Source organism: Ceratotherium simum, chromosome X (genome assembly GCF_057802395.1).
Source record: "Ceratotherium simum simum isolate JZ-2026a chromosome X, ASM5780239v1, whole genome shotgun sequence".
Taxonomy (NCBI): domain Eukaryota; kingdom Metazoa; phylum Chordata; class Mammalia; order Perissodactyla; family Rhinocerotidae; genus Ceratotherium; species Ceratotherium simum.
In genome coordinates, this window is record NC_141940.1 from 45154717 (window position 1) to 45298895 (window position 144179).

Sequence of the window (144179 nt, forward strand, 5' to 3'; positions counted from 1 at the left end):
TAAATATTTTGCATTTATGGAGTAATTTACATTTATAAAACTGCTTTACAATAATTATAACGTTCACTGGAGATCAAACAAGACTGAACAGGAAACCTGGGCGGGTCTTCAAAGGCTTCCTGATGACCAGGGACTGCCTATGGTAGGAAATCTTTGGTTAAACTCTATGTAGATCTCTTTCTCAAGAGAGGATCAGATTTCATTGATCTCCATGTTCCAAAGCTGTTCATGAACCCTGCCATTCTGGATGTGTGACAGCTATTTATTTCTCAGGGAAAATGGAACTAAATTAAGCACCTTTATTTTGCTCTCCTTGGCTAGGAAAATCTAATACTATATTGGAACAGGTTAATGGTCCACTAAGTAATATTCAGAGCCCTGAGTTATAAAGGAAGGGAGGCCCATGTGTGAATCTCCTGTAATGTATATGAAAAGATGTGAAATTCAAAGTTGTGAATTATTTTCTGACTCTTGTAGGTGATTACCTCTGCTGGAGTTTTAATCCAGCGGTTTCACAGACTGTGAGATCAAGTATGGTGCTCTATTTAAAAAAAAAAAATATATATATATATATACACATATATATAAAATGACTTAACTTTCTATTCTCTTTACCTTAGGAAGAAGGGTCTGTGGAAGATGTCTTTATATACATTGACATTAAAGGGACACTCTCTATCTAATTTTTGTTTTTCCCAGATAGCCCTGATCTCTGCTACGGAGCATGCAATTTGATTACCTTGCTAGTATTCACTTATATTGCATGACTAACAGAATTATTAATAGCTATAAAATTATTCAGGTCCTTAAATATGCAGTCACTATGCTTCTCTCAATGGTTTCTCACAGCAGCAAATTCTACACTGATTGGAAGTTGCACACTCATTTTAATTTTAAATGTATTTTCCATTAATTTAATTAAGCCTACTCTTACTCTCCTGCAATGGCACGAAGAATCAGAAGGGCTCTCCTGTCTCTCCCACCACATCCTCCATGGATGGAAGAAATCAGACCGGGCTTTTCTCGCTTCTCATCTTCAGGCTGAGTCTGTCTTTTTCACTTTACCGGTTCTTTCTGAATGACCCTGCTCTTGACCCTGGGCATGCAATCTGAGAGCTGGATAGGGGTGGAGTGTGAGGAGGATGTTCTGGAGCATAGCAGATGGATCCCAAGAGCACAATGGTTTACCAGCCCTCCTGTGATTGTTGCCAAAAAGCCTTCCTGTTTTCAAAAGTGTCTCACTCCCTGCTCCTTTGTTTTGCTCTGCTGGGAGACTGCAGTTCTGATTTTGCTAGGAACCAAATCTGCTGTTTCAAGGAAATGCAGCTGCTTGCTTTGGTGGGTGGCTTGAAAGAGGGAATTTTTTTACCCTCCTTCCCCAGCCTCCTTCCCACCCCACCCCCATGTGAAATCTACTGGCTGGCTCATCATCTCACGAAGCATTGATTTTAGAAGCTGACTGTTTGCTTTTGATTGTTTGGCTGGGGCTGCAACGAAGTCATTGATGGATCTCATTTTGAGCTATCATCCTGTCCACTCTTTTCGGTCAGCCTTCCAGAACTGATTGCCTGTTCCCCTAAATGAAACTGCACGGCCAGATGGTGAGGCTTTCTCAAGTTCCACCATTTCCCAGAGCAGAGAACACACAGAGCTGCACGGGCCTCAAGCTGGGCCCGCTACCCTCTAACACTGTTCATTCTCTTACCAGCCCATCATTAGGCTTGAGACTTAATTTGATCACTGCTGCCTAGGCTGCTATCCCTGAGTGGATATTGCCTGGTACTGATGTCGCTGCATTTTGTGATCTTTGCTGAAAGAGACCAGCCAAGCTCAGCCCAGCTGGTGTCTCCTGTGTTACAGGACACTCTCGTTCCCTACCCCTCCCAACCCTCAGCTTTTGGAAGAAAGGTCATTGGTTCTCCATGGTCATTCTGGCCCCAGCTGCAGGCAACAGATGCAAATTAATATATTTTCTCTTCCCAAGTCCAGTGCACCAATATGCAAACTCTTGGACCCCAAATCGGGATGCTTTCCCAGCTGGCAAGCCATTTTTTTCTTCTCATTCAAAAAAGGTGCATAAATTCTCTACTGCTATAAAGATTTTTCTGTCATTTCTGCTCTATCTGTCCCCTTTATGGTGCTCTCTCTGCCTCCTTCTGGGATCTCCCTCTTTCAGTTTATTCTCCACTGCCCCAGGGCTTGTCAACCTGAACAGATATTGTGCGTTGTGCTGTTCGTGGCATACGTGACATGCCTTTGGTACTTACATTGCTAGCCCAGGTAATGTAACTGCAGCTGTCAAAGTGGCAGTTCTTCATGTTTATTAGTTTTCTTTCCTTCCTTCTTAAGTTGACATTAACCAAATTGTAAGTTTCCTAGTTCAGTGAAAAATCAGTCAGTGGAGCAGCTGGAACTCCTAGGGAGCTGCATAAGGCCTCTCCTGAGTTCTAGGAGAAGCTTTGGAGGAACCAAGAGTAAAGCTAGGCCCAGCCTGGTCACTTAGAACTAAAGAGTGTACAACAGGTCTGGTGTCTTCACTGAAATCATCTTTTGCCCAAGATAAGTAGAGAAGCCCAGGAAGTTGGCTCATCAGATTGAATTTTATTCCTCTTCTCACCACTTCTTTAGCTATTATTGTCTATTTGAACTTAATGCAAAAGAGTGCTATAGTGTGGAGTTCACACACTCACCCCAGCTCCATCACCGTATATCTTGAAGTCTTGAAAGATCTGATTTGTTTTTTCCAGTCCTATGGACATATCAAAAAAGAACTCAGCATCCTATAAGACTAGGCAACCAGATAGATTTTTTTTTTAATTTGGAAAGCTGATCTTCAAGGCCCATCCTGTAGGGATGGTATTTTGGTCAGGGGTCTTTCAGCACCCTCAACTATTCCTTTCAGTGATATCTCTGCCTCTTTTCCTGTTCCACTTGAACCACTCCAGAAATAGTGGAAGAGACTGTGAGAAAAGTCTAGGCTAGAAGTCAAAAGCAAAGCTCCTGTCGGAGCTCTAATCTGAGAGAGTTACACATGGTATAGGGGTCCCTAGGATCCAGCTACTAGGTTGCAGCACTAGAGTTTGTGGGTAGCAGTGCAGAAAAATAATGGCTTGGCCTAAAAGAGGGCATCCCTAGTCTGTACATTTTCAATTATCTCCTCTTTTTAGCATTCAGTTCGTATTTCAACTGGTTTTCAAGGTCTCTTATTTGGTGATAGTTTTTTTTCCCCAAGTTGTCAAGAAGGTATTTCCTCTGGGGGGCTGTGGAATGTCACTCTTACCCTCCTCTTTGGGATGAGAGAGGCAACAGTGGGAAGGCTGGGCATTATCTGATCAGAGTGCCTTTGAAGGGAGAGCTTTCTGTTTTCAAAAGTGGTGGTGGGGGGGAACAATAACAGTTGGCATGAGTTTGCACCTAGGAAAATAGCATTTGGGATCCACTTCGAGAGAATTCACATGAAAAGGTTGAGGCAATAACGCTGTGAGCCCAAATGGTGCTGTCAAAAAACATCACAGGTAGTCACTGCAGGGTAAAACAGAGGGTGTTAGAGAGCAGTGTCATTTATTGAAATGTATCTGCTGGTTTAGCCTTTGCTAATTAAATTGTCCCCATGATGTGTGTTTATTTAGGGACAGTTATGAGTTTTGCAACAGCAGGGGTTTGGCCCTGTGGGAAGTACCATTCCTAAAGAGAGGGGATAAGTGTGGAGGAGGCTTGGGCATAATTTCTTCAGGGATGCTGGCCTTGTCAAAATGAGAAGACTTGGAGTGATTAATAGATTTCTGTCTGTTTTTCACCACTATCCCCTACTTCTCTTGTGTTTCTTGGAAAAGGCAGGCCGTGGTGAATAGTTTTAGCACTTAAGGAACACTTTCTCTACTCTTTGTTTTTCTGCTACAGCTCCCTGGCTGTCACTGTTATCCTCTGTCGCAGGGCAAGAATGGGGGTGGGGCTTGGGAGGAAAAAGTACAAGGGACCTCGAAGACTTTTCTTGGCCCCCTTCCCTAGTCTTCCTGGTATTTGAGAAGGCTCAGAAACAGCATCCAGGATGGTGGAAACTGCACCCCACCCCTGCCCAGCAGATCTACATCCTTGGCTCCTGCCCTTAATGCCTTTCTTGCGGTACCTGGGACAGTGTGTGTGTGTGTGTGGGGGGGGGCAGGGGCCACTAACTAGAAATTGGGCAATCACTTTGGACAGAAGAGAACAGTATTTCAGGAAGCTGTTAACATCATACACCTCATCCTAGTTCCTCCTGTAACAAAATCTATAGTACAAAGAATTACATGCTGCTCTTAAATTAATCAACTCAATTTAAACTTCACAAGGGCAAGGGCCATCTTTAAAAAAATTCTCAGTCCCTAACACAATGCTGGGCACACAGCCAGCACTTGTTGATTTCATAAGGGAAGTGGCTGAGTTTTGTGTAATGAGGTCATCTTGGCAAATCACTGAACTGCTCTGCAACTCTGCTTCCACATCTGCAGAGTCTCTTTACCTTCCAGGGAGGATATTGTAAAGATTAAATAAGATGACGACTTTAATAACAACACTCTCCAGTTTTGTGCTGTTTCCTCCATTTTCATTATTTGATTCTCTGTACTCTAGGCATTGTAACCTAAGTAAGGCGATCATATATGCAGGCTGGAAAAGTTTGACTTTGGCTATTTTTTAAAAATTTTATATTCTCTTTAATGGGTAAAGAATATCATACAATGATGTTGGACACAGCCTGGCTTTGGTGTGAAGTCCTCCTCCATAAACCCCTCACAGGTCCAACAGTCAGGAGACCAAAATCCAGCCACAGGTTGTTACAAGCATCTCCATCTTTGACTTAGGCTATTTTTTAAATCAAGCTTTTCTTTCTAAGAGAACCTCATCAGGCAGCTGGTCAAATTGGTTGGGCAGAATGAGATGCCAATGAGATGCAACAAAAGCCAAACTAGAAGAGGATCCACTTTTTGCAGCAAGGGCAGAAGGATGGGGTGGGAGGTGGAAGGGAGAGAGAGAGAATGGAGGTATTTGAAGGCTAATCTCTTCAGAGCTTGAAGCAAAATTTTAAAAAACACATTTCGGAAAGCTCCCTTAAACTTGTCAGTCCTACAGTTCTCATATCCTAATATCTTAGTTCCTAATAACAATTTTAATCTTTTTTAACAAAACCTATTACCCTATCCCTATCAATATCAGGACAACAAGAGTTATCCTCACACACTGGCTTGATTTAAATGTAAATATTTTCCCATATTGGTCTTCTACTTCCATTGCCATTCAGCATTATTTCAGTGGTGTTGCTGAAATTTTAAAGATAAAAAATATCTCTTTACTAATTTTGATTCTGGCCTCAGTGACCCAAATTGCTGCCTTGGCCCAGGCAGTACAGCCTGGTAGTTGGTACCCAGGGCCTAATGTTTCTCAGCAAAGGTTGGATCAAAAATACTGAGGACGGTCACTAGATGTCCCTCTTGTGTCTCTAAAGAGGCTGAGGAGGCGGGGCTCCCTTCAGGATTGAAGCAAAGGGAAGCTAAGACTGAACTTTTTGTTTTTATTACCTACACGCAGAACGGTTTTATTCAGTTAATTAATAAATTTCTGATCATAAAGGTGTTTTCAGCCACTCATTTAGTCAATAGCATTGTTGGAATATAATGATCAAACGCGCCCGTTAGAAAAAAATACATTCTGAGAGCAAACACTGTTAGGATGATCTGTAGAAACAGACTGGGGGGATGGAAGCGTTATCTTTTGGAGGGGAGGTGCACCTATCACTTTGAGCTTGGGGGTGATGGGAAAGAAGGAAAGCAGAGGCACAGGCCTCTGCCTCCCTCAGCACCTGGATTCCATAAAAGCTGTTTGGTATAGCTGGAAATCCTTGGGGTGCTCTGCTTGGAAAGGAGGGGCTGCTCCAGTGTGAACAGTGAGCAGGAAGCAGGGAACCCAGTGCCATCTCCTTAGCAAAGAGCGTTTGTCTTTGCAAATGCAGAACATGTCTTTACAATGTGATTGCAATTACAAAGGTAATGACATTGTACATGAATTGAATTCCCCTATTTATCTTTAAAAGACAGCAGAATATAGACATTCTATTAGAGCTCCCCAAGGTAAGAGGTCCGCAGCCTTCTTATCTTATTGTGTGCATCTTTTCAGATGCCACGGCAATGTTAATCATTTTACCTGAGTAATTCTTCCATTTCTCGTTACCTGGGGGATTGTTAATGGCCAAGACTACTTCTCAGACTCTTTGCTCCCGGTCAATCAAGCCGTGGAGGCGCCAGTTTACTTTTATTGATCAGCGGGTTCCTGACAGCCTTCGCCACAAGGAAGCAGCATCATCCTTTTTTAACTTAAAGGGAACAGATCGCCTTAAAGTTTACAGCTAAAAGCTTCTAAGCATAGCTTACAAACATTTTAGCATGCTGCTAATTGTTCTGTTTAAATAGTCCAAGCAATATTTTAGAAAGCTGCCAAACGCCGAACTCACATCCCGTGATCAGATAGCAAACCCATTTCAAATGCCTTTTTAGGCCTTTTTAATTAGACCAAGATGCACTTCATTCCCACTCGCTGACATCAAAGGTAAATAACTGTGATAAATCAAATGGAACCCTTCTCTTTGCGCAGCCTGCGAGGTGCGCCCGCGCTGCCTGCCATGTTGTCACTCTCCTACACTACTTGCCCGTTTCTCCAACAGGGTGTGCAGAAAACCGGGCAGGCCACAGGGATCCCTGGAGCCACAACTCTGCTGTCCACCCGCACCCCTAAATGACCAAAATTAAATGATACTCATTGCAGATGCTTCGATTTTCTCCCTGATCTTCTGGGCTGAACTGTATCCTAATGTGAAAGAGTGAAACGACCTCCACGCGGAAAGCGGATCACGCGTCCCGCACCCTCCCCTTGGTCTCAGATGCGCGTTCAGGGGGTCGCAACCTCACTCCCGAAATAATTCCTTTCTGTAGGAGGAAGCTCTCTTCTCCCTTCCCCCGCCAAGGTAAAGGCTGCTAAACTAGCTCCTCTTGGAAGAAGAAATATTTTTTAAAAGCAGCTGGGTTGCTCTCTGCAAGAAGATGGCAGTTTTGAGAAAACCTATTATGTGTCCAAATGCGTTTTTCCCTTTTCTTGTTTAATGTTTTTTAAAGGGTAAAAGTGAGTCTCGTTTTTAAGCCCACAGGCTCGGGCCAACGTCGCTAGGCTAATTATGAGTTTGCTCACCCAAGACTCCCAAATATCCCAGACGACTCACGCAGAAGGGAGGTTAACTCTTCCAAGAATTGTGAATTCAGAAGCCAGTCCCCTCCAACCCCAATCTATGATGAAAAAACCCAACTTGTTCAGCGGGGTGCTTTTGATTCTTCCCGCCGGTGACCTTAATTAAGAGCCTCAGAACTGGGCGGGGAGGAGTCCCCCTCTGTCCCCAGGGCGCCCTCAGTCCGGAAGGCAAACCGAGTTTGATGTCAGCCCCAGCCACGCCGGCCTCCCGCTTCCCAGCACTGGCACACGCCGTGGCCGCCGCCACCACCGCCTGAGCGGAGCTGGCAGCCCACTGGGAGCGAGGCCCCGCCGGAAGGCTGGGGCGCCCCGCACACTGGCGCCGGCTCCAGCTGCCGGAGACCTACGCGAACTGCGCGCCAGCCTCACAGATCTCGCCGGGCTCCGGGCTCTCCCAGCGTGGCGCGGCGCGGCGGCGTCCGCTCCACCCGCTCTTCTCAAATGTACAGTTTATTTATAGGGAGCTAAATTCTCCAACAGGGTAGGGTGAGGGGCAGCAGAATGTGTCCAGCCCTCTCCGTGGCTCAGTCCCTGCACCACAGATTCCATTTGATTAACACGCCACAGACAAGAGCGAACCGAAACGGGCCAGGGGCCCTGCTCGAGGGGTGGTGGTGGGAAGTGCCGCTCGGGAAGGAGGGATTGGGGTGACGGTCCGGGAGGATGGCTGCCGCTGTTCTCACTTGAAGTGAAGACTCACCGGCCAAGAGCCGATGAGTGACCACCTCCAGGGCGCTTTCTCCTTCCCTTTTTCCCTTCCACTACCAGAGGAGAGGAGAGGAAGACAGAAACAGACAGACAGACAAACCTAGGGCGAAGAGACAAAGGTGGGGGAGAGAGAATATGAATATGAATATTATATTCAAGATATGAAGATATGTGAGGGAGATAAACATGCTGAGAGCATCAAATCCTCATCTTTCCTGCAATCTCTACAAACACGAGCGGCGCGCAGTTCCCGGGGAAGCTCAGCCGCAGCGCCAGCAGGCACCCCTCCCCGCTCCACCTTGCCCTCTTGTCCCGGCTTGGCCTGCCCTCCTGGCCTCCCCTGACTCCCGCCCCGGCTCCGAGGGCCGGGGTATCACTTGGTCCCGCCCGTGTGTAAGTTTCCGGCTGGCCCCGCCCAGCCCCGCCCCCCGCGCCTTGGCCCCGCCCCAAGCCCGGAGCCCGCTGGGCGGTGCGCTGATTGGCCAGCGTCTGGCGTAGCCGGGCTCAGCAGCTCAGGCTCTCTCCGACTCTCTCCAGACTCCACCGCCAGTAGTTTGCGGCATCGGGAGGAGCAGCAGCAGCGGGAGCGGCGGCGGCGGGCGCAGGGGGAAGACGGACGAGCGGGCGCAGACGGCAGCACAGCTCCCGCGCATCATGCCGGGCTTGCCCGGGGGGCACTGGCACCCGCGTCCCTAGCCCGGCGCGGGCCTTTGGCGCGTTGCGCTCCGGGGCATTCAGGCTGAGCGGATTCGTCGGAGATCCAAAACCTCCCACCCCTGCTCGCGCACACTCCCCACACCACACGCTCACTCTTCCTCTCTCTCACACATTCACACACAGCCCGAGACAGAAAGAGAGAGCAAGACAGACCTCCCGAGTGCGAGAGCGCCCGGGAAGGAGTGGAGCCCAACGCAGCGCGGCCAGCGCCTTTCTGGGAGGATGGAATGAAGACGCTCCCGCAAGTAAACTTTGGCGGCGACATAACCGTCAACCGTAGCAGCTGCTGAGGCGGACCCCAGCGACATGCGACTGAGCTAGGAGGGCTTCCTCCCGCGGCGGCGGCGGCAGCGGCGGCCCTCGGAGCGACACCCCAGCCCAGACTGAGGGAGGAGGAGAAGCCCCCGGTACCCGCGGCGGCGGCCCCGCCTCTCCTGGCCGGTACTGTTGTCGCTTCCCCTCCGTCCTCCCCATTCCCCGCCCCCCGGGCCATTGGAAAGACCGGGACTTTGATTTTCTTGGGCAAATTGCCATCGCCCCGTTTTCACAAACTTGACGTGGAGGCTCGGGCTGCGTTGGTAACTTTGATTTCCGAGACGCAAACGTCCGCAGTGCAACTGCTCTGTTGAAGGGGGGGGGGCCTCCGCGCCCACCTCCGATCCTGGACAGACGCGCCCGGCAAGCTTTCCGAAGCCAACCTCAGCGCGAGGGAGCGCGCTCTCGTCTCGGCAGCCTCTCTCCCCTCCCCCTTCCTCTGCCAGCCCCGGGACCGCCATCCCGCTCAGCCAGATAACCAGGCGTTGCGGCGTTTGACAGCAACTCGAACTCCCGCGTGCGATTACCCCTTCTCCCCAACAAGCCTCGAAAAGGCCAGCGTGGCCCCCCCGGACCCCGGAGGGCGCGTTCCAGGCGGGTCCTCTCTCCGCAGTGAGCCAGGAGTGCTGGGGGGAGGTCCTTGCGCATGCCAGGTGCACAGACAACGCGCTCGCCAGCCCCAGCGCCGGTGCGCCGCGGCGGACCGGGCAGTGCCTGAGAGGCTGCGACCCCACCGCCCACCCGGTCTTCACCCCAAGTGCAGTCCGGACTCAGCCTCACGTCGACCCGGCCGCTCAGACGCCGTCCGATCCGCAGCCCTGCGCCGCTGCGGCCAGTCACGCCCGGCTAACTTTGAAGGGGGAAAACTGAGTAGCCGGGCTGGAAGGAGGGGGCTCGGGGCCGCGCGGCGCTCCCTTGGCCCTCCGGAGCCCCCGGGTCCCCCGCGAGTCCTCGCTGAGTCCGCCGCAACCTCAGCATTGGAGCCGGCGCGGGTGTCCCCGCCGCGCCGCCGGGCCGCCCTGGGCGGGACTCCTCCCGCGGCCTCCGGGGCCCCGGGGCGCGCGCAACAGGCGGCCCGAGCCGGCGGGAAGCTGGAGCGCCGGCGGCGTCGGCCTCGGAGGGGTGTGGAGAGGCGAGGCCAGGCAGAGCCCCGCGCAGCCATGGAGTCGCTCCTGCTGCCGGTGCTGCTGCTGTTGGCCGTACTGTGGACGCAGGCAGCCGCCCTCATTAACCTCAAGTACTCGGTAGAAGAGGAGCAGCGCGCCGGGACGGTGATCGCCAACGTGGCCAAGGACGCGCGCGAGGCGGGCTTCGCGCTGGACCCACGGCAGGCCTCTGCCTTCCGTGTGGTGTCCAACTCAGCTCCGCACCTGGTGGACATCAACCCCAGCTCGGGCCTGCTGGTCACCAAGCAGAAGATTGACCGCGACCTGCTGTGCCGCCAGAGCCCCAAGTGCATCATCTCGCTCGAGGTCATGTCCAGCTCAATGGAGATCTGCGTGATTAAAGTGGAGATCAAGGACCTGAACGACAACGCGCCCAGCTTCCCGGCGGCACAGATCGAGCTGGAGATCTCGGAGGCGGCCAGCCCAGGCACGCGCATCCCGCTGGACAGCGCCTACGACCCGGACTCGGGCAGCTTTGGCGTGCAGACGTACGAGCTCACGCCTAATGAGCTTTTCGGTCTGGAGATCAAGACGCGCGGCGACGGCTCACGCTTTGCCGAACTCGTGGTGGAGAAGAGTCTGGACCGCGAGACACAGTCGCACTACAGCTTTCGCATCACTGCCCTCGACGGCGGCGACCCGCCGCACTTGGGCACTGTTGGACTCAGCATCAAGGTGACCGACTCCAATGACAACAACCCGGTGTTTGGCGAGTCCACCTATGCGGTGAGCGTACCAGAGAACTCACCTCCCAACACGCCGGTCATCCGCCTCAACGCCAGCGACCCAGACGAGGGCACCAATGGCCAGGTGGTCTACTCCTTCTACGGCTACGTCAACGACCGCACGCGTGAGCTCTTCCAAATCGACCCTCACAGCGGCCTGGTCACAGTCACTGGTGCCCTAGACTATGAAGAGGGCCACGTGTATGAACTGGACGTGCAGGCCAAGGACCTCGGGCCCAACTCCATCCCGGCACACTGCAAAGTCACAGTCAGCGTTCTGGACACCAATGACAACCCGCCGGTCATCAACCTGCTGTCGGTCAACAGCGAGCTGGTGGAGGTGAGCGAGAGCGCCCCCCCGGGCTATGTGATTGCACTGGTGCGGGTGTCTGATCGCGACTCTGGCCTCAATGGGCGCGTGCAGTGCCGTTTGCTGGGAAATGTGCCTTTCCGACTGCAGGAGTATGAGAGCTTCTCCACTATCCTGGTGGATGGACGGCTGGACCGGGAGCAGCACGATCAGTACAACCTCACGATCCAGGCGCGTGACGGTGGCGTGCCCATGCTGCAGAGTGCCAAGTCCTTTACTGTGCGTATCACCGATGAGAATGACAACCACCCGCACTTCTCCAAGCCCTACTACCAGGTCATTGTGCAGGAGAACAACACACCCGGCGCCTATCTGCTCTCTGTGTCGGCCCGAGACCCCGACCTGGGTCTCAACGGCAGTGTCTCCTACCAGATCGTGCCATCGCAGGTACGCGACATGCCTGTCTTCACCTATGTCTCCATCAACCCCAACTCGGGCGACATCTACGCGCTGCGATCTTTCAACCACGAGCAGACCAAGGCATTCGAATTCAAGGTGCTGGCCAAGGACGGCGGCTTGCCCTCACTGCAGAGCAATGCCACGGTTCGGGTCATCATCCTCGACGTCAATGACAATACCCCGGTCATCACGGCCCCACCCTTGATCAACGGCACTGCCGAGGTCTACATCCCCCGCAACTCTGGCATAGGCTACCTGGTGACCGTTGTCAAGGCAGACGACTATGACGAGGGCGAGAACGGCCGGGTCACCTACGACATGACCGAGGGCGACCGCGGCTTCTTTGAAATAGACCAGGTCAACGGTGAAGTCAGAACCACTCGCACCTTTGGCGAGAACTCCAAGGCTTCCTATGAGCTTATTGTAGTGGCCCACGACCACGGCAAGACGTCTCTCTCTGCCTCTGCGCTCGTCCTAATCTACCTATCCCCTGCTCTCGACGCCCAAGAGTCGATGGGCTCGGTGAACTTGTCCCTGATTTTCATTATTGCCCTGGGCTCTATTGCCGGCATCCTCTTTGTCACTATGATCTTCGTGGCAATTAAGTGTAAGCGAGACAACAAAGAGATCCGGACCTACAACTGCAGGTAGAGCCAACTTTCTTTCTTTCTTTGTCTTGGATGAATAAGGTGTTATCCATGTCTCTGTGTGAAAATCCCAGTGCTTTTGTTTCCTAATTAAATGCATGCACCATACCTACAGCGCTTCTTTTTGGAGGGAGGAAAAGTTTGTGGCAGTCCAAGTTGATCAATTCTTTTGATCTGACAATTTGCTGGAAGACAATCATTTACTGTTAGAATGGATTCTGTCACATAATGATGATGAGCAGAAAAGCAATTATCATTTTAAAATTTGCACAGCTGTCTCCGTAAAGTTATGGCAGAAAAAAAATGAGAGAGAAAGAGAGAGGGGGAGAGAGAGAGAGAGATTGATTTTCAGCAGAACCACCAAGTACCACAACTTGATTTTGGGGGCACAGTGTTTGGGGGACAGGTAGTGAAAAGAGGAGGGAGTGCTGGCAGCCGCCCTGTCCTGTTGTAGAGAGAAACTCTGGAAGGAGCCTGTGAGTGGGAGTCTAAGGTAGGGAACAGAGAGTTGGGGGAAGAGAGTACAGGAACGTGTGAGGAAGCAGGTGATTAGTGTTTTTTAGTGTGTTCTTGGCTTGTTTTGTATCCAGTCCCCAAACATCTGGCTATGTAAAGTGAAATTCTACCAGTCATCTGTGTTTTCAAATATCTGGTTGGTTGGTGGAGTGGAGACCAAACATCCCAATGAAGGACAGGACTTTGCATCCAGATGTTTCAGTAAAAATAGCAATCTTCTGGAGTTGCTGGTGCTTTCCTCTAATGTGAGTCTCTGCTGTGGCATTAAAATCTGGTCCCTACCAGTGGATGTCACTATGAGCTATTGTGTTAGTTTCCCCTGAAGTGTGTGCAAGATGTGTGTATGTGTGTATGTGTGTGTGTGTGTAAGAGAGAGAGAGGGGGAATAGAAATGTGCAAACCGGAATGACGTGTAGCATTTTTTAAAAAAATATTTCCTGATAAGCACATTAGAGGGTCTTGCTGAAGCCCTTGCTTACAACTGGATAGAACAAATAAGTCTAAGTATTTCTAAAATCCAGTTTAGGATAATACATGTAATTTTTTTCCAGCAGTGTCTTATCGAAACGGTTGAAAAAAAAAGTTGTTTCTTTGGTTTGCTGAAAATGAATGATGCTGCTATTTCCAACCAAGGTGTGTGTGTGCTTTCAACACACCTACACACCCAGTGTGTCTTTTGTGCCATCTATGCTTGCATGTTAATCAGTCAAAATATGTTTCTGTAGGTCCGATTTGTATCTGACACCATTTGAAATGGGCACTTCTGTGAATCTGAGCCCCCTGAATATGTAACAGCCATGCAATTATTGTTTCCCTTTTACTATTCTCTGCGTTACACAAGTTAGTAGACAAATGCTAACCACACATGAATATCAATCAGGTGCCATAAAAGAGCAGCTGCAATGCCTCATAAATGCTTTAATCCTGTTACCAGTGAAATGGCCGTGACTTTTCTTTCCTTCAGCTCTGTCATTTCAGATGGGAGAAATGGAAATTAATATTGCTCTTACCTTTGAAACCTGTGACTGCCAGTGGTGATTTTTATAGGAGAAAAATGTGGGGTCTATAAAATTTTATTTACATGGAGATAATGACAGACGGGACTCTTTTAAAGCCATTTCCTCAGCATAAAGTAAATGCATAAGACCCTTTCCTTGGTGAAAAAGAAATCAGTTTGAAATAAAAATAGTGAAGGCTTTGCCACCTCTTGGTGATGTATAACTAGAAGTGCGAGCTCTTTCCAAGAGCTTGCCAGAGAGATCATTAAACAGGGAGGAGAGCCTTTGAATTGAAAAAAAAAAAAGGCAGATCTCAATGTTCTCCAACTTCACTCACATGTGGATTTTGAAAAGAGCTCTGTTCCCTGTGATGGTTTGAGATTAATGAAGTACAGTTTAATTAAATAATTGGTCAATACAGAAAGGACTGCAATGAATGCCTCAGCTGAATAATTGGATGGGGCATTGCCAAACTTACCCACCATGGGTAAACAAAATGATTAGAACTTCTCATTGATTCTGTAAACAGATTAGAAAAGAAAATCACCCCCAGTCCTAGAGTCTTTGGGATTTTTATCTGCTCCCAAGCCCTAGTAGCATCAGCTAGTCATCACTTCGAGCCTGCCTGAGCACAGAGCGAAAGGGTGAGGGGAACGCAACTGCTCAGCTCTGGGAAGATCCCTGGGACAGAGCAAGAATTTGCCTCTGGAGATATGCAATCTTCCCATCCCCTCAGACTTTTTAGAAAGTTCAAGAGCTTGTCTTTCCATGTATTAGGCAAAGGTTTCCTGTACTCAGCTTCTGCAGAGCCTCTTCCTCAAATGCCTTCATTTATGAGACTTGCGAGATGATCTGCAATTGCTGCTTGAATTGGGCTCCCTTTTTGTATTCAGACAATTAGCTTTGTCGAGCAAAAATACAGGCACAGTCTTTCCCTTGTAAAGATCCACCTGTATTATTTATTAACCCTATTGTTTTGCTGATTACTGCCCAGAAATTGAATTTCCAAACAATAAGCTGAATCATTATGTGCAAAGCAATAAATGACTTTGAGAATCTGGCTACATTTTAATGTATTTCTTTTGACAAGTCTCTTAATGCTTGGTGTCTTTGGTGCACGTTGCTGGGTCTGTGTCAGTGTTAATTAAATTGAGCTCTTTATGTTCCAGTTGCAGCACAGCTGCTTGTAGGTACACCTGAATGGAGAAGGATGCTGAATGCACTAACCTTTAAATTCCTTTGCAGTAATTGTTTAAGCATCACTTGTCTCCTCGGCTGTTTTATAAAAGGACAAAACAGCAAGTGTCTGCATTGCATCTCGGTTTCTCCCATTAGCGAGGAGCAAGACAAAAAGGCAGAGGAGAAAGTGAGCCTAAGGGGAAAGAGGTAAAAAGGCATTTCCCCTCATTCAAATGGGTTTGGCTATCAGATTTCTCTAGGAGAGGAGGGGGTGGGTTGGGGAGTAGAAGGGAGCAGGGCTAGGGCAGGGGGAAGGAGGGTGTGGAGGAGAGGACCTGAAGATATGTCCAAGAAGAGGGTCTGATCTCCTACCCCAGTCCAAAACTGACCAGGTCAATCATAGAGGAACCTGCTGAGGGTGTTCGGCACATGGCAAATGCCTGGAGGAACTGGAAAGGGGGTTATTTTTTATTTTCTTCTATCTCCTCTTCTGTTAAATTAGAACTTGCTTCTTATTTCACCCAGGAGTTCCTCTGGGTTCCAGGGAAGCTCCAGATTTGAGCATTTTCATGCTTTCTCTCCCGTAGGCTCAACTTTCCCTGTCCCCCCACCCTTGCTAAATGGCCACTTACAATGAGAAATTCCAAATCCAAAGTATAGAAACTTTATTTTGGGGGGGGAGTGAGTGGGAGGTTACTATGTGTAATATGAAAGCTTTATGGCCCTCAGTTTGTTTTCGCATGTAAAAAGCACAGGGAGAAACCCGATGATGTAATGCGCCAGAATAAGAAGCTGGAGCAGAGATGGGGTGCAACCCTTTGAGGTGCTTAATGTTTATTAATCAATGCGTGGTTTGGGAGGGCGTTAGCGATACATGCTGCCTTTTCTGTCACATAGAATCGCTGAGTACTCCTATGGGCATCAAAAGAAATCAAGCAAGAAGAAAAAAATCAGTAAGAATGACATCCGCCTGGTACCCCGGGATGTGGAGGAGACAGACAAGATGAACGTTGTCAGTTGCTCCTCCCTGACCTCATCCCTCAACTATTTCGACTACCACCAGCAAACGCTGCCCCTGGGCTGCCGCCGCTCTGAGAGCACTTTTCTGAACGTGGAGAATCAGAATACCCGCAATACCGGCGCCAACCACATCTATCATCACTCTTTCAACAGCCAGGGCCCCCAGCAGCCAGACCTGATCATCAACGGTGTGCCTCTGCCCGAGGTGAGTGCCCCTAAGTGGCTCTGTGAGGTCCGCCTAGACCTCTTACCCGTGCTGTTCCCTGGACCCCATAGGCCTCTATGCTGGCACATTCCCTGGCAGGGGTGGGGAGAACTCTGCCAAACCGTAGACAGCCTTTGCTACCAGTGCTTCTTGGGGCAAAGGGTAACCCAACATATTGGGCATTTGTAGGGGTGAATGTTGGGAGTGGGAGCTCAAGAGATCTAAGCCTTTGAAATCTCTCTATGGTATTCTGGCATAATACGAATTGGCTCCACTTGTTGCAATAAGGCACGCCTGCCTGCCAGTGGTACCCCTATTACAGTTAAAGTGACTCAGAAAGAGTCAACAAGTAGTGTGAAAGATGGATGAACCCTAGAATATTCAGGGGCCAATTTCCCAGTGTGAGAGTAATTCAGCCTCCTAAAGCCCTCTTGTGCTTTTTCTTTGGTCATATACATGCTTTGCCAAGAATATGGATGGGCTGGTTAAAGGGAGGCAAACAAAAAAATTAAAAAGCCACTTTGCCATTTCTTGATAGTTCTTATGGTGATGTTTGACAAATGAGGTTGAAACTGTCACTAATAATGAAAATTTCAAGAATTAACTATGTATTTCAGTTATCTCCGTTTCCCTTTACTGGAAATGAATGTTTTCAAATGGAAGTATTTTTTTTCTAAACACAATGTGGTCTGATGTTTTCTGGCTGTTGAAATATTTCATAGTAGTAGGGTGATAACGTGGATGATGGTCATTGGGTGACTGGGTGGAAGGCTATAAATGACAGTTCCTAAGTTGATTTCATTTTTCCATGAATTGAACAAGTCCCCCTGTGGTTGGAAATTCGATGCACTGGGAGGCATATGTCTTCGTCTAGGCCACCAGTGAAAGGAATACTGCATACTTGGAGAGTACTTCCACATTTTTCGAAGCACCTTTACAACCATTGTCTCCTTTGATCCTCACAATCAGGTGTCTTGGTAGATTGCCTTTCAGTAGATGATGAAACAGAGGTCCAGAGATGCTAAGGGACTTGTTCAGACTCATGGAGCGGGACATTAAGAGAGAGAGAGGACTAGATCTCAGGGCTTTATAATTCTCTGGCCAGTGCTGTTTCAGTGACATCTTCCTGCCTCAGAAATAATTCAGCCTGACATATCTGGGCTGATGCATATAGAATAACCTCATAGTATTTGTATCAATTTCATAGGGCCAAGGGTTTTAGGACCACTTGCATCGATTGTTTCTCCTAGTTCCTGAAAAATAATTCTCATCAGAATTAAGGGGACCAAGGCTAGCCCAGTGGCACAAGTGGTTAAGTGCACGTGCTCCGCTTTGCTGGCCCGGAGTTTCCAGGTTAGGATCCCGGGCACTCACCAACGCACTGCTTGTCATGCCATGCTGTGGCGGCGTCCCATATAAAGTAGAGGAAGATGGGCACAGATGTTAGCTCAGGGCCAATCTTCCTCAGCAAATAAATAAATAAATAAATAAATAAATAAATAAATAAATAAATAAATAAAGAGGAGGATTGGCATCGGATGTTAGCTCAGGGCTGATCTTCCTCACAAATAAAAAATAATAAAAATAAAATAAAATGCAGAATTAATGGGACCAAACAGCAGTGCTTTTAATGAGAAGTTGATGATATTCTGCCAGCAACAAAAACACCAACATTTTCAATCTATAAATCTATAAATAAGGATTTATTGAAAATCTAGTATTATGCTAGGTAGGCTCAGTTATAATTATGAATGTCGGTGAATACTACTAGGGACTAGACCATAGACTTTTTGGAAGACTACTTGTGGACCACCAAGAATTCAGCAATGGAGAGGGAGAGGTAGAGCTATGTAGTCAAATCAGATAGGTCATGATTTTGAGTCTGTGGGACACCTCTTGCTATGGAATCCCTCTGAATCTTTCCTCATCTACAAAATGGGCACATCTACCATGCGAGGTTGGTCCAAGGAGTAATATGACACTGTGAAATGTAAAGGATCTGACACATAGGTGCCCCCTGAATCGTAGATCTCTTCACTAGACAATTGGAGAATCACTGTTATAATGGCCTACACATCTAAGTGTGACTCCCTAGGCACTTATAACCAAAGAGGAATTTAGGCTGGTTCTATATAGATAAGACCTACAAAGTGGTGTGGTTAGAGTATTCATGTTGGACATTTAAACAATGGAGATAAAAGATGCCAAGGTTGTGGGTTCAGGTGCTGACTGCCCTTGCTAGTAGAGAAGGACAAAAGGATTGAATCCTGAGGACTTGGTGATTATTTATGCAGTGACTTCAAGGCACTAGAAAAACATGAGCCCCAGTGTCTATGAGATACTTGGAGGGAGCAGGAGACATATGAGTATGTCTGCATGGTTTACCTGAGATCTTGGTGTTCTTTCTGAGATTCTCCCAAGGGTAGAATGAAACAAAGTATTGCTTCAGTTATTTAGAAAAGCCATTGAAAGTCTGAATTCTGATCCTATCCCTGACTCACAAAGCCAGATGCTCTCCTTATTAAGAAAATCACACAGATCTAGTGTCTAGGGCTAGTCAGGGCCAAGACGGCATGTATTAGACACAGTGAGGTTAAGTGTGTACTTCTAATATGCAGTCCTGGAGAGTTTGACTGACAAACCCATTCAGAAAGGGGAGAGACCTACTCACAGGCCATTTAACCTGCATCTGTCACAAAGTCCTGCATGGGGAAAATGACACTTCTCCTTTTCTTCCCATACCAGAGGTCCCTGAACATGGACTAGGTAGAATACTTAGGTACGGTGAAATCTATGGGAGAGCAGGAATGATTGATTCATACATTCAACTAATATTTGTTGAGTGTCTACTCTTTGTAAAGTTCTGCTCTAGGCTCTGGTATTAGAGAAATGAAAAAGATGGTCTCTTATATCACGGAACACACATTCTAATGGTGGAGACAGGCAAACAAATAGGTGATTTACAGTATGGAGTGATAAATGCTACTATGGGGTACAATGGGATATTCCTCATTCCTTGGATAGTAATATCCTGATATATTTCCTACTTTTTCTTTATGTTTTCCTCATTAATTAACTAATCCATCCAAGAAACCAACATTTATTAAGCAATTATAGCACAGAGTGATAAGTACTATGGTGTGATAAAGATAAGATTTTATGGAGGGGTCGGCCCAGTGGCATAGCGGTTAAGTTCACACGTTCCACTTTGGCGGCCCGGGGTTCGCTGGTTTGGATCCTGGGCACGGACCTACTCACCGCTCATGAAGCCATGCTGAGGTGGCATCCCACATAGAAGAGCTACAACTCTACAACTATGATATACAACTATGTACTGGGGCTTTGGGGAGAAAAAAAGAAAAAGAGGAAGATTGGCAACAGATGTAGTGCAGGGCCAATCTTCCTCAAAAAAAAAAAGATTCTATGGAAATTTCTGTGTTAAATCTTATGCATTTTTCTTTATATATTTCATTAAACCATTCTTTTATTTGTTCATTAATTCAACCCAGTAGCATTTATTGCACACTTAGAATGTGCCAGACACTGTACTACTTACCAAGGATACAAAAATAAAACACTTGATCCTTGACTCCAGGGAGCTTACAGGGAGACAGACAAGTAAACGGGTCATTTCAATTCAGGGTAACATCTCTTTCCTGAGCATATGTTACACTCTTACTGTTTAGATTGGGACCAAATTTTGCTACACATTAGGTTCCTCGGCTGGACTACCTTGTGACAAACACACTTCATTCATTAGTTGCCAAGTCGGACACAGGACTTACTCACAATGGCATTTTGGGGAGTCAGAACTGCTTTCCTCCCAGCATTCCGTCACACTGTGAAGTTTATCACCATGGCATTAGCTCAAATCAGTAAGCACTGTTTGAGTATCCACTATGTGCTCAGCTGTGTGGCAGGTAGCATGGGGATCGCAAATAAATATAAGAAATAGTTTCTGCCCTCAGAGGGTTCACAGTCTAGTTGGAGAGCTAAGGTAACCCCCATGATTTCCCTGCAAGCAATATGAGAGAGTTTCTAACCATGTGTTACTCTGTAGGCTCCTTAGTATTCCCCTTCTCCTCCCATGGCAGCCACACCATTATTTATATGTAGATTTACCATTGAGCTCGCAAGGTTTGGTGCTGATTTGAGGTTAACTTTTGCATCATTGTGCAAACCTAGCCACATCTGAACACTGTTGGCTGTAGAAACCAAAGGGAATGTGACTTTAAATGCAGTTACATAGGTAAGGTAAAAGGAATGGAGCACTAGTCTAGAGAATTAGAAGTCAGCCTTTAGTATTACAGAGATTATCTGGCCTAGAATTATATATCATTATTTACCTGTCCTCTGATGTTGGTCAGGAAATCAGCTATGTGGATTTTGTTGTTTTGTACACAAATTTGAGGAGAGAAATTGGAGGATGACTTTTGCAGAATTTTGTAGAATTCGAAGAAGACTTTTGTAGAATTAGTGATGTCAAGTATCTCTTAAATATTTTAAATTGAAGGGTGGGATTTGCATTCCTTGGCATCCTGGCTTATTTAGTCCATAGACTTAGTGTATGTGTAAGTGAATGTGTGTATGTGTGTGTGTGTGTATGTGTACGGGTGTATGGGGAGAGAGTGAAGAGAGGGGAAAAGACATTGAAAAAGAAAGAATGGAGAAGAGAGAAAGATAATAGGTTTGTCAGTTCGCTAATATTTTTTTTAAATATTGCAATTTTTTTTAGAGGCTCATTAGTATGGCGAATAATTTTTCTTCCAATCTTTTGGAACAGAGGCATGCCTACTGGGTGCCTCTGGATGCTGGAAAGTGTTACTCCTTTGTACATCAGCATGCCTGCATTACCCATTTTGTCACTCAGGCTTTGGTGGTTGTTGGAGGAAAAAAATGCCACTCATTTATTTTACTGGGAATGGAGACCTGCGTGGGACCTCTTCCTGCCTTCAGGAGGGATGAAGGGCCCAGTCTCTTTAGTGAGGTATTTTTTAATTTTAGTTTTCTAACGTTCAATGTTTCTGAGCTGACAGCTCTAAGAGAGTGATAGAGAGCAAGAGCTTCCAGAATTCTAGTCATATATGTGCATAGGGATTTAGATTTTTGTTTCCAACTCAATCTTGAGTTCCCTTTTTCTATTTTTCTACCTTTCACTAGCACACCGTAACGGCTTTGATATGAGACATCCTAAGGGTGTGTGCGTGCTCTGCTGTGGTCACTCACAAAGCAGTTTCACAAGTAGCAGTGTAGTAGCAGTGGAAGAGTTTGCAGAACTAGGATGTATAGAGCAGACCAAAATGAATGCTTCTAATTATCCTACAGAAAGTCTCAAAGCATGTTATCTTAGTGCCAATTATGAAATTAAAACATCAGTTAGGCTTTGAAGAAAAATAAGAAGAAAGAAATAGCTCAGCATGCTTTAGTCCCTAAAACAGAGTTTTAGAGTTAGGGATTTGCAGTGGTTTGAGTGAAACTCTGGGCTAAGGAATTAGAAAAGCAGCCACAAACCTATCAGATGTCAGATTCAGAAATCACTAGTAAATTAATAGGTATGATGGGGCTGCTTTGTATAGCAAGGAAATGACACAAAGTACCACCTGCAATTAAAACAAATAGACAAACCCTTCAGTGAGCATTTTTTATTTTACTTTCCTTGTTATGACAGGGTCTTGGAACCAGCTAAGTCTTATCCCTAAGGGTCAAAAGTAACCCTCAGGCTGCAGAAGGAAGAAGTGGAAAACAGTGTAGCCCACATCTTTTCAAGCGTGCTCACTCCAGTTTTCTTAAAAAATCAAAGGCTCCACTTCTACATTCTAGGGCCACCCGTTGCCTGTGTTGTGTCTTACCGGCCCGTTTCACATCTAGCCTAGGCAGCGAGTTTCCCAGCGGGGATCCGCTTGCAAGATGTGTTCCAGAATAAACTGTTCCTCTGTCGTTTCCCTGCAACTGCTGCAGAATTGAGTTAGTTTACATTAGTATTTGCTAATTTATTATTATTATTCCTTATTGGCAATTAACTGGTTACCTTAGAGATCACCTCTCTCCCTATTCACCTTCACTAAAGTTGAGCTCAGCCAGAGCGCTTGCTAATGATCCTGAGATTTCTCTCCCTAGGGGACTGGAGGCAGGACATTTTCCATAGAGGGCTCTGAGGCTTTGGAATTCTTCTTATCTGAGGACCACTTGTTTTGGGTCCCAGTAGCCCCACCTGGTTTTTCTCTGTCAGTCAGACTTACAAAGCAGGAGGAGCTGCAGACTTCTTCCTCCCTAACCTTGCCCTACTCTTGCTGTGCCTTTGGTATACTGTGCCCAGAGGCTGAAGTTAGGGGGTTGGGGGATTGCTTGTTAGGAATTAGAGGACTAAAAAAGGATGAAGTCACCTCCTGGCAAAGCAAGAGTCTTTCAATTATGGCGCTGCAGTGGATCTGAGGCGTCTGCTTGGGAGTTTCAGATGTTGACCCCTCTGCATGTGTATCTCAGTTTCCAGGGCTTAGAGGAGGCCAAGCTTGGCTGGATCGAGTGTCTCAGATGTGGGTAAATGAAGCCATTTGTACAGGAGGCCTGTGTGTGAGAGGCGGGAGGCTGGCTCTGGAGCGGCCATTTTCCCCCCACTGAGAGGAGGCTTGATTTCTTGATGTGTGACTGGCTGGCCTTTAATGTGAGCCTCATTTACTTCGAACAATTGAGAGGCTTGAAGTGAAAGTCCCAGAGGATCAGTTGTTTGTAGAGGGAAATGCTCTTCAAGTTACATTTCCTCTTTGGCTGTTGTGTAGTTACGAGTGGTTTTCGTGTGGGCTGCATAGTGAGGGTCACTCTGCTTCCAGTGGGTATACCTAGGCTGCTAGCGCCTCCCTGTGTCCCCCCAGGGAATGGTGGGGAAAGTACTGCAGCTGCATGAACAGCTCTGCCAGCTTCAAGAACTTGGGCTCCCATGTGGAAATCTCATTTGCTGTCATTCCGCATTTTGCTTAAAAATATTGGCTAGAGGGGCCAGCCCGGTGGCGCAAGCGGTTAAGTGCGCACGTTCCACTGCGGCAGCCCGGGGTTCGCCGGTTCGGATCCCGGGTGTGCACTGACGCATTGCTTGTTAAGCCATGCTGTGGCGGCGTCCCATATAAAGTGGAGGAAGATGGGCACAGATGTTAGCCCAGGGCCAGTCTTCCTCAGCAAAAAGAGGAGGATTGGCATTGGATGTTAGCTCAGGGCTGGTCCTCCAAAAAAAAAAAAAAAATTGGCTAGAACCACACAGCTCCACAGCACTCCTGAAAGAGATGTCAGAAGGGACCAGAATTTCCACTCTATAATCATGAAAATGGCGTTACAGAGAAGGCTTGCCCAGGCACACAACATTTGGGGCCAAACTGGACTCCATTTTGCTTGATAGCAGTTCTTCCGGTGAAGCTTCCAAGTTCTTTCTTTCACATAACAGAAAGCCTGATTGGATTCCACAGGAGGACCTGTGGAAATACCTTTGAACGGTAGGGTAGTTGTGTTCCTGAAGAGCTGTGCAGCAAGCGAGTGTTTGTTTTGTAAATTGGACCCCAAGTTAACCACATTAAATATGGCATGCCATATTTATAGAAACCCTGTGGTAGTGGATTCTTTCATAAAGGAAAGAGCCCTTGTGTTATGTGAATAATCAACTCTTGACCAATTTCCTTTGTAAGTCTGAATTTTTCACATATCTTGTTTGCTTAAAGTGAGATTCCTCAAGATGGCAAGATTTACAAAACCTTTGAAAGGTAGACTAATTCACTATTCCCTTGAATTCTCACTGTTTAGCCTTCCTGGTTGAATTTCACTTAATTAAAAAACATAATTATGCAATATTTAAAATACATGGAGTCTGGAGGAGACAGATATATATCACCCAGATTTAACAAATGTTAACATTTCATATTTGCTCCAGATTTTAAAAAATTAAATAAAAGCTTACAGCTACTCTCTTCCCATCCTATTCTTCTCCCTCCACTCTTTGCAGGAAGAGAGGCTGGAAGAACAAGAAGCCCATCAGGAATGTTTTTGGTGCTTTTTGTCTTAGCCTCTTGAGCTTGCTCCTGAAAGAAATGGCTCTCACTTTGCTGCCCCAGGTTCTGAAAGCTCCCCAAGTCAATAAGGGTTTCCTGGATTGAGTAGAGCCTGCGAATTACTTTGGAAAAGGAAAGGGCTCTCTTAGGTTTTCCTTTAAAGTTAGTCTTTGGGGAGGGAGAAAATTACTTTTCAGAAAGGAAAAAAAAAATAAGAGTGAGAGCTAGACAGATTGACAGACAGACAGGTGTTAGGGGCAGCTATCTTGAGTTTTGAGCAGACCACTTGGGATTGAAGCAGGCAAGAAGCTTGGTGTAAAGTCTGCATTCTCCTTGAGCTCAGTATTCATGGACTAGCACCAGGGCTTCTTCATGTCAGATGCTTAAGCACTGCCTCGGTGTGCATAGTCTTCGGATGCTCCATTAAGTCTCTGAGTGCCAGGGTGGCCAGTTTTCAGCTTCTCCCACCAGGTCCCATCTGGCCGCTGTTCTGTGGCAAGCTGCTTTCTCTCACTGCCACCAGCATTGGCCTTGGCCGTCTCTGCTTTCTGGATTATTTTCACTCCTAAATTTGACTTCCAGAGTGTGAAGGGCACCTCTTCTCAGATTGTGTAGTCTGCTCTTCTGAACAAAATGGATTCCCTGTGTAAATTGGCAGGAAGATAAGTTCAATCCAAAGGCCAAACTCTCCCTTTAGGAGAATGAGTGTGTGTGTATGTGTGTGTGTGACAGAGAAAGAGAGAAAGGGAGAGAGAGAACATTATATGCTTCTCTCACTCACTTATTCTGCTTCTATGGTGATGGAGCCTTTTCGGGCTGGCCTGATCATACACAAGTCTATGAGCTTAGGTCCTCAGAGCCCCCTCCCCACCCTTTGACACTCTCCTGTTGCTTCCCTGAGGAAATGCTTATGAGCCTAGTCACAGCAGGGTGTGATCCCCTCAAATGTGAGGCCAGGGCACCTCAATTTGATACAATCCAGGGACAGATCTCTCGGGGACTATTTTTAATTAAGAGCTCTGAGTAGGGAGCAGCCAAATAATTGTTGCTGTGCATACAACTCAGCTTAGGAAAACCTTATAGGGAATTTCAATTCCTTGGAAATTATTTTCTGAGGCTCAGTTTCTCTTTTTGTCTATTTTGGGCATAGGTCTGTTGCAAGCTTTCCCCTTCCTCTTTAATTCATTTGGCTTGAGGAAATCTGGTTTGGGCTGCCTATGTGAACAAGTATTTGGCTATAAAACTATATCTTTTCTAAGTGAGATGTATGAGTAGAGAGACTAGATCAGACTGCATTCAGAGGGATTGGCTTAACCTTTAAGCAACTTTTTTTTTTTACAACTGAAGATGTCTGTAATCCAGCATTCGTATTTGAAACTTGACAGACTTGAGGGATGCAGGGCTCTGGAAATGCAGGGATGAGCAGAGGCATCTGGCTATAGGTAATGGTGAATGGCTTGTTGGAAGACTGATTTCCTCTTCTGTGCTGCCAGGCACAGCGGCCATGGCGAGGACACAGGCATGCTGCACTTGGAAGACTGGCATTGCCTTTGATCTTGCTGTACTGGTCGTTTCTTTAATTAGTGCATTTCCATTTTCTCAAGTACAGACTTTCGAGTGATGGAGATGCTAATGGCAACATTTGTTCCTAAGAGCTTAGGGGAGAGAACATGATGGCATTAGTATTAAATAATGGCTTTTTCATAGTGGGGTTTTGTCTGATTTTTTAATTGCAAAACAATTTATGGTAGTTATGGTTCTTTAGAAACAAATCTCAAATGCTACATATGAAACACCAATTTTCTGTGTGGCTTGTGAGCTTGCTAATGGGATGTGTGTCCTTACACCTCTAGGTCACTTTTTCTAATTTTTGCCTCTACTGGTAATTCTTTAGAAATAGAAAAAGGTCTGTGCTTTGTTGCAGTAATAAATACAGTAAGGAAATTCCTGAAATGGAAAGAAAGCTAAACTGCCTTTGCACAAACTATACATTGTATAGTGGCCTGATAGAGAAAAACCTTATAAAACTGGTAAGCCATAAATACCATGGCACTGGGCATTGTTGGAATGACATGAGCGGGCTCAGTATTTGCATGTCTGATCATCTGGCGCCCTCAAGAAGAGATCATGGAAGGTGGAGAAAAATCTGGAACTGCAAAGGTTTGTAGCTGTGCATGGTGTCATATTTGGAGGCATGGGATCAAATAAGGTGTGTGAGGCTTGCAATACCTTGCTCTCCTCACCCTTAGAACCTAGCAAACTCCATCAGGACAGTCATCTCTAATGTGTGAGTCACACTGAGTCACTGTATTCCCAAAGATAACAATATAGAAATCTGTAATTCTGGGATGGGAGAGGAGGTCACTAGCAAAACAGATGAAACAGAATTAAAAACCTCATAAAAGAGGAGCTTTAGTTTATTGAAATCTATTATTTCTAAGGAAACTAGACTCCAAGACATTGAGAATTCTGAAAAATCCAAACAGATGCCAAATTGCATCAATTTTGGAACAATTATGTGAGCAGGCTGGGTCAGGGGATCTCCAAGTTCTCTTGCAGCTCTGAGTGTAATTCTGTGAATTTTGCAGCATTGATTTGAAGGGCTTCATATGGCTGACTGCATTAAGGCTTGAGTCCATGTGATGACAATGGCTGTTCTGTAGGTGGTATGGAGGGTAGGGGATTTAGCTGTGACAGGTGACATAATAGGTATAGCCCTTTAGCTTTTAAATGATGGTGACATATTCTGTGTACATGAGATGTGTGTGTATGTCAAAACTCAGTAGCCTCTCCATTCAAATAGGTCTCCCTGTCCAATGTGAGTTCTGTCATAAAGGCAGCAAGGAGTATATAAGCTTGCTTCAGTCGGTTTGTACTTGTTCTAGGGGTAAGTAGGAGATACACTCCTCTTGTCTGGGAAACTAGACCTTTCAGAAGAACACAAATTCACTTAAATATGAATTATGTTGATTATCACGCTGCCTAAAAATTCACAGAGCTGGAAGTCACCGAGATCTCCTTTTTACGTTAGGTATTCTAGAGAACTATTTTGTATATCATGATAAATTATCTAACCTTTCATACTGTTGAAGGCCAACATTATGGAAATAAGCAGATTTTTATTCTATTCTAAGGTCAGTCTAACCAAATTATGCAACTTCTAATGCAATTGCTTGATGCTTCCACTTTGAAAGTTTTCTCATTTTAATACCTTGCAGCAGAGATAAATATTTTAGCTCCTATTCATGCTTAACAATATATTTCACTGATTGTCATTCTCTTTGTGGCGTTTGTTGGCGTGAGAGGCAGTTCACCATGGCTTTGCTCATTTTGCTGTTTGCTATAGATGATCATCAAGGAGCCAGAATTCAATAAAAACATGTATTTTTGTTGTTGTTATTTTTAGTTTCAGGCCCTAGGAGGCTAACGGAGCCCTACAGAATCCACATATACGGGGCACTTGGGGTTTTGCTTGAGAGCCAAAAATGAGGTAGATTTTCTTTTAAAGTAGATTTGATTCCAGAATTATTAAACTCAATGCATGTTGGAGGCTGGCGGATTGCATTCAGCAGGATTTGGGGCACTGACTGTCACGAAGCAATCTATTTCTTTCGGGGAGTAAACTGCTATTTCAGGGGACGGGGAAGTTAGTTGGGGAGCCCTTGGGAATCTCTCTTTTACTCTTAAGCCCCCTAAAGAATATTTTTCAAGGGCTCTTTGAAGGCAGGGCAAATTCTATGCAATTTCTTTTGTATCCTGTCAGGTGTTGTTAATTATGTTTTGTTACTGATGAGTTTATACAGTTTCTACAGTGGTTATTGTGCCCTGACCTTAAAGGGTATTCATTTATTCTAGGTAAAGCCTGGCCCTCTAGGATGATTTGCCTCCAGTGAATGGACTTACTGTTTAGTAGTTAGGTTCTTTTAAAAAATATATTTTGGCTTGAAACTATTCACCCATTCATCCATCCACCAAATATTTGTACATCATCCTTTCCTGACCAGATTATATCATAGCTTATATTGTCACTGAGGAGACAAGATGAGAAGTTAAGCACATTTAAAAAAAAAATCAGTGGGGAAAGTAAAGATTATTCACTAAGTGTTGCCATGCAATTGATTAACAATTGGAAAAAATATGTTTTTATTTTCCATTATATGACAAAAGAAATTCCACATATATTAAAGAGTTAAAACTTTAAGATGAAAACTAAAATAATAAAATTATTAGAAGAAAACATAGATAAATATCCACCTAATCTTGAAATTGAAAAGGACTGCAGAAGCATAAAGCAATGAAAATGAACACAAAGAAAAATACCAGCAGTTCTGAGTATATAAAATTTAGAAATGTCTGTGTATCCAAAAATATCATAAGCTAAATGGCAACAACAAAAATAAGCTGGGAAAATATTTTAAATTTATAAAACAGGCAAAGAACCTATATTTACTAATTTAGGAGTGCTTACTATGTGCTAGTCATATAGTAAGAGTGTTTATAGAGTGCTTAAATATTTATAGAGTGCTTACCATGTGCTAGTCACTATTCAAGGTGCTGAGGATACAATAGTGAACAAAGCAAAGTCCCTGTCCCCATTGAGTTTATATTTTTGTTGGCACAAATAATAAACAAATATATATATAATACGTTAGGTGGTGATACGGAGAAAAATAAAGAAGGGTAAAGGATACATGTTCTGCCAGGAAAAAGGGTTCTCTAAGAAGATCAGGGAAGACATCTTGGATAAGGGGACATTTAAGCAATACCCTTAATATATAAAGAGCTCTTACAAATCAATAATAATATAAAATTATGCAAATATAAATATTGCAGTATAAAAATTATGCAAAGGGCACAAATAGGTAGTTCATAAAATTATGGAATATAAAAATTATGCAAAGGACACAAATAAGTAATTCATAAAGCAGCTGTACAGATGGCCAGTAGATATGAAAATATTTTAATCTTAGTAACCAAATAATAGCAATGGAATATCTTTATTAACTTTTAATTATAAACACTATACATATTTATAGAAAGTCAAGCAATACAGCAGTGTATAAAACAGAAATTAAAGTCTCCACAACTCTTTCCTCATCAATTCATTACCTTAAGGGAACCACAGACATTAACTTGATGTGCAAGACATCATTTTTTACTTATCAAATTAGGAAAGATTAAAAAAATTATACTCAGCATTGGCAAGGGTGTGGTTATCATACACTGCTACATGGAATATAATTGATAGAATTAAAATTGATATAATCTTTCTTGGGGGCAATTGGTCAGATAAGCCCTAAGATATCTAGTATTTCTTCTTCTGGAAGTTATCCTAAGGAAATAATTATAGATCCTTTTGCTTAGAAATTCATGTTTAAGGGTGTTAATCTCAGAATAATTTATAGAAATAAAATATTGGAAATATCCTAAATATCAATATGTGAATGACTACATATGTTATGGTAAATACATTGCTAGAATACTATGAAGCCATTAAAATAATATTTTGAGGAGTATTTAATGACACAGACAAATGCTAATGGTATAACATACATTAATTGATAAAATCAATAAACAAAACAGCATATATAGATTGATTTCTATTGTTTAAAAATATATATGCGTGGAAAAAAAACTGAAAGGAAAATTACCAAAACATTTATAATTATCTCAGGTTGCAAGAAATCAGATGATTTTTACTTTTTAGATATACCTTTCTAATGTCCCAAATTTTCACATTGAACATGTATTATTTTTGAGATCAGAAAAGCAATTACTTAAAAAAGTTAACTACTGGGGCCAGCCCTGTGGTTTAGTGGTTAAGTGCACGCGCTCGGCGACTGGCAGCCCGGGTTCGGATCCTGGGCCTGCACCGACGCACCGCTTCTCCGGCCATGCTGAGGCCGCGTCCCACATACAGCAACTAGAAGGATGTGCAACTATGACATACAACTATCTGCTGGGGCTTTGGGGAAAAAAAAAAAGGAGGGGGATTGGCAATAGATGTTAGCTCAGAGCCGGTCTTCCTCAGCAAAAAGAGGAGGATTGGCATGGATGTTAGCTCAGGGCTGATCTTGCTCACAAAAAAAAAAAAAAAAAAAAAAGTTAACTACTATACTACACAGTAAATATTAAGGACCAAAGAGATAGCGTAGACAGGATTATGTCATTCTGAGGAGGGACAGATCCATTATGTTGTTTATTTTCGTTTTTCAATCAGATCATACCTTCTAAATTTTTCTCCTTATTTTTCCTTTTTTGGAGGTCTCTCTCAGATGATAACAAGTATGAAGGTTTACATTTAAAAGTAACTCTTTTCTTTACAGTTTACCTTTTAAATGTGGGAAATAATGTTATGAAAAATAATTTTTCCTTCGTCATTCTTCTTTTCCATATGTATACTCTTGTAAAAGTAGATTTATCTCACCAGTGTTAGACATCTGGTTCACAAATTTTATTTTTAGAATGAGAGATTTTAAAATAGTAATATTTAACTATAATCTGTGCAGATTTTTAATACTATAAGAATGATATAGGCTTTATCTAAGGGCCACTTTTGGCAAAATGTATTTTTTCAGTGCCCTTGTCAGGACCAAATAGCCAGTTTGAGGGAGGACCTTTTTACTTTTTATTACCTAATATTTGATTTCATGTTTGGGCTTCTTGGCTCTGAGGCATATGATACTGCCGACAATTTAAAGGTGGGAATTAATGAGTTGGTGGTCATTGAGATGCTCAAAATTTCAAATTCAGCTTTGACTAAATGCACTGTTTTTTTTCTTTTTTTCAACAAAATGGAATGAGTTCAATCCCTTTTAAGAAAGGCACGTTTATTTGATTGTCTCCCCATCTAGTAGCCTAACTTTGAACAGCATAAATACAAAAACCAGCATCCTTTGGGACACTTCTTTAATTGATGGCTGTATAAACTTCTCACATACTAAGTATGGCACTTAAATGCAAAATGTTTATTCAGTGGCCCTGTGTAGATATTAGAACTATTTAGATATTGTAAAGAAAATTCTCATTAAAAAAAAACAAACAGATGCTTTACCCCCCACCCCATAGCTAATAGATGAGAATGTCATCTGTACAATGTCATCCTGATTGTAGATGAAGTGTTTGCCTGCTACGGGAAACATCTGTGGCCTAATTCTGTAGTCTGTCCCTTGGATAAATGGAGACTATGGCCTTCGGTAGAACTGTATTTCTTATATGTGCAATCAGTTAACTAGATGAGTTTCAATTCAAATTATATGGTTTTCATGTTATATCATGGAGTATTTGATAGAAATAAACATCTATTGCTTTTGTGTATGTGTGTATGGGCACAGGATGAAGGGATTAGAAATTAAGGGAAACTCCACTACCTTCCCCCAAGCCCCTCTTTTCTATCTCAGTTCTTTAATGTACAAGTCCTTATTTAGAGAAATGTTGAGAATGCTTGAAACTTGATTATGAAGCAACTTAAGAAAAGATTCACATTTTCCTTTTGTATGGCTTAAAGATGAGATTGTTCGGATTAGAAAAGAATTTCCAGGAAATTAAAATATTTAATTGAATTTAAGCTAGGATTTGAAAGAAGTTAATGTGATAGAGCAGAGTGTTTTGGCTGAAAAAATAAAATGTAATACTATGTAAATTCATATCGCCACTAAAGTGAGTATAAAACTCCAGAAGGTGATAAGAAGATTGAAAGCAAGTTCTTTTGTTTATTGAATTCTGATCCTCTTGGCAGTTACCGGTCAGTGGGGGTTTGGTACTGGCTCCGAAGAAGGCCCTACTAAACACATGCTGCTGCATAGGATGTCTGTGAAGGTCTGATTCTGAACTTGCTTATGGGCCCTGGATAGGCTTACAGACCTTGGAGCTCTCCCCACCCTCCACTCTCCATGGCTGCTGTTGCCTAGGACCTAAGAACTGAATTGATTAGATGTTGTGGCTGAGATGTTCTGTTTACCAGTGCCATTATGAGAGAGATTGAGCCACCTAGGGAGATATAGATACACAAAAGCCCCCGCAACAAATGGTAATCACAATGGGTTGGTATCTTTGAAGACATGTCTGTTAATGTCCTGACTGAGTGGAGGTAGTATACTATCTGACTTTTACTTGACAATTATTAAGAAACCTGTTGCTCTCTGGGGGAAAAGTAGGCTGGGTCCTAGTGTCTTTTACTATTGATTTTATTGGTTATTCATTATAAAATCAATTCATTTCCATTGTGAGAAAAATGGAAAGGTACATACATATTTGAAGAAGTTGGAAAATCATCCATAATTCTACCACTCAGGGGCAACCACAATTAACATTTTGTTCAGTGCCTGGCACAAAATAAATGCCCAATAAATGTTGCTGAATTAATTTAAAAATCTTCCACATTTTTACTGTTTTTCAAATTAGGATCATTTTAGTTGAGATCATTCTGTTTCTTTTCCCAACTTTACATTATATCATGAGTTTTTTCTATATCATTAGAAAATATTTATAAGCAAGATCTTTTTTAGTGTTTGAATTGTATTCTGTTCTATAGATAGGATTTATTTTACTCAGTCTCTAATGTTGACCTTTTAAGTTATTTAAATTTTTGTCTTATTATAAATAAAACTATGATGGATATCCTTATACATAAATCTCATTGTGATCTCTGATTGTTTCCTTAGAATAAATTCCCTAGAAGTGAAATTGTTTTATCTGAAGGTTTATATGTTTTTAAGACTTCTGATATCCATTTCTCCCAGAAAAGTACCAATGTACAATCCCACCAACAGTGTATAAGAGCCCATTTCACTGTACTCACAAAGCATTATTATAATTTTTAAATATCCCCACCAATCTGGTGAAGCCATAGGGAAACAGGCAATCTCATACATCGTTGGAGGGTGTATACATCAGTACCAGTCGAATGGAGGGTAATTTGACAGTGTTCTTCAAAATTGCAAATGTATATACCCTTTGACCCAGCAATTCCATTTTTAGGGTATTCATCCTATAGATATGCTTGACCATGTGCATAACGATGTTAATACAAGGTTATTCATTGATATATTGTTTAATATAGCAAAAATGAAAACAGTATGTATGTCCAGCAATATCACGTTTTTAAAAATGAATGTTTTATATATTGATGTGGAGAGATCTCTAAATATATTAACTAAACAAAAGGAAATTTCAGAAAAATATGTAGGTACACTATCATTTGTATGAAAAAGGAGAGAAAAAGAAAATATGTATTTTATTGGCTTATATACGCATGAAATTGTATGAAAGGATAAACAGGAAATTAATGAGAGTGGGTACCTGCTGGGAAAATGGCAAATGAGAGGATAGGGTACAGGGGTGGGAGGGAGAATTATTAGTTCCATAGATGAAAATAGGTATCTAATTTTAGTTTAAATTTGTATTTCTTTGAAAAAAATATTTATCTCCCTCATTTCATTTGTTGCAAAGATTTTTTTTCAGTGCATTATATGACTTTTAATTCTGTTTATGCTTATTTTTTACTTGTAGTGTTTTGGAATCATTATATAGAAAAATTTATCAGTCTTTTGATTTGTGATATCTTTTGTTGCTGTTAAGCTATGAAAATTTCTCCCAACCCCGAGATTTTATATATATCACATTTTTTCCAGTATCCTTACGAATTCAGTTTTTCATTACATTTTGAATTCATTAGGAATTTATTTTGGCATATGGTTGGAGGTGACAGTGTAAAAAAATATTTTTCTAAATGGTTAATTGGCTGACTCTGTACCATTTATTATTTATTTCTTTTCCTTCCCCACTGCTTTCTGGCGCTTCTTAAAAATATCATATATTAAGTTTTTATATAGACTAGGAACTTTTCTGAGCTATTTATTTTTTCCCACTGATCTGTTTGTGTACTCTTGTACCAATAGCACACTGATTTAATCATTGATGTTTTATGATAGATCTTAATACATGGTGGGGTTAGTTTCTCCTTATTCTTTGTCTTTTCAAAAAAGTTTTGGTTTTTCTGTATTCTTTCAGATAAACTTTGGAATCATGTTAAGTTTAAAAATTGATTATGTTGGGATTTTGATTGGAAATGTGCCAGACTGATAAATAAATTTAGGAAGAATTGAGTTGTGTATAACATTTAGTCTTTTTATCTAGGAACATAACATCTTTCCATTTAGTCACATTTCATTCTCATGTCACCAGTGAATTTATATTGTTCTCCTTACATTTCTTGTTAACTTTATTTCCAGCTGTTTTATCATTTTGCTGTTATTTTGAGTGGGCTCTTTTTTCCATTGCATTTTCTAACTGAGTAAAGCTGGTAGAGTATGTAGGAGAGCTCTTGACGTTTGCAGCTATATTTTATATCTAGCCCTTCTTGTTTTCTTAGACATGCTTTTCACTTGGCTGGATAGGAGAGGAAAAGTCCGGACTTGGACTTATACATCTGGGCCTAGAAAGGGCAGGACAGTGGTAAGAGCTTGGATTCTTGATGCAGACTCCTTTTTAGAATTCTAACTACACTAGTCTTTAGCCGAGTAACGTAGGGAAGTTATTCTCTGTGACTCAGCGGCCTCATTTGAAATGAGAATACTACTACTGACCTCATAGATTCTTGGGAGGATTCAATGTGAGTATTCAAGCACCTGGCACGTAGTAAGCCTTCAATAAATATTAAGTAGCTATTATTATTACATCTTTTTATGCCTGAGAAGACCTCTAATTTCTACCTTTCCATCTGGATGGAAGCAATCAGATTCTCATCTCCCCTAACAATGTACCGTAGAGGGCAACGCAATCCAATTTTGAAATTAAGGAAAACTTTCATTTGCGTCTATTTAATTATTACAAATAAATTCCACCCCAGCATACTTTTTTTGCTTTTAGTTACATGAAGTCCATTTCACATGACAATATTTATTCTTTTCATTAGTGGTTCCTTCAAAGTTTCTCATTGTTCTTTACTATGATACTCATCTCTAGTTCAACTGTGAAGTTGGGGGAGGTCCTACATGAATCAGAGTTAGCTAGATGTGCTGGAGGGAAAGCAAAAAGCCTTTCTCTGATGTTATCCCCTTGTATTTTCTTCCCAGAGTCAGTGGATATCAATTTAGGCCTTGATCTGACGTTTTTCAACCTTTCTTCAGCGTGACTGTGCTGCGCGTCTCCATTAGCTAGGAAGCTCTGGAGATGGCAATTTCATGGACCACTGGCTTGGGGTTGTGACCTGCACTTTAATAAATACTGCCCCAAGCCTTTCTTCTCCTGTGACCTGCTGCTTCCGAAGGCCTGGGATCTGTTTCAGGGCCACTGCCTTTTCTTCTTTTTTTCATGCAAGCATCTTACAAGTGAATTTTAAATAGCTAGTTCATGGTGAGGAACTTTTGAGCTCATGTTCCCAGGACTGTGCTCTGTCCCAGACGTGCCTTTTTTCTGCCCAGGAAACCAGCTCCTGGTGTCTCATATCTAAGGATACTTTACAATCTTTTCTCAATTTTGGGATGGAAGGAATATAGTGGCCTGGGGCAGGGGCTCCAATTCCACTTTGGCCACTTGGGGACCAATTTATACTTTTGAGGGTTTTAGAGAAATGCCAGGAGGCTGGTGAGGGGTGGGAAGGGAGAACTAAAGCTTGATTCTCTATTATGGTATTTAACCTGAATGAAATTCGTGAGCCCTGGCAAAGATGGTGTCACTGCAAGTGAACCATTGCCACCAAGAACATAATAGGTAGCTGGGTACCACTATTTCCTAATCAGGTTGTGCATAGCCCTGATACGCCAGTTTGCTTTTTTAAATGACTAGATATTGTTCCCTATAGAGTCAGCAGGTGAGTACCAATCACTTTCTGTTCATTTACGTACAGGCTGATCTTTTTTTTTCCTTTCCAGCTTACAGAGTTGTAATCCATGCATGTACAATTAAAATGATATTCAAATACAGCTCAAAGGGTTTCCTTTGAATCTGTAGTGGCTTTTGTGCGTAGGGAAGGTTGTTGCTTTGCTATAAACCACAGACCCAGAGTAAACCTCAGCTGTGCTGTAGCTATTTTGGACGACAAGTTTCTAGTTGCTTGTGTGTAATTGCCTGTATTACATCATCCTAACCATTGTGAAATGTGGAAAATACAAAGCTTATCTAATGATTCATTTCAGGTGGACAGTTCCTTTTGAAGTAATTTTAGAAGCAGTTCCCTGCACGAAGCAGATTCCCCTCTTTGTTCTTGCTTTCTTGTTCAGGCTGAAGGTAATTCAGTGATTGATAACAATGTAGCAGAGAAAAGTGTATCATATACATTGTACCCCGTAACCTTGACAGTCTACCTAGAATGTTCTTTGGGATGTAGTTTCTTTTGGTGCAAGTAAAGAACCAAGGGGAGAAAAGTTCCCTCCACATCAAATCAAGTAAGCATTAACCCCAAATGAAATTTAATTTCCCTATCACTGAGCAGAAGAGGAAAAAAATCTGTTTTCAATGACCACAAGAAGCTTGGATACAAATTGCTCAGTGGTCTTACTGGGGTTTCAGTTTGTCAGATTATGCTGTCTTTTGTGATGGTAGATGTATGCCATCTGGAAGACTTTAAAATGTCTCTGTTGGTGGATTGCAGTAACCCATCTTTAAGTCAAATATGTGAAATTCCACTAAGCTAAGACCTTCTGGCATTTTCTTACCAATGTTAAACATTTTCAGACTAGATGATAGGTCATATTTACTCATCTATTAGTAGGAAGAGGAGTTTTAAAATAATAACATTTATCTTTGGCCATGGACCTTATATATTGCACACAGAGTGCAGTTTGGTAAAAGGCCTTATAGATAATATTTTAAAGTGGGGGAAAAATTGCCTAGAACCTGAAAGCTCAGAAATAGATCAAATAATTCTGGGCCTTTTTATTGCTGAATGATGGACTTTGTAAATACCGTATGTGACTATTACATCAAATGAGAATACATAGAGTTCAATATTAATTGGTTCAGTATCAGCTGACGGCCTACTTGCAGTATACAATGAAATTATGTTATCAATGTAATGTTTTATTGATTCCTTGGTTTGCAAAATTAAATAAACATAGCATAAGCACTTGCAGTGGTAAGTTGTAGCAGGGAACAGGGTTTCGATTTGGAATTTGCAAACAGAATTAAAGGTGATTGAAGCAGAAAGCAGGCTGTAGCGTAAGATTTCTGCCAGCATTTCTCAAAGTAACTAAGTATATCTGGGTGTTTGGGAGGAATAAGAACGAAAGAACAGAGACTTTGGGGGAAGTCTTCCAAAATGCTTTCTTAAGGCTTATGTCAATATTAATAAATCCTTTTGTTGAATCGTTTACCTTGCTTTGGTATGGATAGATTCATTTATTTCATTCTATACTTTTTTTTAACTGTCTTCTTGGTATTGTTCTAGATACTGATTAAATGGTGGTGAGCAAAACAGACATAGTCCCTGCCTTCACGGAATGGAGAGACAAAACTCCGATATAAAATTATAGTGCTGTGAAAGAAAATATCATATTATTATGAAAGAGAAAAATGGGGGAACCTGACCTAGTCTAGGGGATTAGGGAAGTCACATTTGAGTTGACACTTGAAGGGTGAGCAGGAGTTAGTGATGCAAAAAGATGTGGGGATGGGGTGATTGTTGAAAGCTGAGAAGGAGTAGCATGTGTGGAGACCCTGAGGGGGGAAAGAGCTTGATGGAGCCAGAGCAAGGGTGCCAGTGGAATCAGAGAAGGTGGGTGAGTGGGAAAACATTGCATGCTGTGGCTGGTGAGGTATGGATCCTGAATTAAACCGTTGGGCTAATCAAATGGAGCCGTTCTTTCCCCCCAGGTAGTTTGAATCTGAGTGCTGAAGTCTTGAATTCTGCACATAGCCATTGGTTAAAAAAGTGGAAAGGGGATGAGGCAGGATGGTGGTGGTGGTGGTACACAGAGTATACTGTGAATTCTGCAGAAAGCAAATTCATTTCAGAAAAGCAGCCATGAAAGAATCAATTTCAAAGTAAAGAAAGAAGCAGCTTGCAGCCAGCTTCAGAGGGATGGTTTGTGGCTCAAGTCCATTCTCCCAGTCTCTACTCGATGGCCTTTTGTGTCCATGCTGTGCCCACACATGTTAGTGGGTGGTGTGTAGATGAGCTCTGTAAGGTGGTGTTTGTGGTGCATGCAGGGCTTCTCTAGTCACATTCACGACGTGGAATCAGAGTAGCATCAAGGCAATACTTAGGATTTTGTCTTCTTTCTCGGCTGCTCTTGCTAGAGAAGAAGACAAGGAATTCCTCCTCTTCATCTTCCCTCTGGATAAACAGACAGTAGGCCCCGGAGAAGAAAGGACTCTTTCCTTCCCTATTTCCTGCTTCCAGTCTGCTGCCTTTTCCCTCTTCCCCTTCTGCTCCAACTTTTTTTTTCTATGAAGTTCTGCCTGATAGTCAGCAGAGGGCGCACAGATGCACCAAAATCCAGCCTTACTCCTCTGGCTACAGTAATTTCATAGTCTTTATCTCTTCATCTTTACATTCCTCAGAGACAGGGATGCATCTTGGCTTTTTGTCTTTGTAACATTTCCATCAAGGGCAACCATTCCCCACCTATTTTGTAAAGGTGGGCAAAAGCTACTCTCTAGATAAAAAAGAGAACAGGGTTGTGTTCCTGATCTGGAGGAAATTGTGTGTGTGTGTGTGTGTCTGTCTGTCTGTGTGTGTGTTACTGTGACAGATCTCAGAGTTGCTTGTACCCTGCGTGACTCGTTTGGGAAGGACTCCTTTTGCCAGTAGCAAGGCAGACAGTCTGGGCTCCTCTTCTTCTTTGCTTTCCCTGGGCTGTTGTCCTCATAGCAGCTGCCCTGCTTCCTGACATGTCCTAATAACGAGGATGATGTGGCCAGGGGGATATTCATCTTCTTCCCCAATCTGACTTCTTCATTGAATTTGCTCGTTGCTGAAGTCCAAAGAGGATTGTCTCCTCTTCGCTGTGTGTTCCGTTCACTCTGCCCAAGGTCAGAGAGTCCAGCTGTGGCCTGTCTGCCTCCAACATCACTGGCCATAAAGAGTGATCCACATATGTCTGTGACAGTTCTGTGTGTGATGTGTGAGAGGCAGAGGAAAGCTAGTTTAAGCTCCTCCAAAGATGTCTTGGCGTGGCAGTGCTGACGAAAGTGGAGACTTGTTTGTGTCAATGACATAATCAGAGAAGACATCCAGGGCCCAGTTGCAGGGAGTGAGGAGGTGTGCAGCTTAGTACAGTCTTCTGACAAAAGCCCACACACTTCACATTTGTCTGCCCCTAATGCCAGTCTCCTTCTGATGTCTTAACTTGACTTTTGTTCTGGTTTGCTCAAACAATTCTGGTGCTGCAAAGAATTGCTTGGCTGGTGGTAGTTATACTGGCTAGCATGTTAATACAAGTGCAGGGCACTTTATGACCAACTAATCTCGTAATGATAACTACACATGAGGAACAGGCAAGGTTTAGTTTAGCATATTCTGCCTATTGTAAAGCATCAGGCACAATTATAGCTCCTCATAAATAATAGCGATGACTCCGAAAGGCCATTTTTCATGTAAATGTCCTTACTGTTAGTGAGTTTGGAAAAGAGCTGTATTGAAGAATAGGTTATTTAAAAAGCAGAATGATTTCCCAATAAAATGCTTTTCAACTTTTCCCTTTGGGGTTCTGGAGTGCCCCCCTTGTCTTGAAGATCCACGTGGGCAGATTCCATGTTAGCTTGCAAACCCAGTAGAAGGATTTTTACTTTCCATGCCAGCAAAACACTAATACTCTAAACACAAAGGACATTTAACACAGTAACTGTTTCTGATGGAGCAAGTGGTGCTGCCAGCTTGCTGTCTCTTGGATGGCTTCTGTACGGTGGAAGCAAGGTTGGGAGTCTGGCCCAGGCTACTCCTTGGTTTGTGTCGTATAAATGAACAACTTAAAAGAAGTGTTTGTATAATCAGGGTCATTCCTGCCCTTTCTCAATAGACTTGCAATCCTGGGCTGAATACTTATCCGGCTTGGTTTTGTGTCTTTAGAACAAGGGAAACTTCCAGTGACCAGTCTGGTTAATCACCAACGCTTTATTCCCTCTTCCCTGCTATTCCGTATTGGGTTCCCTTCTACTCCAGTACTTTGGATTTCCAGTCACATCAAACCTTATTAGGCTGCCTTCCATTCATAGCAGATTAGATTCCCTTACACCTCACTGCCTACCAGGATTTTCCTCTCCACAATGTGTAGAGTATTAGGTTCCCTTACATGGGTTGCTGCTTGTTAAGTTGTGTTCGGTGCTGCATAGTATCGAATTCTCTTTCTCATCAGCAGTCACTGGGTTGTTAATTGCACACTTGCAGATTCACTTCTCTTGCACATTCTCTAATGCACAGCTCTCCACAAGCTCTGACTGCACACTTCAGTGCGTCAGGCAGCCTGTCTGCTCACAGGTTCAGTTCAGTTCAGCTATGCAATTTGGAGCACCTGTGCATCAGTCTGTGCTAGGTACTGCAGGGTTTACAAAAGTGAGCGGGGAATAATCCTTGCCCTCAAGGAGTTTACGGTCTTCTGGGGTGGGGACAGGACAGGGCAGGGCACTGCAGAAGATGAAATATGTGCATGAAGGGTAAGTGTTGGTTTTACTACTTTCCTAGTAACAATTTATTTGGCATATTTAAAGCACCTTAGAAGGCAACTTCTTACTTATAACGCCATTATTGCCACCACTCTGTTCCATAATGAAAAAAACATGAAACACAATTGTGTGAAAAGTGGACATTTTACCAGGTTCCACTGCAGGTATTGGCAGAATTGCAATAAAACTCTGGGGTCTCTTAACACACTCAGTCCTGCTTTCATATGTACCTAGCATGATATTAGAAATTATATGATTCTAAGAGATACCCATCAGGCATAGAGAGAGTAATAAAAGTTCACATGTAGACTACTCTTAACATGCCTTGACATTATATACAGACTGGGGTCTATCTCTATGTTTTTCTTTTGACACCAATATTGTGCAATTTTATTCATCCCTGGAAGAGAGGGAATCAAAAGTAATGCAAAGTGGAGTGAGTCATGGTTTCCCACAAACAGCAGAAGCGGGGGGAGCGTTACCAATTGTGATCCTAATGCTCAAGAGTCTCAACGTTGTGGCAAAATCACAATCTTCTGTCTCACATGACTGTAAATATTGCCTGATTCCTTCTTCCTATAGCTTTTCATTCCTTGAACACTTACCATGTGCCAGGCACTGTTCCAGGTGCTTTATTGTAGCATCACAGTAATTGCTCACCGTAAATGAACCTCCTTTGCATTTGCTGTCAATAAAAAAAAAAAATCCAATTTTACTGGCAACACAGGGATGTGTTTTGTATCTCTTTCTGCCAACTCAACCAGAGTGCTTAATTAATGCCAAATTTCTAATTTGATGTGAACAGTACTTGTAGCATAGTCTGAAGCTTGAAATGACACATAGTGATCTCAAAAGAAGTGTAGTTTAGAGAAAGACCTAGCTAATAAATAATATTATTTGATATAGAAATTAAATAGAAACCAAAAGTTTGCTTTAATTTTTTTTCCTTTCACACAAAAGTATTATGCCATTTTTATTTAAGTCCCTGGAAGGAAGGGAACCAAAAGTAAGACAAGGTAGAAAGAGGTGGCAGGACCAATGCTTTTGCAGTTTACTCAATCCTTTCTAACTAGTCAAATGTATAATGTATCTGAAACCCCAAGTATGATATCTGTATTTCCTATTCTAATTGTGTAGTGTAAAGAGATTTTACTTGTATGGAAAAATGACAAAAACATTCAGAACTCATTTTTCAAAGGTGTGTTACTTTTCCAAGCATTTGGACCATAGTACTGTTTCATGAGAATAATAAAACATTGATCTTTCAACTGAAATGCCCTACCCACTTACTTGATCAAGGTCATCACCAGTTGTCAGGGGGCTTTTTCTTTTGTTTTCTGAGGCATATTCTTACTGCATAGGGCTTAACATGCACGTCTGGACACAGACTTGGTTATTCCCTGACACTGTCCCCACACCTTTACTGAGCTCCTACTATGTGTAATGCAGCATCCTCCTAACCTCTCAAATACTCCTACCAGGGTATGCACTCCCATAACTCAACTATTTCATAGTTCATCCTCTTTTGAATCCAAGACTTGTGACGATAATTTATGGATTATGTCTTCAGAGAAACAGTCAGTTACAATGTACCCTACTATTCCTTGGACATGACTTATTTCATAGTACAGTTTCCACTTTCCCCCTGTTGCTCATTTTTAGCTATAAAGCCCACAGAATCAGTCACTGCCTCAAATCTAGCCACCCCCTTTCACATTAAAAGCATAATGGTGAACATTCTGTACATTGCCTGTGACTCATATAATCACCATGCAAAATGCATCATTCGTAAATTGTTTAGTGCGACCTTTTGCATAGTAGCACTAATTATTATTATCACAGAAGCCCAGTAAACTAGACTGGTAATTATCAGGGATTTATTTGAATGGACAGCTCAGCTATTCTTGGCAAGTTAGTCAAAGCAGTTGTCATGACAGCCATACAAATATGTCTTATGAATTGGGTTAATTAGGGTAATTAATAACTGTTATTTGGCCCCCTTTTCCCAAGGTATTGCCTAAGCATTAGCAAAAGGGGAGAAGTAAAGTTTAAAAAAAAGTTTGTATCCCTCTTCTAAGAAAGCTACTTTTTAAATCAATGAAATCTACCCAGCCTCCAAAGGTGGCTCCCCTAGTGAAACCCTTATTTTTATGGGATATTCTCCTACTTTTGGATATTTCAGAGTCAGCAAGCACAAGTCACACTGAAAAAAATATATAGTTAAAAAGAGGAGCTAAATAGTCAGTTCCCTGAGGCTGTTGCTTTCCTTTTAGTCACCTGTAAGAGCTCTCAAGGGACTGTCCTTCTGGCTTCCACTTTTGGCAGAGCCCTGCTTTGTTTTTTGCTCTTCTAGAACTTTCTTGCCTTGCTCTCTAGCCTGTTCATTCTATTGGTTTTCTTTTCTTATTTTTCCCTCACAAGGAAGTTGTGAATTTTCCTCACCCGGGTTTCTGCCCCTCTGAGGTTTTCCAAGTTTTAATTCTGTTGGAGGCCTTTTTTTATTTAATGCCTTGGGGACCATCTAACACTGCCTGGTGGTGGTTTTGCTCTTTTTTCAAAGAAAAGAAAAGGGCCTAGCTTTGAAGAGCTTTCTCTTTCTCTTCCCTAAAAAAAGTAAAGGGTAAAAGTCCAAGTTTCTTTTCTGTGCATCTCAGCATAGTAAGTTGTTTTCCTTATTATAGCGCGAAGAAAAGAGAAAGGGAGAGGTTAAAAATAAAACCAGTTTTTCCCAATGATATCATCCTTTCAGAGGATACCGTTGTTCACAAAAAGAATTTGAGATTTTTCATAATGGTTTTGAATAGCAAATCAGTTTCCCCCTGTTTCTTCCATAAAACAAGGAGAAGGAATACAAGGAGGGAAGGGAACTCAGGACATTAATTGGACACTGAATCTATATCAGTTCCTGGCCTTGATGCTTTTCATATACTAACTAGCTTAATACTCAAAACGGCCCTATGAGAGTGGGAACAGTATTATCCTAGTTCTACAGGATTAAGTAATTTTCCTGAGGTCACACGTAGTCAGGACTTGAACCCAAGTCTCTGATCCAGAGTCCTTTCTCCTACACCAGCTAGCATAGTTTCCCAGAAAAGTGAGAGGCTTCTGGTACTTTACAAATTCCAGATACCTTGTTCACACCCCAAACTCCCATTAACTAGAAATGCCCATTCTTTCTTGCTTCTCTGACTCTTTGGCAATTGAGAATTCTAGGTTAGGGGCCAGCATTCTGGCTTATCCATAAAATTCAAGCTTGGGGATAATTCTAGTAAAAAGCATTTAGTAGAGGGCATTAGGCTAATACCTTAGAAATGGCTGCAGCGCTTTCTTCCCATGTCACAGTGGAGTCTGATGATCAGGAAAAGGCAGCTTCCTTCTCTGTTCTACATACAGTTGCCCTGTTAGGGAAGAAAGACTTTGTGTTGCCTGAAGTGTCTTGGTGATTCTTAGAGGCTACACAGGATACATGGGAGATGGAGGTGGTTGGGGTCCTCTGGGTATCCCTGTCCTAGTAAAATAGGACCACGTTCTGACATCTGAGGAGGCTGAAAACTGACAGAAGGAGGCTATTCTAGGCCCATTTTTCTGGTGTGCCCTTATGAAATTTAGAATGAGTATTGTACATTGAGTATTAAAATTTGTGTGTGTGTGTGTGGCCATTTGCCTAGTCCATAAAGAACTTTCATTCATTCAACAAATAGTTACTGAATACCTGCTTCATGCCAGGCACCGTTTTCAGGGTTCCAGGAAGAGCAGTGAACAAAATAGTTAGAAATTTCTAATATCATAGAGTTAACATTCTAGTAGGGGGAGAGAGATAATAAAAAAGTAGTGAAATATATGGTATTTTAGATGACAGATGCTATGGAGAAGACAAAGGGGGATCGTGAGTATTGGAGAAATTGTGCAAATTTAAATAGGATGGATAGGTAAGGCTTCAATGAGACTAATTTTATTCCTTATCACTTCACAAACAGACTCTTCTCCAGCCAGGCTGGTAGTTCATTCCTTCATTAGTGCCCACCCTACTTCCTACCCTTGTATCTTACCAGGCATGGGATACACATTTAAGAACAAAACAGACATTGTTCGTATCCTTATGGAGCTCAGAGTATAGTGCAGGAGATAGTGAAAAATGATTATACAGATAATGACTTGAAATCATGATAAATGTGATGGAAAGTAGTATAAGATACTAACATGTACCACAAATGGAGGCCAGTACACAGCTACTAATTCTCTTAGGCTAAAGGCCACAGACAGGCCACTGAACATTTGGTTTCACTGGATTATAGTAGGAAGGACCATGATGACATGATTACAAAACAGCAAGTCTCATTTGGTTTAGGTTGTGTCTAGGGATCCATAAATTTGTGATTTCAAATGTCTGATTGCCATAATTGCATGTAGAGAGACCTTCAGCCTTTGACCCAGCTAATTACTGGCATTTGATTTTAAACATACACACATATATGGCTGTATTTTTCTGGAAAACAAATAAATGATTTTTTGATAATGAATTGTGGGCCTGCTAGAAAACTGACTTAAAAGGAGGGAAAGCACTAATGAAGGTAATGGCTGATTTTCAGAGCAAAGTGCCTATTTGTTTGTTTTTCTCTTTCATTGTGCCTCCAAAGCTTCACAACCCCCTAAAATGAAAGATTGTAGGATAAAATGCATCTTTTTATTTTTAAACCATGGAGAGCAAAGTATTTTAATGAGGAAATATATTATATTATTTTCCTACAAACCAAGGGCTAATAACCTGGAACTGGTACTTGGGCTCCCTGAAAAGTCCAACAAGACAAGCCAATTACAGACTCTGAAACATTTTTATTTTTAGTTCCTTTTAATAGCGATTCATTCTGTGCTATGGTACATTAACTGGGAAACAAGTTGAAATGAGAGTTTTGGCACCTTTAGAATAATTGACTATATTTACCAAATCCTTAATAGTGCAGAGAAGCTAGGGGGAGGGAGAGATAGAAGAGCAGAAGGATAGGAAAAGGGAAAGTGTGTCCAAGAGAGCATGACTTCAATAAAGTCATGACTTTCAAATTGACATCTGTGGAGTACAGTTTAGCTAACTATTTTTTTCCTTTCAGTTTATTCTTCAAGTAGACAACAGTTTGGTTATTTATGCTGATTTCTGCCTTGATGTGTGATGTGGTGTTACTTTGGTGAGCAGGAGTGATTACTTGTTTACAGATGAAGAGTGCAATAGGCACAGCTGTGATACTCTCTACACCACCATCTCTGGCAGTCTCCCATTGTCCTCTGTATCTGGGTGCATCGGTAACACCGTTAGGTAGCCCATTTCCTTTCCTTTTCAGTAGACTTTCTTTTGTTTTGGAGGCCTGTTACTTTCCTTTCTGGTCTACTCTTCCTTCAGTGCCTCTGCTTGCCTATCTGGTGGTCTTTTTGGAAGTTCCAACCCAATGCCAATCTGGAGTGGAGCTGGTAATGCCAAAATGGAAGAAATCTTTAGGAAGGATAGAAATGTTATGAGGGAAGCAAGTTGAGGTTAAATGAATTGTTGAAACAAATATAATCTTAGGCTTCATTAAGGAACTATAGTTTCCTGATTATGGGAGATATTCAGTCTTCTGAACTCTTTGCTGCTCAGATTTCATCTGGAGTATTATGTTCAGTTCTGGACATCTTACTTCAAGTAGAACACTGACAGACTAGAGTAGGCTTCCAGGAAGGTTAAGAAATTGGTAAACGGCCTGGAGACCACACTATTTGTGGAACAACATTCATGTTGCTTAATTATGATGAAGGCAACAAGTCAGTTGCATGAAGCCAACATTATCATTGCTCTGCACTAGGCTCATGTGTTGAAATGAAGAGACTAAAACTAAAATGTCACAAAACCACAAAACATTCTTCTTCTTAATAGTTAGATTGTGAACTAGTTACTTTGGGTAAAAATATATACTGTTTGAATCCAGGACCAGCTAATTGTTTGACCAACACAGCAGCTTTCACATACTCAGCATGGAAAATCAGTTATCAAGTGCAAGGCCAAAACCTGTTGGATCATTGTATGATCAGGGGGATTTTCCTTCTCCTTGTAGAGTGCTCTGTATTTAATCTTCTCCTCATTAAAGAACAGGTGATCACCACTGCCAGACGCAGGGTCCTAGAAAGGATGGACTGACGGCTAGTATGCTGTCTTCCATCTTCTTGACACCCTCTGCAGCTTTGTAGTAGTGTGCTTTTAGTGGGGTTAGGAAGGAGTTAATATCTTGGATGTGGCTTGTTTTCCTCTTGGGAATATTGAGAAGATGAACATGTAGTGGGAAATTTTGAGATTTTCTGGTGTTATAGGTTCTTTGTCTAAAAGGCACTTCTGGTAATAATTACAAGCCCAAATGACAGAAAAAGTATTACTTTATGAAAATAAATGTTCAAAAGGCAAATTTTGTGAAATGGTTGACTGCCGTAGTATCCTCATTATTTTTAGAATACATAGGGAGAGGTCATTCATACCTTTATTTATCCATTCTCTATCTTCTCATGGCTTATTCATTTATTTTTTAAAGCACAGGAGAGAAAACTTTGTCAGGGAAGAGATAAAAGTAATCTTTGTTTGCACAGAAACACAATGTGTACATTGTTGGCTTAAGGCCTGTAGTAGACAGAAAGCATCTGGCTTCAAAGTCATCCATGCCCTGTCATCCAGGAAGAGAAGACACAGAAACATTGTTCTGAGAGCAGAGATGGTGTTTCTGAACAAGTCAAGATTTCCCTTGTTTCTTCTTGTGACCTTCCCTCACTTTGGGGCACTGGATGGGATCAGGCCTCCAGGGATGGCACACAGTTAGCTGGTGAGTGATAGGGAGGGACTAGTGCTCCAGCAGCACCTGGAAGGCAGGAAGGTGACCCAAGAACTTTCAGCTTCTTCTGGAGAAAAGGCATAGTGTCAGGTGATTAGAAGAGGAAGGGAACAAGCATAAAACCCACATCCTTAGACTCTATAAAAAGTGAAAGGAAAGTGCTTGCTCTGCTCCCCACCAAGCGTGTAAATTTTATGGTAATCTCTTTTTGTAGGGCTGAGAGCAAGTGGATCTGACATACTGAAGAAAGTGAAGATCTCCACCTACAGGCTGCTGCAAGGAAGAGCTCCATCTTCCTTTCCTACCTCTGACAAGTGGACTAGGGGAAATTTTGAGGCTATCCAAGGGCTAGCCCACTGGTGTAGGGGTTAAGTTCTCGAACTCTGCTTCAGCAGCCTGGGGTTTGCATCCAATCAAATTGCAGGTTTGGATCCTGGGTGTGGACCTATGCACCACTTATCAAGCCATGCTGTGGCAGGCTTCCCACGTATAAAGTAGAGGAAGATGGGCATGGACGTTAGCTCAGGGCTAATCTTCCTCACCAAAAAAAAAAGAAAAGAAAAGGAGGCTATCCAAGCTAGGGTCAGCTTGTCTCGGAATTCATCTTTATGCAAAGGCTGAAAAAAGAATTTGAAACATCATGAACATGAACATGAAAGATCATGAACATCTGACCACTGGAGAAAACCTTTACTGGCTCAAAAATAAGTCTCTGTGGTTTAATTAGCTATCCCTTCGGACACTGATTTTTCTAGCACTCGTACTGAATGTAACTTGTCTTCCAAACTTTTCAGAAGAGCCAACCCAAATCCAGCTGGATTTGTGGCTATAGGGAGGTTGCTTGATTTTACTAAGCATGGTTTGTGTTCTCTCTCTTTCCTCTGATACTCGTACGTAACTTGCAAAATCAGGAATTGGAGCTAGAGAGAAGCAAACTCTTCCCTCCAGAACAAATGTTTTCCCTAGTTCCATTCCCCCTTAGATCACATGTGTCTGAAGGCAGTTCTGATGGCAAGTGTACCTAGAGGTCATTCTTGGTTTCTCTCTATTCTGTGCTCCCCCCCACACAAACGCACACCCACATATATATTACAGTGCCGCATTATAATTGTCTCTTCGCTTACCTGTCCCCAACACTGGAAATGTGAGCTTCTTGAGTACAGGAGTGGAATCTGATTCATCTGCATATCCCTAGCATCTACATGGGGCCTGGCACATAGTCTTAACAGTATTTGTTGAATTGAATTAAATTATTCCAGCCCTGAGCTGTATTAGCTGCCATTTGTTCTGCAACATGTAGTCAAGGACAGCCAGAAAGCATGAGGCAAATCTTTTTAATTGTGGGGAAGGCTCTGAATGATCTTTTTGCTTTTCCTTCTACCCCCTCTCATTGCTCCTATCTACCATTTTTCGCTGCTGCTTGCCTACAGTTTGTGTAAAGAAATGTCTTAATCATAGTGCAGAATTTTCTTGACTTTTATGTCTTTTGACCCGGGGTTGATGGCTTTGTCATTTTACTCAGCCTTTATATAGTACAGTGAAATCTGATTAATTGAGACTAACTTGGGGGAAGGTCAGTCGGAATTATAGATAGAAAAGAAATGCAGTTTTATTACTTTCAAGTTCATAGAGTAATAAGAAGTAGACTAACAAAGCCCTTGCCAGGAAGTTTTGCCAAGTAGAAGTCCTTGGACCTGCTTTAATGAATAAATAAGAATGATGTGCAATTAACATATTTATTGTTTGTAAATTGCTTCTAAAGTGCTTAAAAACAATTTATTCTCTTAAGTAGTTTAAACACTTCCCTTGTAATCTTGTTTACACCATAATTTGCCCAGCAAACCTTTTTAAAAATAGACACGGCAGCCTAGCTCTATCTGAATGGTCACCAAATATGAATTAGTGATGTCTGAGCTACAAAGGTATGACTGCAACACGATGAAGCAAGTAAGCCTGAGAATGATGCTTTGAGGACGTGGACAGAGCAGATTCCTCCTTTCCTGTTTAGTTGTTGTTAGTCACAGAGGCAGGGGCTTAGAGTTAGTTGCTCAGTCCTGATTAGAGAAGAGAAAAGCTCCCTCACCAGGAAGCAATACTTGCCATCATTCTAGACCCCCTCAGTGGTCTAATGCCAGTTTCCACTGAGGCAGTAAAAATGAGCAAATTTACCTTTTGGATAATTTCACCATGATCAAACAATCCCCAGTGGGCAAAACTAATAGAAGATACTGTATTTTGATTGCAGTTTATTTCTAGCAATTATAGATGAGCAATTTAAGTAGCAACAAAGCAAGTCATTTGCTAGAATGAGGCCATATTTCACAGAGCTTTATCATTCGACTTTCTCCCGATCACTCAGCTTAAAGACAGTCTGTTTACTTGGGTGGATCATGCATCCTCTTTCTACAGTATCCTGAGGAACAATTACTTTTCTTAATGATAGGATATTGACAAGAAATGATTTACAAATGTCATTTGCACTAAATTTCACTTTTTCCTCCCACGAGAAATTTAGTTGACAGAACTTATAGCATTCAGTTTTACTCTTCAGGGACTTCTTAAAAGAAATAACAAGAAGGAGCTGGGCGGGTGGAGAGAGATGAGCTCTGGCCTAGGTGTCAGAAGAACTGAATTCTAAACCTATGCCTTTGTTTGTAATAACTAGCTGTGTTGCTTTGGGGTAGTTGTGAGTTTCCCTGGTCCCATTTACTTGTCTTCAAAATATTGTGTTTGTGTGTGTGTGTGTGTGTGTGTGTGAGAGAGAGAGAGAGAGAGAGAGAGAGAGAGCGCGAGAGAGATTAGATACTCTCAAAGGTCTTTTTGAGTTTTAATGCTCTATGGGTGTATGATTTTGTGATGGTCATGAGCTCAAAAGGGAAGTTTTCAAAGCCTGCCGTGGACAGCATGGCATTGTCAGATTGCGCTAATGATTTCAAGAACTTTTGCAAATGACCACTTTGGCAGTAAAGCAACTGAAGGCTCTATCATGACCTGAAGAAATAATTATTATTGCATAAAAGCATTTTTTTTTAAATTTATGAAGGATAGATCTCAGAAGGGACTATAGATTTAAAGCAAAAGCAGTAAGTCAGCCAATTGGGCTTCCAATTTCCTACTGTCTGTAAAGTTAGACTGGGTGGAAGGTCCCCTTGGTCCGGGAAGCAGGAGTCTTAGGTTCTTGCTCTGACTCTGCCAATACTTGGCTATTTGATCTTGGATTCAAAAGCTCTCTGGGCCTCAGTTTTTCCATCTGATAAAAAGGGAGAATAATACCTTGCCTATATTCTTCTTAAGTGGTTATTGGAAGAGAGCATGGGTAAAGGTTCTATGAAAAGCAATGCCATACCAATACAAAGTACTATTTAAGAAAATAATTTTTAAAATTGGGCCATTAAGATACACGGCTCTACAGGTGTTTGTCACTGTGTTAGATTGTAAAAGCCTTCTTTAAAGGGTTTAAAGTATTGAATTATGTTCAATATAATGTGTATTACACACTGGCTTCTTAATATTAATAAACATGAGATTCTAATTTTTTAGGTTTATAGGTGATACTTTGGATGAATGAAAGAGATGGGAATAGAGGGATGGGGAGACAGAAAGTTAGTTTGTTTTTGACTTAAGCCAGTCCTCCCTACTGTCTAAATTCTTGAGAAATGTTGAAACAAATACAAGTCTAGGAAGCACAGTAGCCTTTCTTAAAAGAGCTTTGCAAATCTTACATTTTTGATTCAATCTGAGAAAGAGACAGGTGAGCTCTTCCTATCTCCCAGACAGGTCTAACATCAGCTGTTATTCAATTAACAAACAGTGGGTGAGCACGTGCTCTGTTCCTGGAACAGTGACAGGCACTGAAGATACAGACACTAAAGATACGGTCCTTGCCCTTAAGGAGTTCCCAGCCTAGTGGGAGTGACAAATAGGCAATATGATGTGTTACATGATGTGATAGAGGTCTAAGTATACTCCTTATATTTCCTTAGGTCACCAAGTGTGTCACATTTCAGAACTGGAGAGTCCTGAGTCACAGGCCAACAGTGTTGCTCTGAAGCAGCACTGTCCAATAGCACTTTACGTGATGATGGAAATGTTCTATATCTGTGCTGTCTAATATGGCAGCCACTAGCCACATCTGCCTATTGAACACTTGAAGTGTGACTACTGTGATAGAGGAACTAAATTTTTAACTTGATTTTTGTTAATTTAAATATAAATAGCTACATATGTCTATGCTATTGGACAGCACAGCTCTAAGGAATGATAGAGTAGACCCACAGTCAGACTCCAAGGCAGTCCTGAGTTGAAATCTCTCTCCTTTCTTTGGATCTTAGAAGGCTCTAGTCAAGCTGCCCCAGTCCTCTAACCCTGTTTTTCTATCTACACACTTCACTAGCCTTTGAATGGCTCGTTTCCAGCTGATGGCTCTGAATTATGCATGCTAATGTGCTTTACTTAACCCTGGGATGAGGTTTTCTTTCTTTCTTTCTTTCTTTTTTTTTCAAGAAAAGAAATTCCATGACAGTTCAATCATAAGAGAGGAAAGAAATCGGGCGAAGGAAAACTAGTTTATAAAGGCCTTTAAGATGTCTCAAATCTTGCCTTTCACATAATTTCAGATGGTGTGAGATCATTTCAACTCTCTTTAAGCTGAGTTTTCTCTGTCTCTCTCTCTTACACACACACACACACACACATACTAGCTAAGGTGTCTGCTGTAGGAGGTTGGGCTCCTTCTATTCCTATTGAATCAGCAATTAGAGGAGTTGGGTCCATATATAATTTTTATCTGTCATGCCCCAAACAAGACTGTTCACCACATTATTTCTTTTTCCAGTAAGACAGATGGGGGAGAATGAGATAAAATATCCTAGTAAGGAGCCTCAGAAAGAAAACTATTCATAATGTCCAATGCAAATTTAGTTGGAAATAAAAATAAGTATTCAAGATAAATCAACTTTATGACCTGATAATCATAAGACCTGTCATTTGACTAGTAATACACAGTTTTAGAAAGCACCTGCTCATATATTATTTTACTTGATCCTAATAACAGTTCTGTAAGATAGATAGGACAGATATTATTTCCATTTTATAGATTAGGACATTGAGGGTCAGAGAGGTTCAGTGATTTCTGCAAGGTTACAGAGTTAGTAAGAACTTTTTCTATTTTCACCTTGAAGGCTCTGTATTTGGAGGCTTTCTAGGACTTTCTTTTTGAATATTCTGTGATCTTTTTTTTTTTTTTTTTGGTGAGGAAGATCAACCCTGAGCTAACATCCATGCCAATCCTCCTCTTTTTACTGAGGAACGCTGGCCCTGGGCTAACATCTGTGCCCATCTTCCTCCACTTTATGTGGGACGCCGCCACAGCATGGCCTGACGAGCGGTGCAATGGTGCACGCCCGGGATGCGATCCCGGGCTGCCAGCAGCAGAGCGCACGCACTTAATAGCTATGCCACGGGGCCGGCCCCTCTGTGATCTTTTCTAAGCTTATAACCATCTGTAGAAATAATCGCCAGGGTGACTTATGGCCCTAACTGAAACTGTTTCTACTAGGAACAATCATTTTTCAGTATCAACACACAAAGATACAACAGTCTTTCCCTCACAAAAATTACATATAATGTGTGTATATCTGTGTGTGTACATGTGTGTGAATTAAGACATGACTGCCCACACCCGTTTGTACCCAAACAAAATGTTTCTTTGTTATCAAGTAGACACAAGTATTGAGCAGACCAGGATGAGGAGTGAGTGTGCCAGTTTCCTTTTGAGAGAAGGTATGCATATACGTAAGAGCGAATGGAGAAGAGGTAAGAGTATTTGAAAGACTGACCAGGAGAAAGCTGGGGAGGAGGGAACTGAGCACAGTATGGGGAAAGGATGACAAAAATCAACTGTACATGCTGAGGGGTATGCCTGCCTGACACAGTATGGTGCTATGTTTCTGACAGCGTTCATTTTCCTTTTTTTTTTCTTTTTTTGACAGTTAAGTTTGGAATGGTTCCTGTTTTTTGCTGCTGGGAGTCTGATGGTAGAGGGAGAGTGGGGTGTTTCCCCTCATTATTTCTTAATCTTCCTGCAGGAGGAAATTGCTCTAGTTGTGTTCACTGCCCTTGAACCTGTCATGTCTAAGCAGACTGGGGTATTTTTTTTCCTCCCAAGTAGTACACTCAGTCAGCCAGTCCTAATTACTTCTATTTCATTGCATTTTCCAGAATCCTAATGAGGTGTGGCCTAGTGGTGTGAGCGCAGGACTCGGATTGAGAAATCTTGAATTCTGGTTGCAGATGCGACACTACTTCTCTCTTGTAGAGGGCAAGTCTCTTAACCTGTTCTTTCCTGCCAGGAATGGGGTTAATAATATTAATTTAGCTCATAATAGTAGCAGAAGGATTAATTAGTTAATGTTGGTTAAAAGGCAAAAAAAGGAAAAAAGAAAAGAAATGGCAGGTTTTTGTGTATTGTGTCCATTTCCAAATGCTAATTCTTCTTTAAGGATGACATTAACAAGAGGCACCTGCTCCATTGCAGTCATTAAGCACCTCATAGGAGTGTTGCTGGCTGGATGAGAAGCAAAATTCTTCAATTCTGTGCCGTGAGCTCTGTAGAAAATGAAGCTACCTTCAGCCCCAGTTTCCAAGTTGGGTGTCTGTTTTCTGCCCATCTAAAAATACTCCTCTCCCTTATGGTTTCTCTAAGGTTTAGAAATTTTTCTCTCTCTTAAAACCCTTTTTATTTACGGTTACTGGTGCAAAATGACTATTGTGTTTCAGCGGTGGGGGGAAATGATCCCTTTTTATAACAGCCTGTTAAACATTCTGGAATTCTTTCTGATAAAAGGTTCTATATAAATGCAAGGTGCTTTAGTAATTGTTGTTCTGTTGGTGCATTGCATAACTGCATTACAGATTTCTAATACACTTGACAATTTCAAGCTGCTGATAATATTAGCCACTTTGCAAGGTGTAATTATGGCTTTACTGTGCATAGTTGCCAGCACTCTTGTCGGTAGCCTTTTGATGAATCTCTGTTTTAAAATCAAATCAAATTCTCACCTGCCCCCACCAGCACCTCCCTGCATAAAATGAGAAGGAATATCAGGATTTGGGAAGACAGGTAGGGGTTTTTAGAGAATGAGTAAACATTTCCATTACTTTCTTGAATCCTCTTCTTATTGCCTCTCATTTGTGGTTCATGAAGTGATGCTCAAGTGTAAGCTCTATCTTGCTTCCAATGCTGATTTGCTGCAATGCTTGTTTAAGTTGCTAGAAACTGGAGGCTACTGTGGATTTCCTTCAGTGCCTAATAATTTCAACAGAATGAAATGCCCTTGATTTAAACTACAGTCATAATTAGAGGGTTGCCAATGTAAAGCAACCATGGAGTCCGAGTTGGAGAAATGTTTATTGTGCCTCATTAAATTTGAAATTAGTACTTAAAAGATCAGAAATAAATAATGTGTTTATATTTTTGTGACAGTAAATATAAGTGGATGCTGTGTGTGCACATCCTTGACTCTATGCATTCCAGTAAACTGAGACACCTCTCTGTTTGCCATGGCAATAATCAAAGTAGCTGCACCAAAAGAGAACTATGGAGGGTTTCATTGAGCACAAACGAGAAAATGATCTATTGCATTATATCTAATTAGAAAACATCAATATTAGAAGCTAATGCCTTGACTATTTCTAAGATGGTATATTACTTGATTGTTTTTTGTTGGCATGATCACGTATTACAGGCTTGAGCAACAAGCTGGTGCGAGGGAAATAAATTTACAATGATATGCCAAAGGCTGTTACTCCTTCACTTTTAAATAAGCTTGTGGAGGCTACTGGGTTTTAAGCGACGTATAATATAAATAATAAGATTGGGGTTGGAACTGGATTTGGGGGTGTTGTTTTGGCTCAAAGGCACAGGGCCACCCACTGCTTTCCCTCCAAATATTTTGAAAGTCTTTTCAGCTGACAAAGCTCACTCAATATAAATTGTACTCTGCAGGCAGTCAGGGCTCTATAGCTATTAAGTAGCAGAGAATTGAGGCACCAATAAAATAGAACTTAGCAGAAAGGAATGGACCAGCTCTGAGAGTACTGGGCCTTCTCTGAGCCAGAAGGGCTCAAAGATAGGCTGGATTCAGGAGATCTCATACTGTGAATCCCTGGGCTATTGCTTGTGGGAGGTCTTATATTGGTTTCTTATTGTCAATTGGACCAGCTTTACCAAATCATAGTTTCTGAAATTAGAGCTACCCCATAAGTCATCACTAGTCACCTTAGGTCACCTTGTACAGATGGTTGCCGGTGCCTCTAGGACAATTGAAATGGCCACCAAAGTTCCAGGGAAGAAAGTGGCTCATTCCTGGAAATCTTGGGCTATGTGACTGGGCCGTCCAGCTAGGTCTGGAGAACTATCTCCAGTTAATGCATGCCAAAATTTTCCTTTGTCTAACAGCTAGACTATACTCTCCTGACTCAATCACTGAAAGTAGCCAAGAAAGTCATTCTGAGAAAATAGGTATAAAGCAGGCTGATCACTTCCCTGATGTTACCATCTTGTGTTTGGTTTCCATCTCACTAGTAGGTAATGCCAAGAACAGTGCTCCTGGGGATTTTTCTTGTTGTCCTTGTTTTTGTGGCATGTTCTAACTGAGTCAGTATTTAACGTGGCTGTAGCATTTAACCTGTGTGTTTATTCTTTGTGCTGTTTAAGGAGAGGAAACACGGCTGGCACCTGCTTGTAAAGTACTTTGATATTTGGGGATGAAAGGCACTCTGTGCCTGCAAAATAGCTTTAATGTGTTGTAGTTACATATTTGGGGATGGTGATTGGACTCCAGGGTTTGTTCCACTGGTGAATGTGGTTGATAGCTATTTACTTCTTAAGGTGAGTTTTGTTTATGTGGGATGAGATAGTGTGACTCACATGATTGGATTAACCATTTCATTTACTTTTAAGCTACTTTTACCCACACTGAGGTCTTATTGATTTTGCATTTGTCCGAAGAATAGGCATTAACTGGTTCCTGAGAGCTTTTTATAAGTAGTTACAATTTTAGAGTGAGCTATGTCCCATAAAGGACTTAAGAACAGGGTCCCAGAGCCTTATTCAGAAGCCTGTGCTTATCTATTTAATGGTATGGTGCTTGGCTTGGTCTTTCAGTTGGCTCTGCCTCTGAATTGCATGGATTCCTGCAGAAAGCTGCTACATTTCTCAAGGAGGCCTTTGTAGTAAAATTTGCAACTGGGTTGCTCTTCTAAAGGCACAACTTTGACCCAATCAAAGATGAGGGCAGAGAAAAGCACTTTCCCTAGGCTGCCTTTGTCACCTCTAGGTAGTCTGACCACATCAATGGTGTCAGTGAAATTTTAGGAGTAATGATGAAAGGCCACCAAGAGGGGAACTCTTTCAACTTGACTTGTTGGATGTTAACCACATGGCCTGTGTTTCCCATTGATAACCCTGTCCTGAAAGCCACTGAAATCCTAGAGTTCTCTTCCACAGTAGAAAAGTAGCTGCCACGCTGTCAATCTGTGACTCAGAGGTCTACAATCTGGCAAAACCTCACCTTCTCACAGAGATTTTATCTACTCTGATTTGGAAACACTTTCTTGTGTCACTACTGCCTTTCCCAGAGATGTGGCAGGACTCATGGATTTAGATGGGCAGGAAACACCTAACTGTGTCATCTTATCCCAGACAGTTATATCCAGACTACTGTGTATTTATAATGTCATAGTTGGGAGTGAGGACAGAGAACAAATTGTAACTACAGAAGACAGTGTGCAGAATGGATGCTTTCTGAAGAAACAGAACTGCTTTGGCCTAATAGAATTGGTGATCTGCTTTAATTGTGATAAGTAGCCTCATTATTAACCTCTTTCATCTCTTCTTTGGCCATTCATTGATACATTACATGAATACTTGCTAAGTGTCCAGCATTGTGGCAGCGAGACCTGAAAAGAGAGCTTCTAGTCCAGTTGGAGGATGAACTGACATACCACACATGAAATAATCATAAAACCTGAGGAAATGCATAACTACATTGCACAGTCTGTACACAAAGTGCTGAGAAAATACTAAGCAATGTGGGATGATCAGTGATGTAGATATATTAGAAACGAGGGAAATTAGATATGGGGGAAGTAGAAGACTTGCATTGGATGATTGCTCAGCTAAAGATTTAATTTAGATTTAAGGCTAAAATGCAGCAAGCAACCACTATAAGGGTTCTTTGAACCCTTAAAAAGAGAAGTGCTATGATGAAAATAGTGGGTGAGGAAGATTATCCACATAGCATTTTGCAGTTGAGCTGGAGCAAAAGGCAAATGGAGATGAGGAAACATAGGCTCAAGTGGTGAAGGCTGCAGAAATGGAGCAGAAGGGACATATGGATGAGATATTTCTAAGAACTTTAAGAATTTTATAACCCATTTGATAGGAGAGAGAGGTTCCCTGCATTTATGATGTGGGTTTGTACGTGTAACAAACATAAGGGCCAAATCCTCCTGTGTGAGTCACATACCCCTATCAAGCCACTAGGATGCTATTTAGTTCTATAAAGTAGCAGTGTAATTCTCAAAGTTGCACTCCAGTAGCCTGTGTACAAGTTTATGCATTATCTGCAGGTAAGTGTGTGCCAGTCTGTGTGTGCGTGTGTGTGTGTTTTTCATGTTTTTCTGAATGGTGACATTTTAACCATCCCTGGTGAGAGGTCCATTAGTTTGTGACCTACTTGCAGGTGCAGCCCATGTCTTTTTTCTTTTCCATCCTCAGGGTTTGGTGCATACTTATTGAATGAATGAATTAATTAATTAATAAGCCATTTTGTTTTAGAATTCTAGAACTTTTAGAGCTCGAAGGGAACATTGACATCCTTTGGGTTTTCTCTTCATTTTATAGATGGATAAATTAAGACCTCAGGAGAGAGAAAGTGATTTATTCAAGGCCATCAATGAGTCAGTGACAAACATGGGGAGGAAATCCAGGTGGCCCACTCTGCCACACTGCTCACCATAGTCAAACTGTGTGCGTGTGTGAGTGTGTGTGTGTATGAGAATTAGGGCTGGGCTGCATGTAGGCATGGTTACTGGGAGATTACTTGCCTTGTTTTCCAGTTCAGGGTAAATATGAACTTTCTAGTGATGGCAGCTCTGAGGATGGTGCCTTTTATTCCATCTTCACTAATTCCTGCTTCAGCTGCTGCTGTCTGGATGGATGAGTCTTTGAATATACATTCGAGCTGGAGGCATGTTGGCTTTATTTATATATAGAATTTACATTTTCATTTTCATGTATTGGGGATAGGAAGTAGGAAAATGCCATTTGTCAATTCATTTCCTAAAAATGCCTTTGTGAGGAGATGCCATTTGAACATCTAAAACAACAATCACTTTTAGAAAAGGTTATGGGTCTTTTCATCATTGATCAATAGGCACAATTATTATTATTAGATGTCAGCCGTTAAAAAAAAGGACCAGCATTTTAAAATCACTTTCCTGTGCATCTGATTTGGGATTCCAGTTTTCCTGTTTGTATTGCTAAAATGACTGAGTTAAAAATTAAAAAAAAAATTATTTAGCAGATTGCAGTTATAATGCTTTTCAATTTGATGGAACTTTTTTTTTTTTTTTTGTGAGGAAGATCAGCCCTGAGCTAACATCCATGCCAGTCCTCCTCTTTTTGCTGAGGAAGACTGGCCCTGAGCTAACATCCCTGCTGATCTCCTCCACTTTATGCAGGATGCCACCACAGCATGGCTGACAAGTGACGCGTTGGTGGGTGCCTGGGATCCGAACCCGGGCCGCCAGCAGTGGTGCCCGCGCACTTAACCGCTACGCCACAGGGCCGGCCCCCTGACGGAACTTTTAAAGTATAATTTAAAATGGCTGTTCATTTTACGTGAAAACCTTAAGGTTTGAGGAATCTCTGTTTTAATCTCAACATCTGCAACCTTTTTTAGCTTTGTGTAGTGACCTGGGGATTTGTGCCACTGGGCAAAGATTCTAGTCCTGGGTATCTGCATTTATTGGGTTTCTTCTTCCTGAGAGTTGAAGTCTCTCCTGGTGATAAATGTGGTGCTGAGAGAGTCACAGTCACTCTTTCAGAGACTAGGGCACAATTCAGTGAACTGTAAAAGTAATGCAAAATGACAATTAAAGTAGGGCATTCTGATACCTTGGGGGCCTGACAAAGTGAAAGTATTTGACTTCTGATGTGCCAGACTTATTAACATAGAGACATAATAACATACAGCTCACTCAAAAGTCTCACTAGAAACCTCACATATCCAGAAGGGAACTGAGAATAGAAAGTAGTAAGCAAAGAAGGCTGCTGAGCAAGTAAAAAAAAAAAAACAAAAAAACGACAAAACCCAAAATGTTGCACAAAAGTCCCTATATTAAAGATCTCGTAATTTCCCTCTTAGAGCAACAACATCTCAGCTCTCTACTCAGAACATAACTCTTATTTTCTAGACTATTCTAACAAATATAATTATATAGTTTCCAAGAACACAGTAGAATAGAAGTATCAAACTCGAAATGGAAGACGGCCAGGTTTTGTTCTACTGATAGCACTGAGAAGTAACAATACTGAGTGTTTGATAGCAAGTTGTTGGGGAACATATGTTAAAAATTAAAGGCAAAAGCAAAAAACACAGCATTTTGAGGTCAGTGAGTATACAGGCAAAACCTGCATGGGACAGTGATTTAAGTTCAGAAAGGTGCTCCTAAGTAACCAATAAGCAACTGTGTGATACCCTTAGAAACAAAGCAGAATGGTTTGGATTTTAAATCAAAGTTTTAGTCCTTACAGGAGAAAGCCCTAAGCTATCTAAAAAACCCAGCCATCCAGAAGTGTTTATTCTTTAGGTTTTTAGAAAATCAAGATTTTATTAAACCTAAGCCAAGTGAGAAGTCTGCTCTCAGTGAATACTTAGAATAAAGACTTCTAATCAGAAAAAGGATTTGGGTGACATATATTAAAAGATAGGAAAATGACTATTTGCCATTGAGACTGGAAATAAAAGTTTGCTCTAGACCCATTTTTTTTCATGTCAAAATTAGGTTTTTCAGAAACAAATGCTGTTCTTGTCTCTTTGCTGTGTTCCTGTGTTAACTTGGCTGTCTCATTAGAGATGGGGACATTTCCTAGTGAAATTAATGTGACATTTAGAGAAAATTTCCCCTCTCAAATGTTTCATGTTATTTGCCATTTAGAATACTTAGAAAGGGGATTGGAATAATGTCAAGCAAATTTTGATTAAATAAGGCTAACCAGGAACCAATACATTCATGCAAAGAAAAATCTCTTTTATTATTTCTCAAAAAATGTATTTCTGCTGTAGTTCTTTATCCTATATTGAAATGATCTTGGAAGATAATCTGATGGAAGAGGTGCCATTTTCTAAACAGCTGGGTTTGCCTTAGAAAACATAGCACATCAGGTCAAAGCCTATGGCTGGTCCTTTGCTCAGGACAGTTCTCCACTCTGGATGTACATTAGAATTACCTGGGAAGCTTTTAAGAAAATACCAATGCCTGGGCCCCACTCCAGGCCAGTTACCTCAGAATCTCTTGGAGTGGGACCTTGGCAACAGTATTTAAAAAAAAAAACAAAACAACAACAAAGTTCCCTAGTTGATTCTAATGTGCAGTTAGCGCTGAGAACCACTGGCTTAAGACATGCAAACTATTCATTAAGAAAAGGAAAGATTATTTCCTTCTTCAGGGTGGTCTGAATATCATTCTTTGCTCTACCTGAAGTGTGAAAAAAATTTACTCTTTCAACGCACAGGAATTTGATTTGAGCACACACCTTGAATCAGTATGAGCAAGAACACTTGATGTAAGTCTGCGTGGACCAGTCATAGGCCATCGATGGCCAGTTAGTGTGGTTGTTTTGAATGTAGTACTAATGAGGCCAAAATAGTGCACCCTATCTACTTAGAATAATTCTATTGCATAAGTTGTTCCCATAACTCCAAACAAGCTGCCTTACAAAGAGACCTGAGACTGATCAAAAAGGCAAAAGACAATGGATGACTCAGCATAGCCCCATCCACTATGGGAAAATCAGTTCTAGGAACCTGCCTCATGACTAGTACTTCTAATTACATGAGGATGCAGCATGGGATATCTACCCATTACGATTTGTACTGGTTTTGGGAATGGAATATTTTCATTTGAAGGCCAGGATCCAAAAGAATGGGTGGTTTACTTTTTTGCAGTAAAAAAAAGGAGAAAGAAAGATAGGAAGGTGATAAGCTTCAATGGTACTCTCCTACCTACAGTGGCAGATCATGCCTGGCATATCTGCCCAGGGTAACCAATCTGTATACCAGAGCAAGGGAAAGAGAATTGTTAAGGTCTCCACAAGCAAGACTTCTAAACCTGTTTCTTTTAACTCAGTGCCTGCAAGTGAGAATCCTCATGGTGAGATATATTATTGCATTAGGACAAAGAAGTAGTACAGTCACCAGGGATAAAATTTGTATGGTTTTGCTTATTTGCCCAAACACGTAGTTTTGGCACCATGCATGGAGGTCAGGTCTTCACACAGCTCCATCTTTGATGCACAATGCATACAGGTTGGACACCCTCATATGTAAAGCTATGCAAAATATTCTGCTTCAAAACTGGCTTCTTTAATATGACAGTATCTTGAGATGTTGCTCATACTGTCCCTGAAAAGCCAGTATCTTCTTGATTTCCTTTTTTGCATCTATATATCTTATCTATTAACTTTCTTTAAAAAAATGATTTAGTAAGTTTGGAGGCTGAGATGGAACTACTCTTTTATTGCAGGAATGAGGTCAAATTCCTGATCCTACTTGGGGTTTAAGGTTCTGTAGAAAGCAGGGGATAAGGATTCCCACCATTACTACCATGAGTCATGACAAATGCAGTTGAAATTTCTCTTTATAATAGTGATAGATAATAGTGTTCTACTATCTCTATTTTATAGAGGAGGAAAGTGAGGCACACAGAAATTAAGTCATTTGCCCAAGGTTGCATAGTGAAACTAATAATTGAACTCTTGAGTGCTTAATCAATTCCTTGTTTTAATTGGATAGCATGTTTTTTTGGGGGTGGAGGACTTGTTAAATTATATATTGTACTGAATATCATAGAAAAGCACATTTACCCAACACCATTTTTTCCTATTATGTTGGTATAATAAATTAATTCAAGAAATGCTTGTTGGTTGGCTGACTGATGGATAACCTTTTCCAGCAATAGTTCCAGAATTGTATTCCCAATGCAGCTTTAAGTTTGCCTACTCCTCCTGTAATTATATTTGCAACAATTTCAGCATCCATTTTCTTACGAACAAATTAGAAATGAACTGACCCTTTGATTTTACTCTCCCAATCCACTCCTTCCAATAGCACTAAAAATTACTTGTGGTTTACATTAAAGGGGATTTTATCCTCTGAATAAAAGCAGTGTGAATTGATATAATACAGCCCATCTTCAAATAAGGGGCATGTGGAGTCCAAGATGGGCATGCCTGAGTAAATACAGGACAATAGTGGGATTTAGTTTCCTTCTCAGTACTCTCTCCTCCTTTCTCCCACCTACTCACCACCCCCTTCCCTACCTACTCTAATATTTTAATTTTATTTATTTATTTTTTCCCCCAAAGCCCCAGTAGATAGTTGTATGTCATAGCTGCACATCCTTCTAGTTGCTGTACGTGGGACGCGGCCTCAGCATGGCCAGAGAAGCAGTGCGTCGGTGCGCGCCCGGGATCCGAACCCGAGCCGCCAGTAGCGGAGCGCGTGCACTTAACCGCTAAGCCATGGGGCCGGCCCCCTACCTACTCTAGATACTTAGTGTCCCTGCCTTGACTGTTGGCTGTTTGATGCTCATGTGGTAGTTGGATCTGCTATCACCTGTCCTGTTTTCTCCTCTACGAAACTCTGAGCTCCTTGAAACCAAAAGCTACATCTAAGACCCTAGCACAGTTAATGTCTGACAGGTAGTCACATGAAGGGAATCTGCTATTTTGTTAGCTAGACAGCTATTGTGTTCCCTTTTCCAGGCACTTTCAGTTGAAGTGATTTCAGAAGGCCCTAAGGAATGGTGAGAATGGTGGGGATTTCTGGTAGAATGGCAGGAGGGTGGAGGAGATGTGTTTGGGCATTTTTCAGTTTATGCAGGTGGTTCAACGAGAGTAGGACTTTAGTGTTGGGGGTCACCGTTCCTAGGACTTTCAGTTACTTCTGTATCACCTTTCCCCTCTGTTCCTACATTCTAAGGCTACCCCCCTTCAATCTCCCAACCTCTGGGTGCTCATAAGCTCCCACCCCTTTCATCTGGCAGGTGTTCTGCATTTGCTTTTGTAAAGCCGTTGCTCAGGCAGTCTACAGTAACCAGATTAGACAGTGGTGTTTTAATGATAGGAGCTGAGACAGGGGTTTGCTTGCAAACTTCATGTTTCACATGAAAGGCTTTGGCACCCCCTGTGGACTGCCCTTCACCCCATTTTAGGCATAATGCTTGTTTGCCTTTATATCTGTGATAAAACAAAGGCCTTCCTGCATAACCAGCGCTGAGCAAAATGTCTTAAAACAAAGGGAAGTGCAGAGTTTAAATCCACTGTGAGGGATTACCTTGTCTGTATTTCCATATCTATGGAATAAATATTTTAACATGTTAATTATCTACTACTAATAAAAATACCTTTGAACTTCCAGTCAATTTGATGGGCACAGAATTGTGTCCACTGGGGAACGGGAAGTAATTAGTTTCTGTAAAGATTGTGTGTCATGCTGCATCTTCCCCTAAGTGGTTGCATGGTCAGTAGCCAGCCGTATTCTAGGGGATGTTTGTGTCAAGTTCATCTTGGTCTGCAGGTGACAGCTGTCTCCACAGAGCCCCCAGGGCCCCAAAGAGGTGGCAGACATTCCTCAGGCTGTTGCCTCACTATGGCCCCAGTCTCTGATTCATTCATTGCTTCTTGCCCAGTAGAAAAATTCCTCTGAAGTAGGACAGTTTGGCTCTTTTCATGAGTCATCTCTGTAACCTTTTTAATGTTTTTTTTTTTCCTATCGCAGACCGAAAACTATTCTTTTGACTCCAACTACGTGAATAGCCGAGCCCATTTAATCAAAAGGTATGTTGGTTTGTTTGCCTATTTCTACAACTAAGATTTATTTAATATAACGAGCAAAACATTAAATATTTTTAATGATGCCCTTTTTGGATTTTAAAATATATACCTATCTGCTTATTGTAGAAAATTAAGAAAATTCAGAAAAGCATAAAGAAAACTAAATAATAATCACTGGTAATTCCACCACCCAAAGACAATCGCTGTTGGCATTTTATTACATTTCTTTACATAAATGTATGCATAAACACAATTTAAAAAATAAAATTGGGATCATATTAAAATATAGTTTTATGTGATGATTTAGAAATCTAATATTAGAAAACAGATACTTTCAAAATCATGTTGATGTCAAAGTTCTTGTTGCTCTTCACTTTAAATAAAGAGAGGCCTTAAAAGTTTTCTCATGTGGAACTTGCAGTAAATTTCAAGATTGACGTTATTTTGACAAATTCAAAATCATTTTAAGGATATTTTAATGGCAGATAAAATAACTTCTTATCTTTTAAAAACTTTGCACGGGCTAAGTTTGCATGGCCACTACGGAGGTGTAGTGGTTAAGTTTGCGCGCTCTGCTTCAGCAGCCTGGGGTTTGTGGGTTCGGATCCCGGGTGCAGACCTACACACTGCTCATCAAGCCATGCTGTGGCGGCATCCCACATACAAAATAGAGGAAGATTGGTGCAGATGTTAGCTCAGGGACAATCTTCCTCAAGCAAAAAGAGGAAGATTTGCAATAGATGTTAGCTCAAGGCCAATCTTCCTCACCAGAAAAACCCAAAAAACTTTGCAGATGAGAGAGGGAAAGAAAAGATATCTGCCTGATTCAATGTTTCTTAAAATATTTAGAAGTATTTCAAATGAAGCATTCAAAATTGAGATTTGTATGATTGGTTAGTCATAACTCAGTTGTCCACGGAGCCACAATGTATGTGAATTCCTTGGCTGAATCCTGCCAAGGAAGATTCCACCTGGTGCACTGGGCACCAAGGTCCTAGTGGGGGCAAGATAAGGGGTTCAGGGACCCCTCTAAGTAGGGAGAACTAAGCAAAGCAGAGAACTTCTCTGGAAGTACTGAAAAACCAGTACTGACCATTCAGATCATGCCCTTATTACTGCTTCATGCAAATAGCCTCTTGAAAGGTCCAGTGGTTATTCTGCAGCTAAAAATGAGCTCTGAGTGTGTTTGTTAAAATAATAGAAATGAAATAGAGAGGCAAGCAGGGTATGTTAGAGCTACAGTAAAGAAGCCCTGAAAATTCTATGATTTTGCTGGCTCTAATCTCATAAATTTACATCACCAGTAGAGTAGGATTTGAGAATAAACTAGCTTGTTGTACAGGCAACTTTAATTCATATCTAATTTAATTCATGATGCTGCAGTAACCCCTGAAAACATGCGAGGTTTATCCGTATTGATCTGGACTCACTTGTAACCTTAAGTGATGATTGTTAATTATCTGAAAATGGATAGCCCAGTATTACTGGTCATAGCATAGTTTGGAATTTTTTGAGGGGTTGGGAGTAACTCATTTTGAATATTTTCTTAGCTCATGAAATAGAAACAAAAGGTGAGGAATTCAAAATTATCCAACTGATTTGTTCTAGGAGGAAAAAAACACCCTCTTTTTGTGCACTGATAAGAGTAATTTTGCAGCAGGAGTCTGGTTTGTTTTCTGCTTCAGGACTGTTATTTCAAAGCTCCTTTTTTTTTTAACTTCTGGTAAAAAACAGTAACTTGCCTTATCCTCACAGTTCCCTTGGGCTGGCTCTGGGTGCCTGGGAATTCTATGGCCAGGTTAAACTGATAGCATGAGCCTGATTTTCATAGCATGGCAGAAAGCTAAGACTCCTCGGGACCCTCACCGTCTTAGATCAGCCCTGAATATCCAGTGCACAAGGCAGACCGATGAGATGAAAACCTATGTTTAAACATTTAACTTTTGGGATACATGTATTTCCACAGCAGCTTTGGGACTCACTAGAAACCTCTAATTTTGATTAATTACTTTATATGTTTTTGTTTACACACACATATATACAAAAAGCACAACCTGGACTTACTGGGCTCTTGGTGGAAAAGTCTTCTGATGTTGCCTGAAATCAAAGACAGTGGCTTCTTACCAGGGACCACCTTGATGAAGAGGAAACATCTGAAATCTCAGGGACACACCTATTTTTGCCAGGTTCTGTTTTTGGAACCTTGAGGGCTTTGGAAAACACAAAGTCCTTGGAATTTATGGGATCAATTGAGTTTAGACAAAGCACAATACCTGGAAAGATATAGGGAATCATATGTGCTATGCTTTTCTGGGGACTAAGTATTTTAAATGTAAAATGTATGGAAAATGTTAAAAGAGAGTGGACTAACACAAGGTGATAAAACCTTGCAAACCGTGTTCAAATAGCTCACAGCCATGTTTGACAGAGTTTTTGCCATATGTGATTTCTTGAGGATCCATTTACACACATGGAGAAAGCTCCTGGCCAGAAAATTCTGAATCTGATTGTCAGTTGTAATTTTACTATCAAGTCCCTGTTTCTTTGAATACGAATCCAATTTCAGGCCAACTTTGAGACCTTCTTTTCCTATTCATTTTCTCTTCCTCTATTCACTTTATACTCATCCAAGGTTGCTTCTTGGATTCCCCTTTTTGGCATTCTTCAGCAGTTGTTAACTGTCTTGGTCAGACTGTTTATACTCGGGCTTCTTTTTCTCTCTCACATCTATCTACCCCAGGTAAACCAACGGAAGGCCAGAGGGCCAGGGCCTTCTCCTAGCACAAATCACAGTTGAGAAGGGTGAAGAGTGGATCCGGAAGGGAAATGGAAGATATATGGCACATTTCCCATCATCTTCTGCACTGAGGAATCACTAGCATTATATTTCTGTAGTTGTTTTTTTTCAGAACGTCACCTGCAATCTGCAGGTGGACCCAAGGCTTATGTCAGAGTCCCAGATTAACAAGCCAAGACAGTTCGGAATATTTTCTGGATGGACTTCCTTCCTGCTATGTTTGTTTCCTTGCTATCTTCTCAGAGCAAGGGAAGCCAGCAGTGGTACTTAGCCCCTGCTGCAACACTCTCTATGCTCTGCCTGGTTTCTGTGCTGCTGTCTGATATCCAACCCTGTGGTGCTTTTGGAACAATATCAAGCAGGGCATGAGGCTGTAGCTCAAAGAAAATAAAACAGGAAATGAACAGTGTGGAAAGGAAAATGAGCATTGGCTCCTAAACCATGCATAGTGCTTTCCTGTTCCACCCAAATTGTCCTGGGGTTTTACAGCACCTGGTATGGTGCCTTGTGTGTAACAAGTGCTGGTACATGTTTATTGAATGAATGGATGAAAGAAGTTGAAGACAATCTCAGCATTTTTCCCTTGAAAACTAACACTAAACTTCCCTTTAAACCAGTGATGTCTGACCTTTAATGTGCATTAGAATCACTTGGGAGGCTTGTTAAATGTAGAGGCTCTAGCTCCATCCCTAGAGAATCTCCAGTTTTCACAGGTTCCCAAGGTGATTGTGATACAAGTGGTCCAGGAACCACTCTGGGATCTTCCTTAAATATAATTACAATATTCTTTTGAATCACTCCCTTCTCATTCTTACTCTCAGATGGTATTCCCTGGGTATGTGTGTCACCTACTAGGAAGATATGACCAGTTTCCTTTCAGATTATTCCTTCTTTTGGAAAGATTTCTAATATTTTAAAGGATAAATATGAGTCAATGTTGGTTGAGTAATGTTCCTTCATCAAGCATTTTCTGAGTAACTGTTATGTTCAGAGTTTTGTGCTAGGTGTTTTCAAACAAATCCATCCCTTTGTTGGCCACCAGAGCAGTAATAGAAACATTTGCATTTACAATACCATTGCAAACAGGTACCCCTAATTTATTGTCCCACAAAAGTTGGTTTACAAGTCTTATCTCCCAAGAGGTACACAGGTAATAAAGCAAGTGAAATCAGCATTTTTTATGCCTGGCATAAATTGTTATTTGTTTTGGGTGAGTAGCCATTTACCAGGCTGTTTTACAATTTGCAGCATCTTGCTCACTGGGTCTTAAACTTCCTTACACAAATTCACTCATTAAGCCACTAAATGTCCTTACAAGACCGGAGCAAGTGGTATTTAGTTTGTCAGATGGGCAAACTGATCTTTAAACAAGTTAACTATTCCAAGGTTTGGGGAAGGGGAGTTATACTCCTTGCTTTTCCTCAAAGAACACATGACTTCTTATACACTACCAGTTCGTTAGATCCTAGTAGCCAATCCTTCACTATTTTATTATTTCTCTCCTTTCTACCTAAAACATAAAAGCTCTGAGGTAGGTTATAATATTCAGATACATATTAAAAGGGTGATTAAATTTTAAAAAGGCAGATCCAAAACCAATCAGGAGAAGCTAAATAGAGATCCCTGACATCCAACTCACTGCAATTAAACATTATATTTACCTTGAAGCTTTTAAGAAGCCAAGACAAAATGTTAGGTATACCAGGGCATATAGTTCTCATTTGTCAATAAAGGAAGGATACACATTTGACAGGAGAATTTTTTTTTCATGTTCCTGAACTTTAGAAGAAATTAACGTAGTGGACAATGTCTGACTATAGTTTACAGAACATATAGAAACATTCTTTAAATATACACTCCCTATATGAATCCTATAAAAAGACTATGGAAATAATATTTTGTTGTAATTCAATGAAGACATTACCATATGGAGTAATGATCATATTAAACAATAACCATTTATTGAACATTTGTGTGTACTTGGTACTTCATGTATAGTATCTCGTTGAGTCCTCACAATGGCCTTGTGAAGGAGGCTTTAGCAAATGCACTTTATACACAAGGAAATTGAGGTTCAAAGACATTCGATATCAGGCCCAGGGTCACAGATGAAATGGCAGATTACGGATTATCACTTGTTCTAATGACTCTAAGTTCAGTACTCTTTCCACTACAGTCTGGAAATCTAACATGTCACAGGAATAGAATTTAAAGAACCTAGAGCAGTGGTTCTCAACTGTGGGTGATTTGGCAATGTCTGGAGACATTTTTAGTTGTGACTTCTGGGTGGGGCACTACTGGCATCTAGTTGGTAGAGGCCAGGGATGCTGCTAAACATCCTACAATGCACAGATCAGCTCCCGACAACAAAGAATTATCCCGCCCAAAATGCCAATGATGCCAAGGTTGAGAAACCTTGCTCTAAGGGATGGTTAATTGCATTGTCTTTAACTATATCCTTCACTATCACGTATCTCAAGCAAGTTTTGGCAACTGCTAAAATGCAGTCAATTCAGGGTTGAATTCTCTGGCTTGAAGTAACAATTTTGTGCTGTGGATTAAAGAAATTTTCATATGCTTCAGATATCAGAGATGCAGGTATAAAAATTAATGTTTATTATTAAAATGTAGAAGCCAGTAATATCATCCAGGCAGGTTGTTTCCTTTCTCCTGAGGTACAAGAGTGCATGTGGCCAGGGCCAAATTTTTTTCTGAAAAACAAACTTTGAATCTGTTTAAGCTGTGGGATTAGTATTTACAAGAAGCTCCAAAATCTGTGACATAAAGCTAGAAGTAGTGATACACTGTAAAGCATGTGTTTCCAATTGATCCTCTTGACCATAAAAGAATTATAAGATCATTGGTTTTTGAATAGAACTGCATCCTGGTGGGTCCACAGGGCTGAGTAGCTGTATGACATAATTTGGAGGAGCTGAGCGAGTTAGCCTATTGAATGATTTTAGTTTTAATACAGTTGATGCTCAGTTATCCTTTCTGAACATCATTAGCAAAGAGGTCAATGCTTCACTCTCTCCTGCTCTTCATTTTCTTGTAATTATGGCTTTCCAGTTACTGCCCTTTTGATCTTTTCCTTTTCGTATTCAAGGCAGCAAGCATTCTACATCTAGGTTGGTCATATGTTAAAAATCTGCTGTGATTCCTTTTGACCAAGTATGGAGAATGACAATGCATCCGTTGTGGTCATGGCATAGCTCTTCATCATATGTTCTGAATGTTCTTATCAAAGCCTCAGAGAGCCTGGCCTGTGGATATTCAAGGTTGAGCAGATCAAGTGAGTTTGCAGTGTCATCTCCACAGAGCTCCCTTTTCAGAAGTACAGTAGGTCTGTTGGGACTTGTCCTAATTCACAAGTGTGCCATTCTCCCTTGTTGAGACAACAACACATTTTCTTGAGTATGCCTTTGCTGTTTCCTTACTGACTAGGGAATGGATTCACCATTCACTAGGTATTTCAGATGCATAATTTATGGTCCATGGTGTAGCACAGCTACGGATTGTCAGAACATACAAAATATTAGAGATAGCAGGTGGGGCCTCTATGGATGTACCTTATGTATTATTCTCTATTTCATGAGAAATGGTGTGGAGTTCTTGGATAGTATGCTTAGTGCATTGTATGGTGGATTGATTTAAGAAGTGCAAGAAAAATTTACCCACAAACTCTTGAGTTGAAAGTTTCCATGTTCTTAGCATAACTATACTCACAGTTTTATTAATGCTCACTCTGGTTCTTACTTTTATCTTAACCTTCCATGGAACAAGGTTCTCCTCTTCACAGCTCTTTCCTCTCCTCTTTTTCGTTGAATGCATCCCTCTGCCTTTCTCAGTTAAAACCAATCTGAGTTCTCTCATCCTGATAAACCTTTCTATTTTGATTGCATTAGCTCAATTTCTGCCACTTTCATTTTTACAGTTGATTAGTAGACCTCTTTGGAGAGGCAGTATACATAGTGGTTAATAGTCCAGGTGCTGGAGCCAGACTGCCTAGGTTTGGTCTTAGATTTGCTACATTTTTACCAGCTCTATGACCTTGGGCAAGTTATTTAACTTTCATGTGCCTCTGTTTTTTTCATCTGTAAATGGGAATATTAATATCACCTTTCTTTTATAGAGTTGTGAGTTCTCATATACAGAGGATTAAAAATGTTAATTCATGTCATGCACTTAGAACAGTGCCTCATGCATAGTAATCCTTCAGTAAACATTAGCTATTATTATTTTACTTTGATTATATAAGCAGAGAAGAAACCTTTTGCAATGATGATATTCTTTTCAGGTGATGGTTTCAGATTTGTAACTTCTTCCGCCTTGCCAGTGGCAATGCATTGAAGATAAGTGAATGAAAGTATTAGTTGCATCAGCATCTGATAGTGGGAACCTCTCTGCAATGTTACTTTCCATTATCTTTAAACAGAAATTTCTCTTCTTCCTACCCTGTTGGGCAATCCAGTCACTGTTGGCCTCACCACAGAGTTGACATCATCCTGGCTCTGAACGATTTTTAAAATCAGATCTATCACAGTTTTAAATTATCATTCTTTCTTCAACCCAGCAGCTCCACCTTCAAGGACTTAGAGGGCAACAGCCTGAAGGATAGCGGACATGAGGAGAGTGACCAGACTGACAGTGAGCATGACGTCCAGCGGAGCCTGTATTGTGATACTGCTGTCAATGATGTGCTGAACACCAGTGTGACCTCAATGGGATCTCAGATGCCTGACCATGGTAAGGGCTGGTTGCATGTAAGTTGCAACCATAGATTCCAAAGAACCCAGAATGTTTGTAGGCACGTTGTACTACTTTACTATAATGAGTGTTGTCAAGGTGTGCACTCTGCTCACTGCCCCAGCAGCATCTATAGGGTGTTGAGATGTTCTGACACCTGACCAGATTCTTCTTTGCTCTCCCTGAGTGAATCCCCTAGGATTGTATAATGTTCAGGCATTTTAAAAGCTGGCTACGTATACATATTGCATACATTCTCTTCAATAATAACTGCACTGAGCACATAGGAAATGAGCAGATGCCTTCTCACCAGGAATAAATGCCTCTTTTTGCTTTAATACATGAATTCAGCTGATCAATCAAGTTGCATAGAACACAGCACTAATGAGACCAAAGGGGTGGATTTTATTTCCATATCAATCTGGTTAACCTTACCCAGAGAGAGACTCTGTTCTCTGACCACAGATTGCATACTCTTTACTGAGGAGAGAAAGTACCAAATTTCCCATTTTGTCTGTGGGGCTGCTATGCCAAATCTCTACAGCTACCACACAAATGCATGCCATTGGTCATAGGAGAGACCAGTGTTAGAAAACATGGCTGACTCAATGTAACATTCTGTGCATGTGAAAAACACCTCAAAGTACATGTCAGGAGCGGCATCCTCATGTCTGAAACAGAGTCTATTTTTGTGAACTCAGCCACACATGCTTTAGCAAAAGGAGCTATTTAAAACTGTGCTAGGGATAAACCAGGGTATAAAAACATTAGCAGAGTTCAGCTAAGGCAGAATGTTCAGATGGACTTGGGCACAAATGTCATTTTCAATGTTTTACTGACACAAACATGCTAGGCAAACAGCCTGTCTTTTTCAATTAAGAACATGAATTTAGCTTGGTGTTTAGGCTCAGTGAAGCTTCAGAATGCTTGGCTATGTCTTGAGAGAAGCTAGACGCAAGCTCAGCTGGAAGCCCTACTGCTAAAAGACTTAAAGATGAGAAAACAAAATATGGTGATTATGTGCTGGTCTTCGGCTGTTTCATTTCACTGTAAACATCATTAAATGCTTTCGTTTGGGTCTTGTAAATGAATCCAAAGGAAAAAAATGTATGATCCACAAAACAAAATGTTTTCCATGGAAAAAAAAAAGGTCAGTCACTGTAGAGTCTGTTAAATTGTCTAATCCATCCCCTCCCCAGCAGACCCAAGTGTCAAAGTCTATAATATACAGAGGTCACTACTGATTGTGCACTGCTGCCTTCCCTAATTGGTGAGTGAGTGGTGACATCCGCAGAGATAATATGCTTTCTGGGCAACCTCACTAAGACTAAAGATGAAAAAAATTAAACATTTATATAACTGAAACAGAATATTTAATTCTCAGAGGATTAGCATTGTGTCACAGGATACAGACTGATGTGTATCATTTACTAGTCTTGCGTCTCAAAGAAATGCTTTTTCATTTATATCAGAAAGGGTTTTAGTTAGATGTTTTTTAAAATGAAACGACTCCAGGAAAGGAAATAGTCATAATTGATTCTCACTTTATGCCTGACTAGAACAACATCTGTTTTAATTTTTTTGTCACATTTCTCTAGGAAAACAATATCAGTGGACCACAGCTAGTCTTTCTGAGGGGGTGTTTCTTACAAGAGGGGTATATTGTATATAGCTACTGTATAGATTGTATAATCATGAGTGTATTCTAAAGCAAATGTGTGGCATTATTCCAAGACTCTCCTATATATAAGACGATGATTACACACACACACACACAGATACACACAAATTTTTTGCTGTTCCATTTTGGCAACATTTTCACATTTTATTTCTCAATATGCGATTTGCATGTTTGTGTCTTCATTTCTTCCATTATTCCAGCAGTGGCTAAACCTTGAACAACCCTTAGGTTTGTTCTTTTCAATTTGGTTGAGTCCTTAAAGTTTAGGTACAAAGGGAATTCAGATCTCGCTTACATCTCAGGCTCTACCTTATGATATCCCAGTACTTCTGAGCTTTCCATAATGATACTTAATTGTTGTATCCCAGATCAGCTCTAGGCTAGCCACACAACTCTTGTGTCACCAGTTTAATTGAGTTGATTACTGCTACCTCAAAAAACAGCAACAGTTTCAACAATTAACATTTTATAGCATTTTACTGTCTTAAACCTGGATTCACATAATAAATGTTTCTCATTTTATCCTAAGGTACAGTGGTTGAAAGGCAATCACTGAGTGAATTTACCATGCGTGCCTGATCTTGTAACCATTCTAACTAGAATGGTTCTGGTTAGATTCGTTGTATGGCAAATGGCATTGTTGCTTCTGAGGACTACCAGTTTAGAAAGGTGAGGGAAAATGGAATCTCCTGTGGACTCAGACCTGTACTGCAAGTCTCAAAGATTTCTTGAGGAAAAAGATAGTCCTGGGTCTCTTTGGTTCATTGACACTGTCATAGGCATCTCAAACCCAAATGCCCTGAAATCCTGGCGGTTCTAGATGTGAACTATTCTTGAGGCTTGACTGGATGTCTCTGGAGAAGAGCAAGAGTTATAATGACCTTGTCAGACTAACTCTGATCCTGATAATATTTCTTCCGGTCCTGTCAGAACCACTTCAAAGCTGGGCCAAATATACCTAATAGAGTGTACCTTACACTTTTGTTTTGAAGAGTTTGGCTCACCTTCGATTTCATGTCTGTAGCTCTCTCTGTGATGTTTCTAATTTGGATATTAGCACAGCATATTTCTTTGCACATATGTGGACACATGATTGATGGGGAATCTCAAGATTTTCAAAATAAAGATGATTTTATCCATCTGTTAATTTTTTCTTTGAGCAGGAATGGGTTGTTCAATGAGCTAATATTGTGTTGTCAGTGTTTGAAAAAAGGTAAAAACTATATTTGCTCCTTGCTTTCTGAGACACCTGGGCCCTGTGCTTGTTCCCACTGCCAAAAGTTTCTCTGGGCTTTGTTCTTATAACTTTACTATAGCAGAAGAATGCTCAGTGTGAATGTCAGGGGTGCTTCATGACTCTCAGAGTAAAGACCCAAATCCCTTAATTTTCAGTAACCCTTCTCCAAGAACATTCCTAGAAGTGGGAACCCAGAATCACTATATTCAACCAAGGAAGGAGAATGTCTGGAAGACTTTCATACTCAAAGGGCAGAAGTCAGGAGTTTAGCCTCTTGACTTTGGATTGTGTTTTGATTGCCCCAACCAAGGACATCTGTGAGCTGGGTTGGGGTGGAGATAAGAGAGAATGAGAGGAATCTCTGCTTTCAGGGTTATTATCAATCCTGGTATCTCTCTCTATATGCCTAAGACCAGGTCAGTAGGTTGATGAACTGGCTGAGCTGAATTTCCTGGTTGCCAGGTGACTGAATTTCAAATTCATTTATCGTCTGCAGTGCCCTTGAATTAATATGTCTCGGCTTGTCCCTAGCACTGCAGATCTTATTGTCATGGCTTCTCAGAAAACAAGGTGATGGAGAATTCTTTATCCCATACTTTCTACTGGCATATAGCACTTTTTGGAATGCTATCTCTCTGTAGCTCTCAGATGCCTTGAGAACAAGTAAGTGTTGTCACTCGGTGGATTTTACCACCTGATTTGGTTCCTGAGGTGGTTTGGTGCTAAGCTTGGGAGTCACACTCAAATCTTTGAACCAATGCCTTCCTTCCTTGAATTTGAGTTATTTGATAAAATTATCACCTTCTGGTAGGGACAAGAATTTCACCTTATGCAATTTCTGTAGACAGTCTCTAAGAAGAGTAACCGACAAGTAGGGTGGTCAGAGGTGCCAGAGGCTAATGGGTTTGTTGCACAATTGGGTTTGTATCACAGGGCTTGAATCTCTTTCTATCAGGGTTATTTCTGGGTTGAGCAGTGCTTGGGTTAATAGGCTTCTATCTCCTCCTTGCTTCTTTGCATGACTATTTGTTATGACTTGGATATCCCATTTTGCTTGCTTAAATATGTAGTCCTGATATGAAATTGGAGTTTATAGGGATCATGTCCTGGAACTTTACATACTAGTTCCAAGCCCGATTAATTTGTTTCAAATCACACTCAGTCTCTCCTACCTTATGATTTTAATTATTGATTATAAATTCATCAGCTGAAAAGATGACTCTAATTGCTCTAATATGCACCTAATTTGGAGTTCACTACAACACTGAATTGGTTTCCCTCCCATGCTAATTGATACCAAATGGAAGCAAAATATAGAAATTTGCAATAACATCTATCTGCGTTTCACGTCCAAATGCACCCAAATGCAACATAATGATTGCTTTATTTCTGGAAGTGTAGGTTCTTCTGCATTTTACTAAACTTGTTTATTTGCTAGTTTTATCACCTGAATATCATTTAACATGTTTCTTGTGTAAAACATGGATTTGAAGAACTTGATCTGTGCCTAATGCAACTGCTGTTACAAATTAGCCATGAAAATGTTCTGTAGGCTGCATACTATGCATATTCTAGTTTCAACTACAGGTGTATTAAGATGTTTACACTTTCAACACTCTACCAACAATGTGTAATTTCATTTCCTCTAGACTTTTAATGAAATTATGATTCAATGACTGAACATCCCTTCCTTATCCTCTTACCTATCCCCCTGACTCACCTCTCATCTCACTAAATTTTCAGACGCTCATTTCAATTAGTCTCTTGGCAAAATAGGGAGTTTTCAATGGAGAATATTTTGTGACATTGCAAAGCAATGTGCTGTTGGGCCCCAGAAATGGTAGCATGGACCAGATGTTCATAGAGTAGTTGAAAATTCCATTTTATAAGAATAGCATTTGCTGTCAAAAACTTTTATCTTTACTTCAACAAAGAGGTTGATTAGATCCCCCTGGACCCGAATTAGCATCTTTGAGGCTCGATATACTGTTATGCAATTCATATGGTTGTTTTTTCCCTGGTTTTTTTCATATAGAATCTGTTAAAAATGTCTTCAGCCTCTTGCAATTATACCAGGTGAAACGTTTAATTACTTGAACACAGGAATGCATATATATACAGTGTATCTATATATGTGACTTTCAGCTTTTTTTCGTCTTGCTTTAGGTATACAGTGTTCTAATACCAGGCAAGAACAATCCATCCACAGATATATATCATTTATTCATTCAACAATATTTTTGAGTGCTCACTATGTGTCTGGCTCTGAGAATAGAATGTGTCAACTACTGCTGTTATTGACTATGAAAGTTATCATTTTTTTTAGCTTTTCTTGTGTGAGGTTTACTGAGGTGACCAAGATCAGCTCAATGATGACATGAATAATTCTTTCTGATTTTAAAAATCATTATAAGAATAGAGCCTGGGACTATGAAAAACCTTATTAATATTGTGCCAATAAAGCAAAAGAAACAATAAAAGAAGACTGTTACAATCAAGATCTTATTTTAGTAACAGTATCATGAAAGATTCTCCTTTGATGTTCTAATTTGAACAATGTCACAATGGTAAACATTGTCTTTTTAAAGCCATCTGCTCTGAGGTTGAACTTCCTGCTCACTTTTAGTTGATGTCACGGTAAGATGGTAGGTTTAATCTCTGACATGCCCAGTTACCTTGCTGGTTTACAGGCACTCGGTGGTACTCAATGCCAAATCTCCCTTAATGATAGGTAATAATAGATGTTTGACGACTCCAATGTTCAGGAACTTTGTCCGTTCTCAGTCTCAGCAATGGCTGAGGAGGTGGGAAGTGAGGTGACAGGTGGATGCTTTGGTTTATTTCAACTACATTGCTGCACCAATGGACTTTGGACTCCTTCCAAAGCATTATTTACATTTTATTGGCAAGATAGTCACTGGAATAAAAAGTTGTCCTTAACTAATGGAAACATCCATGCTGTTAGCAGTTGTTTGCTAGTATTATTTTGGCATGAGCCTTTTGGTCAGAGAATTCTTTTAGGACAGTTCTGTTTGTCTGCTTTGAAGTAGAAACCTTCTTCTTCTTTTTTTTTATATATATAAGAATGTTTTCCTGATCGACTTGGAACTTTTAGTTGTCTCATATTCAATGTCTATTTTAAAATTTATTATTATTAATAATTACCTGTAGTAAGGGATTCATTATTAAGAGAATAAATGCCAGAGGCTTTCTTGACTGGTTGACACTAAGAATTTCTATATTTCTAAGCACTTGGAAAACATTGGAGAATGATGGCTATATAAAGGGAGCACACTGAACAATTAAGAATTCCATTCTCTAGGAGTTTATGGCCCAATAGCACAAATGGTCCAGTATGGAATAGACTGCATAGGATCAGTGAAGAAATTAATTAAGATTATTTGAGCCGGAAAGCAAAATACATTTCATAGGACACTTTGGTGTAATGCGGTCCCTTTGGAGGAACAGTGGAAGCCAGGCCCCAATGTAGTAAGCTAGATAAAATTATGCTATATTTGGGTGATTTGCTAAGTGAATGTTTTCCAATTGCTTCATGATGAAGCAAGTTCTGTAGGCCATGATAAGTAGGGACACTGAAAATAGGATAATAGATGAGAAGCAAATCAAGTTGTTTTATAGAGCTAGGTCATATGGGTTGCTTCACATACTCAAAAAGTCCATTGAAATATCAAGATCATTATCTTCTTTGAGTCTTTCAATCTATTTAACATTATTTCTGTCCTATCATAAGATGATTAAGAACCATAAATTAATTTCCCATCAGGATGGGAAAACATGAATCTAACTTGCCATTTAAATATTTATGAGGTATTTTTTTTGTTCCTTTTCCCTTTAACTCATTTATTATGAAATAAATGTGGGGAATTATGTCTAGTCATAATTTAAAAAACAATCTCAAGAATATAAAAATCATGTATTATTTCTTTTTTGTATGGGCAAAATACACTTGTGAGATGGCTTTCTTCTCTTACCATAGTTGCTTTTTGTCATCCAGAGTCAGGTCTTTGCCCCAGGTGTTTTTGGTCTCTGTCTTTACCAGATGGCTCGTTGCTGTTCACTTTGGGCCAAGGAAAGCTAATTTGACACATCCACTTTGGAAATGCGGCTTTTTGACAAGAAAATCTTTTCAAATTCTCTTCCTACAAGGCTTACCCCCAATAAAACTCCAGCCATGGAAAAATCACCAGGCACCAGATTGGAAAAGGTTTGAGCTGGCCCTTAGAGCCATCAGAAAAGTTGCTTTTTAGAGGCTTACACACAGCTCGAGGCAGATAGACAGATTCTTTTGAAACTGGGCAGAATGGAGCCCCATAAACCAATTTTTCTGCCATGTAGAGAGAATCCAAAGCAGTTCCCCATGGCTTAAGCTAAAGAGAGTTGTTTTGGAGCAAATCCTTGGGGGCTGGGCATTTGTATGCAGGTGACAAAGCCAGAAGGGTGTTGTGGGATTTTAGGTTTTATGGTGAGCACTGAACTTCACTCAAAAATGTGCAAGTCAAAGATCTACTGTGTAGCTTGAGGAATATGTGAGATGGTGTGTAGCGGAGGTAATTTGAAAGGCACTGAATCCAGAAGGGGCCAAAGGAGTTTATCAGAAAATGAACTCTTTGTGGCTGAATTCATTCAAAGTTTTGTCTCACTGGGGTGGCCTCATGAAAGACACTTTGTCTTTTGAGGGTTCCTGGTAATCATAAAGAATCGTTTTACTCCATTATTCTTCACAACAGTATAGACAACAAACTTGCAAGCTATTCAATCTGAAATAATAAATGATATCATCTTACTGTTAGTTCTTTTTAACCTTAGTAATAGCTACTTTAATGGCAAATGAGACTCTTTAGTTTCCTTAGTTTAATAGGAAAATTTTCAATTTGGTGGAAGTTAGAACCTTAAAAACACGTTCATCTTCCCCTACCTCAGTTAGCTAAGCCTTAGGTTCTTTATAATTCATGGTCTAGTACCTAGACTCTAAGTCATGCAGGAGTGTAACTGTAATCTGCTTTCAATAAAAGCATAACTTATGTTGCTTTCCTTTTAAATAGATATGTGTAGACAAACACTGCTGTAATCACCTGGAGAAACTTGATAGCCTTAGTTGATTGCAGCAAGGCAGCTTCTCAGACATGAGTTTGCAAATTCAAATCCAGTGCCAGAGATACATTTTTCAATTTCTGTGTGACCACTTTCTCTACCTCTAAGCTCATATAGTCTCTCCTTTCTATCGTTAGCTTAGATAACAATAGATGTTTGACCACTTGCTTTCTTCCCTCCTCCTTCACCCTGTATGAGTTTCCAACCTGTGTGAACAATAGAATCTTTCCCTTTTAATACATGGAAAAGAGAGAAAAGAGGAATGGTATAGGTTCCAAGATATTTAGACTGGTCAACTGTTCCAAGGCATCACCACCTACTGTTTTTAATCATTAATGAGTCTGTCAGTTGCTCTAATTTGGGAGGTGAACCAAAAGAATGATTTTGATTTTAATTTAATTTAAAAATCAACTTATTGGGAAAAAAATGCCTCCAGCTTATTAGAGTCAGCTTGCCCACTGTTGATAGACCAAAGCAAGTCAGATGCAGAGGCTGAACCATTATTCATATGCAAATGTGAACAATTTTAAACTTGGGGAACTATTATTATTATCATCACTAGCTAAAAAATTTAGTCCTTTGAGTTCAAGGAGCCATTTTATTCCAGAGACATGCTTCATGTAAATATCTGTTCCATTTTTTTCTGGAAGAAAAATTGATACACTAAGGGTTTAAAGACTTTATTAATATCAGAACACAAATCAAAGGCAAAGTCCAGAGTGAAGCCCAGAATACAAATTCTTTTGCTTGACTCACTGCCCATCAAACTGTACATTTTAGAGGTTGAGTGATTATCTGTGAGTACCCTATTAAGTTTGGGTTTTCTTACACTGGATGATTTTGCTTAGTGGCAAAATGAGAATTCAGAAATACAGTGTTTATGCACAAAGTGGATTTTAAAGACCTAGAACCAGACCTTTGTTTGTGCCAACTGTCAACTTAGAAGATTTCATTATGTCTCTCTGAGCTTCATCAAACACTTTCAGATTTATAATTGATGTCAACTGAAGTTGAAGGCAAAGAAAACCTTCCTTCTTTGGCTGCAGAAAACATTACCTTACTGTTGGGCCCTAGTTGGCTGTAGGGTAGGTGTGCGGAGTCATACCAGCCTTCTGCTAGCACAGCAAGTGAGCACTTCTTGAATTCAGCTAATAATCAACCTATACAGCTAATGAGTCTGCAAACAGACTGAGCTGCTGGAGCTGGCACCAGAAAACCACTATTCCAAACTAACCATCTCGTATTAACCTTTTGGTGTTTCCTTTGTGATGCTAATTAGAGACCCATAAAACTATCTGCTTTGGATCTTTGGTTTAAAATACAATTTTCAAAGAAACACAATCCACTTCAAGGCTTCCATTAGTATGGTGTTTCCCGTCATGAAGGAAAATGACTGACTTGCCATTTAAGTAAAGTTTGTGTGATTAATATGTAATTAAAATGCCAGAAAAAGTTGCTTCTATAGTTGATGTAGTTTATAATGCTCTCCAGATTCCGGTGGTACTGAAGTGGGTGGCAGATGTTTCTACCAACATTATATGTTGACAGTCTGAAGATACCTATTCCCAGGCTGTAGCCCTGTCTGCCAGAATGCTTGTCTGCCTTCTGCTTTAGACTAAATTCCTCTTGATTGCCCGAGGGGGTTAGAGGTGTGTTTTGCTTCCTTTCTGCAGGATGATGAGCCAAGGAATGAGCATTGTACTGTTGGGAGGGGGAAAGTCTATATTTAAGAGCTATTTAGTTGAAAATGATAGGTTGTCAAATGGGCCCACCCAACATTCAAACTATTAAATTTGCATGATGAAGATGAAAGAGCAGCATTCCCTGCTGCCGTAGTCTCCCATCCCACTCCCTCTTTGATAGTTTCCAAACCCGGAAGTAAGTGTGTCTGAGAAAAGAGCATTGTGAGATGTGTTCAAAGCAAGTTGGACCCATGTCTTCATCCTGTGCTTTTTTAAATTCATCTACAGCACCTTTAAGTGCCTTATTTCTCTCTCATTTGTCCTAAATAAAAAATTACCTAAAATAATGACTTAGTGATCCTAGGGGATAGAATCTCTAGATGAGAAATTGGCTGTCTATTAAATAAGTGAGATTTGCAAAGTTAGACATTGTTTTATTTGATTTAGAAAAGTGGTACTTCTTCCAGAAGCCTAATATTAATCATCTAGGATCTTTAGAGATTAAAATACTTATACCAGAAATGTAGGCACAGAACCTAATATTCTACTTGCAGCATTCCTTGGAGCCCCTTTGGTATCTTAAGTTTCCACTGTCATCAGTGTAGAATGTTTAAAGTGCTGAAAAGTCCCTGAAATCATCGTGATAGGGAGTTCATGTTATAATATATCATTTATCCCTTATAGCCACCCTGAGAGGGAGACAGGCATAGAATTCCAAAAAGTTAACGGAGGAGTGACAGCCATTTACACTGAGACTCAAAGTCAGAATCTTAGCTGATTGAGAAAGGTAGAGAAAGTTAGAATGAGGAGTTAAGAGAGAAATGAAATAAGATACAAATATTTGTGGTTCAAACTAAGGTTGGCAGGGACATGAGGGGCATAATCCAGACTTCCTTTAATATATGCACTATCTAGCTAATCTTCATAGATAAACCTGAGAATTCTAATTGTACTTAGAGTCTTCTAGACAGACAGTGTCCCATCAATTCAGGCTCCAACTAACATGAGCAAGTCCTGTTGAGTCAGTACAACTGCTTCTGCCCTACTCCATTCTCCTCAAGATTGACATCACATTTGCTTGGAAATCCAAAGGCAAGCATAGCATCATAGTGACTAAGAGTACAGATTTTGGAATAAGACAAATCTAGGTTCCATGCTTGTCTTTGCCATTTAATAGCTATTGACCTTACTCAAATTACTTATTTTTTTTGAATCCTCAGTATTATCATCTGCAAAATGGGAGGAAAAATAGAAGTTACTTATCAGGATGATTGTGAGATGATCCAGGTAAAGCACTTAGTGAACTTCCTGGCACACAGTAAGTGGTCAAAAAATAGAAAGTGCTGTTACTATTATGGAGATTCAGTCAGTGAAATATCTAGTTTTCATGATTTCAGAGAAACCACTATCCAAAGCCTCTCATCTGCTTGCTGCTGTCTGTAATCCTTTAACAGAGGGTCAGGCATTTCATTTTACAATTATACTTCAAACTTCAAGCAGTCCTTGGGAAGAGGGAATGCATTTATTCAAGTTCACACTAATTTGTAAATGGCTGCTATTAGATTGTTTCCAAGTTTGGAATTTGGTGTGTGTGTTGGGGGATGGTTTCTAGAATATTGAACACTAAGGGTCTCAGAGTGGGGAAAAGCACAGAAAAGGGCTGCCAAGGGTGACAACCTCAGGAGTTTTCCCAGAGCTATCAATGTCCAAAGGAACATTAGATAATTGTCATTTGATTTACTCACTGTGAAATGTCTGGACGCTGAAAAGCTGCCTTCACTATCAAAGTGTTTTTCTGAATTAGCCCAGACTCTGGTTTGAGAAATTAAAGGATGTCCACTGGGCCTGCCCTGTGGCTTAGCGGTCAAGTGTGCACGCTCCGCTACTGGCAGCCCGGGTTCGGATCCCGGGCACGCACTGACGCACTGCTTGTCCTGCCATGCTGAGGCCACGTCCCACATACAGCAACTAGAAGGATGTGCAACTATGACATACAACTATCTACTGCGGCTTTGGGGAGAAAAAGGGAAAAAAAAAAAAGGAGGAGAATTGGCAATAGAGTTAGTTCAGCGCAGGTCTTCCTCAGCAAAAAAAGAGGAGGATTGGCATGGATGTTAACTCAGGGCTAATCCTCCTCACAAAAAAACAAAACAAAACAAAAAAGCAGGATGTCCACCAAAGGTTTTTATGGAACTTGAAAGAGAGGTCCACGTTAATCTACATTACAAAATGCACATCCCCTGAGCACCTGTGTGAGGCAAGCAAAGCTCTGGTTCTTTTCTGGTGACATTGATTCTGCTTTGCTTTCCCTGTGTAAAAATGTACGTGCCCCAACCCCCAGGGTCCCAATCCTTCTTCCCTGCTCTCCCTCTCTTGCCTCACTGCTCTTAAATGGCTAATGGGTGGCAGACATCATTTTGATTCTTTTTTTTTGTTCCTACCTCATGTCCAGACTTTCATTAAAAAATAAATGAGGGGATACATTTTTCATTTCTAGTTTTCTTCTAAAAAAGTCACCCTGCAAAGGATCCTTTCTATTCTTTTTTTCTGCCAGTGGACTGAAAAATGCCCAGCTCCTACCTGAAAGGTCGTATCTCCTTGTCATATGAATGAGCTCACAGCAGGTCCATGGGGACAGTGTCATCTGTGTAATGATGGGAATTTATGTGCTTTTGGATTTTTGCCTCTTTTTGTAGTGGAAAAAATGAATTTGTTAATGATAGAAAAAAACCTCAACCAAAGCCCCATATAAAATCCTCTCTATATAAATGCTAGGAGAGAGCCACTCAAATACACAGTTGGTAAATGAATATTTTTTCACTCTTGTCTTGCTTAGAGCTGTTTGTTTTATATTAATGTAAGTCAGGTGGCTCATCTTCACTGGTTATAGTGTATTGAATTTAGCTGGCAGGCTGTGGTTTTGTGACATAAAATGCTTTGGCTTGTAAGGGACCTTATGACATGTTTGTGTTTGCCAACAAATGGAGATGGAGAGAGAGGAAGGGAGAGAGAAATGAGAGAGAGAGAGAACACACACACGGAACTGTGTGGAATTAGGGATATGCAAAAAGAACCTATAACACAGGAGTGAGCACTGTGTTTTTGAAAAAGGCAGATTCTGAAAAAAAACTTTCATAGCTTGAACATAGCATTCCATGATTAATGTAACTGGAAGTGCATAATTTTTGCCTTCCTAAAAATCCAAATCCACATGCTATATGCAAAAGGCTACAAAGATAATTATAGCCTTAAAATAATTTAATGCCATGTTGCCCAGGGGAAACTGAGAATTGTAGTTTTCACTCTATTATTTATTCATCACAGAGCCCTGGTTAAGTCGCTAACCTCTCAAAATCTCAATTCATATATTTATAGGTAGGCTGATAAGCGATGTTGCTGTATGTTGCTAGGATCAATAACCAATGTGAAATTTATATGTGTACAATGCCTTTTCTTAGTACAATATAATTGTGAATCAGATAGCTAGTTTTATTTTTTTCTGTGCCCTTCTCCTGCTTGACCTGTTGACCTGAACACTTTACTCTCAGCAGTCAGGTTTAGCAGATAGAACACTGACCTGAGAGTCAGGGGCTTTCGGTTCTCATCATATTCCACAAACTAATAGCTATGTGACTATATGCAAGTTACTTGTCCTGTCCAGTCTTTGGGTTTCTCATCTGTAGAATGGAGGATACTGGTGATACCTACCTAGATTACTACCTACCCTAACTACCTAGGGTGGTTGTAAGGATTAAATGAGATAATGCATATAAAACAGGTAGAAAAGTACCGAGTCTGTAGTAGACACTCAAAGAATGATAGTGGTAAGATGAGGCTGATGAAGTCCTTCTCCTTGGGTTATTTTCCCTCTTCTTCACTTATCCATATCTCTTTCTCACTTTAAAATCTTGGGCAATCCTACAGAAGCGTTTGTTGATTCACACTTTGCCCTGATCTCTCCTTTACTTGGCACCTCTTCAACACCTATATACAGTTTATATCACATTAATTTGCTTTTCGCCTATTTTTTTATTGTAAAATGAGAGAGTTAATAATTGTTAGGACCCTTCAACTTCTAAGCTCTTTTATTCTGCATTTTGGGTTCTGGGCACAGTCTTTTCAGATTCCTGAGCATACAGCCATTTGCCAGTGGATCTGTAATGAGTGCCATACTCAAGTTAACAGATGGTCTGGTGTGCTTGCTTTGAGGGGTAATTGCTCTTTCATCTTAATTTCCTCCCTTTGGCATTCCTTTCTTGGAAGCTGCTCAATGGCAACGTCATGAAGCATGGGGTGAAAATGAAACTGAAGTAGCAGGTCACTTGTCTATTTCAGAAAAAAATTACAGTTAAAAACTAAGGACCAATGAGGTTCTACCAAAGGAGGGGCTTTTCACCCTAGTATTAAGGGCCAAATAAGTCTAAGGGTACAATGGACTTAGATTGTCTGGTTATTCCTCTTTTCCTAAGCAAGTGGCTATTTCCAGTTGATAACTGTCTCCATTTTCCTTAAACAAAGTTTAAGACTCCTCCTCCTCCTTGGCTAACATGTCACACCTCTCACAGTCGGTCTGTTCTTAAAATCTAACACTCTAAGCCAAATCGCGTGTGCTTTCTTCTATGGAGTCTGTTGTAAACTGTTAACTACTGCAGACTTTCCTTCCCCCTTCTTCTCCCTCTCCCCCTCCCTCCACACACTTTTTTCCTTGATGTTTCTTATTTAGTTCTTCCTCCAACCCTCCCCCTTTTAAGCTCAGCCTGATTCTATCCTCTTTCCTTCTAGGGACAACTCTTTCATCATTATATCTTTACAAGAAAATAAAGATATTTTCAGTGACATCGAGTAAGAACTTTTTTGATTGTAGTGGTTCAGTGTTCCCTTATGGAAGATTTTTATGGCTTCATTTCATTTGGTATAGTCGCTTCCTTTATTACTTTTTCCCTTCTCCCACACAGCTCATAGTACACTACTATGAATGGAGAAGACCCTCAGTGAACAAATGGTGATGAGTTCATTGCTCTGAACACTACCAAGCAACAGATGCCATCCACCAGTGTTTGATCCCCAGGGCAGTTCTTATCCACCCCATTTTACAGATGCCAGAGGGGAAATGATTTACTCTAAAACAGGGCGAGGATTAGAAGAGAGTTTGTGTTTCCTGGATTTGTTATGTGACTCCAGGGCATTGTTCTGTTTTTCTATTTGAAATCTCAAAGGCTACTGGACTGGCAGGAAGTTTTCATTCCTGTTATGAAAGGGCTACCTCCTCCAGTTTAGAAGAGGTGTTGCTTAGGGAAACTGCAGCAGAATATAGCAGTGAAGCCAGAGAGATCAGCATGTGAGAAGCATTACTATGAGATGGAAGGAAATAACTGGTCTGCCTAACTAGCCCAGGGGGCATGTTTGATAGTACCCAGGTGTGTCTACAGAGTAGGCGTCTGTATAGATATTGGCCTTTCACTTTGTTTCTTACATTTTGCTCTTTGAGTTGACCTGCTGTGTTATCTGTGTCACTGGCAATTCCGTTGACCACAACACTTCAATTGAATGACAGCTTGAGTCTTCTTGAAGTTTCCTTCCCTCTAACTTTGCTGGTTTCTTGCTCATGTTAGGGTTTAAAACTTTTCCTTTCAAAAAATACCTGATGTAATTCAAGTCTTTAGCTTCTGTTACCTTCATCATTTCCTCTGATCTGGGCTATTTTGGATCAGATGTTTTCATTAAGATGAATGTCATAAATTTTATCAGATGGCTCCATTCTTTTTGGCTTATTGGACTGCAGGTTTGCTGAGGCCCAGTCATTCTATATTGGGTTGTTCTTTATGGTACTGTATGGGCATTTTGGTGATGGTCATTTCTCAAAGATGATCTAAAAAATATTTTCCACATTGTTAAGACACCCTGTGATCACTCTTCACTTCCCAATAGTTATTGAGGTGTTTCCTATTTTTTTCTTTTTTGGGTTTTTTGTTGTATTGGGGAAAAGCCCTGATTTAGGCATCTGCATTCAAGTCCTGGATCTGTTACTAACTTAATTTGTAATCTCAAGCAGCTTACTTCCTCTCTTTGGACCCCAGTTTCCTCATCTGTCAATGAAAATTTTGGACTGAAATGATTTGTAGTGGCTCATTATTGCTGATACTCTTTATGACCCTTCAGTTTTCATTTATTGGGGAAATGGAAGGCATTTTGGCTGGATTTTCCTCTGTGTTTGTAAAGACCGAGGCAGGATGGGAAATCTGACTCTTAGTCATGGGGCTTTGGGTTGTAAAAATCCTTACATCATGGCAAGGGAAATTAGGGTGAAACACTGGTGAAGCTAGCTTGTGTTCAACATTCTGAGTTTCTTCCTCCTCTGACTTTTGTTTGCATGTGTTTAGCTTAACTCTGCTTTCAAGTGTGTGTATTTTCGTGGAAATGATCTTCCTTTCCTTTTACACCCAATTCATGTTCTCATCTTCCTTCTCCCTTACTGAATCATCCATTTCTGAATAGTTTGCAATTTTCAACTTAATTAGGTCTTTCCCCTAAGTGAAGAACACAGCTGTTCCCTCTCTGATGCTTTGGCAGCTGCCTCTGCCTTTCCCAAAATGGGATGATTAGCTCTTTCCTTTGATTTCTTAGCTGGTCATTAGTTCAGGACTACTAGCCCATTCCCTGGTGATGGAACTCCCAAATCCCATGGCCAGCATTATTCCCATTGCCTTTGGTGCCTTTCAGTCTTTTGGGGGCTTAATTCATATGAAATGGGGGATGTAGCAGTCTTTCAGAGCTCCATTTGCTTTATTATCTCCAGTGATTCTACTGTTCAGCCTTTTGAGACGCTGATTCATCTATGAGGAGAACCTAGCCCAATGTCCCTGATGTGGTTTTGATGGAGAAATAGAGGATAAGAAGATCCCAAATGTACTTTGTCCCTGAATTAAATCGTCTTCATTTGTCCACTTCACAGATTCTCACTTTAATTCCTAAGAAGCCCTCTTGCCCTTTGGTCTTTTCGTTTTACTTTTGTGTACCTGTATTTCAGAAAGCAATTGCTGTTTTTCCCCAGATGCTTTGACTTTATCTGCTCCTCTCCTTCGCCTTTAATTTTATGATTACTCACTTCCATTGTTAATTGTTGGAATTTGCGCTTATCATACCTTGCCCTAACGTCTAAGATAACAAGTCAACTTCTCCACTCTACTCCAACTGCCCCCTCACATTATGCTCCCTGTTAATCAACCAAAAGCATTCTATGTTGTTGGTTTAGTACTGTCGTTCCAAATGTGTGTGGTGCAGGCTGTTTTTGCTTCCCTGCCCCAAGTGCCGCATTCAATTTAATTCCTCATACTTAGCATATTAGGCATCTTGTCAATATTTCCTTTCTGAGGTCTATTTTTTAAATTTGAATGCATTCTGCGTGTGTAGGTTTTTTTCCCCTTAAGTGATGAGATCTACTGCAGCAGAGAGTCAAAATTAGCTCTGTGCCTAGGAGGAAAGAAAGCACAGAGGGAAAGAGCATTGTGCTTACATTCTCAGAAGGAGTATGCACGGGCGAGCCCTTGACAAAATTGTGTCTACAGTGCCACTATATCTATCTGCCTGCACCTTCCCCTCCATTTGGGTGCACAGGCATCCAGTACTCCCCTTGGGTTTTCTTAGTTTCTGTCACCATTAGCCCTTCTACTCAGGACCCTGCATTCTCAGGCTTTCTTTGCTTGTTTCCTACTTCCTGCATATAAACTTACCTGTTCCATGTTCATTTCCCCAAGGTCCTAATTATTCCAAGGGACCTGTTAAACTCACTGGTCTCCCTTTCCAAGTAGCATTTGATATCTTAATGTGATGATAATACAAAGGAATAATTAATGGTGGCATTTGGGTCACCAAGGCAGCCTGATGAGGATGATGTCTTTAACAAGGGTCTTTCCCAGCATCCCTTCCTTCATATCCCACCAGTAGTTGGCTACATGGTCTAAGGATAAGGCCAGCTTGGACTCCCATTTATCCCAAAGTGTTAGAGCTTCCTAATGGCTAACGATACCTAACACATACTGAATTCATCCTTTGTGCCGGGAATTCTTTAGCTTGGTTTACATGCATTTCCACTTTTAACCATCCCAAGAACCCCAGGAGGTCAGTGCTATTATTCCTATTTTACAGATGGGAAAAAAAGCCCAAGGCACAGAGAACAACTTTAAGTAACTTCCATAGGATAGGGCTATTAAGTGGTAGAGCTGGGGCTTGAACCAGGCGGTCTTGCTCCAGAGCCCACAGTCTTGAACCCTATGCTGCACTGCCTCTGGGAGAGGGATGGTGCCCTTTTCAAATGCACACTTCACTGAGAGGAGCTGGCTGCAGATATGCTGCAGGGTAGTAAGCTTCCCTTTGGCGAGGAGCAGATTAAGTCTTGAGTTGCTCCAATAGATCTGACTTACTTATGCGTCATTCTTTCTGGAAAGAAGCTTGCCTCTGGACGCAGTGCTGCGTCAGAATGGTTTGCCTTTGCTTTTCTGCACCCAAAAAATTAGCAATGTTAAAAATTTTCTTCACCAATCACTATGGCCTTAGGTCCTCAGCAGGAATGGTTACCAAATGCCTAGGACCAAGCTTACACTCTATCTTTTCCCAACTTTTGGAGCTGATGGAGCTGCGGGGAGGGCTCTCCTTGGTGTTGGTGAGCAGAAACATGACAAACTCAGGGCGGGGGTTCTGTGAAGGGGAGAGTAGACTCACCCATACTCTCCAGGGCCAGAATGGCTAGAAACCCTGCTGCACTGAGGTAGTGCCAGTCTCTTCACTATAAGTAGTTTTTCAATGTAGTAATACAATGAATTCTTTTCTGAGGTGGATGGTTATGTTTCCTGTTATCACTGCTTTTCCTTCTGGACTGAGCTTTTATTGGCTGCTGCTTACTTACTAGTGGACAGAAAGCTTCACACCTGTGGGTTGCTGCAGTCATGGTAACGAACACTCTGCTCAGGAAGGGGAGCTTTCTCTGTCTTTCCCAGTAGCCGTTACCCCAACACTAGGAATTTAGTACATTCATTTGTTCTTCTTTAGATAAACAGGATTAAATCCAGAATGAAGCAGGGAGCAGTCTTACCCAGTCTGTGCTTTGCATGATTTTCAGGGTCTGCACAGTCCCAGCTGTGTAAACATGACTGAAGAACTTAGGTATTGTCAAATGGAGGAGGATTGCAGTTTGGGAGAGGCCCACCATGGCTGGGCTAGGGCCAGACATTCTCCCACTCACTCCAGTCCACACCCTGCAAGGTCAGCTTGTTCAGCTCCTAGAGTCAGAAGTGAAGATGGGGCAGCTGGTGTTAATTCTGTTGTCTTAATAGCTTCTTATCAGTAGGGGATGAGAACTAGGCAAGGGTTAGGAAAATCGAAAGCCATATCCTCAAAGATGGTCCAGTTATGGTGCTAGGAAACAAAGAAATGGAAGACATTGGACAAAATAAAGAAGCCTCAAATATTAAATATGACAATAAAAAATAAAATATCTATTAAAATTGTAGCTGCATTTACATTGAGTTTGATTCTCTCTGTGGTCAGTGGAAGCAAGGGCAGAGAAATATTGTGTTTGGAAAGGACTGATTTATTCTATCTGGACTCAGCTTTGTTCTTGAGATTTGTTTAAATAATGACTAGCTCAATAGTGCTAAAGACTTTTAATATATGAGCACTATTATCGTGGAAGGAAATGTGGTTTCTGCATAACAAATACAAATATTTTGGATCATCCAGTTCCTCCATCCCCACCCTCCACCCACGATTATGTAGATCATGTACAAAGTTGGCTCTCCCAGTAGAGTAGAGTCTAGGGTCTAATAATTGTTCTGTAGCTCTAAAGAGGCACATGAACATGCATATTCCTGAGCTCCAGGATCTGGACTTTCTGATGAGATAGCAGGTTTCCATGCCTTGGATTCTCCAGGTTATTCTTGGCGTAGGGTCAGTGATAGTTAACACAAAGACAGTTGGCTTTCCACTGGATGTGACTGTCAGGACATGGTCCTCATCAAGGAAGAAAATAAATCATTGCCTTTTCGTTACACTGGAATGCTATTGCATTTAGGGACAATGTAGTCAGTTATATTCGTTCCTGATACAGCTGGCTATTGAAAAACTATTTTCCTGAGCAGCTCACCTCAAAGCAGTGTCTCTGAGACAGAATATTCTTCTATAGGATGGGAACTCTCTGGTTTGAGAAGAAGAGCTAGTTTGGTAGAGCACTGAGTTTGAATCATATGGGAAGTATTCAAGAATAAAAAGGGAAGGAGCCGGCCTGGTGGCGTAGTGGTTAAGTTTGCGTGCTCTGCTTTGGTGGCCTGGGGTTTGCCGGTTCGGATCCTGGGCATGGACCGATGCACTGCTCATCCAGCCACCCTGTGGCGGCATACCACGTACAAAATAGAGGAAGATGGGCACAGATGTTAGCTCAGGGCCAATCTCCCTCAGCAAAAAAAAAACAATAGATAGGGGAGGAAAATTCAATAAATTGCCATTTGATGCAGTATTGGGATGTCAGAGAAATAAGAGACTCACTAGAGACTTCTAGGCGATGATGTGTACACAAGCATTCCTTTGTTCAGTAGCTGTGGGAGTCTGAAGAGGCAGAAACAGACCTCCAGACTAGCAGCAGGGCATATGGGAACCCCTACATCTTCCATCATATTTAACCTGGGTGGGGGTAATCCTGTCAATACTGTCCATGTGGTGCTCCTGGAACTGGAGACCGGGATGCCTATCAGTGCTATGCTGAATGCTGTAATTGTAGCATGTGCAGAGCATACCAAAACACTTAGCTCCTGGATGCTTGTCTGAATCATTAGGTATGAGCGTTATGGGTGCCATAATAGCACTGGAATTCCTACAACTAAAAAGGAAACACATTTGGCTTGTAATTCATCTACAATCACTTACACTTAAGCTATTGATAGTTGATTGGGATCTGCAGACTGCTGGGCTTGTGCCATGGGACTTCTAAGCATATTTGATGGGTGGAACAGACAGGGGGGCTGTAGATTTTGGCAAGCTGTAGTTCCCATTAGTCAGGCTGACTGTATCTGACACTAGAGATTCCATTTCACCAAGAGAAAGCTTACCTCCCCAGGCTTTGGCTGATGGCCCAATGATATTAACGTGAGGGACAGGAGAGGACCAGTGTTACATTAAACTGTGAGTTTCCAACGGGCAAATAGTTGAGTAGCTAACTCTGTTGATTTTTTGGGCAGACATAAAATTCATGGCAACTCTTTTAGGAATTTTAGGGAATTGTAAGTTTTTAAACTTTATTTTAGAATAAATGTTAACCAGTCACTCTCCTGATAAGGAGATGTGGGCTCTTTTAGAGGGTGTGTAGACTATGTTTCTGGTTGTACAGTTAATTTTCCTCTCCTCAACTTTTTCTTGTAAGGGGTGCTGGTAATATACCCTGCTAAGGAGATTCCAGACACAGCTGTTTCTAATATTCAGAGCCCCCCCCCCCCCACAGAACCAGCAGGCTTACTCTGAAGGTTCCTTGGTGAGAAGGAGGAAGTGTCCCAGAGAACAGACCTTTTCCACATTGGTGGATTTTCTGTCAGAGACTTGGCCACTGCTATTGTTTCTGATTGCCTCCCTGTAGCTTCCACAGAGGTGTGGGTTTCTAGATAGAAAGATTTGATGTGATGAGAAAAGGCTACAAAGCTGAAGGAAGAAAGACTTCTCTGAACAGAATGGTAAGACAAGAGGATGTTTTGGGCATGGCAGACTTGTTGAATACTATGGAATGGAGAGAGGGAGATGAGATGAGAAAAGAGGAATGAGAATTAATTCAGGAGACACTTATTATTAATAGGTGGGAATAAAAGGTCCATTAAATTCCAGGAGAACCTTCCTTTATGCAATGCCTGTGAATATGTTGAAATTTTGTAAAGGCAATTCCATCTTAAAGATTTTATTTATTTATTTTCCCCCCCAAAGCCCCAGTAGATAGTTGTATGTCATAGCTGCACATCCCTCTAGTTGCTGTATGTGGGACGCGGCCTCAGCATGGCCAGAGAAGCGGTGCGTCAGTGCGCGCCCGGGATCCGAAACCCGGGCCGCCAGCAGTGGAGCGCGCGCACTTAACCGCCAAGCCACGGGGCCGGCCCAAGGTAATTCCACCTTAAATGCACTGGGGGAGCTGACAACCTGCAGTTCATGGATTATTCTATCTACTGCATCTACTATTCTGTCTAGTTCAATCTACTATTCCCCTGCCCTGGACAATCTTCAGGGTGTGGTCAGGAGAAAGTAAATAGAACAGATGGAAGATTTCCTCTCAGGAGAGTTCAAGAACTTCTTTAAACAAAGGTGAAATGTGAGCGACCCCTTTTACTCTCCAAACAACCATTCTGAGAACTGCCTTGGAAATTCTCTGGCTTCCTCACAGTTCCTAAGTAATTTCTGAAACAGTTAGGTACTTTGATTAGTTTTACTTTTAAAAATAAAAGTTTGTGCAGAAAAAAAATCATCTGGACAGTCTGTGTCTCGTTGGGTGGTGCAGAAGACAGGCGAGCTCTTGTATCAATCTTTATTCCCTCTGTAAACACAGATGACCAGAAGGGAAGGCTGTTATTAATGGTAATGCAGACCAGAAAAAAGGCTATTATTTTCAGTCTGTTGAACAGTACAAAAATGCTTCTCAAGCACTGTGTTCAGATGTTTCTTTTTATTAGCCGTCACACAAGGAATTAGACTCATTTCAAACAGTTCGTTTTCCCACTCTTGTCTCTGTCAAATCATTACTCATGAGTGGTTTCTTTGTTGAAATACTGCTGACCTCCCATATTGGAATGGATAACAGGGTGTTAAATGTATAAACTTTTTAGTCTGCATAAACTCTGGAAGAAGGGGACAAGGATTCCCCAGGAGAATAAAACTATTCGTCAATGTCCTTGTTTGTTACTGTCCGATAAGCATCTTATCCAGGAAGCTATGTCAGCATTATAATTCTGTTTTGTTTATGTGTGTGTGTGTGTGTGTGTGTGTGAGATTAATAACAGCAGAGAGCTCTTTGAAACCAGCAGGAGGTTTTAAAATATAATTCTGCATCTGCCCCACTCTTTTCTCCTTTCCAACCATTTTCTACCCACTGCCCCCAATCCAGGACTATTAGGATAGATAAAGGAGTTGTGCCATATCTTAATATATAAGCAGATGATGATCCTTAGCTCTTCAGCTAGGTGCCATTTACATTTTGCCAAAGCTGATTATTTTATCTGCAGTTTTAATAACAAGCCAGATTATTTGCTGTTCACTAACTGATAGAAGCAAATAACAAAAGATTGCAAAGTGGAATTAAGGGGATAAGAAAGCTCTAGGGCCAAAGCAGGTTTTTTCTTTAATTAATAATTTCAGTTTACTCCCAGAACATTTTTATGCTTGAGTCCAACATCTTATACTAAACAAGTCTGCACTCTCCCTCTCTGTAACTGCCAAATTGGAATCTCAGAGAATAGAAATCATGCAGGCTTGAATGAAGCTTCAAATTGTCTACTCCCAGTGCTGTCTTGTTTTCTGAACATAGAACTAGACTCCTCAGGGCTTCTCCAGCCGCAGCATGGCACTCCTTCATTAGCCCCATGTTTCACAGGCCTAGTCATGAAAGATTGGCATTTTAACCAACAAGGGGCAAATGCAATAAAATTGGAGTTCAGGAGATTCAATGTTTTGGAAAAACAGACTATTCTAAGGGTGTAAAGATACATGATCTGTGCTAAATGGACAGAGCATTTAAATTTACCAGACTTGTTTTTAGTAATCTTTTGATTTGTTCCATTGATTTTTTTCCCACTTTTATTGAGATATAATTGACATGTAATGCTCCATTGTTTTAACTTGTGAATGGAAATGAATATACAGGATGACGAGGACTGATGGTGGTGGTGGTGAGTGTGTGTATGTGTGTCTATGATATTTTTTGTGATATAATCAAGGCTTATTATGCATCAGCTTTACATAGATTTTTCTAGAGCTGTGTCAGAGTGTCTTAAATCAGGTCATCTCAACTGAAATGAGGGAGAGGGAGAGACACTCCTATGTTCTGCTACTCCTATATTCAAAGTTTGAGCCAGCTCAGAAAAAGCCCTCACAGCTGTGGCCCAAAGAGATTCCAAGACTTCCTTGATGCTTCTAATGGAACAGCCATTCTTTCTTTCAAAGAAGAGTTGGACAAGCTGAAGCCTAGGGGGTCATACTGAAACCACCACGTGCTAAAGATATAAAGGACTTTTTTTCCTAAAAAGAACAGTGGGACAAGTGCCATTATTTGAAGGTGCCTTCAAATAATTAAGCTTCTTCAAAGAATATATAAATCGGCTTTGCTTCTGAATTTGTCTAATTGCTTTTGAGGCAACACCCTGAAAAATACAGCTTGCTTTCTCCTATTACTATGATTAGATGGACAACTGGAAGAAGAATAATTCTAAGTAATTCTAAGGAAAAGAGCAAAAGACTAAAACTGAGCATTGTGCATGAAAGATTGATAATGACAAGTAAACATAGAAGGTGACGTTTGATCCCTTCAATTTTGGTATTCATTATTCATAGTTATTATTCATAAATTCCAGCACAAATGTTAGGCCTGCACCCCAGTGACACATTTGCATCTTATTTTAAGTTGCTTTCTACCTGGTTTTGCAAACAAGGATTTAATGGTTTGGGTTGTCTCTCCCTCTCCCTCTGTTGCTATAGCTTGTGTTTTTCGTATATAAGCTTCTATCCCTTTCACACTCTTTATCTCCATCATCCATCTCATGCCCCCATCCAAGATTCATTTTCTCTCTCTCTCTCGTCTCTCCCTCTCTTTCTCTTTCTCTTTAATGTTTTAGGAAAAAAGATTTTTAACATGGAAAAGTGATATTTGAATAGATTCCCCTAAGGCAATCAATTTACTTTTAATTTGTCTAGAACTAAGCTTTTCTTTGTTGCAATGAGGAAGGATTGAAACTGCTATAAAATTTATTAGCTTCCAGGAAGATATTTGAAATGAATTTTTTAAAATGATTGTGGTGTTTGCTCTACCCAGAAGCAGTGTTATTGCAATTACAGTATTCCAGATGGTTGCTGAAGTTACACTGCAACATCAAGATAATGCTAGACTTTTCCAGGAGGTTTTTGTTAGTAGTGAATGTCCAACCTAGGTAGTTAATAGATATTAATCCCCGACACTCCTATTTGCTTCTGGTGACTATTTCTAGTGATTCCTACCTAGCTGATGACATGACACACATTGTCTTTTCAATCATTGCAAGAGACAGTGATTGGTTTACTGAGCATTTTATTTTTCAAATGTGAAGAAGTGATTGGAGAATTGCTAATGTTGTTTCTTAGCTTCTCCACCCAGTAACATGAACATTTTGGCAGTTGAGAATCTTTAAAGAATTTAGAAGTTACAGTTGCAACATTTTTCATTGACTCACATATAGCATCGCCTGTTCTGCAAACTGAGTGTCCTGGGACTTGACTGAAGGAAGTGTCAGTTCCTGTTAAGAGAAACACCAGCTGCTGGGTGCCTTTTTTTCCTCCAACATTAAATTTTCATTAAAAAAGGGAAGATTTTTCTCCTGGCTAACATGCCCTGTCCCTCTTGCTTTCTGTACCAGCCTTATTTGTGCCATCTTCACTACGTATTCTGTCCAACACCCAGAAGCTGATGACCCGGATAAAAGTGGTTTTATTTTCAAGCTAATGAGGTGTTAGCAATTTCCTTATTTTCCAGGTAAGAGTGAATCCAAGTTGGTGATAACTTTAGGTTCAGTGCTACTTGTAAGCATCATCTGAAGGCCCCATCTTCCCAGCAGCATAAACACCTGTAGAATGTGTGAAACAGTCTGACTGTTTTTGTTCTACACAAAGTCAAATAACTGTTTGAACTCTTCACAGAAGTGACTAGGTGTTATAGCTGTCCAACGGATATAGGTTAAGGGCTTTAATTCTGTGGACATCTTATAATGAAACTTCTGAAAATGGTCCCACTTTGCTCAAAGTTGCAGTATCTCAGTGTTCCTCCGTTTGGGGAATAGTTCAATGGCCTTCTGTGACACCTAATATTTTCCTTGTGAAGATGCTTTTTCAAATGGTTTCTAAACACCTAGACGAAGTTCAGCACTTTGTCAGATAATTTTCTCCACCATAGAAGCCAAAACAGAAAGATTCCCATCTAGTCAATCTCTGCTTATCTCAGTCACTGGCAGCACCTCTTATTTCTCAGTCTCAATTTTCCAGGCAGCCTTCTGCTTCATTTCCTTGCTCCCCATGCAACAGCACAAATGATTTATACTTCTATACATGTTGAAATCTCTTTATGGATTGAGTTATATCGAGCCCCAACATAAAAATGAAAACTCCAGGAACTATTGTGATTGCCCAAATTGCAACTTAGATTGTATGACTGTACATGCCAAACTATCATCTATCATAAATATTAAATTCTCAAGCACTTATACTTCAATATGTTTTAACTTTGTCTCTTCGACTAGCTCAGCACTGAAGATTCCGTTGAAGATACTTCAATTGCTTTGAATTCTGAAAGGGACATCTTTTTAATCTATTTTCATGTTGTACCGAGAGTCAGTTGAATTTCAGGTGTATAGACTGTGAATGAGGGGAGAAGCTTATGTGTGTGCCATTTGGCATCAGAGAGGCCAAATATTGGGTGGCACTTGCTAACTGATGCTGATCTGTCAAATGGTCTAGGACAAGGTTGGGGTTCATCAGTCTTTTCAGCCATCATCTCTGTCTCAAGCTAAAACTAAACTTTACAGAATTCCTGCTGTTTAACCAGTTAGCCATCTTGAAAATGCCAAGCCAATGCTAATCAGGGCTGGCTTTTCTCTCTGCGTATCTTCTTTCTTTTGGCAACATCCCTTTGCCAGTCTCAGGAACTTTGTTCCTGTACCCTATCCCCTGCCTTGCCCTTCCTGTGGTATCTCCACCTCTAGACATTTCTAGCCTTTCTTACCCCATAAAAACTCTCCTATCCTGGGTTCCCTTCACCCAGGGCTTTGCTATATGACCAAAGAAAATCTGATAATCTCAATTTGGTAGTGGGCCCTCTTATTTTAACAGGGACCTTTAATGCCTGTGCTCAGATGAATGAAAAATGTGGCAGTTTCTCTCCATGTCACAAGGGCTGGTGTTTGGATAGCTCTTCTTTGGCATCTGTCAAATAATACCACATAGGTGTTTCAAATACCAGTCACAGTTCTGGTATCCTACCCCTTCTGCCTGTTGTCTGTCAGGCCATAGTGCTGTAGGAAGGGCTGCTAACAAGCAGAAGGCTAAGGAACAGGAGAACAAAAATAAAGCATTACTAAGGAACCAAAATGGTGGAAAATGCTGAAAGAAAGAGAAGAAGGGAATGAGAAAGAGACAAGTAGCTGTTTTTGTGTAATTTGTGATTCACTTCTTGTCACACTAGAGTGGCCACAGGATAGCTTGGTGTCATCGGTTCATGAGTCTCTAGAAATGTCTCCTTCACTGATGTGCCCTTGAATAGTTTATAGATGGAGGTCCATCTTTTCTTGCCAAGATTATGGGTCCTTTAGGAAGTGAGTGTGAACTCCTCCCAGAATTACAGCCTGGGAAGGCTCTGGGAAGCTGTCATTTTGCAAAGTCTTAAGCCTTTATCGAATTTTTGCTAGATGCTCAAATGGTATCTAAACACCCAAAAGAAGCCCAGTTCTTAAGATGTCAATCAGATCAAAACCAAGATGGAATGTCTAAAGCCTAGATAGTGTTTCCTGCTCTCTTTCCTTCTTCTCTTCCACCCTCTCTCCCTCCCTCCTTCCTTCCCTTTCTTCCTTCTTTTCTTTCTCCCTTTTCCGCTGAGCCCATTGCTACTCTGCTTGCCTTGTTAAGTTACAGATATAGGATGGATGTTCTTTCTCCTGACTCTTTGCAGGCCATAAACTGCTTTTAAGAACTCTTTCCAGGAAAAAGCTTTCCTTCGGTAATTCCCTGGCATATTTGACTGGAGCATTAGTTTTGCCATGTGTATTTTAATTAATTTTGCCAGAAAGAGTCAGCATCTGCAGTGGGTCTAAAAGGCTCACCATAGGTCCCATTTTTGGCTTATATTTCATAGGAATTAACAACAATTGTATCTGATGCCAAGGAACAATTCTTGATATTTGAACAACACATTCATTTCATGACATAGGCACTTCTGCTTATTGTGTTGTTAACTTATCATAGTACAGGTCCCATTAACTATTGTTAGAATTGAAAACTCCAAGGTACATGGCAAGTGTATTTTCAACTGGACATCAAAGCATAATGGATCTCTTCAAGATCTGCATATAGTGTTCAGGAAACCACTCAGAGGCTAAGATGACACTTGACTGTAATGTTTCTCCAGTGCTACATTTACTTTATTGCCTCTGACAAAGCTACATAGTTTTCTTTGTAGGTTTCCGTAGTGTTTGTACTAGATAGAGTAGTTATTTCCACTTTTAGTAGTTGTATCAGGCACAGTATCTGACGTGTTGATCAAGATTCTTTGTTCTGTTGCTGTCACTCTTTCTTTTTCATTCAGTTCAATTAAACTGTTATTGAGTACCTGCTCTGTGCTGGGCCCTTTGCTAACTTTTGTGGGTATGGGAGGGAACAAAACATATATAATCTTTGCTCATTTAGAGTTTACAAACTAGCATTGAATATAAGTATTAAACGAATAATTACAAATATGATGAGTGCTATAAAAGGAGGTAGTATGGGACCTACCTTAGTCTAAGGAATCAGGGAAAGATTCCCTGAGGAAGTTAAATTTAAGTTGAAACTTCAGAGATAATGTATCAGTTATGAATAGTGTTTAACTGCTGGTAATAAAGACTCCCCCTCCCCCACTAAAGAAGATAAATCAGTGGCTTACACAAGAGGGAGGCTTATTTTTCTTCTTATATAAAAGAAGTTCAAGTCTAGTGAGGTGAGTCTACAATATCGTCAACATCCCAAAGTCCTTATATCTTTCTATTCCACCATCCATAGGCACATGGCTTCCATCCTCAGAGTTGTCTCATGGTAGTAAGGTGGATGCTGTAGCTCCAGCCATTATGTCTCCATTTTAGACAGGACAAAGCAGGAAGGAATAAGGACAAAAGGATCTCCATGCTTAATCAGCTCTCCCCTTTTAAGGAGTTTTCTTGACATCCTGCCTCCCTAAAAATTGGCCCAGTCTTAGTTACATGGCCACTGCTATCTACAAGGGAGGCTAGGAAATGTAGATTTTTAGCTGGCACGTTGCCAGCGCTGACAGAAGTGGAGTCTGTTTCTAAATATGAAAAATAGATATGAATATTTGGTAGGCAGTTTGTTATGTCTGCTTCAGATGAATAGGAAATAGGTAAGTCAAGAGGGGACAATTCTCAACAATTATGTTTTCTTGATTAGGTGCACATGACCAATTTTAACAGTACTTAACCTCTTCATAATTATTGCCACAATCTCTTCCATTATATCTCACAAAAATTGGCCCTCCTTTGGTCATAGATTATTTTGTTCATAGGGTGATGCAGATTAAGCTAAGTGGATGTATATGAGTACAATCCAGGAAGCTTTTCTGATTTACACATCACTTGCTTGTAGGTTATGTTACTGCCACTACTTAGAAGTAGCTAACTACTTGAGCTCTCAGGAACTGGAACTCACTTTAACTTTCCCTTTCTGCCTCATTGATAGCAAATCGCTTTTGAGGAGCTAACACATTGCTTTTGTAACTGTTACCTTGAACTATTTTAGTGTTGGAGTTGTGTCTCTGATCATTGGGATCTTTGAGTTAATACACCCAAACTCTGCATCACGGTAAAGAACTGCCAGCATTATTGAACACATCCATTGTGGTTGGACATGTATACAAACCCAACAGAGCCTCTCAGCACTTCTAGTCCACCACAACTTTGAAAGTTTAGCAGAGCCTGAGATGGTGTTTTCATCATGTTGTTTTTTTACTTTTGTTGGGACCATGGGTAGGCTCTTTCTAGTGTGGAAGCACTTTGTTTACCCACATCTGAAGAGATGGCAGTTTCACGTCCTGAGGAAGGGAGTAATTGCTGCAAAAGGTTTTGCTATTATCTGCGCAAAATAACATATTCTGTTCTTTTTCTATTTGAATTACTTCCTTATCCATCATGGCTGAGTCATTGCTGCTTCATATGCCTCCCATGCTTTTGCAAGACTGATGCTTTTATTTAAGATTTAATTTTTTTTTTTTTGCCAGAGGTTTTGGGATTCTCTCACCAAGATCCCTAATGACAAATTGTGACCCCCAAAATTCTTATTACTACCTAGATGAAGAAGCTTTGTTTTTTCTCTGTATTTTTTATTTGTTGTCTAAAATAATCTGATCTATTTTGAACTAAGGCGTTCTATGGCCTCAATATTTGTGTCCTTCTTCCAAACTTATGCATTCTCTTCATTCATTCATTTTTTGCAAATCCTAGAGACAAGTTCGGAAGCAGGGAAGATCAATTTGCAAATTCATCATTGACCCCTAAACATGTGTACATTTGAATTAAAGACTCTCGCCCTCATTCATCTGTACATGGTAATGTGTTTGAATTTCTACAACTATGTGTGGATTTTATTTTATTATTATTTTTTTTATTGAGATAACATTGGTTTATAACATTGTATAAATTTCAGGTGTACATCATTATACTTCTATTTCTGCATAGATTATATCATGTTCACCACCCAAATACTAGTTACAATCCATCACCACTATGTGTGGATTTTAGAGTTTTACATTTTGCTTTGCCTAGGCTCAGGTCATTACTTTCAGAGAAAGATGTAGCAAAGTATAGAGTCACAAATAGGCTCACAAGAAGAATCTTAGCAGGGAATTAGTGAATTGTTAGCCTACCTCTGTTTCAGCTGGAGCGAGCATATTGACGGTTAATTTGTGATGATACAAAGTGATTCGTCTCTAGTCTCATACCTCCATCCCCAGCCACAATACTACATGATGGCAGGCACATAATCTCTACCAGTCCTTTGAAATTCCAGAAGTAGTCCATTTGCTTTTTTTATATCTGGTCTATCTTCATTGCTATTCTCAAGGGGATTCGTATTGTGACTTTCTCACATTTAATACACACTTAATTTTCTTACTAAACTGAAGTTTTTGTTTTTGAAAGGTAATTCATCTGAAGTACATTTATGAATGTAGGTGACCTGGGGCTGGGAAGACATTCTTCCTGCCTGTCCGTATTCACCATGTTCTTTTTCATATTTCATATGGCTATAAACACTACAGCTAGGTTAGATTTTGTTTTAATTGTGTTGACACAAATGTCACCAAGTGTTGTTTCATACCAAAAATGATAAGCAGCAAGTCACTGCCCTTGGTAGTGATTTAAGGAAATAAAGATATCAGATCTAAGCCGGGGTGAGACATTGTGAGTAAATGAGTCTCTTAGATTCCAGTCTTTACTTGCATGAGGTAAGAGCAGTGCACATAATAAGTTCACATAATTAATCCAAGAAAACTGCATATTATTCTCTCTCATATAGGGCTGAGGTAGGCTTAGTGAGATTGGTGGGTAGGCTTAGACTGATTGCATTCCCGGGGGTGCTAAGTGAGTTTACCTTTTCCTCTTCCCAGAGAGTGATTTATTCACTTAGGCAGTGGGTAAGCTGAAAGCAAGTACTGTCTTTGCAGAGAAGCTTCTGAGAAGACTGAGTTTCTTGCTCTGGTCTTCCTAGATTTATAAGATCTTAGAGGTATCTGTCTCTGGGGTCTCTGCTCCCCCTCTGCATGTGCTGGAGATCCAGGTCTCCTCATGCTGTTCATTTAACGCAGCCTACTATAGGGAAGGAGCACTGTACTTGGATTCAGGGTGATACATGGATGGCATTCTCCTACTGAATTGTATTGAAGATAAAACTGCATCTCCAAATTTGAAGATAGCCACTTGATACTAAAAACTTAGAAGAAATGAGAGCTTTATGTTGAGCCCATTGGGAAGATTCTACTAGACTGTAGTTCACCACTGTTCTGCTTTAGGTGTGTGAGCAAGCGGCCTGTAATATGAATCTGAAGTTTAGCTGGGATTTCCTCTTCATAGCTGGTCACATGTCCGTGGTTCCAGGCTCAAAGGCCTCTATGCCTTTGTGCCCTAAGTTGGGACAAAAAAGACAGGGATCCCACAGCCTTCTAGACAGTTTTTTTTTTTTTGCTGACTTCTGGGGGACTCTTACTCAGAATTTATAGAAATAGAAGTTAAGTATTGGACTGTACCCCTACTTGCACCTCCTTACTCTCCATCCCCAAACAAACACTCACACTGATTCTTTAGAGCTATTATTTGGAAAATTATGAGATGGGCCTCAGAGGGGATGGAGAGGAATAAATATCTTTTTGGGAAACTCTGAAGGTGTGAATTCTGTGCTACTGGAGGAATCCTGGGGCCTCCTGGGGAAAGCACTAGATTTGGATGAAACTGATTGTGGGTGGATCAGCCGTAGACTCTTCCACTCATAATGTTTGGGTCTACACAAAGTAAGTGTGTCCCAAGTATGTCCCAACATGTTTCTCTTACTTTCATACTTTCTGCCTCCTAGGAACATAGGCATTTTGAATGATGATAGGCTATCAGATGACAGCACTGAGAATTTGCAGGGAAGAGGCAGAGAAAGGACTTTGAGAAACCCTTCATTTTGCAGAGGTGACCATGCAACCCTGATATGGAACTGTGCTGGAGTTTGCAGAAGCATTGTCTCATCTATGTGGAAGGCACTTATCTTGGTGATAATGCTCATTTGTTATTTGGTTTCAACTCTGCAACATTCTGAATGTTTCATTTTCTAGCACTGAAAGGGGGCTTAAAATGGCCATCTTAAAGATAAATTGGCCAATTGTGTCCAGGTACACTGAAGGCGTTCTTACCTTCTGTTGGCTTTTCAGTAGTTTAAAGTAGGTCAAAGGCCAGTCCCAGAGTTGTGTTGAAATCTGGACTCTGCCTGGATTAGGCCTTGACATTTGGCTGCCTCCAGTGCCTTTTCTCTCAATGATGAAGTATACACCCAATTCAACCATTATTTCTTGAGCCCCCTCCCATGTGCCTGTTTATCAAAATAACCTTTGATGAATGAGACAGAGAAGTGCCTCTTTACTATGCCATTTACTCTTTAAAAACAATCAAGAAACAAACAAAAAAATAGAAATATAAGTGTGTAAGGAAAGTGTCTTATATATAGGCGAATATCAGGCAAGATCCTGAATTGCAGATTTCTTTCCCCCGCAAAAAAGCGGTCACAGCATATATTTTCAACGTTTTTTGGGCATGTGTTTTTTGTCTTTGCAATCTCTCCTTGTCTCCCCACCTCTTCCAATCCTGCCCCAAGGTTTTCTATATATGTTGAACTGCTCATATTTTGGTGCACTGTGATGAAAATTTTCATTGTCATCCTCATGCAAGAATGTAATATAAATATAAATGGATCTGGAAAACTAGGGCTATAAACCAGACATTGAGATTAACAGTTTGTCAATGGACAGGCAGAAGTTAACCCTGGGTCCATGCTTTGGTGAAGCCCATGCAGAAAGCCTCTCTGAGAGCCAAATTAAAGCCTTAACTCTAAGTGAACCTGATGTGAAAAGAGAAAAACATACCTCACCAATAATTATGAATTCTAACTGCTGAGATATTCTATGACAGGGTTAGAGTAATCTTATGAAAGATTTCTTTATTCTAAGATATGACCCTAATAAAATTGCAGATAAGGAAGATAAGGAGGGATGGCTAGTTGGGTATGATTAAATGATGTTTAACCTATGATAGATGTGTGCATGGGGCCAATTGAAGCTTATGGGTCAGATGGAAGGAAGAGATCTCAGTATATTCCTTCTTCTTTTTTTTTTTTTTTTCTTGTCTTCTATTTTTTTATTTTATTTATTTATTTATTTTTTTAATTTTTTGTTTATTGCAGTAACATTGGTTTATAACATTGTAAAAATTTCAGGTGTACATCATTGTACTTCTATTTCTGCATAGATTACATCATGTTCACCACCAAAATACTAATTACAACCCATCACCACACACATGTACCGAATTATCCCTTTCACCCTCCTCCCTCCCCCCTTCCCCTCTGGTAACCACCAATCCAATCTCTGTCCCTATGTGTTTGTTTATTGTTGTTATTATCTACTACTTAATGAAGGAAATCATACGGTATTTGACTTTCTCCCTCTGACTTATTTCACTTTGCATTATGCCCTCAATGTCCATCCACGTTGTCACAAATGGCTGGATTTCATCGTTTCTTATGGCTGAGTAGTATTCCATTGTGTATATATACCACAGCTTCTTTATCCATTCGTCCCTTGATGGGCACTTAGGTTGCTTCCAAGTCCTGTGTTCATTGCAGCGTTATTCACAATAGCCAAGACTCAGTATATTCCTTCTGATGGGAAATCAAGTCATGTAAATGGCTTAGTGAGGAGATTGGCTGGTGGGACTGGCGATAAAAAAGAAGTGATGTGATTAGGTTTTCAAACAGAGCATGATACCAATCTAAAATTATGCACTGTTATCATTGACAGGTAGAGCGGAAACATGGTTGGCAGTGCTGTTGTTCAAAAATATGGCCAAGATTTCTCAAATATACTGACTGTTGGATTCCCTGCTCTGCCTCCACTTCCTCTTCTGCTGGAACCAGTTTCAAGTACAGTTGAGTTTTAGCAGGAGTTGTTGATAAAGATGCTGACTCTCAGCACCTTGACGCTCAGGATAAACTGCGTTTTAAATATATTTTTTCATCATAACGTGTTTCCCTTTAGGTCTTTAGTTTTGTCAGCAGTGGGAACAGCAATAAAAATAATAACAAAAAAAAGGGGAGGAGTATACAGGGGGAGATCTACAGCCTTATAAAAATCCAATTCTTCACACTTGTCCCAAAAGGCAATAAAGGACTATCTAAAAGTGCCATTTCCCAGAAGGGCCTTTGGGTACCTAAGAAACCAGAACACTGGGGAGTAGCAATGATTCCTGGGAAAAGCTGATGAAATTGACATTTTATTTTCTCCAAACAGATCAGAATGAAGGATTTCATTGCAGGGAAGAATGCCGGATTCTTGGCCACTCTGACAGGTGCTGGATGCCCCGGAACCCCATGCCCACCCGCTCCAAGTCCCCTGAGCATGTGAGGAACATCATCGCCCTGTCCATTGAAGCTACTGCTGCTGATGTTGAGGCTTATGACGACTGCGGCCCTACCAAGCGGACTTTCGCAACTTTTGGAAAAGATATCAGCGACCACCCGGCTGAGGAGAGGCCCACCCTGAAAGGCAGGAGGACTGTTGATGTGACCATCTGCAGCCCCAAGGTCAACGGCGCTATCCGGGAGGCGGGCAATGGCTGTGAGGCTATTAGCCCTGTCACCTCCCCGCTGCACCTCAAGAGCCCTCTGCCCACTAAGCCTTCCGTGTCTTATACCGTTGCCCTGGCGCCCCCGGCCCGCGATCTGGAGCAGTATGTCAACAATGGCCCTTCTCGTCCCTCTGAAGCTGAGCCCCGTGGAGCTGACAGTGAGAAAGTCATGCATGAGGTCAACCCCATTCTGAAGGAGGGTCGCGACAAAGAGTCTCCTGGCGTGAAGCGTCTGAAGGATATTGTTCTCTAAACCAGTCTCGAGGAAGAAGAGAGAGAAACCATGCTGGCTAGCGGAGGAGCAGGAGCTGATAGTTTTAATTGCTTGCCAATGGTTGGTTCTTGAGTGGCTGTATTTCAGAGCTTTCCCTAAATGTATTGTTTATAAATGACTATCATTCTGTGACAATCCCTCTCGTTTCAACAGGCAGCGGGGGTGTTCAGTTGGAGCAAATTAGCTTTGGCTTGAGTTGTTCATGGGGCCTTGATATTGAGGAAACAGAGACAAATTCAGTTGTGAAAAGTATTATGTATTAAGTGTTTGAATTTATATATTTTTCTATGTCAAAAAGATAATATAAATTACCATTGTTTGTGGAGGATTACCTTAAAAAAGCAAACAAAAACAAAAACAAAAACAAAAAGCTCTGGACACCTTTAATAAGCTCGCCACTGTTTTGTAGTGTAGACAAGTTAATGGTCATTTATTGTGTACTATTCATTGATTCAGTGATGTGAAATCAAGCCCCCAAAAGGTTGTTTCTAAAGCTCAAGTACTTTCCAATGCCGCTACTTTGTTGTGGACACCCCTGCTTTAAGAACCCTTTTGCTAGCTGTGCTGTTGTTGTATTTGATATTGCAAATTTCTACGTGTGTGGTGATGGCAAAAGGCTTTTAGAGGTTGGTGTTTTTTTCTTAAAAAAAAAAAAAAACTACAGACAAAAACAAAGCGCAAACAACTGAGACGGCAAGTGAATGAGCAACACCACACATATAGATTGAGTACTTGGAGGATACTCACTCATGGAGGATACCCAGGTAGTGATTACTGACCATCTTGCAGAGTGTTTTTCCTGCCTTTCAGTCTTCTGCCCAGATCCGTGATAGATCATTGCAGAAAGTCATTTTTGGATATTCTGCTGTTTAATTTGAAGTTATCAGAAATACTGTGCTGAAAGTTTTATGAGATCGATTTTTCTAATTTTCAGGCCCTGAACAGGAAAGTTGCTCCTGAAGTTATCAGTTTCCAGGCTTAGAAATTCCCTGTTTCCAATCATCTAAAACTCAAAAAGACTGAATCTATTTTGGGATCTAAATTAGCATCTTTTCAGACACACACTTCCTGATTCAGTGTTTCCCAATCACGATTAGAATTAGACTGCAAAGCACGTCATGGGCTGGAACTGAGAACTCCATGTTGTTCTGTATCGTAGGATTATAAATAGGGATAGAGTAAGCAGTACAAAGTGTACATTTAGGAAAAGACAGGTAACAGGTAACAGCATCATTAATCTAATTTCCGTGCCTTCTAAATGGAGACACTTGGACACTTGAACTCGTGTTTTTATGACTAATATTTTTTTAAATTAAAAATGTGAACAGGAAACTATTAACATAAAAATCCCTTAGATTTAGCTAACTCTTTGCTGTAGGCTAGGAATACACCTTTTTTTATTAACAAGTTTGTTACGCACATTCTCTTTTTGTTTAACATTCCTCCAACTCCCCCATTTATTAACTGTCTATTAATATTCACTAGCCAACATAGTATTCTTTCGGCCTAAGAGTTCGTTGTTTAAAAATAAACAAATATGTCACCTTTTCTCTGCCTTGGTCTTTAAAAGAGTTGTTTCTAGAGAAACAAGTTTTGTGGTTCTGTTCTCATTTGTTTCATTTTTTGAAATTCAAGAGTACCCAGAAAAAAGGCTTAGAGGTTAGAGCACTAGAATGCAAAAGAGGATTTATTTTCTTAAGTTTAGGTAGATGTCAGCTCTTTTACATGTTTTAGTTATTTTTGCCTGAGTTCCTGGCTTTATACATTACTAGGAATATTTTCTTTTATGGGGGGAGAGGGTTTTGAGGGAGAGGGGTGGGTAAGGCAGTGGGGATGGGGTTAGGTAGGGGAGAATATCTCTGAAAAAGAACCTATAATGAAGCTACAAATCCATCCTTATTTCTTATTCAGTGCTGAATACTACCTCATGCAAAATATTGGTGTGGCTGCAAATTTCCTTCTGAAACTGACACCATTAGAGACCAATTACCATAACATCTTCATTTTGGCTCATTTTATTGTCTCTCATACACTCTTTTTTCCCCTTTGATTCATTTCATTTTAGTAGTAGATTTTGAATTAAGTATTTATTTCTGTTTGCAAGTGACTATTTGATTAACACATTAAAAATTAAATTTTTTCCATTTAAGTTATGATGGCTGCCTGTAGAATTTAGACTGTTCCTCACCTGATCCATCCCGATATTATGTTGTTAGCTACTGCCTCAAGGTGGTACAGGTGTATTTCTTACTATGCTCAGTGGGATGAGGGAGCTGAAAAGATTGTGGCCAGTGGGAACATTAAATGTTATGTGGCTGCTGAGCCAGAGAGACCACTGGCTGCCATGCCTCTTACCAGCCAAGTGTAAAATGGTTAGAGTAGGACTGGCATTGATTTTGCTTTTCTCTTGGTTTTTTTCCCTCCAATTTTTTTTTTTTTCAGAATTCCGTTTCAAGCTGTAGACCAATCTTTTTTTCCTATCAAAATACTTTGTTCTCAGTGGCAGTCAGAGACTTTTTGGCTTCTAAAACCTTTATTGAGCATGTTCAGAGAATTACCCTCATTAAGAAAATATCTTTTTTTTCTCTACAATTGTCTTATGTGTACATCCTCCCAGAAGCACAAGTGCATCCTAGGAGGGCTTTGTAAGCTGGTTTTATAAGCAGGCTGTGCCTGCAAATAGGAATTTTGTGCAAGGATCCTAAATTTCCCTTTGGCTCATGTTTTTCCCCTCTTCTTTTCAACACATCTGATGAAAAGCCACAAAGGTCAGAGGGCCAAATATTCTTTCTTTTCCCTCTCTAAATATGTTACACATTTAAATATGAGAGAGTAATTTCAGTCCCTAAATCCTAGGGAGTTCTATTCCATTTACTCTGATGTCCCTTTTGGGAAGGAGTGGTGTTGAGGCATGACTTGCTTTACTAACAACTGCTTTGGGAACATCCCTGGGCAGGTAAACTTCTTCATGCAATAAAAGTGTTTAGTTTGCATTGATTGATTGCTTTTTCCCAAATATGGGAATATACTATATACAAAGAATAGGAAGAAGAGAGCCATAGTATGTGGAATCTCTTTTTTCTTTTGTCTATACTGACTAATCTTTGGACCTGTTCAGAATGAGACTTACCATCCCTTTGATCCTCTTAAAGCCAGTAGAGTAAATTATGGCCCACCTTATTGCCCAAGTAGGTAATGGGCCAAGGGATCCTGCAGTTCCTGAAGGGCAGTGGTTCTCAAAGTGTAGTCCCTGGACCAGCAGCAACAACATCACTTGGGAACTTGTTAGAAATGGTATTCTCTATCCTCAGATGAACTGAAGCAGAAACTCGGGGAGTGGGGCCTAGCAATCCGTATGGATCACATGCTCACTAAAGGTTGAGGGCTTGCTAAAGCACAGGTTGACGGACCCCACACTTAGAGTTTCTGATTCAGCAGGTTTGGGGTGTGGCCCGTTTGCTTTCTTTGCCTATTTAAAAATTCCCAGGTGATGCTGATGCAGCTGGCCCAGGGACCACACTTTGAGTATCACTGCTCCCGAGTAAACCTGCCTAATAGAGCTAATTGCACCTAAGGTGCCCATTTAAACTAATTCGTTGACATGGTAACTCACTCATCATTAATCAAAAATGTTAAAGTGAATACAACTTGGAACTCTGAGAATTGGAACCATCCAGAGTATCATCCCAATAGTGTTACTTCAGCATACAACTGATTGTATGAAGGGAATTCAGTTGAACTTTTCATATAGCTCTATCATTATCATTAACAAGCAAAACAAAAGTGGTCCACTTGAAGCAGCAAGGACAAAGGGTAGTTTTAGGAGAGGCAGAGCTGTAGGGGATAGCTCGATTGGGCATCCAGGATGGGAACAGGACTATTATTGTACATAATAGAAGTTCTGGCTGGAATTCCAATTCACTTTATGGGGATCATTTTGATGTTGAATGTTCCTCAAAGCATCCTGACAAGTCTGGTCCACTTGGCTCTTTACCCAGGGTAATAAGACCCTAACTGACTTTGAAAAACTGGCATAAATGAGCTTAAGAAGTCCATTGTATACAGTCCTAGTGTTTGCCTTCTCGGTAAAGTTACATTTAAGGATGTCATTTCATGAGTCAAATTGTATCTGCTGACACTGAAGTGTATTGAGATGTTGTTCTTTAGTTTAAGTATGTAACAAAAGTAATATTCAAAGGGGATGTGTGGGGGTGGGGCTGGGACTGGGTGGCTTTATATTGATAATGAAATATTCCAGAGCAAAACACATTGTCCTAATGAAGTTGTTGCAGCTCTCTTTGTTTTCTTGTGAGGCTGGAATTGGCCTGTGGGTCACTTGTGCAAAAGTGAATTAATTTCAAATAGAACTCATGTTGCTTTTGTAAACAAAGAAAATCAACCACCTTGTCTGAAATATTGTAAGGCGCTCTTGGTAAAGAACAACCCACGAAAACCTGATCTTGATTGGAAAGCACTGTAGGTCATTAGGGACAACTGATGATGCTGATTGTTGCTCCAGCTGTGTTGGCAATTAAAGATGACCTTGTTACTAACTGAAAGTTGCTGTTAACCTTAGCAAACAAACCAGCTAATACCATTACAGCACTGGTTAAGTACATTTTTATTGGCACTGGCTGGTGTTCAGCTGAGGAAGGCTAGGATACAGACTTTAATGACCAAGAGCCAGACTAGCTCAAGCTAGAAATTCAGCAACAAATACCTCCTTGTGCTATGTGAATGCTAAGGTATTAGTTGCAAAAGGCTTACGCCTTCGCTCCTCTAGTGAGGGGAATGAGCCTGATGACACTATTACTGTTTACCTGTCAAACCAGGGTGGAAATTTAGAGGGATGCAAGTACAGTATGTCTCATTAAGCAGTCTCTGTTGCTGATTATATGAAGATGAAATTGTTGTATATGCTGATCTGTATGTTATGTACATTTTCACAGTGATTGAATCATTGTAAAAAGAAAAAAGACAAAAAAGAATCACCACTGTCTATTTTATGAAGATGATAAAGCAGCTTTATTAAATTATTACAGTTATGTTTTAAATGGTATCTGCCACATTGTTTCCTTTTATCTGGTGGTTCTCTGTTTTCCCCTTAAATGTGTTTTCTCTGCTTCAGAAATTTAATGCATTTTAGTATTAAAGGCTATTATGGAAAAATTATTGAGTGGTGAAATGTGTCTTGGAGAGTGTTGGTTGGCTTGGGGGTGGGGGTGACTATTAGGCCTAGGAGGTAACCAGCCCTTGGTGGGGGTCATTGATATTCAGGCCCAAAGGGTTCCTCTTTTTTTTTAAACCCATGTCTTCTTTTTTGGTGAGGAAGATTGGCCTGGCCTAACATGTATTGCCAATCTTCCTTTTTTTTTTCTTTTTTCTCCCCAAAGCCCCAGTACATAGTTGTGTATCATAGTTGTAGAGTTGTAGCTCTTCTATATGGGACACTGCCTCAGCGTAGCTTGATGAGTGGTGACTAGGTCCACGCCCAGGATCTGAACTAGCGAACCCTGGGCCGCCCAAGTGGAACACGTGAACCCAACCCCCATGCCACCGGGCCGGCCCTGCAAAGGGTTCCTCTTGCCTTTTCCATTTCACACAATCTCCAGTTATCCAGCTCAGAGGGGGCTCTGCCTTCAGCCAGGCTCCATTCATTTCCTGAGCATCTCCCCTCCCTCCCACCGCGGTCAATACCTTTTCCTGAGGAGGGGTACCCATTCATATCCAGAATGGTAAAGACTTTCCTGGGTGGTACCTTAAACAAGAGCACTAAAACCATTCTTTAAAATAAACCATTTCAGGCCAACTTCACAGTGGGACTTCTCTGAAGAATTAATTTTAAAAAAGGTGAGAAATAATAGAGGCTGACAGCAGGGGAAAAGAGAGTTTAAAACAAAGATGACCTGGCTGCCCCTCTGATGCCTTCAGGTTTGAAAGCGAAGCAATAGGAGAGGCTCTGACTTTGCACATAACAAGGCTGCAGTGAAAGCCCTGACAAGCTTTCTTTATCCAAACTATTATGCTCTGGGACTTAGCACTTGGGCTGTGAGTATTCATTCTGGCTGCAACTGGCAGAAAAAAAATCAGAGTAGAGGAAAAAAAGGAGCATGGCAGAACATTTCCAAATAGTGCTTTTAGTGGTTAAAGGCTAAATTCCTTCAGCATGACCAATTCTCTCTGGACAATTGAAAAAAGATGATCTTAAGGAAATCCAGTTTCCCTGATTTCCATCTTCCTGTTAGCTCTACCCACCTGTATTAAATTGAGATTGCATCTTATTCCCCAGAATTAGCCGTAAAGCTACAGCAATAGCCCGCTATTTGGTGCCGCAGTTTAGCAGGTGTTAAATCAGAATGCAAGCACAGACATGCTGGGACACATGAAGTCACATACACCGATGTATGTACAGATGTTCACACAGATTCACAGATGTTCATAAAGGTGTATTGGAAGGAGGGTGGTCTGTCACTGGCTTGGTGGCCGTTAAGTCATAGGAGGCTATTATAAGTGCTTCTGGGATAGCCCATACCAAAAGCGCAAAGAAAAGAGGTTTCTTTGACTCTCTTCCATCTACCATTTTTTTTGGCCCCCAGAAGGAATGGTGACTCCTCCTTAAAATAAGATCATTCAAGGAACAAGCAAGAGAAAATAAATTCTCACATGATGAGGGGCATTCACATATGCAACATAGGTATATCCAAGGTCGTGGACAACTACTGTAGCCTCCTAAAGTGGGCGAGTGACCAGATTAGAGGCATAACCTCAAAGGTATTCAAATTTATAAAACAAAACAAATTATTAAAAGAATCCACTTCTTCATATTGGTAACCAAGTGCTTGTGACTCACCTCATGTGCGTTCCTGATTTGTTGTGTATGGGGTCAAGAAACCATGGTGGGAATTGATGCCTAAGAGGGCAGTTTCTGATGGGAGGTGACAGCTGCTCCAGGGACAAAGGTAGAAACCATTTTCATTATTTTGGTTTTGGGATATAGATATGCCCGAGAGAGGTGCATCTTGGATGGACTGCCACTGCTTGTAAGGGAACGGGACACTTAACTCCCAAAACAAAACTTTCCAGGGTGGGAGCAGAGAGGTGTTCTCTTCGAGTTTTAGGTCTTAACCTTCCTCTATGCTGACAAACGACCTACTTGCACACGTCTGACACTTCCATCCATGTACTGCTTTTGATGCAGAGAAGGAGGACAGGCGGGAAGTGACCCAAGATTCTCTCAGTTAAATGCGATTCCTGGCTCACTGGCTTTAACCCCACCCCTTCCTCTCAATGATCAGTGCGCTGCAGGGAATCCACAGAGCCCTGTTGGGAACCCCTGCTGTTTCTGCCCAGAGGTGAGGAGGGAACCCTGCTAGTGGTCCCTACAGTTCCCTACTTTCCTTCTCCCTGTGTTTCAGTGTCTTGACTTCCTCCAGGTGCCCAAAGCCTTAATTTCCCTTGGCTGTCCAGGTTTTTCCAGGATGCCCTCCTCTCCCCGACCAGAGCTCACGCCTCTCTTGTGTCTCCTCTACTTCCCTTTCCACTCTAAATTATCTCTAAAATTTACCTGTATCCCATCCCTTCTAGGAGTTTTCTTTGCTAGAGTTTAAGGGAGCCAAACTTTTATTGAGCACCTACTCTGTGCCAGACACTTTACAAACATCTTCTCATTTTATCCTTACAGAAATATTATGTGGTGGATGATGATATCCCCATTTTATACAGAAATAAATTGAAGCTTAGAGAGCATAGGGGACTTGCCCAAGGTCACACAGTTACTAAGTAGCAGAGCTAGGATTCAAAACCATGTCTGTCTACTTAGAAATTATTACTGTTTTCAACTACTCTTAAGGGACAGGTAATCAACCTGATAAGTTCTTCCTGACTAGAATATTAACAATGGATGCTAATGTCTTAAGGCATTTATCCATCTGGAAACATATTGACATTTTAACTGAGATCTTCGAGAACCCAATGTCATGGTCCAAAGAAGTGATTGTAGCAGTGGGATTTTCAAGCCGAGGGGCTTTTGATCAGCCTCATAGGCATCTCCCTACTCCTTTTATACCCAATGCATGCCTTTCAGGTTGCATTAGTCACGCATGACAGGACTATGGCTCCTTTTAGAGTCTGCGCACTCTAGCTAGTCAACAGCCCTTGAAATGAAGGTCTGGTAACCCTATCTTCATCTGTTCCTCTGGGTTTTAGGCAATCTGTCAAGGATGTATTCATGTGTGTTACAGGTCAGCACAGCTGGAGTCAATCTCAATATATGTTCCCAACAGGCCTTGGTGGCTTTTTTAGATTCAGAAAGTTGGTTGAGGGTGAGGGAGTTTGAGGGCTAAAGCAGGATGGTAGTGGCGGTGGGGAGGGAAGGTATACTGAAAAAAGAAGTTGAAACCCCAGGCTTTTATTGCAAGGAAAGATATCAAGGAGTCAAAAAATTAGCTGGGAAAAGTGGCTGAATCATTGTGAGTACTTGGCCACCAGAGGCCTAGGAATTGGTTCCCATGCCTGCCTCATAGTTCAGGGGGAGTTGAAGGGGTGTTGAAAGCCCTTTATCTGGTCCTTCTTAGTTAGTAAGAGCCCTGACATGAAGCTAAACTAGGAAATGAGTTCAGACAAAGAAAAATGGGAAGGGAGGAGAGGAATGATCCCAATTACACGCATAAAGTACTTGATAATGAATACACAGCTTCCCCAAAGGAGGTCTGCATATAAAGAATTTAAAGACCAACCCATTTTTAAATTCCTGTCTTTGAAGTGTTCTTGTCCAGTTTGCCTCAGTGGCCCAGCAGTTTCTCAGTCTGGGATGTAGTTCTCAAGGTTTTGGGTGTCAGAATTGAGTTCCATGCAATGCTAAGCACCGACATGCTTTGCTTACACTTTTCTAGGATTCATTTTTTTTCCTTTTAGCATAAAAATATGGAGTGTCAGAGACCCAGACAGAGGTATTTTATGTCCCCAAATTAACACAGAGAAGCTTTTCCCAAAAGGTCTGATAAGCTTTCCTCATCCCCACTGCCACAACTGTGCTCCAGGCTACAGCATCCCTCATCTGGACGACTGAAATCGTCTCTTGATTTGCCTCCTCCTATCCACCCCGCATCTCTTTATCACATTCTTCACACTGCAGCCAGAAGGATTTTGCTAAAAAACAATGCTAGTTAAATTACAACTCTGCTTAAAACCTGTCGATGGTTTCTCTTAAGATAAAGTCTAAACTCCTTAACATGGACTACAAGAGTGCTTTTCAATTTTTTTAGATTGCTCCCCAAAGTAAGAAATGCATTTTGCATCATGACTCAGTATTGCACACACATAACTGAAACAAACATTTCACAAACAATACTTATCCTTGTTACCTGCAATGCACTCTGAGATTGTCTATTCAACTCTGTATGTCAATGGTCAGCAAACCTCTTCTGTAAAGGGCCAGATGGTAAATATTTTAGACTTTGTGGGCTGTACGGTCTCTGTTGCAACTACTAAACTTTACAATTGTACCAGTGTATACAAATACTTCCATTTACAACTCCTGGGACTTCATGCATCCCCCAGACAAAGATCCCCCAGTTTTCACATGCAGATCTTCCCACCCCCCCACCCCAAGTAGTAAGTGCTCCAACTACAGACGTTTCAGTATCACACGATGCCTTACTCACAGGCCCAGATCTTGAGTGGCTCCACACCAATGTCCCCTTTATATGTCATACTTCTTATTTTTAATATTTCTTCCCCTCAAAGTACAAATGAAGTATTTATCTAACCTCGATTAGCAGGCGATGAGCTAGAAAATAATTTTTTCACTAAAGAGAGAAAAAAGATCAATGAGTCGCAAAACAAGCTCTATCTCTCTTTTTCTTTCTCAATATATAATGCTCACATGTATGTCTGTAAATAAGTACATACATATATATGGCAAATAAAGCACAATTTAATGTAAATTCAATCTCCTTCCCAAGTTCACAAAATGACTCTTTTCAAAGAATTTAACTCAGACGGAGAAAGAGATACCTTTGTTTCACAGCACATTAGCTTGAATTTCCAGATTATGTTGCCTACACACCTTACAAATTTTGAGGGAGAATGCTGAGGCTCAAATCTTATAGTTAGCTGTATATTTTATAGCTCGAATCTTATAGTTAGCTGAAATGTAGTTATTTTTTCCTACATTTTCTTTCCTGACTCTTGTCATTCTAGTGTTTACCATCGTGTCTGAGAAATCGGGCCAATTGTTTTCCTCCTCAGCCTGACTTTGTCTTTCTTCTACCTTCAACCATTAATCCGTCTCTGAACTTCACAAGAAATCTAGCTGTGTCCACCCTCTTTCTACTCTGAGCCTCATGTACCAAAACTCTACCTCTACAACCCTGGGCCCATTGCACGTGGCATGAACTTTGAGGGGCCTGGAGAATGTTTCACTTCTGAGTGCTTGCTGTGTACTAGACTTTTTGAAGAATGAATTGACAGTGGGTTGGACATTGGGGAGAATAAGTGGACAACTCTTGTTATAATCTAGGCACAAGATAGAAAAACCTGAATTAGGACAGTGGCAGTGGTACTAGGAAGAAAACTTGACAGATCTTATTATGAGACTGAAGGTGAAAGGGCAAGAATGTGAGAAAAGAATTTGTAAATGGGAGAATTTATAATGGTCTGATTAGAGGAAGATGATCCTGTAATACTATTTCCTAGTCTATCCCTCAAGCTACAGTGCCACCAACACACACACACACACAGACAAACACATCTATCTATCTATCTATCTATTTATAGATAGATATATATATACCTATTGTGGTTTCTGATTCATTAGTTCATTCAACAAATATTAATTGAGCACTTACTATATGATAGGCAGTCTGCTAGGTGCTAGGGTATAGTAGTGAGAAAAATAGACAAAAATCCTTGCCTTCATAGAGTTAACACTCTGTAGGGAGGACAGATAATAAATAAGATAAATGAGTACAATATATATTATGTCAGATGGTGATAAATGCTAAGGAGAAGGAAACAGGCAAGAAAAGGGGATAGGAAATAGTTACCGAAACTTTAGTTAGAGCAGCTAGGGAAGTCCCCACTGAGAAGGCAAGCTTTGAGTAAAGACCTAAAGGAACTGAACTAGTAGCCACAGGGGTATCTGGTCCAGAGAGAGAAGTCATCTTCAGATTTGAGCAGAGCAGTCATCTGACTCAGAATTTAACAGTATCACTCTGACCCATGGACTGTAGAGGGTCAAAGGCAGAGTGAGGGAGACCAATTACATTCTTCACTGCCTCTTTGTAGCCAAAAATGGGATATCAATATCCATAGAAAATAACGACTGGAGAGTGGCAAGAACAATTGTAAAATGCTGAGGAGGCATGAGGTCCTGGTGCTTAAGACAGAATAGGCAATGGGGAGGGGAGGGAAGATAATTGTGAGAAATGAAAATAGGGCCATGTGGGAGAGAAAAGCAGGCGATTAGAATGTGTTTGAAATCTGTTTTCAGTGTCAGGTGTTTCTGATTATATAGACTAGATGATAACCATGCCTTTCACAGTGTCTATTTCCTTGTAAGGTAACATGATTTGCAGCATTTTGAAATAATGAACTTGTTCTTTTTTATATGTATAGATTAGGGAGATACTTGTTCTTCTCCAAGCTAAATGAGGCAAAAGGAAATTCTAATTTGCCCTGGGAAAAGTAATTAATGAGTCAGAACAGCCTCATCCATTTTTTTTGAGCAGTACTCCCTGCATGAGTGAACTGTAGGCAAAATCCCCTCTCTTGCCTGCTCTCCAATCATCAAGTGTGTGAAGGCTCTTCTGGGGTCAGGACCATCTACACAACTTAGAATTCCTTCCTGTTGGTGTAAGTCTGGAAGCAGAGTAAGTAGTATCTGTAAATTATTTGGGCCTTGAGTTTGTGAACTTTCCTATGAAAAATTTTAAACATACATTGTAGTTGAGAGAATGGTGTAATGAATGTTATGTCGTCATCATACAGCTTTAATAATTGTCAATACACTTGGGCTTTGTATTTCACAGAGAATAAAGGGGAATGGGAACCCTGGGTTAGACTCTGTCTTTTGAAGTTCTGACATTTTGATCTCCCTGCAATCAGAAGACTCAGAATATAGTGCAGTCCAGAAACAGGAGGCATCTCCAGGTCTTGCAGCCTGAAGAAAATTTGGGGGCAGTGAGAGGGGGAATGATAACTTTTAAAATTGGGAAAATTCCACCAAGGAAAAGTATAAAACTGAGCTGCTGGTGGAGTGCAACCCTCCAGAGGTTATAGGGTTGGCATATATGGTCAACTTCTTTCTCCCCGAAGTTTTCAGCTCAGTTTATTCATTCTATTTGGGGCTTTTCCTCTTTTCTTTTGATGAAACACTAATTCAGTGTTATACTTTAGCCTTGAAATCCATGGGAAAAGTAATCTACTTTGTCAATAGTTGTTTTTCACTCACTTTTTTTTTTTTTTGCAATGCATGACTTCTTAAGGTTCAAGCTCTATGCTTCTTGAAAGATGTAATGTCTTCAGTTTAATGCAGTGTTTCCTCATGGAATAAATGTCAAGCTTAACTTTCTACCATCTTCCCTACTCTTATCCCTGAACCTTGATTGCACTGGAGACAAAAAAGGGGTGGGGGTATGTGTATGGGGAAGGGTGCTTGGAGGTTCTGGGATGGGGTGAGTGAGAAGGGAGAGTACTTACAAATGTTTCTACTTTTTTGGTCAGTAATTGTTGCCATTAAGGGATCCAAATGGTAAACACTGGTATAACTTTGTTTAGAAAATGACACAAAGAACTCTATAATAAGGTTATCAGGGAGGGTCATGCTGTTTTGCCATAGACTGGCCCTGAGGGTAGTGGTATGGGGTATCAGGCTGGGCTCCAGAACCTGCACCTGGGTGGAGCTTGAGTTGAGTATATGGTAGTTTTTCACTTATTTTTAGATGACAGGTCAAATATTTGGCCTGGACCAATCCCTCCTGAGGTCTCCAAAGACAGCTGAAGATGTTTAAAATCCTTCCTGACACTTTGTCAGGGAGCTGCACCTGGCTTTGATAAACCAAGGAGTAATATGATCAAAACAACAGCCCCAGTCAGAGGGCAGTGAGCACAAGAAGGCCTTCCTTTCCAGAACAGTATAAGAAAGAGACATTTGTCCCTATGTGTTTGTTTATTGTTGTTATTATCTACTACTTAATGAAGGAAATCATACGGTATTTGGCCTTCTCCCTCTGACTTATAAACCAATGTTACTGCAATAAACAAAAAATTAAAAAATAAATAAATAAAATAAAAAATGAAAAAAAAAAAGAAAGAGACATTTGGAAACCTCAAGGAAATAAACACACATTTCTGGGTGCACTTCTCAGTGAGGCCTTCCCTGGCTGCCCTAATGAAAGTTTCAATAACCCCCTAGACATTTACTATCCTCTTTCCCTGCCTGATTGTTCTCCTCTCCTTAGCATTTATCACAATCTGACACAATACACAGATGCTGCCTAGCAATAGGACACTGAAAGCTTTGCAGGGATCAAGGGCTTTCATTTTTTCATCTGACACCTCAGGCCCAGTCAAAAGGAGATGAAATCTAAAGACATTTCAGAAAAATAGTTCTGATATGCAGATTGGCCCTGTTTGACCTCTATAGACACAGCTGGCCTTATGGCGAGCAACTTCCCACAGGCCTTGCAGATTGCACATCAGAGAATGACAAAGCCTGAATAATATTAGCCACCATTTGTTGAGCACCACCAAAGTGGAATATATATATTCTCATTTAGTCCACTAAATTACTATATATAAGTTACTATAATCATCATTCCCATGTTGCACATGAGGAAACTGAGGCTTAGAGAGCCTTTATTTGATTTAGGTTCAAGCAGCTAGCAAGCACCAGAAATGGGGTTCAAGTACAAGTAGCCTTATCTGAAAAACCATGATTTTAATCAGCATGTTATATTTTATTTCTGAGCTGGAAGGGACCTTAGTGATCATTCAACTCCCTAATTTTACAGATGAGGAAAATGAACCACAGAGAAGGAAATGACTAGACTGTACGATCCATAGCTCCACGAGGGCAGGGATCAAAACTATTTTGCTTACCATTGCAAGCCCCACTGCTAATCACAGGATCAAGCCTATTGTAGGTGCTCAATAAAATAATATTGACTGAATATAAAATAAATCAGCAAAATGGAAGGCTTGAATTATGGATCTACAAGATCTCTTATATGTCTGATATTTTATCTCATTTGATCCTCAGAAATTTTTCTTCATTGCTAAAGATATTTACATAGTATGTGATATAGGAGAGGGAGGCCATGGGCCTGAAAGGTCAAACTTTAATAACTTCATAGTTTCTGATGAGCGAGGGCTGACCTAGACTAGAAGGACGACATTCATTCATTCGCTCTACAAACATTTCTTGAGGGCCTAACCTGTGCTAAGCACTGTATTAGGCTCCAATGGTACAGATGTCAATAATAGCTAACCTTCACACATTTGTACAGGATTTGTTCTAAGTGCGTTATGTATAACAGTGCGGCATGTTTGTATTGAGCACTAATTGCGTGCCAGGTATGTTCTGGGCACTGAGGTTGCATGACTGAACAAAACAGACAAAAATTCATGTCCTCATGGAACTTATACTCGAATCCTTATGACACATTTATGAGGTTGATTCTATCTTTAGGCTCATTTTATAGAGGAGGAAGCCAAGACACAAAGAGAGAAATAACCTGTTCAAGATCTCACTGTCAGGAAGTGGCAGAGCCAGGTTTACACGCAGGTGCTATAGTTCCCAAGACTGCTTTTAACTATTGCATTCTACTGCCCTTCAAAGAGGACTAAGAGTCTTTGCACTCAATGGGCTCATGGACTATTTGGGGAGACAGGCAAGAAAATTAACAACTGTAAGACAACAAAAATAGCAGCAGTTGCCACTTATTGGGTGCTTACCCTGTTCCAGTATTTGTGTTGAGTTTGACATATTTTCTTTCATTTCATGCTCCTAACAACCCTAAAGGATGGATAACATTATGAATCCCATTTTACAGATGAAACAACTGTCAGGCTCCACATCCCATGTCCTTAACTACTGTAATGTAGTGCTCTCCACCTAAGTATTTAAAATACATTACCCAAATACATGAACACAGCACATCTTACAAAATACCAAAGTTGTAACCTCCCCACCTGCAGCCCTTGTTTTTATTTACTTTTTTTTTTGTGAGGAAGATCAGCCCTGAGCTAACATCCATGCTAATCCTCCTCTTTTTGCTGAGGAAGACCGGCTCTGAGCTAACATCTATTGCCAATCCTCCTCCTTTTTTTCCCCAAAGCCCCAGTAGATAGTTGTATGTCATAGTTGCACATCCTTCTAGTTGCTGTATGTGGGCCGCGGCCTCAGCATGGCCGGAGAAGAGGTGCGTCGGTGCGGGCCCGGGATCCGAACCTGGGCCACCAGTAGTAGAGCACGCGCACTTAACCGCTAAGCCGCGGGGCCGGCCCTGTTTTTATTTACTTTTAAACCGCTAATATCATATTTTGATCTTTGGTAGCTTTGTCCATACTATGTGAGCTAATGTGCTTTGCTGTGAGGGTCTCTGAAAGGCTACCTCAGTTAGCTACTCAATTTCTGAGATATTACTGGCCTGATGTCTCTAGAAGGTCTGCTGAATTTATGCTGGTGTTGCAGGCTGCTTTCATAACAGCATTTTGTGGGGCATTTCAAAAATGGTACTGTGTCCCTGGGTGAAGAAGCAGCATGGTATAGTAGCTAAACTTGCCATCTTTAGACTCAAACAGCCTAGAGTTCAAATCCAGTCTACTGCTTCTTTCCAGCTTGGCAAGTTACTTAACCTTTCTGTACCTTAGTTTCCTAACACTAAAAGCAAATTCTTCTAGAGGCTTTAAGAGGAGGGAAAAGTCTATACTGAAAAAGGATTAGGAGAACTACTTATTTTTTCAGTGCCGTGTGTGTGTGTGTGTGTGTGCCTGTGAGTGTGAAAGTATAGACTCAATCTCACCATCCCCAATCTCCCCAGCCCAACTACAATATAAAACAGTGTCCTTGCCATTCATTCAGCCATCCTTTACGATTTTCCCTTTAGAAAGTGCTGTATGATAGAATCACACATAAAACTGATTTCATATCTATCCTAATAATGAGTTCACTCGACCACATTTGTTAAAGTGAATATTAAATAATGATTTGCTACTTATTGTTGTGTTAGCCAACTTTACATCCACCTCTAGTTATCATGTAACAGTTGAGCATTAATATTTATTGCTAGATGTTAGCAATTTTACAGAGCTTTGCTTAAACTGTTTGGTGTCTCACAATCTGTTGGCACAAAAAGTGTAACAAAGCAAATGACAGGAGAGCAGATTATAACAGAGTCTGATGGTTCATCTTTAAAAGGGAAACCTATTTCCAGAGAGAACATCTGCTCTGGATGTAGAGTGTGGTGCCATAGCTGGGGCTGCTATACTTTTAGCAGATGGAAGTGGCGTGGACTGGAAATTCACAGAGCATTGGAGACCGAAGTTTGCCACCTCACCAGATTGCTTCCTGGATAGTTCCTTGTCTAGCAGCTTTGAATCTGCAAATGCCAAGTGAGTACACATTGTCTTCCGAGTAAAAAGATCTTCCCACATGTCAATTTCAACATTACTCTTTTGTTGAGAGACCCTTGGCTCAAATAGTTACGTGTGTCCTCATACCATATACATGGAAACATCATGGTCCATTTGTCTGTGGATGCGTTTGTAAGAATTACAGGATAAGGTCATGGCTATCACATATGGAAAGAACCTATCAGGTCATTTAACTCACTTCCTCCTAACCATGGTAACACTGTTCCCTCAGCAATCGGTCTGGCGTTTGTCCAATTTTACTTTAAAGGAAAAGCATTTGCAAAATTCCCTTTCACCTAAGTCTGTTAGCCACCTAATTGCAGTATGCTTTCCTTCTTCCCTCTCCCCACCTTTTTTTGGTCAATAGTTCTTTTAAGATAATGAAATCCATACTGTGTTAAACTGCTCAAAGATCTAAAAGTAAAACCTTATTATAATATGACAGGGCTGTGCTAAAAGAATATTGCTTGTTAGTAACTTTTCGTTATGTTAACTTCCTATAGTGCTAGAAGTAGAAAAAGCAGAGCTTTTTAACAATAAACTAGTTTCTTTAACAGCCTCACTTAAAGACAGGTAGTTGCATTCTGAGGTTAAATTTAATAGAATATATTCATGTTTTGAAAATGACAGTCAAAATGTGATTTGGGGGCTCTTAAACTTTGTGCCAAAGTGTCATTCCTATCTTTAACAGGAAAGGACAATATATTTAATATATTTGGCTTAGTACCTATGGCTGATGGGCTAATGGACACTAGAAATATGTAGAGGGATAGATTTAGATAAGAGAGGCTAGTGATTCGTGCTCACTTATCAAATGATGTTTTATTCAGAGTTATGAATAAGCCATAATAAACACAGTGCTATGATTTGTAGTTGAGCATCAATAAAAGAAGATGAATATGTGTAGTGAAAAAAATAAGCAATAACCAGAAGAGATCCAAAAATTACTGTAAGTGAAAGACTTTTCATCACTCTCCCTTTTGTGTCTCTGGAAAGAAGAGATTTTTAACTCGTTTTTTAAATTTTTATTTATTTTGTGAGGAAGATCAACCCTGAGATAACATCCATGCCAATCCTCCTCTTTTTGCTAAGGAAGACTTGCCCTGGGATAACATCCGTGCCTATCTTCCTCCACTTTATATGGGATGCCGCCACAGCATGGCTTGACAAGCGGTGCGTCGGTGCGCGCCCAGGATCCAAACCTGCGAACCCCGGGCCGTCGCAGCGGAGCGCACGCACTTAACCGCTGTGCCACGGGGCCGGCCCCAGCTCTTTTATTTTTAAGCAATAAAAATTTTAAAAAAGGCTTAGCAACAATACTACACATTGCACCTTAAATATGTATAAACCTTCTTGGAGGTATAGAGCACTTTATATTATTCAACAGCCACACAATCTTGATTGACCACCTACTGGGTGGAAAGCACTGTGCTAGGAGCTATGGGAACAACAACATTTATCAACTCTTTCACATGTAAAGTGACAGTGCTCAGAGCCCAGTCCAGTATGCTTTCTTCTTCACATCTCCTTTATATGTTATATTTTTGACAATTCATCAACACGTGGCAGTCAGCAATATCAAGGCAGACTAAAGATGCTGCTTAACAGCAACATGATTTCAATCTAACAAGCAAAGTAATGGTGCATATACAGTCATGTGTCACTTAATGATGGGCACATGTTCTGAGAAATGCGTTGTTAGGCGATTTTGTCATTGTGCAAACATCATAGTGTGTACTTACACAAACCTAGATGGTATAGCCTACTACACACCTAGGCTATATGGTACTAATCTTATGGGACCTCTGTCATATATGTGGTCCATTGTCAACCAAAACGTCGTTACGTGGCACATGACTGTATTTGTGAATCCCGAAGGACATGTTTCAAGGTAATAGCACTCCTGTGAATCTAACTCATCTTAAAGGGCAAAGGACTAGAAGACATCAGAATGCAATGTGTGAGTTTACAGATGCATAATAACTGGAGTTATCAGATCTGGGTTTGATTATAAGAAGGAATAGCATGGTGTTTGCTGTGTTTGTCAGGAGTCTATAGTCACATATCCTAATGCTCTAATCATTTGGATGATGGACTCTTTTTTTTCCTCCCACTGGGTACGTGATATTTTAGTAATATGTAGATGTGTAAAAATATTTGGACATAAAGTTTGGAATATAGAAACATTTTGGCATTGTGCAGGTGTGTGCATTACATTTTTTTTCCAGTCTCCTGAACTAGAAACCTTTATTTTTTATTTTATTTTTTTATTCATGTTTTAATAGTTTATAACCATGAAATTTTGGGCTGCACACTTTTGTTTGTCCATCACCATATATATGTCTCCCTTCACCCCTTGTGCCCACCCCCTACTCCCATTTCCCCTGGTAACCACAATACAGTTTTCTCTGTCCATGTATTGGTTTATATTCCACATATGAGTGAGATCATACAGTGTTTATCTTTCTCTTTCTGGCTTATTTCACTTAACATAATACCCTCCAGGCCCATCCATGTTGTTGCAAATGGGACGATTTTGTCTTTTTTTATGGCTGAATAGTATTCCATTGTGCATTACATTTTTTTAATAGAAAGCATCAGGTTTCTTCAAAGGCTTCTTTTCACTTATTTATGACATTTCTAATTCTAAACAAAAGGAAAGATCCAACCTGCCTTACATTGGGTCTGCTTTGAAACTGGCCCTGGGCTTTTCCCTCTCTTCTGTAGAATGTTTTTATTTTTTGTGAAGCATCTGGGAGTCAATCAACAACGGTTGGGGAAAATCTCAGTGGTTAAGAGCAACTTGTAAGAGGATAAACCCTAGGTTTGTTATTAGAGGTTAAGAATGGTGATGCTCATCAGTAAAGGTCATAGCTAATATTAACAGGCACTTCTGGTGAGCCAGGCTTTGTTTTAATTACTTTGTATGAATTCTCTCACCATAACTCTGTGATTTAGGTAATATCATTACGCCCATTTTGCATTTGAGGCAACTGAGGCACAGAGAGATTAAATAACTTGCCCACCAACTCACAATCTTAAGTGGCAAAGCGGTGTCATAGTCAAGCAGTCTGACTTCAGAGCCCAAGAGAGTAACCACTTTCCTAAACTGTCCCACCCCTGGGACAGACCTGAGAGTGGTCAGTGGCATTTAAAAAAATAATCTCCCCTGGGGATTCTGATGAGTTTCTAGGGTTTAGAAGCTCTGTCTGAAAGCAAGCTGACCTCACTTCTTTGAAAAAGAGCCAGTGCCCAGGTCTGAGGGGAAAAGGGAGACAGACAGCCGAGATGCTCATGAGCCATCGGATGATAAATACCCACCATATGGCCAAAATGATTCCCACTGCCTCTCAGTGAGGGAAGCAGACACTTTGCGTATGAAATGCACTGTTTATTTTCTTGTGCAGTGGTTTCAGTTCAAATTAAATGTTTCGCATCAGACAAGGAACTAATAACAAATGATCTACCCCCTCAGTGGTGCAGTAACAAATATGTAGTAATTTGAAAGCTGAAAAGAAAATTATTACTCTCAAAGATGCAATAAATATATGATATGTTTAGAGAGTCCTTTCATGAAATGAACACTGAAGGTGCTGCTAGCAGTACTTCTGCTTAAGAAAAAAACAGTTAAAAAAAAAGAAGCGGCATTTAAAAATGCTGTCTGATCTGTCAACATTTTGTTAACATGTAATACCTTAAGGACACAACTTAGAGGTAGAATCTTCAGTGAAGCAAAAACTCATTCCTTCTTCACATCACAGGAGAGGAAACTAGCAAGTAGCCAGACATACAATTTTGCAGTTTAAAAGCAACTCAGTAAGATAGGCTGCCTCCGCCCCTTTCTTATTTTGATTGGACTCTGAAAAGGGCATTGGTCAAACATTAGGATTTTCTTCAGTGAGGCACACTGGTGCCTGCCGCCAAGACCCATTCCCATTCTACTCTCTTAGCACTCTCAGTATTCGGGGAGGTCTGCTATTTTTCCTCTCTCTGCCAGGCTCCCTGTTTCAAGGACTCCAAGGAAATCAGTCTCAGCTGGTATATACAATAGCCTCTGGCCCTGAACTAAAGCATTAGCAGAGGCAAGAAAGAAGGCCAAACCCAAGGCCAAGGCTAGCTGCCGCTGCTAGTGTCCAGTCCCTAGGGAGAGTCCAAGGTTATGTCTCTGCAAAGGACCTTGCCTGCTTAATGCTTGCCATAGCCAGCCTTCCTCTTCCTGGAGTCTAGTAGGCAGGACACCACGGTAGAAGGAAGCAGCACCCGATGTTGGGGTTTGGCTTTCACCTTACTTTTCTTTAATTTTTGAAATGCGTATAGATTCACAAGAAGTTGCAAAAAATGTACAGAGAGGTCCCATGCACTATTCACCCCTCCTTCCCCGATGTTATCATCTTGCATAACTATAGTACGATATCAAAACCATGAAACTGATGTTGGGACAATCCACAAAACTTATTCAGATTTCACCAGTTACAGACACACTCATTTGTGTGTGCTAGTGTGTGTGTGTGTGTGTGTGTATAGTTTTATGTAATTTTATCACGTGTAGCTGTCTTGATTGCTGTAGCTATGTAGTAGGCCTTATAACAGCAGGAAGAGTGATTTCTCCCTCACTTTTTTTTTTTTTTTTTTTTTTTTTTTTTATTCAGTTTTTTCCCCCCAAAGCCCCAGTAGACAGTTGTATGTCATAGGTTCACATCCTTCTAGTTGCTGTACGTGGGACCCGGCCTCGTGTTGGAGGGAGAAGTGGTGCCTCGGGGCGCTCCCGGGATCCGAACCCGGGTCGCCAGCATCAGAGCGCGCGCACTTAACCGCCAAGCCACAGAGCCGGCCCTCTCCCTCACTTTTTTAAAGAAAAATCCTCCCTTTATTTTCTCCATCCTTTTCTTCATTCCATTCTCATTTCACTCAAGAGTGCACTCACCAGCAACTTTTCCTACCCCCAAATTGGCTATGGTGAAGAGTTCATTCTATCTAGTCTGAATGGAGCTGGTGCTTTCTGGGAGTGGACAGAGGAACCACTTTACTCTGGGGGATTGCCAGGTGCACAGCTTAGATTTTCCTCGGGGAAGAGAATGAGGCAATTGGAGGATATATTTGGTTTGCTTTACTACTAACTTTTTAGAAATGCACTCCCAAACATCTCAGCTCAGAGGCATCACTAAGAAGAGTTGTCTGATTATTGCCTCTGTGTTTTTTTTTCCATTATGGGGAAGCTGAAGACCACAGGGGTTAAACCATTGGCCTACTTAAAAAACAAATCAGAGCAAAACAAAAGAAAAAAAACACCTCCAACTTTCTAATAGGGCCAAGTGACAGTTTGAGGAAAAATTACTTCCTGGTGATGTGGTATGATATGGGGAGTGCACCAAGGTGCCCTCGATCCCCAATGTTTCTTCCCAACTGCTGACTAGTGATACACCACTTCATCCCTTAGTATAAGCTTTTAAGTCCCTATAATATGCAGGCACCCCCGGGAGGGCTGATGCTTTCAACACTTTTTGATAATTGACATCTTAGTATGAGTCTGTGCATTTCATCCTTTCTTGAGACTGGATTATTGTGAGAGAAAGCCTAAGAAGGTACTAGACACTGGAAGCTTGAGAGGGCCAGAGAAGAGCCCAGAATGGAGACGTCAATGGTTCTGAGGACAAACTTTGTTCCGATCATAGTGCTCTCTAAAGCCAACTTTGCCTTAGACTCTCCACTTTCTGAGCCAACTGCACAATTATCCTTCTCTTTTAGTTAGATGGTTATCATCATAAAAACAAAACAAAAACAAAAACCCAGCTATATCTTTGTTCTTCCTATGCTTTATGTTCTATCGATCCTTGGTTCTTCTCTGATTGTTTGAGGAAGTTTGAAATAGGACGCTTGGAAGCCTGCCATATATGTGAAAGGAAAGACCCTATCCAATACATCCAAACCAATTGAATTCTATTTAATTCAATTCAATTATAGGTCATTGAGTTCAATTCAATTCAACATTTATTGCATGTTAAGCAAATGCCAGACACTGAGCTCTGGTGCTGAATGCGTGTGTTAGGCCAATACAGAATCATTTCTGTGACATGGTGCTGACACCCAAGCCAGTCACTCAACTCTCACCAAGACAGAAAGTGGTGTTTTTTGAAAAAACAAAGACAGGGGCCGGCCCCATGGCTTAGCGGTTAAGTGCGCGCACTCTGCTGCTGGTGGCCCAGGTTCGGATCCCGGGCGTGTACCAATGCACCGCTTGTCAGGCCATGCTGAGGTGGCGTCCCACATACAGCAACTAGAAGGATGTGCAACTATAACATACAACTATCTACTGGGGCTTTGGGGAGAAAAAGGAAAAAAAAAAAAAGGAGGAAGATTGGCAATAGATGTTAGCTCGGGGCCGGTCTTCCTCAGCAAAAAGAGGAGGATTGGCATGGATGTTAGCTCAGGGCTGATCTCCCTGACAAAAAAAACAAAACAAAACAAAAACAAACACAAAAGGCAGCTAGGTTATCAATTGAGGATGAAACAGGGATTTCTGAATGGAACTCACATCTCTTTGAGCCAGACTGTGATAAGCTCCCTGGAGGGTGAGTCCATAATTTCCTGGCTTTGCTTCATCTGACATGTCAGCGGTGGATCAGAGGGCTGCTGAGAGAAGGAGTGGGCTGGGACATGATAGTCAGACCAAGATAGTATGATAATGGTACATTGAGCCTCAGAGCAAGCATCGATTATTGAGATTTATTCCTGAAAATGGTTGTGGGTTGATGCCTCCATTACAAGCCTCACACTCTTGATTTCAGTGAGCTGCATAGCAGAATGCCCATTATGTTTTAAAAGAGATGCAAGCTTTTGCCGACTTTATGTCAAACTGGGTAAGTGCAAATGGGTTTGAATCTTAAAACACCTTCAGTGGCTCCTCTTGTCATGTTGATCTATTATGTTGCCTGGCTAACACAACAGTGGCCTTGCTTCAGAAAATTATGTTAGCTAGTTCTTGGATCCAATTAAACTTTGAAAGCTGAGAAAGGAATCTGGATTGAGCAGAAGTGAATTTCCACATCATATACCAAACAGCTTCAAGTTTTTTCTTCGGCTGATTCTCAGAAGTCAAAAACCCTCAAATGCAGAGATTTTTGATGTGAAGTCATCTCCTTCAGGTGGGAAAGTCATGTAGCTGGCCTGGATGGATAGCCACTGTGCCAACTCTGGGTAGTAGACATTTAAAACTTCTCAGAGAACTGCAAAGTATTTCTCATGCTATGTAGGCGGAACTGACAGAAGGGGAGTCTATGTTTCTTTCCTAGCTCTCGATGTATAGGCGGTCACCTGAAAGAAACACTCATGGAGAAGATGCACATCTTTCCCTCCCCCCAACCTCTCCTGGCATAGCGTGGTGAGCCAGTGAGGTCAGCCTAAATCACACTTCGGGACATGTGACTGACAACTGTGTGGATGTTAGGGAGGTGGGGTGAGAGGCAGGTGTGAGAATATGTCAGATCTTGATGCACGAAGACTTATAGCATGTCCTGTGCTCCTCGTACATCAAGTGGCCTCTTAGTGGTAGGGAAAGTTAAAAGCCGGCATGATGACTGATTTAACTGCCTATTGAGCAAGATCTTCTAAGTTGAGGTTTCCAAAGCAGAAACTGCTTGCTTGTTCTTTAATAAGCTGCTTATAGGTTATGTTTATAAAACCCAGAGGCAGTGGGAAAGTACCTCACTTCTTGCCCATCTCAGTCAGTAACTGGAATGTTTTTGAGGGACAGACCTGGAGGCAGGAAACACCATGGGAAGGAGTACCTCTAGCCAACTATTTGTACAATCAAATCAAATTATTTAGGAGCTGTCTTTGACTTCTGAGGCTTTTCCAGGTCATTGTTTTTTCTTTCTCCTATCTTCTGGGGATTGCTTTCAGGGTAGGAATAAGGGAAGTGTGAATCAGTAAGATCTGTAATGTATCAGCATTGCTGATCAAAAGGTTCAGTGGGAACATATGGAAAAAACTGTTTAGCTTCATTGGTAATCAAAGAAATGCAAATTAGACCATTTAGATTTTTCCCCCACCAAAATAGTAAAGGAGGGAAAATGAGAGTACCAGAGCTGAGGAAGCTATGATGAAATAGGCACACTCAAGTAGGGCTGGTGAGAGCAGAAATTGGTACAACAATTTTGGAAAACAATTTGACAGAGTTGATATCTTTTGATGCAATAATTTAAGTTCTAGGAATCTAAGATTTCCTAAGTGAATTATATTAAGTAGGTGAAGTTTTAAGCACAAATATGCTCATTGTGATTTATTTATTTTAGCCAAATATAGGATACAACCAAAATGTACACGAGTGTGGGAATATGTTTAAGTACATTATGGCATATCCAAATGATGCACTATTAGGCAGTCATTAAAAAATGTGCTTACAAGGAGCTTTTAGTAACATGGGAAAATCTTTGTGTTGTAATATTAACTGGAGCAAAAAGAGCACAAACCTTTGTATATAGAGAGAACACAACTATATTTAAAAACATGTATATAAATGCACAGTAAAAAAGATAGAAAGAAATGCAACTGAATGGTAACAATGGTTGAGTTTAGGTGGTGGTGCTATGCCTGATTTTTTCCTGAATTTTGTTTTTATTTTTTTGCATTTTTTTTCAAATTTTATACACTGAATGTGCACTACTATTATAATTGGGAAAAAATTTTATTCAAAAAATATTCAGTGGGGGTCAGGGTAGGAATTGAAAATACTACAGAAATGAACTTGGGAGATTATGCAGGGGTTCTATTTATCTGTGTTCTTCCTCTTTCTGTTTAGCTCTGAGAGTTGAGCAGTGGTTATATTTACGTCTCAAGCTACGTGACCCTGCGCAGCTCATTTTACACATTCTTCTGACTGTAAATGGCTTTGTCATAGGCCCTATGTGGGAGAAAAGAAAAATACCGATAGCTATCCATTATGGAATGCTTACTATGAGCTGGGAATTAGGCTAAGTTCTTGGCATTTATTATTTGATTTAATCCTCATAAAAACTCGTTGAGGTAGGTTATGTTATTATTATACCCATTTTACAGACAAAAAACCCAAGGCTTAGCGAGGTTAGGTAATAATCTAAAACATAAAACTAGTCAATAGTACACTAAGAATTCAAACCCATGCCTATCTTAATTATTATATTTGATGCACTTCTTGCTTTCATTAAGTGGTGAATAATAAGAACTATGAAAAATGTTTCAGGTTGGACATTTTTGCCTGAAGGTACCAGAAAACTGTACTAACAGTGTTTTAAGTTGTAAGGTCACTATAGTGTTACTTATCATCAAGCCTGCAGGCAAGTGATTCCAGGGGTGTTTCAGCAGCGCTATGATCCCTGGGCACTGGATAGCCATCCTTGGGATTCTTTTGGCCTCTCCTCAGAGTTTCAAGATGGCTACAGAAGTATTAAGCATCATGTCTTCACATGCAGGTGTTCTAGACAGGGAGAAATGAAAGGGACTCTATTTTTTTCAGCTTTTTCTTTTTATTATAGAGAAAAATCTTTCACAAAAGCCTCTACATCAAATTTCTACTTATGTCTCTGTTGGGAGACAATTCTCCAATGGTCACTTGCATTTCAGCATGTCTTATGAGCAGAGACAATGACAGCTTTTGTTCTGGACAATTTTTTAAGAATGTTTCTGTAGTAAATAGCTTTGGAAGATAGAGATAATGTCTTCTTCCAGGGCAAAGGGCAGGCCTACTTACTGCCCATTATAAAAGATTTGTGCTTCCTAAACTCAGGGTTCCTCTCTTGTAACCTAACCCACTGAGTCTGCAGTTGTCATACGGCTCTCTTTGTATCATCCTGTGGGAATTGAGGATTGGGGAACAGGCTCAAGAAAATGCTGATTATTTGGTCGCTAATGCTGATGTGAGTGATAAAATCTTTTGTCTCTGGCTCAGAAGTCATATGTCTTCTGCCAGCATCTGTAACACGGTGGCAGGTTTACTTGTTAGCTTGTAAGTAGGGTAAAATTGGCCAGAATTTTTTTCATATGGCCACCCCTAGCTGTGAGGGAAGCAAAGGTAGAGATTGTATGGCAAAGCAAAATGGAATAATCATATTTGGCTTAGATAAAGTAGCATTCATTCTCTGGGGCTGGGCACATTGCTCCTCCAACCAAGGTTTCTTTTGGCAAGAAAGCAGGGGAAATGGTTGTTGAGTAGGCAACCAACAGTCTTTGCCATAAAAAATGGCCATCATAAAAGGAGAATGTGACATGTACTTTAGGGCAGTATAAACTGAGGACTCTGTAGTTTCAAAGAAAAAAAGATATTTTGTTTGAGAGCGTGGCATTAGAGAAGGCTTCATAAAGGAGGTAATACTTTATATGTGCCATGAAAGATAGTCAGAATTTTGATAGACTACGATGAGGATGGCTAGGCTGGTAAAAATGTTCCAGGCCAAGGAAGAGCATAAGTTAAGGTACAGTGTGAAGAAAGCACACGGCATGTTCAGGGAGCAGTAGAGATAGTTAATTCTTACCCCAAAGTCCAATCTTCTAAGTAGCTCACAGAGTAAAGATGGAATACTGGGGTTAATAATGAGTTCCATGAATTTGAAAAAATCATTTAGTCATTGTGCCTCAGTGGTGCCACATGCAAGATGAGACTAGGTATTTAATTTGCAGAGTAATGGCAAATAATAATATGGATAGAGCTCTGAAGTTACTTGAAGGTAAAATGGCCAAAAAGATATCATTACTATAATTTATCCCATTAAAAGGGCAAATAGGGGCCGGCTCAGTGGCGTAGCGGTTAAGTTCGCTCGCTCTGCTTTGGCAGCCCAGGGTATGCAGGTTCGGACCCCGGGCGCACACCTACGCATGGCTTGTCAAGCCACACTGTGGCAGCATCCCATATAAAGTAGAGGAAGATGGGCATGGATATTAGCCCAGGGCCAATCTTCCTCAGCCAACAAAAAAAGGAGGATTGGCAACGAATGTTAGCTCAGAGCTAATCTTCCTCACAAATAAACAAATAAATAAATAAACATAAAAAAATAAAAGGGAAAATAAGTTGAGAACTGTCATTAAATAGCCTACTCTCTAGAAGTCCCTATCCTGTGGAGAACAGATAGATATACTACGAATCAGAGGCTTGGTTTTGAGACCTAATTTACTCTCTCTTTTGATTCATTTTCCTCATCTATAAAATAAGGGCTTCAAATTAGGCTTTTTCAGGTCTGATATTTTACATATTTCTAGATCAGAATAATTACCCCCAATCGTTTACAAAGAGTCTGCTCTTGATCACCCCCACTTCTCCTACTTAGCACACATATATATCACATGCTGGCAGTATGATGTATAGACATGCTAAGACATGAAATTTGATCCCACTAAATATTTTTGTGTCAAACGTGTTGAAGCTCTGCCTCCCTTGTGGAGTTTATTCTTAGTTTATCCCCTATATATGTCAAATCATACTGCAGTGGGTGAGGTCTAGACGGGACTAGAAACTGAAAGTTAGTTTTAGAACTGGCATTTCAGTTAATATCTGCTGGGTTACTTCCTTATTCTATGAATTCCATTAGAGTTAAAGCTTATTTCTAGAATTTTTCCTATCTGCTATTTTTAATGCCCTATCAAATGCATTATCAATTTGTGTGATCCATGATGGCTCCATAAATCAGCTCACAGAGGATTTAGGGTGAAACCAACCTCATGCAGAGAAATCTCCAAGTCATCAGCTTTCATTTGGGGGCCTCTTTTTGTCATCTCCTTCAAAAACCTGTCACTGTGGAGTGTTCCTTCAGTGCAAAAGGGCGGGAAGAAGCTCAGTCTGTTTAGAGCATGTCATTCTTTATGCACTCTTTTGTGATAGATAGAAAAAGGCAGTAGGCAAGGAATCTTGTTCTGAGAGCATGGGACAGAAGGGCAGTGAGAAATGCATCCAGTACAGAAGTCAGAGCTGCTGCGGAGATTCTTATATCCTGGTTGTTACTGCGCTCTGGTTCTCATGGAAGATCGACAACCTCAATAATTAGCAATGCCAGTCACGGCACTGTCTGAGCTCCCACTGTGTGCATACCACTCTTCTAGGCACAGCTGACGGGGTAGGATAGAACACATGATTACGAGGAGGTTGCTATCCAGCTGGGGAAAGAAGTATTTGTTTGGTAACAAATGACTTATAGTAACATTTGCAAAACAGCATACAAATGAGTGCAAATTAATATGATGCAACTAGAATAGGGGCACGCCGTGGAAGCCCAGAATAAAGAGGTGATCACAGTGAAGCAGAATTAATAAGAAAAGGCTTCCCTGAGGAGAAGAATTTTAAACTGAGATTTGACTGAAGGAGGCCCATAACACATACACACAGTGCTCCTGCACCATTCCTTTATGCAGTAAGTAGGTATTTGGCATCTGTTGTAGCATGCCGCTATACAGAATGCTTTAGGGGATACACGGAGGTACAAAGCTCCAGCTCTGCTTTCCCCCAGGAGCTTCAAATCTGTTGTGGAGGTTCACTTCTTCCCCACTCCTGATGTTTCCTTCCACATGGAGTAACATCCCATTAGCATAACACCCTGGCCTCTCTCTGCCCCCTCATCCTCTCCTCTCCTGGGGGGAAGGAATGACTGCTCTGATTGGTGAGTTTGAGAAAAGGTGCTGGGCACCTTGCAGTGCCACTTGTGACAGGGGGTTAAGTCTATCAAGTTCTGGGATTCAGAATTAGGAAGACAACCTAAGCTATGTCCTTGACTCAAGATTTTAGCAGTAAAAAAGGTGATATTTTGATTTGCATCGGCTTGAATTCTTTGTCTAGCAGGCAATTGACTCAGAATTCAGAAGAGTCCTATTTATTTGGCCTCCTCACCTCACACCCACCAAAGTCTAATAGGAGGTATGAAACAAGTCCGTATATAATTATAAGAAAAGGTGAATGAGATAAGTACCATAAGTGTGGCTTGGTTCCTTTAAGATTCTTCTCTTGAGCTTGTAAAGCCTGTCACCAATCTAGAAAAGGAGACCCTTTTGAGATTCTCAACATTTACAGAATTGGTTGCAGGTTGGCTACGTTTCACTTGCTTTCAACTGTCTCTTGACTGCCTGGTTGTTGACTTTCAACTCTTCCTCTCATTTCCAGTCTTAGCCTCTCTTCTGAGTCTCTGACTTGTATATCCAATTGCCTACTTGACATCTCCGCTTGGATGTTGCGCAGGTTACTCCAACTTTAAGTGATTAAAATTAAACTCTTGAGTTCCCAGCGATCCATCCAAACCTGCACTTCTCCCAGTTTTCCTCATCTCCATAAACAGCACCACCATCCATCCGGTTGCTCAAGCAAAAGATCTTTGTGTGGTCTATATCTGTGTGGTGGTTTGATCAATGTCTGCTTCTCTTGGGTATCACCTCTCTCCTTTTTTCTGGACTGTAATTATTGTGTCTCTCAGGGTGCCAGGCACATAGTGGGTACTCAATAGATATTTGTTGAGTAAATATATTTTGTTAATTAACCCCAATTTTAGCCTTTTCAATTTGCTGCAGTAATTTGTTTGGCTTTGGACCTTTGTTTTCCCCCTTGAATTCTAGCATCGTCTTGCCCCTCTCCCACCAAGACTAAAATATGCTTTGGTCCCAGGCCAGTATAGATCGATTACTTTGGGAATTCAGAGGAGAGGGCTAAGATGGGAGAATTATGGAAGGTTCATGGAGGAAGAATAATTTGAGCTGAGCCTTGAAAAAAGCAGGATTATGGTATGTGGAGGGATGGAGGCAAGGGAATGAGACATTTCTGGTAGACGAAGTCACTAAGGGAAAAATGTAGAGGTAGAGAAGCACTGCATATTTTGGAAACATGGCCAACACACTGATCTACAAAGGGGTAGAATAGAAGCTACAATTGGAAAGGTAGGCTACAGCCAGTTTGTGGGGAGAAAGAGTGCCTAAAACTCATCTAGGAAACGTGAATCTGCTCAGTAAAAGTGTGCAATATGAACTCTTCACTAAAACTGTTAAACTATAAATGAAAGCTGCATAGACAGAGTATGAAATTAAAATCTATTCCATTAGGTTATGACCAATTTCCTTGTGAGATGAGTGTAGCTGAATTTTAGAGAATTTCACGGAAATATGCTACTTTTGACAATGTTAATATTTCTTGTAAAATTCCTCACATCCTCAACATTCTCCCAGATTTGCTGTGAAATTCTGCAAGTGCAATTATTCCCCTTGTCATCTCGTGAAAACACATGTTTCAGGCTCATCCGTTCTGTGGGCATTCCAGTTCTTCCCCAGATTCCAAAGACAAATAAACCCTGGCCCGAGACAGTGGAAATGAGGTGGTGGGAGGGAGAGGATTATTATTTCTTTGGGACTTTTCAGTTAAGGAGCCACAGCATTAGGGAATAATTAGTGTGTAATGTAGAACAGTGTGAGAAATTGTTCAATTTCAGGAAGAACAATTATTGAAGAGAAAATGGATACATTTTCCCAATTCCTCACTTGAACACATTTGTGCTGGCTGCTTGCTTTTGTGAATTGGAGGCCACACAGCAAGTTGCTGTTTTTTGCAGTGATTATTTTACCAGACTCATTTACATCTCTATTTTATTTTTGCAGAAATTCTTTCCCCTTTGGGTGGGTTCCACTGGGGTCTAGGGTGTTCCTGAGACTCCTGGGCCTGGGCGTGTATATGAGTGCAAGGAAGAAGTGTCTTCCTCATTTTAGCCTGATTTAGGAGAACTAAAGAGCTGCCTTCTAAAATGTAAAGAGTTGTCATTTGGGAAAGTGAGTAGACATTCTTTGGAGCTCCAGAGGACATATCTAGGACTAACAGGCAGGAGTCATGAAGAGGCGGACTTTGGTTTAGCATAGGAGCTTTGTCACAATCAGACCTGCTCAGAAAGGATGGGCTGCCTAGTTAGGTGATGACCTTTGTGTCCCTGAAAGTATTGAAATAGACGTCAGATGGAAAACTGTTAGGGATGTGGTAGAGAGAATTCCTGCATTGGGTGGCAGGAGTTTGGATAACCTCAAAGATCCCTTTCCAAGCTCTGCTCATATGTGAATCCTACTGCCTGTATATGGAATTCTGTCCATGTTGTAAGATCAAGCCCTAATCTCATTTTCTGTACAAGGCCTTCTACAGCACTTGTCTGTTTGCCACGCTTGACACCAACCATATATGGCCTTATGTTGTTAGTCCAAGGTGTCAAAACAGGTGTCCCTAGATATATAGAACACAAAAACTGTATTTCTTGCAGATAATACGTACAATAACCTTCTCTAACTTTTAGTCTGTTCCTGATTTTTACCCTAACCTGCCTCCCCACCTCCATCCATTTGACAACCCAGGATGGGGTGAGATCCAGAGAATGAATAAAGATATCTATTTCACACATTATTTATTTTGCACTTACCTTGTACAAGACCCTGTCCTAGGCATCAGTGAACAAAATACATCAGTAAATTAGATAGAAAAAGACTCCTGCCCTTATGGAGCTTACATGTATGTAAAGTACCAGCACACAGGGAGCCCTCAATATATGTTATCTTCTTTTCTTTTCAAATCTCCTCAGCTAGTATGGCATTAAAGAAGTAACACATCAAACACCTACTATGTGTTGTGTGCTTACACATGTGACCTTATTCAATCCTTGAAACAACCCCAAGAAGTAGATCTTCTCATCTACACTCTTATATCAGAAAAACTGAGACTCATAAGATCAAGTATTTTATCCAAGACCAAACTATAAGTAGCACAAGTATAATTTGAACATAGGTCTGTCTGATTCCAGACTCATGCTCTTTCATGATGCTGCTTCCAGGAAGCATAATGTTTCTTGGTTATTCTATGGCTGGTAACTCGCTACATAGCTGAAGGAGGAAGTTTTCTTTTGTAAAATGAAATTATGGTCTCTAAACGCATGACCCTCATACTTTAGACTGCATAAGAATCATATAAAAGGCTTGATAAAAACAAAGATATTAGAATTCAGATGAGTCCAGGAATCTGTCTTTTAACAAGCACCTGCCTGCAAGTCATTTTGATGTCCGCAGGCCATGGACCATACTTTGAAGAACCTAAGGTCCTTGACAGCTCTAATACTTTGTGCTTCTATGAGATTTTGACTAGTCCCAATTTTGTTATTTATAATGTATAAGAGCACTTCTGGGATTCATTAGCAGTCAGTGTAGTCCTTATCATCAACGCCGTCACCATCCCCAACACCATCAGATACAGTTGTCTTCCATTTGTAAGCCACTTGATTGATGTATTGTTCTTTTTGGGGAACACCTGTGGAAGGTCAGCCTTTCCTATTCTGCTGGTGCTTTCTGTCTGTCTGTCTGGCTAGCCCAAACAAAATCAACAAAATCAAACAGTTCTAGGGCTGGCTTTATAAAGCCATTAAGGTATAATTAGTGACTTGTTTTTAGATTATATACCTTGAGAAAAATCAGTGTTATGAATTCGAACTATTCAACCCCACTAAAGGCTTGGTTTTTCCCACTCACTGAATTTACTTTTCTTTCCATGACCATGATGCCACCTCCCACCACCTTTTAAAAATGTTGCCTTAGTGGACCCATTGTTGACAAGAGAAGCTATGTGTTTTGGGGCTTAACTGCTGAAACTTTTTGTCTTGAGAGTAAGGCTTGTTGAGTACTGGCAATTGGCAATATAGGGTTTCAATAGCTGCATGCTTGAGTTTACATGCTCTTCCACTCAACGTCATTATAAGAAGTTAGAGTATCCCTTTACATTGTCTTAGTATGGTTCTGGGCCCTCAATATACAATTGATTGATTATTCACAATAATAATAGTTAACATATATGGATTATTTGCCATGTGCCAGCCACTATACTATGTGTTTTACATGCTAATCACCTTGTTTAATTCCCCTAACATCTCCTGTCCATACTTTTATGGTCTCTGTTTTCCAAATGAGGAAACGCTGGAACGCAGTTTAGGCAACTTGCTCAAGTGCATGCAGCTAGTAAGTGGTAGAGCCAAGATTTAGACCGAGTCTGATGACAGAGCTTTCCCCTCTATTCTCAATGTGTGTACTACATGCTTTATGAAAATGAAAGGGTACTATCTTAGGGGAGCTTGAACATTTGGATCTGAGATTAAGGGTTTACAGATCAAACTAGAAGAGAAAGGGATTCAATCATGCTTGAATTTCTCAAAACATAATTCTTACTAATATATGGCTGTTTTATTTTCTTTCTTTTTTATATTAATAAATCTTTTCTATATGTCTGTGCACTTGGTAAACAGCTAATGATAATGGCTGCCACCTGTATTCCTCAAAAAAGGATTGAAAGTTAGAATGCAATTACAATTAATGTGCATGAAAATGAAAATTGTCAAATTAACACAGAGTATTACAGTGCAGAATGTAATGTGGCAGCACTTTCAGCATAGAAATAAGCATGGACAAATTAGACATCACTGCTCCTCATTGATGAGCCTGCAGTCTCACAGCCATTTTATCCCTCATCTCTATATGGGCAGTATCTCTAGAAGCAGCCAGAAAACACAGTAGCTCAGTGCTGGCTTGGATCTCAGCTTTCCCTTCTCCTCTCCTCTTTGCTTCCCCGTACTTATGCTGTGGAGCCCTATTCCTTTTGGCATTTATTATTGTTGCTATTATTCTTATTATCTATTTTTTTATTTAAAAAGTAATTTCTGTTAACGTAAAAATTTAAACTGTAAAGAAAAAGTAAAAGGTGAAAAAAAATCCTCCTTCCTCACCTCTACTCATTCTGCAGCTGTAGGTAGTCACTTCAGTTTCTCATATATCTTTCCAGAAAATTTCTATGTAGATATAATATTTATGCACATATACAAAACCATATATAGCTTTTAAAAATGTTGATATTATCATAGTCTTTGTCAATCTGATGAATAGAAAAAATGGTGTCATTGTTTTATTTTGCATTTCTTTAATTACAAGTGAGGTTGAATATGTATTTGTATGTTTATTGGTGATTTGCATTTTTTATTTTATGAACTGCTCATTTTCTATTTTTTCCTTTTTCTTATTGAATTTTAATAGCTCCTTTAAAATGAAAGAAATTAGCCCTTTTTTTCTGTCAAATATATAGCAAATATTTGTTCTTAGTTTGTCATTTGTCTTTTGCTTTTTTAATGGTGATTTTTTTGCCATACAGAAAGTTTTATTTTTTATGTAGCCAAATTTTTTGAATATTTTCTTCACAGATTCCAGGTTTTATATCTTCATTTGAAAAGTCTTTCCCTTCTAGTATTATTTATTTATTTATTTTTGTGAGGAAGATCAGCCCTGAGCTAACATCCATGCCAATCCTCCTCTTTTTGCTGAAGAAGACCGGCTCTGAGCTAACATCTATTGCCAGTCCTCCTCCTTTTTTTCCCCAAAGCCCCGGCAGATAGTTGTATGTCATATTTGCACATCCTTCCGGTTGCTGTATGTGGGACACCACCTCAGCATGGCCAGAGAAGCAGTGCGTCGGTGCGCGCCCGGGATCCAAACCTGGGCTGCCAGTAGTGGAGTGAGCACACTTAACTGCTAAACCATGGGGGCAGCCCCGCCCTTCTAGTATTATTTTAAAATTTTCTTCATGCTTCTATCTACCTCTTTTAAAAAAATGAATTTTAAAATTTTATTTTAAAAGTAATATTGAGGGACTCAATGTGAGCTAGATACCATGAGAACCCTCTAGAAGGGTTCTATAAATGTTAGATAAATTATCAAAAGTGTTCTATTAAATACAAAACTTAGCTCTCAAGAACGTAGAAAATATTGCTAGAATTAAGAAACCAAGAGGTAACATCAGAGAGGGCATCATATTTTATGATGGGATGCCCTAGAGGGAGATGGAGGTGATACCAGGCTCAGTAGTCTAAAGGCTTGTGTTATAACACCTATATGGGGATAAGAGATAAAATCTTATGTCAGTGCAAGATGCCTCTCACATAAAACCAGGAACTTGAAGGGCTAAAACCTCAATGAAAAGGTGGACTAGGTAAAGTTACATGCAATAATACAGAGAAGTAATGAGGAAGCCTATCATCTCTCCTGAAAATTTGCAACAATGGGTCTATGTCTCTCATGGGTTTGGAGTTTTAATTTACACAACCTGCAGGGTTTAGGAACCACCAAGCCAAGGATTTATTAACATAAAATTGGTTTCAGGTAAAATTGGTTCCAGTGATAAAACCAAGCTTCAAAAAATTTTTACATATAAAATCCTGCTGAAAAAAGCTCACAACCCAAAATTACATTCAAAAAAATAAATATCACCATGAGTGAGAAATGCAAATACAACAAAAAGCATGATTAGAATCTCAAGAACATCACAAAATAGGACAATCTAATAGAATCAATAAAATTAGAACATTTAAAGTTATTACAAAAATAAGAGAAAGGACTGAAAACATTAAAGAATAATAAGAAACTATGCAAGCAAGAAGATTATAAACAATAATTTGCATTTCAGAGATAGAATAGAGAGACCGAGGGAGAGGCAAAATTCAAGGAAACAGTGGCTAAGAATTTTTCAGCATTGATGCAAGACTTGAATCCACATTCTGGAAGTACAATGGATCTCTAGCAGGAAAATAGAAATAAATCCATACTTAGTCTCCTCATAATGAAACTACAGAATATCAAGGACAAAGAGAAGATCTTAAAAGGTAGCAGAAAGAAAGGACAGTTTATCTGCAAGAAATGACAATCAGTCTGACAGCAGAATTCTCAATAACAACAATGGAAGTCAGAAGAAAGTAGAATAATGGCTTCAAAGTAAAGGTAAAATAATGAACAACACTGAATTAAGAA

At 40.8% G+C, this 144179-nt stretch overlaps 1 protein-coding gene across 2 annotated transcripts; it reads left to right on the forward strand.

The window, feature by feature from the left end:
• The first annotated feature begins 8546 nt into the window (after positions 1 to 8546).
• On the forward strand, positions 8547 to 109541 carry PCDH19 (protocadherin 19). Of its 2 annotated transcripts, XM_004441006.3 has the most exons (6): positions 8547 to 12316; positions 15076 to 15216; positions 15907 to 16234; positions 64775 to 64833; positions 72201 to 72373; positions 107137 to 109541. In XM_004441006.3, the coding sequence occupies exons 1-6, from the start codon at positions 10170 to 10172 to the stop codon at positions 107724 to 107726; spliced, it is 3438 nt and encodes a 1145-aa protein (XP_004441063.1). In that variant the 5' UTR covers positions 8547 to 10169; the 3' UTR covers positions 107727 to 109541. The 2 variants fall into 2 exon arrangements, with proteins under 2 accessions (XP_004441063.1, XP_014651193.1); XM_014795707.2 differs by lacking the exon at positions 15076 to 15216 and having other exon boundaries at positions 9331 to 12316; positions 72204 to 72373.
• The last annotated feature ends 34638 nt before the right edge of the window (positions 109542 to 144179 follow it).

Excerpts from the sequence above, each read along its gene's own strand:
- PCDH19 (XM_004441006.3), top strand. The coding sequence starts at position 10,170 with ATGGAGTCGCTCCTGCTGCCGGTGCTGCTGCTGTTGGCCGTACTGTGG. Across the intron at positions 12,317-15,075 it reads ATCCGGACCTACAACTGCAG|TAATTGTTTAAGCATCACTT; the intron begins GTAGAGCCAACT and ends ATTCCTTTGCAG. Across the intron at positions 16,235-64,774 it reads ACGGTGTGCCTCTGCCCGAG|ACCGAAAACTATTCTTTTGA; the intron begins GTGAGTGCCCCT and ends TTCCTATCGCAG.